A 144,179-nucleotide genomic window follows, 5' to 3' on the forward strand; every position below is an offset into this window, starting at 1 on the left:
AAGGGGTCACAAAACTTTATACTGAACCCAGGGCCACCTCTGGCTGCCAGGAAAACACAAAAAGTACATACTCACCTACCTGAATCCCCCAGGCCTGTGATTAGCTGAGCCGGCTATCACTGTTGAATCAGACTAGTAGGAAGAAGTTCTAGGCCAGAAGTCGCCACACAGGGAACCCTGGTAGGTGAGTATGCCTTTTCTAATTTTAATGCTGTTCTCATCCTGGAGCTATAGTCTGTACTACAATACATGTGATATTCATAGAAGAAAAGGAATGGACGTAAGGAGCGGAGCACATGGTGCTATATCTACCAATAATGGTTCCCATCCCACCATACAGTTTACCTTTGGGCTGTTTCGTATACTTTTATTTATTTATTTTTACAAATAATGACAAATCTATAATAACTCCCGTTACTTGTAAATATTGCTGAAAAACAATAAAATGTCAATCTGAGAAAAAACTAACATGTATCACTTTTTTTGTTATGGGATAAATAACTATTCACACTGGAGGACGTGGAGCCGCCAGCCGGTAACCTTTCAGTTATTTTTACAAACTGTGCGGAGCTCTGACCGTGGAGTGTGAGAAGGAGATGGTCACAAATTCCATTATAGTCTATGGTCCGTTACTGGCCTCTCTGCCTGTCAATCATCCCGCCGAGCGCGCTGACAGGCAGAGCGCAGTGACTAGATACGAGCAGGGAGCCGCCCACCATGACTACTTCCCCGCTTGTATCTAGTCACGAGCCGGGGAATAAAAGTCATTTTCTCCGTTATAAAGCACCTGCTGCGGCCGCGGCCGGTACGTGCCGGGGCCGCTCCAGGTGCTTTATACAATGCTCAAGGGAACCATATCAGCCCAAACGTGCTGATTGGTTCCCTTTAACTATTTAATTGCTGTGGGGGTTAAAAAATAATAAACAACCAAAGCTTGCCTGTCTGCCTGCCCCGGCGCACTTCTGCTTCAGTCCCCAGGTTCCGGTTCACTGACAGCCTGCACAGCCAATCACTGGCTAAGGTGGGAAAGCTCATGGATTGGCTGAGCAGGCTGTCAGTGCAGAGACCCGCTCTGAAGCTACAGCAGCGGCTGCGGAAAGCTAACAGGCTGGAAGACTGGGGACCATGGGCAGGTAATGTATACAGTTTATTTTTTTTACACAATAGCCAATCACTATTACACGTAGCGATGCACAGTCGGTCGCCAATGATTTTAGGTCAGGACCAAAAGACACGATCAGTCGATGATTGTTGTTATAGACTGATCGTTGTCTCTACTGCAGTGATAATCGATCAATTATCGTGCAAATTATCGATATATTGAATTTAAACGATAATCTTTTCGTGTAAATACAACGATCGAACGAACAACGAAAAATAGTTTATCGTTCATTTTGTGCTGACACCAAAATCATTACTAATCGTTCAGAGTAATTCCAGTTCCTTCACTTGCCGGGATCAGATGGAGTAACCGACCGTAGTAACTAACGACCATCGTTCTGTGTAATATGGGGAACAATTTCAGGTTGACGATAAACAATCTGACTTGCAACCGTTTATCGTTATAAATCGCTTCTTCTGATAGGCGTCCTGGTCTGGTGCTCCGCTCAGTAGTTTGTATTCTGTTTCCTGCCCATTTCCTACCTTTTATCTCTCTGTTTGCTGACTCTTTTGTCTGCTCTGTTTGCTGCCCGCCTGACTAACCGGCTGATCTCACCGACTACTCCTACTAATCTGGTATGTGTCTAGGAACAGCTTTTTCTTGTTATCCTAGATAGATCTGTGTTAAAGTTCGCGGGGCCTGAATGCTGTGAATATATAAGTACTGTAGGTGAAGACAATGAATAGACATTGGTAGGGTGTGTTCACACTTTCAGGTTTTTGAGTAAGATCACTGAATACAAAACCACAAAAACCTCATAAATGGAGGATAACCCAGATATTCACCTGTACAACCTGGCTTCTCATATGAGAATCATGAAGGTTCAATGCCCCATCACACTACTCGCCCTACTAGAACGTTCACTCTGCCCCCCTTATCTGTTACCAGAACTTCAAACTGCAGGGATAATACCCTATTCATCTCTATCTAGGCCTCCTGTCCCACAATCCAGGCCTCCTGCCCCATTATCCGGGCCTCCTGCCCCACTATCCGGGCCTTCTGTCCTACTATCCGAGCCTCCCGCCCCACTATCCAGGCCTCCCGCCCCACTATCCAGGCCTCCCGTCCCACTATCCAGCCTCCTGTCCTACTATCCGAGCCTCCCGCCCCACTATCCAGGCCTCCCGCCCCACTATCCAGGCCTCCCGTCCCACTATCCAGCCTCCTGTCCCACAATCCAGGCCTCCTGTCCCACAATCCAGGCCTCCTGTCCCACAATCCGGGCCTCCTGTCCCACAATCCGGGCCTCCTGCCCTACTATCCGGGCCTTCTGTCCCCTGTTCCACTATCCAGGCCTCCTGTCCCACAATCCAGGCCTCCTGTCCCACAATCCAGGCCTCCTGCCCTACTATCCGGGCCTTCTGTCCTACTATCCAGGCCTCCTGTCCCCTGTTCCACTATCCAGGCCTCCTGTCTCACTATCCAGCCTACTGTCCCACAATCCAGGCCTCCTGTCCCACAATCCAGGCCTCCTGTCCCACAATCCAGGCCTCCTGCCCTACTATCCAGGCCTCCCGTCCCACTGTCCAGCCTCCCGTCCCACTATCTGAGCCTCCTGTCCCCTGTTCCACTATCCAGGCCTCCTGTCCCACTATCCAGCCTCCCATCCCACTATCCAAACCTTCTGTTCCACTATCCAGCCTCCTGTCCCACTATCCGGGCCTCCCTTCCCACTATCCAGCCTCCCGTCCCACTATGTGAGCCTTCTGTTCCACTATCCAGCATCCTGTCCCACTATCCGGGCCTCCTGTCCCACTATCCAGCCTCCCATCCCACTATCCGGGCCTTCTGTCCAACTATACAGCCTCCCGTCCCACTATCGGGGCCTTCTGTCCCACTATTCAGCCTCACATCCCACTATCCGGGCCTCCTGTCCCACTGTCCAGTCCTCCCGTCCCCTGTACTACTATCCGGGCCTCCTGTCCAACTATCCGGGCTTACTGTCCCACTATCCGGGTCTCCTGTCGCACTATCCAGGTCTCCCGTCCCCTATCCTACTATCCAGGCCTCCTATCCTACTATCCAGCCTCCCGTCCCACTATCTGGGCCTTCTGGCAATGAATATTACTTTTCTCAAACACACATGTATGATCTTCTATGCCTCTCATCCCAGGCTGGGTCATATTTGGCCAATTACCCCCAGAACGTGACGAAATCTCATCCTTTCAGAAGAGACTATCCTTCTGTATCTCTGCTGCAGCACGTTAAACGATTTTATGAGCATGTCTGGATCCTTAGAACTTACATATTTCCTTAGAATGGACTGGGCCCCGGCTTCTTTACAAAAAGAAAGCAGATTCAAATATTTTTATATTACACGGCCCCATGACTTTCTGTGAGTGAGCGGCGATCTACTACATGAGCCTATACAGTGCCAGATAATCGGGTAACAAAGGCTGCACTGACATTGCTAGCGATGTCCGTGCAGCCCTTGTAAAAAAATAAACTCCTACATACCTGTCCCCGCTCCCTGACGTCCTGCTCCCTGCAGTGTCTGCAGTCACAGGCCGCTCAGCCACTCACTGGGACAGTACCAGTGATCACACCAGTACTGCTGCTGCTAAATACAACCCACTGTACAGAATCTGACACTACTTGTAGCCATGACCCCCCCCCCCCCCCCCCCAGCATCGTACAAACATGGCTCTGTACTTTTCCAGCCTGTTCCTCACCTCTACACAAATTCTCCAACCATAGTGCCCAAAACATAAAAGGTCCCCCTAATAAAGATCACAGAGTATTTAGCCCCCTATGCCCCCGAGCAGTAATAACCCCCCTCCTGTGCCCTGAGCAGTAATAACCCCCCTCCTGTGCCCCCAAGCAGTAATAACCCCCTCCTGAGCCCCCGAGCAGTAATAACCCCCCTCCTGTGCCCCCAAGCAGTAATAACCCCCCTCCTGTGCCCCGAGCAGTAATAACCCCCCTCCTGTGCTTCCATGGTAACACCAATGGTCATCGAGCTTTTGGCTGGGGTTACCATGTGACTTCCTGTGCTACCTCAGTCTTGTCCTCCACCTTCAGGAGACAAGTTGTGGTGTAGTCTATCTCCTGCCCCACAGGAGACCAGTTCTGTGTCTGTCCTCTCTCCCTGCTAAGAGAGAGGCCTGCGTGTGCTCTGCTGCTCCAGTCCACTGGCCGTGTTCCTGTCTCAAGTCTCAGGATTCTCATCTGGGTGTCGATTCTTCAGTCATTCTTCAATTCCTCTCATCATCATCTTCTCTAATCATCAACAGCAAGTATTTCATTCAAGTCTCATTCCACCCAGCATCTCAGCTTCAGTTTCACTACTACTCCCATCATTCAGCACGCTTATCTCACAGCCTATTGCAGCATCACCCATTACTGTGCCTTATCCAAGTCTGCCTTATACCCGGTTGCATCCGGAGAGACTGTTACTACTAGTTACCACCGTTACAATAAATATACAACTACCGTTGTTTCTGAACCTTGGCATTGGTGTGATCATTGGTGCCCTGACTAAGGACAACGAAGAATCGCATGCCCAGTATTCCCGCATGGTCAGGAGCCCGATATACAGCTGTATCACCCTCGTGCCTACACCGTGACCACATTATCCTACAGCTGCCCCGGTTCCTGCCTGTAAGCACCATCTATACTGCGGAGTGGCCCCTAGGGGCCAGGGCATCGCATAACCCTCCTCCTGCACCCCCGAGCAGTAACAAACCCCCTCCTGAGCCCCCGAGCAGTAATAACCCCCCTCCTGTGCCCCCAAGCAGTAATAACCCCCCTCCTGTACCCCTAGCAGTAATAACCCCCCTCCTAAGCCCCCGAGCAGTAATAATCCTCCTCATGTACCCCCTAGCAGTAATTACCCTCCTCCTGCACCCCCAAGCAGTAACAACCCCCCCTCCTGAGCCCCTGAGCAGTAATAACTCCTCTCCTGTGCTTAAAAACTTAAAAACAAACAGCAAAGTACTCACCATGAGATGTCTCTTACCTTCCTCCTCAGCGCCGTTCCTGTGTTGTTAATTGTGCCTGGTAAGCCGTTAGGAGCACTGTGGGCGTGGCTACTGCCCCTTTGAGCACCGATCCACTTCGCCCCCTCCATTGATAATCCATTGATAATCATTAGAGGGGACGGACCACACCAGTGTTCGGGGGGGGGGGGGCATTGCTCTTAACGACCAACTGGGCAAAACTATCAGCCCAGGAACTGCACCAAGGAGGAAGGTAACAGATATACCTTCCTCCTCGGCACCCCGTGCCAGCAGGTTAGTTCCCCTTAAAGGTGATTACCACAAGAATATTTGGTGTCACTCCGCCCATCCCATGTCCCGTCATTGACAGCTGGACACCTTTTTTTCCAGGGATGTTGTGAATTAGTAATTGCGATGCTACAGGCGGGAGCTGTACTGGCGGTAGTTTCGTTTCCGCTTGGGATCCGACCATTGGACATTTGTGATGAGCTGGGACGCCGGTGACTGCAACCTGTGAGCGCGCAGGATCTGTGGGGTAATGTGCTGCAGGACGCCATACAGACCCCGTACCCGCCATGCCCGGACGTATCTCAGCTTGTACTCAGGGTGGTGTTATGTGGCCCAATGATTGGGGTGAGCCAGCGCACATCTGCTAGATATCAGGTGGCCCGGTTATGTGGCAGCCATTGCTTTAAAGATGTAAATAATAAAGATGTACTTACCTGCCCATGTCCCCCCGGTGACCCCCAGTCTTGTACCTGTGTTCCCCACTCACTGCTGCTGACAATCCTGATCCCATCTCTGAATGAAAGGCCGTTCAGCCAATCACAAGCCAAGAGTGTCTGGAGTGTCAGTGACGGCTGTGGTGAGTGGGGAATCCCACAGACTGGAGGACACCGGGGGGATATGGACAGGTAAGTACACGTCTTTAATTTTTTCCTTACCCTCACATCAATCATTGGCCGCTCATCAATAATAGACAGAGAGATGCACGGCCGGCAGCCGATGATTTTTAAATTTGCTGAAAGGCAACGATTAGTTAAAGATCAGCTCCTCGGCACAGGGTGATATCTGCCCCATTCTCCAGATAATCGCCCCATGTAATAGGGCTCTTAGGCTGGGTTCACACTCAAGTTATTGCAATCCGTTTCTTCTTTTTTTCATTTATTTTATGCAAAAAACGATTGAAAAAACGGATGTATTTGTGTGCATCTGTTTTAATCAGTTCTCAATTTACCATAAACCTTTGCTCCAGTCTTGTGATCACTTCTATATCATTACATTCACACATATAAGGTTTTCTCTGGTGCCATTGACCTTATTCTCAGTGTCTTCCAGGTACACAGACCAGCCTGCTGCAGGGGGAGGGCACCACCTTACCTGGACCAGCAGGGGGAGGGCGCCACCTTACCTGGACCAGCAGGGGGAGGGCGCCACCTTACCTAGACCAGCAGGGGGAGGGCGCCACCTTACCTAGACCAGCAGGGGGAGGGCACCACCTTACCTGGACCAGCGGGGGAGGGCACCACCTTACCTGGACCAGCGGGGGGAGGGCACCACCTTACCTGGACCAGCGGGGGGAGAGCACCACCTTACCTGGACCAGCGGGGGGAGAGCACCACCTTACCTGGACCAGCGGGGGGAGAGCACCACCTTACCTGGACCAGCGGGGGGAGAGCACCACCTTACCTGGACCAGCGGGGGGAGAGCACCACCTTACCTGGACCAGCAGGGGGAGGCACCACCTTACCTGGACCAGCCTGCTGCAGGGGGAGGGCACCACCTTACCTGGACCAGCCTGCTGCAGGGGGAGGGCACCACCTTACCTGGACCAGCAGGGGGGAGGGCACCACCTTACCTAGACCAGCAGGGGGAGGGCGCCACCTTACCTAGACCAGCAGGGGGAGGGCACCACCTTACCTGGACCAGCGGGGGGAGGGCACCACCTTACCTGGACCAGCCTGCTGCAGGGGGAGGGCACCACCTTACCTGGACCAGCAGGGGGAGGGCACCACCTTACCTGGACCAGCGGGCGGAGAGCACCACCTTACCTGGACCAGCGGGGGGAGGGCACCACCTTACCTGGACCAGCGGGCGGAGAGCACCACCTTACCTGGACCAGCGGGGGGAGGGCACCACCTTACCTGGACCAGCAGGGGGAGGGCACCACCTTACCTGGACCAGCAGGGGGAGGGCACCACCTTACCTGGACCAGCAGGGGGAGAGCACCACCTTACCTGGACCAGCAGGGGGAGGGCACCACCTTACCTGGACCAGCGGGGGGAGGGCACCACCTTACCTGGACCAGCGGGGGGAGAGCACCACCTTACCTGGACCTGCAGGGGGAGGGCACCACCTTACCTGGGCAGGGGGCGGGGCCTCCGTGCGTCTCACAAGCCGGAAGAGCAGAGTCGCATTTGAATGTGTGTTGTGCGGAGCCGGACAGGAGACGCCTCCAGTGTGCACGGCCCCAGCGTCTTCTCACCGTCTACATGAGACATGGCGGGGCGGGCGGTACCGTGAGAGCCCCGGAGAGCGGCGGGAGGAGATGGGGCCCCGGGAGGAGCTGCTGCTGCTGCTGCTGTGCGCCCTGTGCTCGGGGGGATCCCGGGGAGCAGGTAGGAGCCATCACCTGACACACGGGGCGGGATGGGACTTGTAGTTCCACCATAACCGCAGGCGGAGCAGACATGGCGGAAGTCAGAGAAGATCGAGCGGAGCCCTGTCACACCTGCCCGATCTGTCACCTGTCCCGGGGTCTCCCACCCACCGAGCCAGGGAGCCATAATGTGGCTGTGGGGGCATCTACCTGGCATGTCCACCCTTATACACTGCACCCCCTTATAGCTGCCCCCTAGATGCTTCCCAACAAGAACCGCAATGAGGAAAGTATAAGGACATGTTCACATTGTGCCCTCTCCTTAGTGTAATGAGAGATTATAGAGATTGTGGGGGGTCTGATCGCTCCTGACATCAAGGACCCCAAAATCCGCCCTGCGGCTGCTCATACACGACACTGCGCTATTTATTCTCTATGAAACCGAGGGATATAACCGAAAGCGGCGTCCGTCCGCTCCATAGAGGGCGACTGGAGTGACGCTTGGATTTCGGGGTTCTCAAGATTTTACACGTAACAATTATGGTTCCAAAATTCCTAATAGCGATCGGAATGTATCCATTATCTGGTGTAAATACAGCTGGTGACGAACCGCGAGCGAGAAATCATCAACGAGTCCTAAAATCGTCGCTGGTCGTTCGCTGACATTTCGAAGATCGGTTTGTCCAGTGGTCGCAGATTCCCACGACCCACCCGTGTGCAGAAACGATAATCACTTCAAACCACAAACAATGTAATAATGGGAAAACGGATGCGCACAAATAGACTTTTTTCATGTGTTTTTTTTTTTTTTGCAAGAATCGGCCAGAGGGTTACGGGGGAGGGGCTTACACACTCAGGGTGCATGCACACTACGGAATATGCGCCTAAAGGCCGCTGTGGACTCCATCGCTGGCCCCCCACGCGCATCTACGCCCGTGCCATAGACTCCATTCTAGGCATAGACGGATTCCACCGTCCGTCAAAAGAATTGACATGTCAATTCTTTCGGTGGACTGCGGAATCCGCCCGTTTCTTAAGATGGTGTTTATGGAACGGGCGGAGATGCGTGAAGCTGCGAGCAGGGGCCAGTGACGGAATCCGCAGCGGCCTTTAGGCGCATATTCCGTAGTGTGCACGCCCCCTCACCCATGGAGTTATCTCATGATTACAGGTGATCCCCCATCCTCAGGATATCGGGGGCCTCCTCTCACATCATGGCCGTTGCTGCTCCCCTCATTCTCTGTGTGTGTGGGGGGGGGGAATTATCCTTAGCGATCCCCAGCAGCTCCCATAGAGAATGAATGGAGGGGCCCCCACATCTCTGCACTCCATTCTGACGGGAGACTCGGTGGGTGGTTTCCAGTAGTCGGACCCCTTTAAATCAGATAGTTATCCATTATCCTGAGGGAATATCCTGTAATTGTGGGACATCCCCTTTAATTCGTGCCTTAAAGTGTCACTGTCATCATAGAAAACTTTTGAGCTGTCATAGAGACCGGACCAGGGCTGAGCGTTCACACCTGTACCGGTATGGAGGCCGAGCCGGGAGAGGGCCGTGCTGCACCATGTCCGCTCCCCGCTCTGTGTCACATGATCAGTCTGGCTCCATAGACGTTATGGGGGAGATTTATCAAAGGGTGTAAAATTTAGACTGGTGTAAACTACCCACAGCAACCAATCACAGCTCGGCTTTAGACAGTGCTGAAAGGAAAGCTGAGCTGTGATTGGTTGCTGTGGGTAGTTTACACCAGTCTAAATTTTACACCCTTTGATAAATCTCCCCCTAAGTGTTCGACTCAGCTTAGCGCAGTCTTCTCCCGACTCGGGTGTGAACGGCTCGTAATTGCCGTCGGTTTACAGGTGATTGTAACAATTTATACAGCGGAGGATCAGCAATACTGATCGCATGTAGTGCTGATCCTGATCTGTCATCCATGATGGTGCATGCGCCTGACCCACAGAATGATCACATACCGCCCCATGACCCCTCTATTCATAATGTTCTTTATAGACGCTGATTTCTTTTCATACCAAATGTTTATTGTGAGTTAAAGGAAATAATTCTATAGAATCTGCTCCTAAATACAATAGAAGACGGAAATGTTCTTTAAAGGGGTACTCAGGGGAAATTATTTTTGTCAGAAAGTTATATAGATTTGTAAATTCTATTTATTTGTAACTTCTATTTATAAAATCTCCAGTCTTCCAGTACTTATTAGCTGCTGTATGTCCTGCAGGAAGTGGTGTATTCTCTCCAGTCTGACACAGTGCTCTCTGCTGCCACCTCTGTCCATGTCAGGAACTGTCCAGAGCAGGAGAGGTTTTCTATAGGGATTTGCTGCTGCTCTGGACAGTTCCTGACATGGACAGAGGTGGCAGCAGAGAGCACTGTGTCAGACTGGAGAGAATACACCACTTCCTGCAGGACATACAGCAGCTGATAAGTACTGGAAGACTGGAGATTTTTAAATAGAAGTAATTTACAAATCTATATAACTTCCTGACACCATTTGATTTGAAACAAAAACATTTTTGCCGGAGTACCCTTTTAAAGCAAATGTACCATTTCCTAAGTGAATTATTTTTGTTAACCTACATTGTTGGCATCAACGCAGAGTTCCCGATGGCGCGGTCCATTTCTCTAAATGCTGTCTGGTTCCCAACTTCCTGCACCGCCTTGTTTTATGGTACATCATTTGCTTTGAATAGCCATGACTGTGCAAATCAGTGTAATAACCTTATACTTAAAACCATTAAAGGGGTTCTCCAGCGCTACAAAAACATGGCCACTTTCCCCCCTACTGTTGTCTCCAGTTCAGGTGCGGTTTGAATTAAGCTCCATTTACTTCAATGGAACTGAGTTTCAAAACCCCACCCAATCTGGAGACAACAGTAGGGGGAAAGTGGCCATGTTTTTGTAGCGCTGGAGAACCCCTTTAAGGATTCTAACAATATATTCAGCTGAAGCTTAGTGTGCCGGGTCTCCACATGGAGGAGTTCCTGCAGAATACACTAAATCTATGGCTAGAGTCAGATTAGCTGTGGTGCGGGATACAATGTATATGATTGGCGCACATGGCTGATGATACACTGGGTCTATGTGAGCTAAGACTCTGTTCACACTACTCCATAGTAACAGAACCATAACTGTGGCTGCAGATTATTATTTAGCTCATTCTATCAGCTTAGGTAGGTACATCCCAGTATGAATGTTACTGTCCACAGACAGATTGAGAAAGGCTTCCACGTCAACAAAGCAAAGTTCATAGAGATGTCGCCGGGTTATCAGTCAGTCTGTAAATATCGGAATAATCCATAGATTGTAATGGTCACCAGATCTCTGGGTTACTGTATCTTATGCAGATATGGAGGTGACCCATCCGGTGTCACAAGACACGTCCGTCGGGGCCGTAAGACCCAGAGATCCTCCAGGATTGTCTTATCCGGCCTTAAAATCGTGCAAGAGACTGAAGCTCCATTGTACAGTGCGCAGGGCTAACGCTGGCGGGACGGGGACTGCTGGGTTCACACTGCAATCTGTTTTGTTTTTGTTTTTTTTCATCTGTTTTATGCAAAAAAGGATGCATTTGCGGTCGACCATGTTTGATGCTTTTTGCCCCGTTTTTTGTTCTGTTTTTTTTTTTTCTTTTTTTATAATGGAAGTCAGTGGAAAAATGGATTAAAGCGGATGCACACAAATGCACCTGGTTTTTTTTTTTTGCTTAAAACGGATGAAAAATACAAATTACAAAAACACAGTCTGAACTCGGCCTGAGGGTTGTGTAACGCTGCTGCCGGGACGTGTAACACACAGCCGGTTAAATGTCACTTGATGCCTCAGGCCGCTGTCACTTCTGCTTGTGTCCAAATAAAAAGTAACTCTCCTTGTTTCCTCCTGTAACATTCTGCAGACACTTGTATTTCTAATCTTTTTGCTCATATTAAGCAAGTGCAGATAATAATTACTGTGTTATTTCAAAACAACGGCCGTTATTCGCCAGTAAATGACGGCCATCCATTTAGTTTCAGCAGTGTGAGAGCATAGCCTTTCTGTGTTTTCAATCCACTCCCGGTTTTGGTTGCAGAATTCTGAGTGGGAATAAACTAATAATCAGACAGTTTCCTTTCATACTAAGGCTACGGCCTTTATTTCTCATCATCTTAAAATATGAATAATTAGGACGACTAAACACGTGACGCTGCTTCCAGTTCTCTGCGCCCCCATTTATTTGGATGGGCCATACCATTGCCTTGTGTATATATATATATATATATATATATATATATATATATATATATGAAATGAAAGGGGTTCTCCAGCACAACAAAAACATGGCCACTTCCTTCCAGAGACAGCACCACACTTGTCTCCAAGTCAGTTTGCAATTAAGCTCTATTCACTTCAATGGAACTGAGTTACAGAACCTGCAGCCAAACTGGAGACAAGAGCGCTGCTGTGTCTGGAAGAAAGCAGCCGTGTTTTTGTAGAACTGGAAAATCCCTTTTAAGTCAGATAGGAAAGTGTTATGGATGCAATTTAAGGGAAAACTATCATCTTTGATGATGATGATGATGATTGATGATGATGATTATTATTACTTATTTTCTTCTTGCACCTATTGAAGCTTCAGTAATAATCATCTCTGGAGAAGAGGGTGGAAAAGCCGTTCTACCATGCAGCCCCGCGGCGGAGAAAGCCCAGCGCGTCGCTTGGTTTATGGAGGATCCGAAACAAGAAGTCCTGAGCTGTAACAAGGATTCCAGTCCCAGATACTCCAGACTGAATGGCAGCTCTCTTGTAATATCAGATCTCTGCCTCGAAGATGAAGGATTCTATAACTGCAAAGACTGTTCAGACAAGAAAGATACTCTGGCTCAGATACAGCTAAAAATAGCACGTAAGCAAATTCTCATCAATTTTGGGCTAAAAATACAGAATTTAAAGGGGAACCCTGGCATTTTTTCTTTCAAATCAAGTGGTGTCAGAAAGTTATAAAGATTTGTAAATTACTTCTATTTAAAAATCTTCCAGTCTTCCAGTACTTATCAGCTTCTGTATGTCCTGCAGGAAATGGTATAGTCTCTCCAGTCTGACACAGTTCTCTCTGCTGCCACCTTTGTCCATGTCAGGAACTGTCCAGAGCAGGAGACGTTTTCTATGGGGATTTGCTGCTGCTCTGGACAGTTCCTGACATGGACAAAGGTGGTAGCAAAGAGCACTGTGTCACACTGGAGAGACTATACCACTTCATGCAGGACATACAGCAGCTGATAAGTACTGGAAGACATGAGATTTTTAAATAGAAGTAAATTACAAATCTGTATAACGTTTTGACACCAGTTGAAGAAAAATATTTTCATCAGAGTACTCCTTTAAGGTAATCTGTCATTACCTGGGCTGGATCTGAGTACAGTAGAGCAATCTTGGGTCTTGTACTGATATATTGGTGTTTTGTGCCGCTCTTTGTCATGCCTCACCACTGCTTCCTTCTCTCCGTTTTTCATTCATATTAACTGCTGGACGGCTGCCTGCTTGCTGTCGTCATCGCTCTTTGGGCGCCATTTTGCCAATTTATGCTTGCTCGTCTGATCTCCCAGACCACGTGCTCCTCACATCACCAGTCTTACAGGCCCTGTAGGAGCGACGCACGCTTATTCCATGTCCCAACTGAGGGCATTGGCTTCAGTCCCGCAGCGTGCATGTGTTGCCAATCAAAGTGTGTTAAAGACATCGCTCCCTCCACTTACCTGCTACCCACAGTCCACCTGGAGTCCTAAATCGGTGAAGTCAGGAGCGTGCAGGCGTAGGAGAGGAGCATGCGCGCACAGCGATGAGGACAAGCAGGAGGCCGGCCAGCCGTAAATATGCATGAAGAGGAGGAAGCAGTGGTGAGATGTGCCAAAGCGCCGCACAAACGCTCAGCCACAACTCCTCTTTGACTCTTCATTACTGTGGGAGACCCAAGAGTGCTCAGAATCTACTGCGCAGAGTCACTACAGGTACCATGCTCACAAGGGGCAGCCACCTGCACTGTCAGTATCTCGGGTCCAGTCCAGTTACCTTCATCCTTGGCAACGTCCCGGTGCAGTTAGTAGTTTGCTCCACGGTCTGGTGAGACTGTAAGGAGCACTGCTGCTTACATAGCGCCGATCTGCAGCTTTCTAATGATAATCTAAAGAGCATGGCGGCTGGGAATGGGCCAGATCGTCGCTATGGGGGCGGGGTCTCACCATGGAGCAAACTACTCACTGCACGGGAATGGCACCGAGAATGAAGGTAAGAGACGGGCAGAACTACCGCCGTAGCGTCCGTAGATACTGCTACGGAGCCCGCAGCATCAGGTGACCTGAGCTTCCGGAGCCGACTTTGCCTGCAGCACCCAGCGGCCTCCCGGGCCTTCTGGGTGCTGCAGCTATTTGGGGTCAGTGGCGGGGGTGCCACAGCGCAGGCACCATTAAACTCGGGGCGCCAGGGCTGGTACTTCTGGCATAAGGAGCTTCTCTAACAAGTGCTCCCTGGTGCCTGCGCTGCCCAGGGGTAGGACAGGATGCTTATGGGGAGGGGGGCCACTGCCATTTCTAGTTGTGCCCCTGGTAAGAGACATCCTATAAGAGGCATAGTATAAGGGACACGCTATAAGGGACATACCTTCCTCCTCAGCATCTCCTGTGCAGTAGGGACATATCAGCAGGGTAGACTCTATTATTTCAGTAAAAGCGCTGCAGTATTGTAACTTTTCCAGAATTAAACTGCAACATGTGTGCACACGGCCTTATCTTATTGTTTTTTGTCTCCTGCATTATTGGCGTCCGTGCATCCATTACAATCTCTCCTTCTCACTCTCTCCGTTCAGGTGATTCTCCTAACGTCACCTTCCAGATATCCCCCACCAGGGTGCTGCCCAATGGCTCCCATTACACCTCCAGCGGCTCCAGCATAAACTTCAGCTGCTCCAGTGTTTCCATCCCTGAACCGCAGATTTCTATTGTACTGAGCAGCGGGGATAAAGATGAGCTCTTCGTGTCAGAAAACGGAAGCCGGGCCGCCTTCTCTCTGAGCAACGTACAGGCCAATTACCAGGGAAACTACACCTGCTCTGTGGTAAATCTGCTCCGTAACAAGACGCACATCTACACTCTCCAGCTTCTCGTCTATCGTAAGTAGGATGGGATCCTTCTCCAGGACCATGTATAGATTATAACGTCCCGCCAGTCATGTGACTTGCACCTTTTCTTGCAGCATACTATATACATGTACAGGCTAAGGGCCCGGCCATGTGTCCGTTTTATAGTTTTGGTTCTTTTCCATAGAGGAAACTTTTTTTTTTTTATGCTAATCTGTTTCTATTTTCTGACTTTAATTTTTATTTATTAAATTTTTTGTACATTGTTATGGGGGCGGCCATCTTGCCTGGGCCGTTCTTAACAGCATTCAGTGACATGCTTTACAGCCAGCCTCAGCCCGCCAAATGACACTGGCCCTTTAACCACTAGCAGACCACACTAAAGAAAGGGAACATGGCGGCAATACAAGCAGTCACACATGTATTGTCTCAACAGTTGCATTCGGTATTAAGTATATGGAAAACCATTTGACTGTCTCTGTATGTTACAGAATATATTATATACATAAATGGTTACTATATCACCACATCCTCTTTTACCTGCAGATCCTCCTGCCTTCTCCATGCGGTGCAGTGTAGAGAACACCGGCGCCCCCTCAGGATTGTCGCTGACATGCAGTTGGCTTGGAGCTTATCCATATCCGCTACTGCAGTGGCAGAATAACGGTAACGTGCTATCAAATAGCAGCTCGGACACATCGGTGGTGACGCTTAATGGCTCTCGGTATGAGGACGGACAGAAGTTCACTTGCAAAGGAAAACACCAAATAGAAAATGAAATAAAAGAGGAGACTTGTGGCGTCCAGTTAGGTAAGGAAACAGATTCCCATTCTCTCGGCTATCGTGTGCGCCATGTTTCCGGTGTGGTAATTCCCGCTAATTCACAATACGATACGAATCCCTAAATCGGATGACATCCGGTATCTTCAATCTTACAACAGACCAGCGTCTTGTGTGTCCAAAAGCAAAAGAATAAAAATACCCCGTACTCTGTATTCCGCTTATATGAGGACGCCCACCTGCAGGATTATTGCAGTGTAACCTGACGCAGTCTTGAAGTGATAGGGACACTTTAAAGCGACTCTGTACCCACAACCTGTCCCCCCCCCCCCCTCCAAACCACTTGTACCTTCGGATAGCTGCTTTTAATTCATAATCTGTCCTGGGGTCCGTTCGGCAGGTGATGCAGTTATTGTCCTAAAAAACAACTTTTAAACTTGCAGCCCTACGGGAGTGGCCTAGAGTGACTGTGCCCTAACTTTGCACCACCCCTCCGTCCCTCCTCCCCACCCTCTTCATCATTAGGAATGCCATTGAAACATTTTCTCCTGTCTGAACATTGCAGAGGTGCCTTAACAATCCAGCCCATGTGCCGGGCTGACACAGGTGATGAATAGGAGACAATCTGCCTGGAGCATTCCTAATGATGAGGAGGGACAGAGGGTGTGCCAGCCTAATGCATACACAATGTAAGCCTGGCTGTAGGGCACGGGGCTGCCAGTTGAAAAGTTGTTTTTTAGGACAACAACTGCATCACCTGCTGAAAGGACCCCAGGACAGATCTTGGATTAAAAGCAGCTATCCGAAGGTACAAGGGGTTTGGGGGGGGGGGGGGGGGGGAGATTGTGGGTACAGAGTCACTTTAAGGGAATTTCTGGGAGTTTCCTCATTTAGCACTCTCATACAGCGGAGCTTATATAACAGATGTGACGATTATAGAGTCCAACCTATTGATTTCTGTGGGAGCTTTGCAATAAGCGCATTAGACCTGAGCACGGACTGCTGGGCTCGGCCCTAGATTACAGCTAATTGCACAAGGTACCAGGAGTGGACGTCCATCGATCATCTCATCATCTAGGGACATTTATGACACACACAGATAATGCAAATTGCATATATATTTATATATATATATATATATATATATATATATATATATATATATATATATATACATACTGCAATGGCCGGGATAGGAGATAAAGCCCATGCTCACTCTTTGACTCTGCAGTTCTCTATGTCATTAGCATCTAAGTGGTTATATGGCACAAGAGCATCGGGGCCAGGGGGGAGGACCAGAGCGCCACTCTGTGGAAATATAAGCAGGTTAGACGTCTGTATAACTGTCTCTGAGCTTCCCCCCCAGACGTGTCCCTGCTCTGTGCTGACCAGGATTTCTGTGGGATCCATATGACGGCCGCTGGCTGGAGCTCTGTGTATCGGCCATTGTCCTGGACTCAGTGGGTGATAGGGAATTTGTGTGAGTCGCTTATTGCAGCCGGCAGAACATACTTAGAATATTTTCTGAACTTTTCTTAAAGGAACTTGCTTGTACACAGAACTTGATACCATTGAGTAAATCAGTGCTTCTCAATTCCAGTCCTCAGGCCTCACCAACTGGTCATGTTTTAAAGGGGTTATCCAGAGCTACAAAAACATGGCCACTTTCCCCCTACTGTTGTCTCCAGATTGGGCGGGGTTTTAAAGCTCAGTTCCATTGAAGTAAATGGAGCTTAATTGCAAACCACACCTCAACTGGAGACAACAGCAGGGGCCATGTTTTTGTAGCGCTGGATAACCCCTTTAAGGATATCCCATACAAAGAACACCTGTGATATTACCTGATGCAATGAGTATAATTATATCACCTGTGAAATACTAAGGAAATCCTCAAAACCTGACATGTTAATGAGGTCTGAGGACGGGAATTGAGAAGCACTGGAGTAAATGATGAGGCTCACACACTTTAATAACTGTTTTATACTCCGCTGTCTATCAGTTTGTGAGATCGGGACCTTTGAGGTGAATACGGAGACTAATGGCAGCAATTACTGTTCTACCACTGGGGATTGTCGTGTAGGGTTACATAGGTTTTCTGTGGATCTAGTTCTGGGGAAGGGACCTTCAGTCCTCCAGCTGTTGCAAAACTACAACTCCCATCATGCCTGGACAGCTGAAGTCTGAGCGTTACCTGTCCAGGCATGATGGGAGTTGTAGTAACAGATGGGTGGGGGGGCGAGTTCCCTTCCCCTGATCTGGTTGGTCACATACTGTCTGATGTGTCTGGGGACACTCACCTGCCCCCATCGATTGTCTAATGGTGTAAACTTCCCCAAAGCAATGACCAGAGCCGATTACAAGCACTATTGGGTGGATTCGACTGGTCTATATGAGGGTATATACACCCTGGGGGGCTTTAGATAGAGAGGCCCAGCCCTGGATATTCGGCCCCCTTTGCAATAGACCGCAGAGAACCTGTGCAGAACCCCCCCCACCCTTCCTTTTAGGTCCCGTTCGGCGTGGGGATTCCGCTTGGAACTCTGGACACGTCAATTCTTTGAGCAGCGAGCAGAGGTGTGCGAGGCCTCCCATTGAAAGAAATAGCAGACGGGATTCGGAGTCCACAGGGCGGGGTACCGCACGGAATCTCCACGCCAATTCCATAGTGTGAGTGGGCCCAGAGGAACTGCATTGTTTGTGCACAGGGCAATGGGGGAGGGGGGAATTAAGTAAAGAGGTAGTAGTTTCGCCCTATCCACATTACCAATAAGATAGAGCATAACTAAGGGGACCTCCTGCGATCTTGAGTTAAAGGGACCCCAAAATCCTTGCTGAATGGACCTGCTGCCTTCCATGTTTCTATCTGTTATAAAATAACCCAGATATCTTGCAGTTCTCATTCTCACCACTGGGGCTAAAAATAATCTGAGACTTCCTGTTTTGTCTGTGGTGATAAGAGGAGGCTGCTGTAAAGTGATCTGTACAGCATTGCAGCATCATGTGACACCAGTAGATAGAAGAGACAATAGCAGCTCTGTGTGGAATGACCTCTTCACAGGTCACAGAGCGCGCTCAGTAATGTCTTTCAAGGGGACAGAGTCTGTCTATTGTAATCCATGTCCATGAGTCTTGCTGTAAAGCATGTCACTTAATGCTGTGAAGTACATCTCAGGCCAGATGGCCGCCCCCGTAACAATGTCCTAAAAGTGAAATAAAAAAAAATTAGTCAGAAAAGATTTTTAGTATCTGCGGGTATGAATGTGTCACTTTGGAGATGTGATTTGCATGTTAGATAAAAATGGACGTTTCTCCTTCTTATGCCGATGGTTTTCATTGCGGTCCTTTCTTTCAGGATATCCTATGCCCCAGGCCGTTGCACTGAGAACCTGTCTAAAAGGAGAGAATGTGACCCTGTCCTGTTCTGTATCCGGGGCTAACCCTCCAGCCGTGGTAACCTGGCTGCGGAACCTGAGCGACCCAAGTGTGCCGATCCAGCCGGGGCCAAAATACCAGATTGTACAGCAGAGCGCCATCTCCTACCTCACTATCGTCAACTGCTCCAAGGAGGAAGATGAAGGACATTATATCTGCATGGCCCAGAACGGAGTGACAACCAAGGATCTCTACATATGGCTGGATGTGACCAGTGAGTAGGAGACAGATTTACTGACATATGTAAGATATACTGCGTTTCTGAATGTGTGGTGACCCCCGGATGATGTTGTAGCGGTGGGACGGCCGGTCACTTGCTAGAAGGAAGTGTGACGCCACTACTGTGGTGGAAGGCCGAGATACAGCCGGACCTTTAGGGTTTTGTCACGTGACGCCAGTGGCTGGTGGGCACACAGGTGTGATGGCACTCCTGCTGTTATAGTGTAAGGCCGGTTGTACCCTTCTCCCCTGTGGTCGGTGTCCTGTCGGGTTGCTGCTGGGTCCCTTGAGATAGTGTAGTCACAGTTGGTCAGAGCGGTGTAAAGACCCTCCCCAATAGTAGGACCCGCCACCCACAGAAAGGGGAAATGTCCCAAGTAGGGATGGTCCAAACCTGCCGAGGTTCGGGTTCGTATGAACCCGAACGCTCTGCATCAGATTCCCGCTGTCTGCCCGCTCCGTGCAGCGGGTGGATACAGCCGGAGGAACGCCTGGAAAACTGGGATACAGACTATGGCTATGGCTGTATCCCAGTTTTCCAGGCGGTCCTCCCGCTGTATCCACCCTCTTCACGGAGCGGCCAGGCAGCGGGAATCATTTCCGAGAGTTCGGGTTCGTACGAACACGAACCGAAGCAGGTTTGGACCATCCCTAGTCCCAAGGTTACGGTATATGTGCTGTGCTGGTGGTGATGAATAATCACAGACTCAGGAATAACGGTGACTTGGTTACTACTTGTAAATGTGCAGCAGGTAATATACAACAAATCTTCAAGTACACTTACAATAAATGCACGAACATAAAACCACCAGATCTGTGTGATAAGTGCTGAGTAGGATGTGGTAGAGTTCATAAGGTTGTACTGAGGTAGCGTAGTAGAGAGGAGAGTGCTGTGAGAGTCTGAACCCAAGTAGTAATGTGCTCTGCCGGGATGTTGGAGTGTATAGAAGAATACTTGTAGAAGAAGAAACAACCTGTGCCTGTGTATTGACCTTTCCTATAGTCTTCACACCACCTTCTGCCCACTAGCTTTGGCTGAACCGTACTAATGGTGGACACAGGCCCCAGACCCTGTTACCTGGGATGAGCGGAATGGTTAGGATTTTCAAAATACGCCTGCGCTGCAAGATAGAGTTCATCGACATTACGCAACTTTGCTCCACCCGGATCAGTTGCTAGCTTTTTGGCTTTTCTGCGGAGACTGTGCTGCACTGTAGTTAACCTCAACCCACGCCGAGGTCAAGGAATATCTGTGGGCTAGTCCTCTCCTGAAGGGCTTAGCAGCACATCATACAGCTTGTTTGGTGCTTCAAGAAAAGGGTTTATAAGAGCTGTCTGTTCTGCATCCTACCCATGCGGGGCATTGATTAAGACTGCGACTGTAGAGGGCACCTGGCAGAGGGCCAGGGCCCAGGTAGAACCACTGTAGAGAGCTATCAGAGCTGCGTCCTTTCTCCACCAGAGCTTGGCTAAAACTCCTCCCTCACTCAAGGGAATAAGTTCCTAACCAGCGAGTAAGATGCGCTGTGGTTGGGTGGAAAGGGTGCAATAGAAAAGAGGGAAAGAAAGAGAGGTGATAGGATAGAAGAATAAAGTGATTCTTCTGGACAACAGAATCTCATACAGATACACACAAATAACCCTTGAGACACGTCAGCTGTGCAGCTTCTGGACCTTAGTTATACCATACAGCGACATCTAGTGGTCATCTTTGGTAATACAACTGCTACAATAAGACCACAAACTAGTACAGACTTTTACAAGGGGTGTAAGGAACAGCAACACCCGCAGTGGGACACCACAAATAAACCCACTGTTCCTCCTTTATAGACAAGGAGACAATAACTCTGGGATGGTGCAGAATCTTATCAGGATATAGCGAAGAATCACTCACGGATCAGAGAGCGAAGCTTCAGAATTTTTCATGTCTGTTTCTTGACAATTCATGGGATTCCATAATGGAGATCAGTAATGAAAAAGCCAGGTCTTGCTTGGCATGGCTCTGTCGCAACGTTGTGATGTCCCCCCCAGGGCTGTATTAGATGGCCTGTTGCTCCGGGTAAGCAAGCGCCAATTTGTTAGATCGGCATTCTCTTACAGAGCCTATTATACGGCTCAATTATCGTGCGGCAAGGGCTGTGTGTGTATATGTATATAACGATGTCTGTGCAGCCCTTACTGTATATAGTAAATGATAGTATATACTTACCTCTGCACGCTCTCTTGCTGAAGCTTCTACACTTGTCTCTGAAGTGACAGGATGCTCAGCCAATCACTGACTGAGGACAGCACCACAGTCAGTGAATGGCTGAGCCACCTGTCACTTCAGAGACTGGTGTAGAAGCTTTAGCAGCGGCTCCGGTCAGTGGGAAACTGTCAGGAGGACACTGGGGAGCATGGACAGGTAAGTATACATCTTAAATTACTTTCTATATACTTTAATTGGCTGCCTACAGCGCACCTTCTATTACACTGAGCGATGCACGGTTGGTAACCTATGATTTTATAACCTGCTTCTCAGCTGATCGTTGTTATGGAATATCATGGGTTGTCAAGAAATAAACAGCAGTAAAAATTCTGAAGACAACGGGCAGCACTGTGGGATCTGTGAGATGTTCTTCGCTATACCCTGATAAGATTCTGCACCATCTCAGAGTTATTTAAAGGTCACATTAAAGGGGTCACAAATGTAAGAGAAATGTAAATGCATAAAACTTGCCGCCCCCATCAGCCTTTATGGGAGTTACAGAAATTGCTTGGACCTAGAGTATGGTATAAAGTTTTGGAGGTGCTCCAACCCCTGGGACTCTCACAATCTCACAAACAAAGGAGCTCTCTATTTCCCCTTGGGAGACATGAGTTGGGATCGCAGACAATATAACTTTTAATAGCCTGTTTCCCTGAAAATAAGACTAAATAGAGGTTTTTCTGAATTGCTAAATATAAGGCCTCCCCTGTCAGTAAGACCGAGCAAAGGGTTTATTTGGAAGTCTCCAAACAGAACACCAGGGCATACAGCTGGGACTCTTTTTAGCGCGCCGCCATTGTCCCCTACCTTCACCATCTTTTGCAGAGCAGCTGCATGCAGGACATGAAGACACCTGCTGCCAACCCTGATGTTCCCTTTCACAGCCATCACTCGTAAATGTACAGGCAAGGCATCAAGAGGCCCGTCACCTGCTGCCATCCCCATTGTCCCCTACTGCCAGATCAAAGCTACACACAGTCTGCCGTTATCCTGCTGCCTGCCGCTATGCCTTACGCTGTCCCTGCTGTGCTGTATGAGTGTGCTGTGGTGAGCTTCCCCTGGTGGTTGGAAGCCACCATACCTTACGCTGTCCCTGCTGTGCTGTATGAGTGTGCTGCGGTGAGCTCTCCCTGGTGGCTGCCATACCATATGCTGTCCCTGCTGTGCTGTACGAGTGTGTGCTGTGGTGAGTTACCCCTGGTGGTTGGAAGCCACCGTACCTTACGCTGTCACTGCTGTGCTGTACGAGTAAGATGTGGTGAGCTCCACCTGGTGGCCTGAAGCCGCCATACCTTATAATGTTCTGTAAATATATATATATATATATATATATATATATATATATATATATATATATATATATATAATGTGTTTCTTTTGCTTATTATCTTCTTTTATTGCTCAGAACCCCATAACATTGTTGGATTAGTATCGGCTATCCTCATCCTTTTCCTGATCGTGGTCGCTATTATTGTAGGAACGGTGCTGTACTGTGATCCTCAGCTCTATATTAAAGGTAATTCTTATTGTCTAATCACTTGTGTCTGGAATCTTTGGTGTAGATGGTGATCTGGATCAGGATGGACATTGATCATGTGAACACATGTGCGGAATAGATACAGACACCATACTGGAGACTTGTAATACTGTTTCTTTACACATCTTTATAATCTTTATTTGCTGTCTATTTCATAATCTGTTTTTTTTTGTTTTTTTTTATTCAAATACACTAACATCTGAACTTTTCTTTTTTTTTTTTTCATGTCATTGTGAATTGTTACAGCCAACCCATTCCGGTGAGTAATACTTATCATAAAAGGTTATCCAGGCTTAATAAATACATTTATAAAGACAAATAAAAACATGGCTGCTTTTTTCCTGAACAGGAACAACTCCTGTCTCCAATTTGGATGTGTGTTTTGCCGTTAACTTCCATTGAAGTGAATGGAGCTGAACCTGATGACAGGTGGTGGCACTGTTGCAAGAAATTAGCCATGCTTTTTCTAATGCTGGATAATTCCTTTAAAGGGGACCTGTCACCCCCCGTGCCGGGGTGACAGGCTCCCGACCCCCCGCTACAGCCCCCTATACTCACCTGATCCCGCCGGGTCCCGCTTCTGGATCCGGTCTGGTCACGGATATCTCAGCCGCTGCAGCCCGGCGCGTGCACTGAGAGATGAGTCCAACACTCATAGAGAATGACGGAGCGCTGGACTCTCCGTCATTCTCTGAGCGTTGGACTCATCTCTCAGCGCCGGGCTGCAGCGGCTGAGATCTCCGTGACCTGACCGGATCCAAAAGCGGGATCAGGTGAGTATAGGGGGATGTAGCGGGGGTCGGGAGCCTGTCACCCCGGCACGGGGGGCGACAGGTTCCCTTTAAGTGCATTGTCTCTTTAATTTTTACCTGCCTTACTAGGTTACATAGAGGTCAGAGCACAGGGAATTCTCCTGATCCAGTTGTAGTTTCTCTGAATTGAAGCAACCAGCCAGGACAGATGTGGGGATGGTGGACGCCTTCTGGGTGCTCAGTGTTAGGGGTCCTGTATGCCGACCCTCTAATCCACCAGTCCTATCTGTCACGTCTTATGTGTATAATTTGGTGAGATGGACGGAGGACCAGTACAATCTCTGCTTTAGATCATTTCCCAGTACATGATGAGATGTTCCCTTTATAGACCTCAGGAGACCCCCCCCCCCCCCCCCTAGTCCTGCAGGTCATTCACCTGCACGCTGCGGCCCGATCCGCTGCATGACACCAAACTCAGGTTCTGGACTAAGAATTATTTCGATGTGTTTACACTAGAATGTACAGAAAGAAATAGGGTGAAAGGTCGCGATATGGTGCAGTGGTGTATTCTGTCCAGTCTGACACAGTGCTCTCTGCTGCCACCTCTGTCCATGTCAGGAACTGTCCAGAGCAGGAGAGGTTTTCTATGGGGATTTGCTGCTGCTCTGGACAGTTCCTGACATGGACAGAGGTGGCAGCAGAGAGCGCTGTGCCAGACTGGAGAGAATACACCACTTCCTGCAGGACATACAGCAGCTAATAAGTACAGGAAGACTGGAGATTTTTTTTAATAGAAGTGAATGACAAATTTCTGGCACCAGTTGACGGCCATACATTGCATAGACTTCAATGGTTAGTTGGAGTGCAGCTACACCCAAATGTTCCCGCATGCCAATCAAAATAATGTTGGTAATATCGACCAGTAATATATGTCAAACAGCGGCCGTCGTTTATACATAGTGTGAACATATCCTATTGGAATTTTGTGTTGTAGGAAAGGAGCGTCTGAAGTTCTCATTCTTATAGAATCAGAAGAGGAAGAGGAGCTGCAGGAAGTTGCTGATCCAGTTGCCAGCACTGAGTACACTGATGCCGAAACTATCAGCCCTGCGACTGCGAATGGAAACGTCTGCAAACACGAGGTTCTGTTCCACAATCCACCTGACAGTACGTCCCAGTTATATTACAGTCTGTTCTATACCACTTCAAAGAGTATGGCTGGTATTACCATGATAGCGTACTGCAATGTACAGAGTTACAGGATCGCTGACTTTGTGTCTCACTCGGTGAGGTTTCAGTTGTAGTATGGGGCAAATAAGCCTTAGGGTCCTATTACATGCCTCAAGTATTGTTTAGCAAGGGCTCTATATTTTTTAAGAATTTTTGGTGACATTTTTCTATCTATATAATAAAATAATCCTGATATCCGGCAGTTCTCATTCTCACCACTGGGGCTAAAATTAAGCTATGACTTCCTGTTGTGTCTGTGGTGATAAGAGGAGGCTGCTGTAAAGTGATCTGTACAGCATTGCAGCGTCATGTGACACCAGTAGATAGAGGAGACAATAGCAGCTCCCTTAACAGGTCACAGAGCACGCTCAGTAATGTCTCACATTCATCTCAAGGGGACAGTGTCTGTCTATTGTCATCTATGTCCATGTGTCTTGCTGTAAAGCATGTCACTAAATGCTGTTAAGAACAGCCCAGGCAAGATGGCCGCCCCCATAACATATATATATATAATATATATATATATATAGTGAAATAAAAAAAATAATTTAAGTCAGAAAATAGAAACAGATTAGAATAAAAGAAGAAGTTTTAGTATCTGACTCTAATCAGTAACAGAAAATGTAGATGACACCGTCCCTTTAAATGTTGATATTTTAGGTTTGTGTGAACCCCAGCGTTCGGCATGTTGTCCCATCTCTAATCTACAGTTCTAAGTTTCTAAGATCAAAGCAAAATGTGAGATGGTTCAGAGGCAGGAAACCCAGGTCTGTGCGCAGAAGATCAACCACTTCATACAGGAGCGCAGACCTGCGGTTGTATTCATACACTCGCCCTCTATACTAATACACATGCGCTCAGGTTTGTTTTTTTTTCCTTTTTCTAGGTCTCATTCCTGATTTACTCAGTGAAATCTCAGAAGAAACTGAAGGTGAACCTGTAGAGGACGACCTTTAGTGTACAGAAGCCCATCACCATCATCCTCACTTGTATTCAGGGAGTGCGCGGCCTGCTGCATTGGCTCTTACCAGTAGGTGACACCTTCAGGGTTGGACCTATTGTGATTATTTGCAGAAGCAAAAATTTACTTTTTTTTTTTTTTTTTTTTTTACCATGAAAATGCCTTTTCTGCTCTTTTATACTGTGTTTTGTCTGTGTATCTTGTTATTTCCTCCTAAGGAGGATTGTTTGCTGTGAATGCAGGTGCCTTATGTCCGGGAAGCACAATCTCTCACCGGACCTCTAACACTGTGTAATAGCTCTATAGATGGAAGCGGAATACTGATCTGTACATATTGGCGTCTTATGCTGCAATGGTTTCTATACTCATTACTTGATGACTGTTTACTAACCCTAAACGAGCCGTGTTCTTCCTTCTCTGGGGATTATGGGATAGATGTAGGTGCCTTATGTAATGCTATACAATTCAGGTAATGGAAATCTACAGCAAATGCCATTAGGAAATGTCCGGGCTCAGACTCCACCCCCCCAAAAAAGACCTGTGCTGAACAAAAACATGCACCCCCTCCCTGGTCCCCCGGCCGCTCCCTGGTCTGAGTGGGGACCTGGGTTGTGACATGTCAGGCCGCTCAGCCAGCGGGAACCGGAGCGGGGGACAGCAGACCCCAGCCGGGAAGGTAGGTGCCTGTTATGTTCAGCCTCCTCCTCCTGAAAAATAAATGTCCGACCCCGGCCTTCTCCTTTTCAATGTTAGTAACTCAGCTTCATTTTACTAAGAGTAAAACACAGAATTCTTTTACTTGTCACAGAAATGGCCGACTCTTCATTCTACACATGCATTTCATTCACTATAGTACGGACAGTTAGCGCTAGCCGGCCAAATTCTATTATCTGACTAGTACAGTCCGGGGGGATACACATTGTCTCTTTCTCTTTCCCAAGTTCAGTTGACAGACGTGTGGGAGTTTTTTTTTTTTTTTTTTGTAACTGTACCATGTAACCATATATCATGGATCTTAACCGCACCACCACTGCACCAAGCAACACACGACACACGGGGGGTCACTCACTAAGGAATGTAATGTGTAATGAGGATCAATGAATATTTTTACTGATTTATTAAAATGTAGCACTGCCATAGTGACTGCATCTAAGTAAAAAAAAAGTCGCAGAACAAACAAAAAAAAAGCACCACTACTGACCAGACGTAGGCCCACACCAGTTGGTGCAACATTTTAAAAAGTTGCAAATGATAAACTGATAAACTGGGCGCTAATCCCGCATTATGTGAATTTTCCAAACAGGCAGATTAAAAAAGTTGCGTCTAAAAAAAAAAAATTCACCTGTCGAATCCTGGTTCATAAATAAAACTAAGACCAAACGTGGGCGAAAAATCCAATTACTCACTTAAAAATAGACGGAAAGCCCCTGATAAATTTCTCCCATTGTCTTACTTTCTTTTTCCCAAGTTGACGGACCTTTTTTTTTTTTTTTACACTGCACTGTGTAACCACGTAACATGGTTCTTAACCGCACCACTGCTGCACCAAGCAACACACACAACACATTGTGCTTCTCTGCTACATTTAATATTTGCCTTAATGCCACAACAATGCACTTCACCCATAAATCTGCAATAATGTGACGTATAAATGGCCCCTAATGTGGCTGGGGGGGCATCCAGGATTAGTTGATAGTTTTTCAGAAACAGCGCTGCTCTTTAATAATAATAATAATAATAATAATAATAAAACATTAAGGCACACAACAATTCTCAAATATCCGGGAATTATTGAATCAGGCAGATGGGAAATAAATCCAAGTCCTAACTGGGCAACGAATGGAGAGCGGATCAGTAGGAATATCCATGAGACCAAGTCTGGGCTCACAACCTGCAGAAGTCATGTAGTGAGAGAAACAGCGCTACTCTTGCCCTCAGTTTTTGTCTGGTATTGCAGCTTAGTTCCACTGAAATGAACAGACCAGAGTTGCAATTCAAGACAGCAAGGATAGTGCTGGTTTTAGAAGAAAGTGGCTATGTTGTTCTTATCCTGGAGAACTCCATTATAGGGATACTTTAGCAAAAATGTTTTCTTTCAAATCACCTGGTGTCCGAAAGTAATATAGACTTGTAATTTACTTTTATTTAAAAATCTCCAGTCTTCCAGTACTTATCAGCTGCTGTATATCCTGCAGGAAGTGGTGTATTCTCTCCAGTCTGACACAGCGCTTTCTGCTGCCACCTCTGTCCATGTCAGGAACTGTCCGGAGCAGGAGAGGTTTTTCTGGTTCAATGTTTTTATTTTATTTTTTTTTATTTTTTTTATGAACATATTACAAAATAGAAAATCTATAAGCACTAACCTTAGTGGGGATTTGCTGCTGCTCTGGACAGTTCCTGACAGGGACAGAGGTGGCAGCAGAGAGCACTGTGTCAGACTGGAGATAATACACCACTTCCTGCAGAACATACAGCAGCTGATAAGTACTGGAAGACTGGAGATTTTGTAAATAGAAATTACAAATCTATATAACCAGTTGATTTAAAAAAAAAAAAAACTTCTTGGGAGAGTACCCCTTTAATGCAGGAAAGAGAAGTACACGTCCCCCCTTTATATTTTCCAGCCCATTTGAATCCATTTTTGGCTTTGGCACAAAACCTGCTGTGTGTGATTCCAGCCTTATGCCCATCCAGTAACATTGTATGTAAGCTTAGTGTGGACAAATCCATATCACACAGTCCTGATGGGAGAAATGGGGCAGCTAGCTGTAATATGGGCGGAAGCCCCCGCTCAGGACTCTCCATCAGCCACGTCAGGGCCGTGTGATTTATAGGTTTAACAATAGAGATGAGCGAACCGGGTTCGAGTCGATCCGAACCCGAACGTTCAGTATTTGATTAGCGGGGGCTGCAGAACTTGGATAAAGCTGTAAGGTTGCCTGGAAACATGGATACAGCCAATGACTATATCCATGTTTTCCCCATAGCCTTAGGGCTTTATCCAACTTCAGCGGCCACCGCTAATCACATGCCGAAAGTTCGAGTTGGGATCGACTCCAGCTGCTCCAGGTTCACTCTACTCTATTTAACAACTATGCAACAAATTGAGATTTCTTAAGCCGTTATTGTCGGAATGTTTTTTCTAAATTTTATTGATTTAGTGACCTTTAGGTATTAGCCAGCATGCTGGGAATCAATGTACTCATGCTCATTTTTGCCTATGGATGGTAAAATGGCCCATCAGGTACATTCTCTTTAACATGACCCAAGGATAGATCGGCGCAGGGAAGTAGGTCACGGCCCATTTTTTGAACCAACACCCGATTCCCGTGTACGGCGACATTCTATCCACGGGTACCGTAAGAATCAATGGAGCCGCGTCATAGAGGGGCGGTGGGATTCCTCCCACTGGGGGCGGACCGGCCCACCTCCAGTGCTTCAGCCCTGGCCCGGTACCTGTGGATAGATCTGCGCTGTACATGGGAACCAGGACGCGGTTCAAAAAATGGACCGCGGCACTGGCGCCAATCTATGGGTCATGTTAAAGCTAATGTTTGGGCACCAAAGTAACCGAATGCATTAAAGTAATGTAGTTGTGCTGTATATCGCCTGTAGCAGCCGCTGCACGGCATCAATCAGGTTGATTGCAACTTTACTCAGCAATATGGTTTTCCCTAAATGGTCCTTGTGGTCACCAGCTGACTGCCAGGAGCGCTTTGTATTGAAGAGACGGGTGGACGTTGTCAGACAGTTCTATGAATAGTGAGTTATTGAGTGTTATAAGGAAGTCACATACCTGCAATAATTGCATTCGCTCAATCTATATAATGCACACAGTCTGATGCAACAAATAAATTCTCCACTTACCTATCGGTGCCTTTCCCTATAATACATTTACTCTGTTCCATATAGTTATTGTGTGAGTAGAATGAGATTGATCTGAATTTTTATGAATGAAATGTATCCATAGGATCATAGAGGTAACGACCCCCCCCCCCCCCCCCCCATGCCTGCGCTGTTCTGTGATAGTCCCAGGTTACCACACCAGGGCTGTGTATTTATTCATCATTGTCCATATGTACAGAACGTCATTTTTATTGTCTGCGTCACTTTTGTCGTCATTTCTTGTATTTTCTTTTTTTGTTCTCTTAATTACCTAAGTGATTTCAATAAAATTTTTTAATAATTTTAAAAAATCTAGTCTACTTATTTCTTCCCATCATAACCGGCCCGGATTTAATAATATGTCTGAGGAAAGAAGCGGCCGGCAGTGTGGCATTAAAGACCAGCTGTGATTGGTTGCTGTGGGCAGATTGATAAAACCAGAGAGCCAATGGCGAGTATTTTGTTCCAACAACCATTTGGAAACTTTGTAATGTGTTTACACGAAATTCGAACGATAATCGTTCCGTGTAAACGCACCATAAAGTGTAAAAAATTCTCATCTACTATAGAAGTGACGATAATCAGGTGGTGCCATTCAACTTCTATTTCGTCCAAGGATATGGTGGTCTGACATCTTAAAAGGGGGAACTATCAGCAGGTGAGACGCATCTATGTCCATGTCCCTATTGTACTGGAGATGCTGAAGAGGATAGTGTGTCTCTTATAGCGTGTCTCTTATAGCGCGCCCCTCTTATAGCGTGCCCCTCTTATAGCGCACGTCTATTAAAGCGTGTCCCTTTATAGTGTGTGTCCCGTATAGTACATCTCTTATAGCGCGTCTGTTACCTTCCTCCTCGGCTCTGTTCCGGTGCAGTTAGTCCTGTGCTCTACAGTCTGACACCACTAGGAGAGGGCCCCCCCCCCCCCCCACAGTGCCAGTCCACCCAACTCCACTCATTATCATTAGGAAGGGTTGGGATCGGTACTATGGGGGCAGGCAGTGCTTCAAATCGTCTTACCGGACTGTGGAGCACAAGACTAATTGTACCGGACACAAACCTTCCTCCTCAGCGTCTCCTGTGCGATTGGATGTATCTAACTTGCTGATTCGTCCAACCTGCTGATAGTTCCCCTTTAATATGACCAGACACCTGCAGATTGGGATACACCTGTGGATACATGCGGTTTTTGTCTGCACAACCAAAATATTTTATGTGACCAAGGCAACCGTGTAGTCTTAGATTCGGTTTAGATTCTTATTTTCACACACCATCGAAATGGATAACGTTGTTTTGATCGAGTGTGAACATAGCCGTAGACTGATGGAAGTGGAGGATTTCAAGTAAAACGATCTTTGTGTGATTATTGTCCCAACCGACCCAGGACGGACAGACCGTTATTGTTCAAAACAGATGAATGATCGCTTGTTTACCAACGCTCTTTAAGGAAAGAATATTCTTAGAGTATCCCAGAATATTCCCACAAAGAACGTTCATCTCCAGGTCATGAAGAAAAACGGCCAAAATGCTGGACTCGCACACGGCAGTTTTTGTCCCAAAACCAGACGTGGATCCAACAGGAAAAAGAAGTACACATCCTCCTTTTATATTCTCCGTCCCATTTGAATCCACTTCTGGTTTTGGCACAAGAACGGCCGTGATTCCGGCCTCCACCAGCTCAGGATCGCCCTCTGATGCTCTGGCTGCTGGATTTGCCCTAGTACCCAATGACGGCCATAGAGGCTATAACAGACAAGCCAGAAAATGGCAGCTCATCCAGCGCCACTATACACACTACACATGGCTGAAATACAGACACAAGACCAGAAAGGTGCAACAGCACACGGGGCTAATGCCAAGATATATAGCTAATAGAGAGAGAATTACAAAACTGCTATAGAAAAAATACGCAGCTCTTACAACATGCTCATTTACCCTCATGGATATAATTATAACTAAGGGAAAAAGCAAACTGGATGATCTCAATACTATCCTAAATGATCTAGAAATATCACTACTAACGTTCCAGGAGCTACCCGAAAATGAAACAATCATGGAGTCTACCAATAAGATCCTAACGGACTTTGAAAATGACCTTATACAGGAGAAAAAAACGAAATCAACACGGGATCAGAAGGATTACTCCACAAAAGCAGTTTACAGCTGGTGGGAGCAGAGACGAGTGATGAGGTCACAACAGCCGCCCAACAACCCCACCTCTAAAAGAAGCAAAAGTGTTTCCTTTGCAACAACTGATCCCGAGACCACAGACGGACATGTCGGAAGCGGAGGATTACCATGCATCTCCTCCGCAGCAATTCAGACAACGCAAGCGCTCCAACAGAGGCCGAGGACGTTACCAGCACAACAACCGTGATCCTCCAAATACACGCTCCAGAACTCAGACGCATGATCAACCGCCAAAAAATGCGTCAAATACCGGAGAGCGGGCCGAGGAGGCCAGGGCTAGAGATCCAAGAAATGACCTCGGAGCCAGTATCCGATGTGTGCAACCTCTCGGCTACAATCCTTTCCAAAGAACAAGTCAAGGTACTGTCTCGTGGTTTAAATTATGTCCCTACCAAGACTTTTGACCTATATTCTACGTTACAAGATGTGAATAAATTCATGCGATTGCTCACAGTAAAGAGGCACTTTTTGAATACTGATGTGACTACTAATGTGAACTTATCCCAAGAACAGCAGGGTTTGCATTTGCCAAGTGATCTTTAATGAGATAGGTTCTAATGTAATTTCATTGAGTTTACCCTTTAATGAACAAATTGCTATACAATCTTTTTTGGATTTGCAGGGAGAAAATTTTGTTTACAGCGAACCAGTTAGAAATACGGACAAATTTGCCATTCCAAATCCGGACTTCTATCCATTAAATGCAAGGGCACCTGTTATGGATGCCTTCCAAACTAAAGTAGAGGAGGAGCTGACTGCTCTGTCCCAGAAGTCCCATTTGGAAAAAAGCAAAAATAACCTCACCAACAAAGAAAAACTAGCTCTGAAAGAATTGTCGGCTAATAATAACATAGTAGTGCGACAGTCAGACAAGGGGGGGGGATCTGTAATAGTTCTAGACCGTGAACTATATGTGAGGGAAGTGCGAGCAATATTACAGGACGTAACAACATACAGACCCTTACCCTCTGATCCCACCAAAATAATAGCCAAAAAATGATCCAACTTATTAGACTCGGGCTTAGAGGAGGGTCTACTAACTAAAAAACAATATGAATTTTTAATACCAAATAATCCCAGAATTCCACTATTTCATGCACTACCAAAAGTCCACAAAGGGATTTTTCCCCTCCTCTACGCCCGATAGTCTCGGGCATAGGGTCTTTAAAGACACCAAAACATTTAGTCCATTAACTTTTTCAACGCAATATAGCCCACAATTTAGAAATATACAAAAAATAATTTACAAGTACTTACCAATACTGTTCCAAGATAACAAGTGTGAACATATACTAACAGCTGGAGTGCGATATGTAGCTAGAAGAGGGGTCACCATTGGTATAGGGGTCACCATTGGTATAGGGGAAAACTTAAGTGACATTCGGGCCACATCACACTTAGTTTTTGGAAAAAAGTCCATGTCGGGACTTTCCAGGCACTTCAAAGAAATACATGGGGGTAATGTTAATAGCCTTGATATTTGTGTCATTGAAAAGGTATACAAACCCCAAGGGGGGGGGGGGGACTGGACGCACCTCCTGAGAAAAAGGGAGGCGTTCTGGATTCTCAATCTGGCTACGAGATATCCACTAGGAATGAACCTGAAAACTGACTTATTTTTTATATATTAGTTTGTATCAAGTGAGTCTATATCGGGTTTTCTCACTCACCTGTGATGTGAATCATGTGGTTTCCCAATGGGCACGGACCCAGGATCGTGGGAGTGTCCTATTGGGGGAGGTACATTTCACAATATAAAGCTACAAGCTGTATACCTTACCTTTGCCATGATTAAGGAGGTCATCCTCCGCAACGCGTCGGCGCTTTTTAACAGTGTGGAATTTTTAATGTATCTCCAATAAAGCTTACAAGTTTTTAGGAGCTGTGGACTCTACTTCCACGTGCTCCAAATACAGGCGAACTGCAATAATTTGCCAAAGACCGACTCAAGGGTGAGCTGAATAAATTTTCCTTTGTACTGGATATAAAAAATAAGGTTCTTGGCACACCATGGCAGTGTGCACCTACATAGTGTGGATAGCGGCATTGGATGTGCTGGTCATTGTCTTGTTTGTCTGTGTTGCCCCCCTTTGGCTCGTGCACAGACGCTCATCGCACCCCGAGATTAGCTGGATCCTGTATACACAGTGTGTAGGCCTAATATTAGCCCAGGAGCGGCCAGTGTACAGTGCAGGTCCATCCCGGATCTGGGGTCACCGTGCCCGGATTGTACACACTCATCATATATTCCAAGAACTGCATTTTCCCCGATTTTTTTTTCACACAGCAGTTTTACAAGTATCTGTTCACATGTGTCACATTTGCAGCGTTCTGTTGCAGTTTCCTGTGTCCTACAAGCGGTGTCCATATACAGTGCGCTCAGTCAGAAGAATTCACCAATATACTGTGAGCCAGTCAATGACTACGCTATATACAGCTAGAGAGTGCCTCCATATACATTGTCCAGCTAGAGAGTGCCTCCATATACAACGCATCAGCTAGAGTGCCTCCATATACAGCACCTCAGCTAGAGAGTGCCTCTACATACAGCCCCCAGCTAGAGAGAGCCTCCATATACAGTGCTCCAGCTAGAGAGCCTCCATATACAGCCCCCAGATAGAGAGCCTCCATATACAGTGCTCCAGCTAGAGAGTGCCTCCATATACAGCCCCCCGGGTAGAGAGTGCCTCCATATACAGTGCCCCAGCTAGAGAGCCTCCATATACAGTGCTCCAACTAGAGAGCCTCCATATGCAGCACCTCTGCTAGAGTGCCTCCATATACAGTGCTCCAGCTAGAGAGCCTCCATATACAGTGCTCCAGCTAGAGAGTGCCTCCATATACAGCCCCCGGGTAGAGAGTGCCTCCATATACAGTGCTCCAGCTAGAGAGCCTCCATATACAGTGCTCCAACTAGAGAGCCTCCATATGCAGCACCTCTGCTAGAGAGCCTCCATATAAAGCCCCCAGCTAGAGAGCCTCCATATACAGTGCTCCAGCTAGAGAGTCTCCATATAAAGCCCCCAGCTAGAGAGCCTCCATATACAGCACCGCAGCTAGAAAGCCTCCATATACAGTGCTCCAGCTAGAGAGCCTCCATATACAGCCCCCAGCTAGAGAGAGCCTCCATATACAGTGCTCCAGCTAGAGAGCCTCCATATACAGCCCCCAGCTAGAGAGCCTCCATATACAGTGCTCCAGCTAGAGAGCCTCCATATACAGCCCCCAGCTAGAGAGCCTCCATATACAGTGCTCCAGCTAGAGAGCCTCCATATACAGTGCTCCAGCTAGAGAGCCTCCATATACAGCCCCCAGCTAGAGAGCCTCCATATACAGTGCTCCAGCTAGAGAGCCTCCATATACAGCCCCCAGCTAGAGAGCCTCCATACACAGTGCTCCAGCTAGAGCCTCCATATACAGTGCTCCAGCTAGAGAGCCTCCATATACAGTGCTCCAGCTAGAGAGCCTCCATATACAGTGCTCCAGCTAGAGAGCCTCCATATACAGTGCTCCAGCTAGAGAGCCTCCATATACAGTGCCCAGCAGATAGCGGATACAGCTGTGTTATTATGAGGCAGCATTTGGCCCTCAGCGGCCTCCATCACATAGAGCTCTGTCACCAGGGATCCCTGAGCGCTGCCTGCAGTTACACACGGGCCGCCAGCAGGTGTCGCTCTGACAGCTCTACCTTCTCTATGGTGATTTAAATGGCTGGTCATGTGACCGGAAGTGCCTGGGCTCCGCTCTCTGTGTGGGGTCTGTGCTGGGGACGGGAGCCTGGTTCTTCCTCGGGTAAGAATCCCCTCATGAGACCCTCTGCCCGGCGCCCGTCACTAATGTAAACCCGGCTGGTGCCCCCTGACCTCCCGGCCCCTCCTCACACCCACACACCGCACTATGAGTCACCGAGCCGGGCCCCGAGCCCCGACCACCCACCGCTGCCCTGCTGCCCCTGTCTACCTGTCAGCCATGGAGAAGAGACAGCCCCCCTGTATACAGTAACCTGCTGCCTGCCTGCCGAGTCTCTGCTGCGTTCTAGGTAAGGAGCCTGTTCACACAGGGGACAGGGGATGCGTTATTGTACCTCAGCCCTGACCTCATGCGTCTCTCCGCAGATGGATATTACCGCACTGCTGCCCTCAGATGGGAAGGAAGGTGAGTGATGGATCCCTGCAGGCACCAGGCTTCTTATACCTGTCTGTCATAGCTGCAGCTTCGTCACAGTGTGCCAGTGTAATCCTAGAGCAGCTGTTGTACAACTACAACCTCCATTGTGTTCAGCTGTCTGGGCATGCTGGGAGTTGTAGTTCTAGAACACCAGGAGAGCCAGAGGTTGGAGTACAATGCTTTATGGGGTTAGGACTGGAGTCTGGCCCTGAAATCCTGTCCCCTGTGGCCCTAACAGACTGTGGCCCCTGTAGGATAATATTAAAGGGGAACTACAGTGAATATTTTATTTTAAATCAACTGATGTCAGAAAGCTATGTAGATTTATAAATTACTTTTATTAAAAAAATCTCCAGTCTTCCAGTACTTATCAGCTGCTGTATGTCCTGCAGGAAGTGGTGTATTCTCTCCAGTATGACACAGTGCTCTCTGCTGCCACCTCTGTCCATGTCAGGAACTGTCCAGAGCAGCAGCAAATCCCCATAGAAAACCTCTCCTGCTCTGGACAGTTCCTGACATGGACAGAGGTGGCAGCAGAGAGAAAAGAATACACCACTTCCCGCAGGACATACAGCAGCTGATAAGTACTGGAAGACTGGATATTTTTTAATAGAAGTAAATTACAAATCTATATAACTTTCTAACACCAGTTGATTTAAAAGATCTTTTTTTGTCGGAGTTCCTCTCTAAGGGGTAATGTTGGCAGTAATCTAAGGTTTTGGGCGCACTGTGTATTTTTATTTATTCTGTAAAATTGGCCCTGTTTTTTTAATCACATGACTGCAGATTCCCCCCCCCTTACTGGGGACAGTCGGGGGCCTGTATTTCTGGTGGATGTGACATAAATAACGTGACCAAAAACCTGGTTTAGATGACGTCTCCCCGTGCAGTGTGTGAGAGACATGGCGGACTGACGCTGCACGTTATGATGGCCCCCGCCCTGCCCAACGCTTTAGTCTCCATGATTGTAACAGGTTATTTTAAAGGGGTTATCCAGATTTAGGAAGAAAAAAAAAACATTGCTGCTTTCTTCCAGCGCCACCTCGGTCCACAGGCTGTTTGTGGTATTACAACTTGGCTCCATTCATTTCAACGGCATTGAGCTACAGTAACGCACACAGACTGAGGACAAGAGTGACGCTGTTTCAGGAAGAAAGCAGCCATGTTTTTTCTAATCCTGAATAACCCCACTAAGCCAGTCACACTCATGAGGTGTCCGCATAAGTCTATGGCCGTTGCCATGTTTTCCTGGACTGCCTTGGGCATATAGCTGCTTCAGCCACCGCTAATGACATCCTGCACTCTCTGACTCCAGTATCTTCCAGTTGCGCTCATCTCTGCGAGTTTTACTTTCAGGTTCTGTTCACACAGAAAATGACCCAAAAACTGACCCTACTTTTCCCATTAGATTCTGATAAGATGAGTAGTCTGAGGCTTTATGTAGCCGTACATGGCTGTATACTGTATACTGCCTGTGATGGGAGATGTAATAAATCCTAGCTGGAATGATCTGGTTTTTGGGCTCTAAATTTTTTTTGTTTTCTTTAAAGGGGTCGGAGACTTTATAGCAAAATAATTCAGTGTACAGTATTAGTAACTTTACTCACTGTATATAGTGACAGCAGCTCCCTGTACTCACCATATATACTGACAGCAGCTGCCTGTACTCACTGTATATAGTGACAGCAGCTCCCTGTGTACTCACTGTATATAGTGACAGCAGCTACCTGTGTACTCACTGTATAAACAGACAGCAGCTCCCTGTACTCGCTGTATATACTGACAGCAGCTCCCTGTACTCACCGTATATACTGACAGCAGCTCCCTGTGTACTCACTGTATATACTGACAGCTCCCTGTGTACTCACCGTATATACTGACAGCAGCTCCCTGTTGTACTCACTGTATATACTGACAGCAGCTCCCTGTGTACTCGATGTATATACTGACAGCAGCTCCCTGTGTACTCGATGTATATACTGACAGCAGCTCCCTGTGTACTCGATGTATATACTGACAGCAGCTCCCTGTGTACTCGATGTATATACTGACAGCAGCTCCCTGTGTACTCGATGTATATACTGACAGCAGCTCCCTGTGTACTCGATGTATATACTGACAGCAGCTCCCTGTGTACTCGATGTATATACTGACAGCAGCTCCCTGTGTACTCGATGTATATACTGACAGCAGCTCCCTGTGTACTCGATGTATATACTGACAGCAGCTCCCTGTGTACTCGATGTATATACTGACAGCAGCTCCCTGTGTACTCGATGTATATACTGACAGCAGCCCCCTGTGTACTCGATGTATATACTGACAGCAGCCCTCTGTGTACTCGATGTATATACTGACAGCAGCCCCCTGTGTGCTCGATGTATATACTGACAGCAGCTCCCTGTGTACTCACTGTATATACTGACAGCAGCTCCCTGTGTGCTCCATAGAACTAAATCAGATTCCCCTCCTCCAGGCTGTGCTGTCATACTCTGTGGAAAGACTGTCCATAAGATGGCTGACATGGAGGAGCATGTGACCATGGCGTGTCCTCCATAGGCATATACAGGCTCAGTGGTGGATACTGAGGGGTGGGGCATATGCTCCTCCATGTCGGCCATCTTATGGACAGATTCCCCACAGAGCAGGGCAGCACAGCCCGGAAGAGGGGAATCTGATTTGAGTTCTGAGGTACACAGGGAGCTGCTGTCAGTATATACAGTGAGTACACAGGGAGCTGTTGTCAGTGTATATACAGTGAGTACACAGGGAGCTGTTGTCAGTGTATATACAGTGAGTACACAGGGAGCTGTTGTCAGTGTATATACAGTGAGTACACAGGGAGCTGCCGTCAGTGTATATACAGTGAGTACACAGGGAGCTGCCGTCAGTATATACAGTGAGTACACGGGGAGCTGCTGTCAGTACACGGGGAGCTGCTGTCAGTACACGGGGAGCTGCTGTCAGTGTATATACAGTGAGTACACGGGGAGCTGCTGTCAGTGTATATACAGTGAGTACACGGGGAGCTGCTGTCAGTACACGGGGAGCTGCTGTCAGTGTATATACAGTGAGTACACGGGGAGCTGCTGTCAGTGTATATACAGTGAGTACAGGGAGCTGCTGTCGGTACACGGGGAGCTGCTGTCGGTACACGGGGAGCTGCTGTCGGTACACACGGTGAGTACACGGAGAGCTGCTGTCGGTATATACAGTGAGTACACTTATACTGTATATTGAACAATTTTACTATAAAGTAGCCAACCCCTTTTTTGCAAAAATGACCAATTAAAGACAGTATGCCTCCTATCTTCATCCTTGATGCTGTTAGCAGTGTAATCCTGCTGTGGGACGGTGCCAAGGAGAAAGGTAAGAGACATACTCAGCATCAGGACTAACCTGCTGATAGTTCTCCTTTAATTTTGTTTGTACATTTTTATGGGGTTGCCATCTTGCTGCAATGCTGTACAAATCTCTTTACAGCAGCCTCCTCTTATCACCACAGACACAACAGGAAGTCTGAGCTTAAAGGGATCGGCCACTTTCCTGTAACTATTTGTGGTTATGTCTTCAGTAATTCTGCAGCTTCCCTGCTCTGCCCATCCGTCAGCCCACTTCATCCACTCCGGAGCAGTGATTATGTGACACAGAACAGCACGTTTGTAAGATTTAGGATGAACTACAAAAAGTGACCAACCCTTTTTAATGTTAGACCTGGTGATATTGAAGACTGTGAGATATGAGCATTATTTTATTATATATAGATAGTAAGCAAAAAAAAAAAAAAAAATCATAAAAATCGGTCATTCGGTGTGGTCTGGTATCTAACATGATGTCACTATATACTGTTACTAGGCGGGTGTATGGGTCTGTTATACCAGTGGCATACTAGTGGTCCAAACTATTCTGTAAGGGTTGGTACACCCGTGCATAGAATGGTGTCTGTGGCACGGGCGGAGAGTACGAGCTACGGAATCCGTCGGAATTTATCTGCGCAGATTCCGTTGTGTAAACCCACCCTTTAATGTAGGGAAGTGCCTGCAGTCTCTTACTTTCTCTATATCTCCTATTATGGTGATCAAATGGGGAACGGGTCTCGTAGTAACTGGTTTCACACTTTGCATATTCCCCACATATCATTGTAATCTTACAATGTGGATATTGACACCAAAGTGTTTTTTTTTTTGTGAAACTCGTATCTGGTGTGTGTATGAAAATTGAACTGTCCATAACCACATAGCATGTACATGGTTAAAGGGAATCTGTTTGTAGGTTTATGTTGCCTTAAATGAGGGCAGCATAAACTAGTGACAGAAATGTTGAACAGATCGGTGTATTACTGACATCATTCTGCTCAGCCGTTCTCCTAATATGCAGGAGAATAGGATTCTTGCCACACCCCTCCCCCGCCCTCCAGCTGCTGATTGACAGGTGACTACCTATACACAGCATGGATAGATAACTGCCAATCCGAGGCTGGTGGGTGGAGATTTCTGCTTCTCATGAATATCCAGGACTACTGAGCTCATGCACATAATGGAGAGGTCTACATATTGTCCATGTTATTCAGGAGGAGATCTCTGGATCAGCTGCACAGAACAGTGTAAGTGATACATCATTCTGCTCAGCTTCTCTGTCACTAGTAGTTCAGCTGTCACTGAAATAGGACGCCATAAACCTACTGACAGTCTCTTTAAAAAGATGCGCCTGTGAATTGCAGCATGTGAACCCAGCCTAAAACACGACCCCCTTCCTGACACTGTGCTCTCTGGTTTCTTATATCTTATGAATGATTAGAACAGAACTCACCTCAAATGTGATGATGACGACATTAGATATACCAGGCTAGAGAACCGAATGTGACCTCTGTGCCATAGGTGATGTGTGTTAGGTTTGTTGTCCTTGTAACGTGGCTACATTGTGTCGTCAAACAACAAGGTCCTTTGCTAAAAGCCATTGGTATATCCTTACTGTGTTTATATGGCGCATACTATATGACTTTCTCATATAAACCATTTGTCAGTACATGATGGGGGATGTAGTGGAAAGCCACAGCTTGGAGAAGATGGATGAAGTCTCCTCGCATTGCATCTGACCTCTACATTAGATGTATATGTGGAGTAACCTATTTATAGAGCTCTGTCCGGCAGACAGGCGGCTCCAGTCACGGTGCTGTATGTTATATGGTTTGGCCAATCACTGCACCCCCTGTGCTTTACTATTACTGGAGAAAGTGCCCTGCCGTAAACAGGCTGGCGCTGTACTAGGGGGTGAGTTTGTTGACTTATTGATGCGCTGGTTGCAGGGTGCTATGTAAACAGGAAACCAAGGGCCACATTAATCCTTTTCTCTGCACCATTATTTTGGTTATTTTTTGCGCACAGCTATTTCGCTATTTTTGAGCAGTTTATGGCACTTTTTTATTTTATTTTTTGTGGAGGAGGCACAGTTTCACATTAGCTACTTTTATGAGCCAGATTAATCATGTGCAAACTTTTTTTTTTTTTTTTTTCAGTTTTTGAGAAAAACAATGTGCAACAGCACTCCACTCCTTGCATACTTTTGTTAGCCAAAAAATTGTGCAAAAATGTACAGGATTCAGCAAGCCCTGTGCACTTAATGATACATTTTGGGCAAGGTCTGTAAATTTTTGTGCAGCACAAAAAGAATTGTGCAGATAATAGTTGTGGCCCTAAATGTAAACTGGTGATAAACAGCAGCACAGAAGGGAAGGGATTACACTAAGCACTGCAGTGGCCCTATGATTAGAGGGAAGCCTTGATTTACCTTTCAGAGACAGATTTCAGTTACACGACCCAGGCTTTCCCCTTCTTTCTTGCACATAGCAGTGGATAAGCCCCACACACTTCCTGTGTTCTGTCCTGGTCTGTTTGTATAACATTTATAGTCCATGGTTTCTTGTATTCTCGTGGTACATTTGGCTCGTGTACAATTCCAGCACATTAGTTATAATTTAGTCGTACTTTTGCAGTCCTTTTATTCTGTGCCCCAATACAGTCCAAACATGAATAAAGTCCACAATGCCCTGTTCAGAATATGAACAAGAAAAAATGGTAGTGCTTGTGAGATCAACATTTTACACATGTAACAGGCATTTGAATGGTGCATGTACAGCCGGCAGCAGCAACTTCCTTGTGGTCACGCGACTCCGGGGATGAGCTGGAGACTACATCCTCATTCATAGACTCTGCTTATTATGTGTTTAAGTTCAGCCCAAGGTAGCCCTGATCACTAAAGGGGCCCTCCACTTTCGATTCATACTCTGAATTCTCTTATGTGGTATATTCTAATGGATTTACTTTTTTCTGACCTTGGTTTAATTATTTTTCTCTATCCTGTTTGCGACCACTCTGTTCTCTAAAACTGTACTTCCTCAGTGGTATGCAATATACACTCACCGGCCACTTTATTAGGTACACCTGTCCAACTGCACGTTACCACTTAATTTCTAATCAGCCAATCACATGGCGGCAACTCAGTGCATTTAGGCATGTAGACATGGTCAAGACAATCTCCTGCAGTTCAAACCGAGCATCAGTAAGGGGAAGAAAGGTGATTTGAGGGCCTTTGAACGTGGCATGGTTGTTGGTGCCAGAAGGGCTGGTCTGAGTATTTCAGAAACTGCTCATCTACTGGGATTTTCACGCACAACCATCTCTAGGGTTTACAGAGAATGGTCCGAAAAAGAAAAAACATCCAGTGAGCGGCAGTTCTGTGGGTGGAAATGCCTTGTTGATGCCAGAGGAGAATGGGCAGACTGGTCCGAGCTGATAGAAAGGCAACAGTGACTCAAATAGCCAACCGTTACAGCCAAGGTAGGCAGAAGAGCATCTCTGAACGCACAGTACGGCCAACTTTGAGGCAGATGGGCTACAGCAGCAGAAGACCACACCGGGTGCCACTCCGCTCAGCTAAGAACAGGAAACTGAGGCTACAATTTGCACAAGCTCATCGAAATTGGACAGTAGAAGATTGGAAAAACGTTGCCTGGTCTGATGAGTCTCGATTCTGCTGCGACATTCGGATGGTAGGGTCAGAATTTGGCGTCAACAACATGAAAGCATAGATCCATCCTGCCTTGTATCAATGGTTCAGGCTGGTGGTGGTGGTGTCATGGTGTGGAGAATATTTTCTTGGCACTCTTTGGGCCCCTTGGTACCAATTGAGCATGGTTGCAACGCCACAGCCTACCTGAGTATTGTTGCTGACCATGTCCATCCCTTTATGACCACAATGTACCCAACATCTGATGGCTACTTTCAGCAGGATAATGCGCCATGTCATAAAGCTAGAATCATCTCAGACTGGTTTCTTGAACATGACAATGAGGTCACTGTACTCAAATGGCCTCCACAGTCACCAGATCTCAATCCAATAGAGCATCTTTGGGATGTGGTGGAACGGGAGATTCGCATCATGGATGTGCAGCCGACAAATCTGCGGCAACTGTGTGATGTCATCATGTCACTATGGACCAAAATCTCTGAGGAAGCTTCCAGCACCTTGTTGTATCTATGCCACCAAGAATTAAGGCAGTTCTGAAGGCAAAAGGGGGTCCAACCTGTTACTAGCATGGTGTACCTAATAAAGTGGCCGGTGAGTGTAAATGAGCAGTTTTGGCAAGTTGTGAAATTTATTTATTTTTCTCCTTTTTTTTTTTTTGAGTTCTTTATTTAAAGCAACTGTACTATAACATCGCTTTTTACGTTTTTACATGACTTCCATTCTAAAAAAGTACAGAAAATGTGGTTGACCATGTTTCTGTATACATTAAAAAAAGGATTATTTTTTGTTGTTATGGAACTCAATGGAAAAATGGATCATTTGTGTTATTTGCAAAAATGTAAAATGTAATGTAGTGTGAACCCAGCCTTAGGTATAATGGAATAGGGTAGTAACTCACACAAACCACTACAATAAAGTGCAGTCTGGTAGAAAAAACAGTGACACTTCAGCATGTGCAATATAACAAATAGAGTGTAAAACATGGGGAGCCCATCGGGTGGGCCCAACTTTTTTTTTTTTTCGTTTATAAGTAATCTGTGCCTAGGATCACACCAACAACAGCATAGACATAATAGCATAGAAGAAAAAGAGGGGAAGCAAGACCCCAGTAAAGAGGACTGGGATGGTCAGTAGGATGGGGGGGATTCAGAATGCAGACGTAGAATGAACATAGGAAGGCCTGATGCGATGGGACAGGCAGATCTACAACTTCTCCTAGGAGGCTTAGATTTTATTTCCCAACCAGCCTGTGGTGTGTGAGGGATATAAAATATTACTGTATCAGAGCTTAGATATGGGGTGACCTCACACAAGGTGAAGCCTTAGGTGACGGCCTGACCGGCTGTTTATCTGTTAGCCGGTTCCTGGCAGCAGATCAGTCCTTTCCTCTCCTGTAGGGTGGGTGGATGGAATGTTCTGTTTAATGTGTCTGTCGGTACCGGACCAGCTCAGATATGACGATATATCGCCTGGAATGTGCTTACTCGCCCCTGCTGTAAACCCTCACTATTCTCTGACCTCAGAAGGTGGTCAGGTTACACTCCTACCCAGGCTTGTTTGTATGTTGTCCTGGTGACCCTAAAAAGAATTTGACTTCTACTCATCATGTGCTCATATATTCTCTATACAATTCTCTATGATCAGAGGCTCTGCGATAAGCTATGTGCTCAGTCACATGATTGATCCAGCACTCGGTCATGTTTTCCATTGAATTGGATTCCCTCTCCCTGTGTCACTATACAAGACCTGGCTTAGCCACTGTAGATGTGATACATAGCCGGACATGGTGATGGCAGATAGACATTGTCATGACGTTGTCTTTATTAAATTTCAGGAAGGCTAATTTCCAAAAACTAAGAGAGGACCTTGGGAACATAGACTGGGACAATGCCTTCAGAAATAAAAGTACACAAGAAAAAATGGGACATAAATAAAAATAATGATAGTGTTGTGCCGCGCTAAAAAGATGTCATATAAATTAATAAAAAATAGAATTCACATAATCTCTTCCATGTGTATTGTTAGAGATAAAATCACTCACCGCATTCGTGTGTCGGTTATGCTCTGACTTGTAGTCCTCCGTATCACCGGATACAGCGTCCGATAAGTATAAGTTTCTTTCTGGATTCCTTTTAAAATCCTCAGAGTAGGTTAGGGTTCTGTACGTCCTTTTCAGTTGTTTGTAAGTTCTATGCAAAGCGTGTGCCCCGGCCGGTGGCGCGTAAAACGCTAGCTGGGGTGATTCTGAGCGGAGTTCTCTGTGACGTCACAGTACGGGTCGCTGTAGGAGGCAAAAGTGTCCTCAACGCGTTTCGAAGGTTCCGACCTTCTTTCTCCATTTTTGCAGATGATACTATACTGGGTAAAGTAATCAGTACAGAGGAGGATAATATGATATTACAGAGGGATCTGGAGAAGCTAGAGGCTTGGGCGGTGAAATGGCAAATGAAGTTTAATGTGGATAAATGTAAGGTTATGCACTTGGGCCGTAGAAATAATAAGTACAGTTATGTGCTAAATAATAAAACACTGGGTAAAACTACTTCCGAAAAGGACCTGGGGGTATTGGTGGACAGTAAACTCAACTTTAGTGATCAGTGCCAGGCAGCAGCTGCCAAGGCTAATAAAATAATGGGGTGCATCAAAAGAGGTATAGATGCTAAAGATGAGAACATAGTTTTGCCTCTTTATAAATCACTGGTCAGACCACACATGGAATACTGTGTACAGTTTTGGGCACCGGTATATAAGAAGGACATAGGTGAACTGGAGCGGGTGCAGAGGAGGGCAACAAAGGTCATTAAGGGAATGGGTGGGTTACAGGACCAGGACAGGTTATCACGCTTGGGGTTATTTACGCTAGAAAAAAGACGTCTTTGGCGCGATCTGATCCCTATGTACAAATATATGAATGGACAGTACAGAGATCTTTGTAGTGGTCTCCTTACTCCTAGGTCTGTAACCATGACAAGGGGGCATCCTCTACGTCTAGAGGAAAGAAGATTTCATCATCAGCATCGACGCGGGTTTTTTACTGTACGAGCGGTAAGACTGTGGAAAACTCTGCCACATGATGTTGTCATGGCTGATTCATTAAATAAGTTCAAGGGAGGCCTGGATGCTTTTCTTGAACAATAATTACAAGTTATGGGCATTACATTTCCGGTGATACGTTGGTCCGGGGATTGTTCTGGTTGCCATTGGAGTCGGGGGGTTCTCCTTGTGGTGGGACGGTTGTCGTCTGCCTCATGGGGGTTTTTGCCTTCCTGGATCAACACAGTAGGGTTTCCCTAGGTTGAACCTAATGGACTCTTGTCATCCTTATTTACTATGTTACTGATATTTTTTACTTGGACGCACTGGCTGACAGAAACCCGATGTATGGAAACCATGTTCTTTATGTTTCTTTCTTTTCTGCCAATGGTGATATGTTGGTTGTGGGCAACAATGTATAAACGTAATAGAAATTGAGGATTTGTTCACATTTGTCTGTTTTTCCCTTCAATATTTGACAGCCTGAATAGCCCTGTATACTGCTCTAATCTATCCGGATAGAACTGATCCTACTACATACATCCTACTGTGAACAGTGTTTTAAAGCAACTCTGTGCTCACAATCTGATTTCCACCGACCCCCCCCCCCCCCCCCCCCCCCCCAAACCTCTTGTACCTTCGGATAGCTGCTTTTAATCCAAGATCTGTCCTGGGGTCCGTTCGGCAGGTGATGCAGTTATTGTCCTAAAAAAACAACTTTTAAAATTGCAGCCCTGAGCCCAATGGGTGTGGCTTAGAATATGTGCCCTAACTTTGCCCCACCCCTCCGTCCCTCCACCCCACCCTCTTCATCATTAGGAATGCAACTGGAACATTTTCTCCATGCTGAACATTGCACAGGTGCTTTAACGATGCAGCCCATGTGCTGTGCTGTCACAGGTGGAAAATAGGAGGCAATCTGCCTGAAGCATTCCTAATGATAAGGAGGGAGGGGAGGAGGGACAGAAAGGTTGTGCCAGCCTAATGCATACACAATATAGGCCGCGCCCCTTGGGCACGGGTTTGCAAGTTTAAAAGTTGTTTTTTTAGGACAATAGCTGCATCACCTGCCAAACGGACCCCAGGACAGATCTTGGATTAAAAGCAGCTATCCGAAGGTACAAGTGGTTTGGGGTGGGCAGATTGTGGGTACAGAGTCGCTTTAAAGACAATGTACCACTAGTTACCTCGCTTTGTGCTTTTTACATGAATAGACTGGCGTGGGGATGCCTGTGCCATAGTCTTTTTTTTTTTTTTTTTTTTTTTGAGCCGCTGCCCGGTTCCCATGCTCTGTGCCGGACCATAAAAAGCGAATGTGTTTAAACACTTCCAGCATTTATAATAATACATGATGCCGGCAGGTCTTTCATTCTACTGCGTAGTTTCCAGCCAGTATCCTCCTTAACCAGTCAGTTACTAATATTAAATGACATTTTTGGTGCTGTAAACCTCATTGTCTTTACCAGATATGCCGGTCTTGCTGGCAGAACTCCGTCCCACCCGGGAGCCGCTGTACGATTGGAAGTCGAGCTGTGAGACGTGGAGTGTTGCCTTCTCCCCTGACGGCTCCTGGTTCGCCTGGTCTCAGGGGCACGGCATCATCAAGCTGATCCCCTGGCCACTGGACGAGGAAGAACTGTAAGTTATAGGTGATCTGGGTGACGTTACTTGTTACCGGGACTGAACATTGGATGACTAGGAGTGAGTCTAAACCAACAATAACTCCCTTTTTTTTTATATTAGGAGGCCATTATCGTGCAGACCCAAAATTCAATGCTACAAGAGCTCTGAAGTGAAAAGGAAGGGAAGCCTGAAAGAAAAGATACTAGACTGTGGTCAGATAGTTTGGAGTCTGGCGTTTGGTTCCTCGTCTGCACCCGCTGGATGGAAGCTTTGGCCTCTTTCCAGACAACAAGATGCCAAATCTAGTGACACTTGGCTTCTTTTGGCAACTGGACTCAGTGATGGACATGTCAAAGTGTGGGAAGTGCACACAGGTAAAGGACCCGATGATCTGCTGGTACCGAGCCAAATCCAGGATTCTACATTACCTAAAGTGACACTGTCACCCCCTTTGTGCATTTTGACATCTCTACACCTGTGTAAAGGGTAAATTTAGCGTTTTTCATACCTTATTTCATATCATACGTCATGGTGTTTGTTCAAGTAAAAAGTGTCCTTTCATCAACTGCAGATTGTATTAAGTGGGCGGGACCTTGCAGCATTAGCGCCACTTAGCTCCGCCCACAACAGCACCGTTGGTCCCGCCCCCTTGACACCCATTGGTTGGCCGGCGTAAAGGGGGCGGGGCCAACGATGCCGTTGTGGGTGGGGCTAAGTGGCGCTAATACTGCGAGGGCACGCCCACTTAACACAATCTGCAGTTGATAAAAGGACACTTTTTACTTGAACAAACACCATGACGTATGATATGAAATAAGGTATGAAAAACGCTAAATTTACCCTTTACACCTGTGTAGAGAAGTCATAATGCACAAAGGGGGTGACAGTGTTATTTTAAGGAATGATTATTTCTATCTATCTCCTATCGAAAAAAAAAGGGTCTACTTTTGCAATTTAAAAAGCCCATTTTTGCAGCGATTTGACTTCACAGCAATGCATTCAAGTCAATGGAATAACGGACGTCCAATGCACACAGTGTATAAAATAAGACGTTGTCTGTGTGGACGTCAGAATAATGACCATGACAATTATTTTCGGACGTCCTTTGCAAACACCGGACGTTATTTTTTTAGTTGGTCACACAAAGTTGTTCTTTTTTCACCATCTTTACTATTAAATTCAATGGAATTTTTAATTAAAGACAAAGGGCGACCAGTCCACCAGACATAGAATGATGGACCAACAGCCGTCACTGCACTGATGGCCGGCCAAATGACGGACGTAATTTACACTTTTACAAACCGAGAGGGAAAAAATGTGGGCCCGTAGCCATAATTATCTGTAGGAGGTGCGAGCTGAAGAAGCTGTAGTCATATGGGGACAGTCATTTCAGTGACGGCAGCTTTCTCAGTTCCAGGATAGATGAGCAGTAGATATCTACAATCACTCGAGGAATATAGGGAATGACTGTTAGGATAAAGGACTGTTCAACCATTGACTCTGCCTATAGAAGCTGACGGCAATCTTCTATTATTTCAGGTCGTCTTCTCTTCAATCTGTCTGGACACCAGGATGTTGTGCGGGATTTGAGCTTTACAAAAAATGGCAACTTGACCCTTGTAACTGCATCCCGGGACAAGACTCTAAGAATCTGGGACTTGAAAAAAGATGGTAAGTTGTCTTAAAAGAGAAGTCCGACACAGGGCAAGGAAATTGAGCCGTCTGTTGTCTTAGCTCCCCTTTGGTTATGTCACGACCCAGTTGACTGATGTCAGTAACTGGCTGTGACACCGCTGGGGTTACGGATTGGCTGAGCAGGCTAAATCCCACCCGCTTGTGATGGTCAACCTGAGTCGTGATGTACCTGGAACCTGGGAGAAGAGGACACATGACAGGGTACACGAGTCTGGTGATGGAGCGCGGGCAAGGAGATAGTTGAGTATATTGTATTTTTTCATTCCCTACTGCCCATAATGATTTTTTGCCCACCCGCCAGACTTCTTTGATTCTACACTTTCTTCCCGCTGTGCACAGCTGCTGCTGGGTGGAGAAATAGACCTAACATTATAAACCTGTAATAATTATGTTATAGGGAACACTGGTACATGGTTTCATGCCTGATCCGGGTGACTCAGAGCAGGACATGACTTGGGGATTGTCTGTGTCATGCGCTGCCCCCTTAGGCTACGCTGATGGCAGAATGCGGAGTCTAGCTTGGAGTGCGCCTTCCATTATGCTCAGTCTGCATATCACACATACATTTTAGTCGCTGTCACACAATAATTGTTTGTAGTTCGGGGTGTGTGAATTGCTGGAATAGTTTTGCATCCTCCGTAGTTATGCGTTCAGGAAGGTACACACCCTGATTGTCACGTGGAATTGCCACAAGGTTAAATGCTCCATTGTTCTGAGTCTTTACATACAGACACCATAGAGTGTACAGGTTTTTTTTTCAGACTCTTGAGCCAAGTTCACATGTAGTGGAAATGCTGTGGATTTTTTTCCTATGCTCTCTAGTGCATAAAATCTGGTCTTTATAATTTTGTGGTTCACAGCTCTAGTCATTCTGCACGGATACGTTATTTACACATGCTTCCTAATACAGGGTTAAAGGGACTTTCAAATTTAAAGTTACTTGTCTCCTATGCTCATTATAAGTTACTTGTCTCCTATGCTCATTATATATAGACAAGTATGAGATTGCAGGGAGTTAGACCTCCATGCCCCCTGGAGATCTTTAGATTGGCGCCCCGTCTCCTTTGTTCTGTATGGAGCTACGGGAAAGAGTTGAGTGCTGTACTCCTTCGAGAATGAATGGAGCTGCAGTTCTCACATGCCGACCTGTCTGTGGCTTCATTCATAACACAGAAGACATGGAGGTCCCTCTTATACCTGTCCCCTATTCTGTGGATAGGGGACAGGTAAGTTCAAATCGGAATACCACTTTAATAGTGCACTGTGTTAATGTCCAGTCTGAATCCACTTGTGGGGAGCTGTATAGATAGAACAATTGGAAAGGTGGCATTCACACTGTCAGTGTTTCTAATGGTTCACAGTATGGCTGCTTTGTTATTTACTATACGGCAAAGTCCTTTCTATTCAGTAATATTGAGGGTCTTGTAACTGTTAGGTGGTTTAGTAGCATGATGAATCTATACCGTCACACCCTCCCCTCCATTTTAATACTGCTACTGACCCTCTGCAGACAGGTTTAACCTATTTGAATGTCTACCAGAAGCTGCACTGGCATTAGATGTGGCTCCAGATCTGAATAGCTTTTACTCCTTTTGTATGTGACCTTTAAATACTGCAACCCTCTGTATTCCCCAGGTAAGCTGATCCAGGTGCTGTCTGGTCACATCCAATGGGTTTACTGCTGCTCTATCTCTCCAGACTGCAGTATGCTGTGCTCGGCAGCAGGAGAAAACGCGGTAAGGAGACGGCGGTCCGAGGAAAGTCTACAATTACTGTCACAGGGATGTAATGTGGTGATTGATTGACATCTCTCAGAAAGTTATATAGATTTGTAATTTACTTCTATTTAAAAATCTCCAGTCTTCCTGTACTTATCATCTGCTGTATGTCCTGCGGGAAGTGGTGCATTCTCTCCAGTCTGACACAGTGCTCTCTGCTGCCACCTCTGTCCATGTCAGGAACTGTCCAGAGCAGGAGAGGTTTTCTATGGGGATTTGCTGCTGCTCTGCACAGTTTCTGACATGGACAGAGGTGGCAGCAGAGAGCACTGTGTCAGACTGGAGAGAATACACCACTTCCTGCAGGACATACAGCAGCTGAAAAGTATGGGATCACTTAAGATTTTTAAATAGAAATAAATTACAAATCTGTATAAGTTTATGAAAAAAGTTGATTTGAAAAGAAAAAGACTTCGCTGCAGCACCCCCTTAAGTCCGGGTTTGGCAACACTCGGCACTTGATTTCCTGTGTCTGGGAAAAGTTGGATGCCGCTCTAGGGCTGCCAGGAAAACATGGACATGGCCTAAAGCTGTATCCATAATTTTTTAGGACTCCCAAGGGCAGAAACTAGCTCTTCCAGACGTGGGGAGTCAAATGCTGAGTTTTGGGGTTCCCAAGTTGCCAAAAGTTTGCTCATCTCTAGTCATGGGTTTGTCGACTCACAGCATGACTAATAAAGGTGCACTATGCGAGTGGTTCATCATGCATCCAAAAGGGGCACATGTAGTCTTATTACAATGACTGAAACAGGATCAATTTTACCACCGCACATGTATATGTAGAAACTAAATATAAGACTCCAGAATAACTCCTTGCTTGTTTCCACAGCGATATCTCAGTAATGGCGTCAATTACATAACAATAGTTCTTTATGTATGTTAAACAAGCCGACGTATGACAGAAGCCGCTTTTGCCATCATGCAGGTGCTGCTGTGGAGCATGCGCTCATACACCTTAATCCGGAAGCTGGAGGGCCATCAGAACAGCGTAGTGTCATGTGACTTCTCTCCAGATTCTGCTCTGTTGGTCACAGCCTCGTATGACACTACTTTGATTTTGTGGGACCCTTACACCGGAGAGAAGCTGCGGCAGTTCCTGTGAGTACCTGCTCGGTTTAAGGAGAAGTCCGGCCTCTGGGGGTTTAAAAAAAGGCAGATGCAGAGATTTCCACTGATCTCTCGGCATCTCTCAGCTGACTGCCATGCTTGTTGGTTCCTTTATGACACCAATTATCTGTATAGGTGGGGCAGTTGGTGTATGGAAAGCACCTAGACTTTCTATGGGAATGTTGTCTATAGTGCCTGTCCATGCCTGCAGCGCTGCCACCAGATAAGCTGTGTAACTATTAGTTGTATACTCCGATTGGCCACCTACAGGTTACCAGGATCACTGAGATTTTGCTCTCTAGTTCATTATTTCAGTACTGAGTGTAAAATCTACATCACTTACAATACATCAGAGGTGATGCACGGACAGCCAAAGAAAGTCTGTCGAAATTGTAAGGTGATATGTAGAATTATATACACACAGGCAAATGACATGGAGTATATGTGTGTACATATTCCTTATTGTGAATATAAATTTTCTGAACATAAAACCAAAGTATTCCGAGACTGAACAGCGTACAGATATTATGAAGTGTGCTTATAATCTGACCTTGTGTATTTCGCCATCAGCCATGCTCCATTGTCCGGTGATGTGGACTACAGCAGCGTGGAGCCGCAGCTCAGCTCTCTGAGATCCGTCTGCTTTTCACCAGAAGGTCTGCATCTTGCAAGCTTGGCAGATGACAGGTGAGGGATGATGGGCTGCGGATTGTACTAACACCTGGGGACTGAATACAAGAGGTATTTTAGTGTAGATATGTCCAGAGTCTGTTCCCATGACTATTTTTTACCATGTTCATCTCCTGGGCATATAGCTGAAAGGTAAACCTGTTATAATAAGGTTGAAAGAAGAGTTCAACCTACAGAAACCTTAGGGTCCTATTACACACAGCGATTTTTAACAACTAACGATAAACGATCGCAAACAAGATTGTTTATCGTTAACCTAAAATCGCTCGTGATATTACACAGAACGATGGTCGTTAGTTCAATCGTTATTGCGATCGGTTACTCCTTCTGATCCCAGCAAAACGATGAACAATGTGCACAATTACACTGAACGATTAGTGAAAAAATGCAGAACTTGAGCGAACGAATGTGGAATTACAGCAAACGATTATTTTAGGTTCAGATCTAAATAAACGACATACGAACGATTTTTCGATCATTGCCTGCAATTACACAGAACGATTATCATTTAAATTCAAACGATATAACGTTTTTTTCGCACAATAATCGTCCTGTGTAATAGGGCCCTTACTGTGTTGATCCAGAGGAAGGCAGATACTAGTTGCCCCATGGCGATTAGAATAATCCCTGGATCAGCGTCCTATCACCAGAAATCCAATGCCCATAACATGTAATATATTTTTCAAAAAAGCATCCAGGCCTCCCCTCTACTTATATAATGAGTCAGCCATGACTGCATCATGTGGCAGAGAGCTCCATAGTCTCACTGCTCTTACAGTAAAGAATCTGCGTCTGTGCTGGTGGTGAAACCTTCACTAGAAAGACCTCTGTGCTGTCCATTCATATATTTGTACATTGTGATCAGATTGCAGTATATACACACACTACACAGTATATACCATGTGTGGTCTGACCAGTGATTTATAAAGAGGCAAAACAATGTTGTTGTTGTCACATAGAAAACTCCGCCCACCAGCTGCTGATTGGCAGTTATCTATCCATGCTCTGTATAGTCAGTCGGCTGTCCATCAGCAGCTGGAGGGTGGGGGAGGGGTGTGGCAAGAATTCTATTCTCCTACATATTAGGAGAACGGCTGAACAGAATGATGTAAGTAATACACCGATCTGTTCAGCATTTCTGTCACTAGTTTATGCTGCCCTCATTTAGGGTGGAATAAATCTAGTGGCAGATTTCCTTTAAACAATCTGATAAAACGAGGGGCACCATAACATGTAACAAGAATATGTTGACATGTGACTTTATTAGAATTTACTGTTTAAATTGTAGCAGAAATATTTATGCTCCGAGCGGTCATAAGTTTCAGTGAGGGTGCATGGGCATAGAGGCGTGTGACTCCATAAACCTAGCATGTGAGGCGCCACTCTTGGCCCTTCACCATAGTGTATTCTAACAAGCCTTTACTAGCCAATGATTACAATGATCATCTCTATAATATTAATAAGTAGACCTATTTCAAGCACTTGTTTTTATATTTTGATTTAGGTATTTGCGTGTCTGGTCCTTAGAATTAGAAGATCCCCTGACCGCTGCTCCAGTTACCAATGGCCTCTGTTGTACATTTTTTCCGCAGGGAGGAATTCTTGCAACAGGGTAAGAAAGGAGAATGTTCGGCATTTTGGCAGACTAACTTAATGTGAAATATACTATGGAATATAACTAATATCCGCATCCATACACAGCTATGGGAAAAAATTCACATGTAGCTACATTGATGGGGAAAAAAAAAATAAAATGCTCTGGGCTTTTGAAATGGCTAGTGTGGAGTGAACTTAGATTAGTAGTGGCTGGATGCAGCCCTAAGATTTCCTGGAAAACATGGATACAGCCACAGGCTGCATCCGCAAGGACTCACTAGGGGTACATCAAGCTTCAGCAGCCACCGCTAATAAAATGCTGAGCATGCTCAAAGTTCGCTCATCTCTAGTTGCGTATACTGTATTGTAAATGCTATAAATATCATAAAAATTTAACTTTTTCAGTCATACCAATAAATCTGCATATATGAATGGCCTCGAAGCAGAATTTTTACTGTATCTCAAAGGGGATATCCTAAAATTAAATTTTATCCCCTATGTCTAGTGGGGCGTCCAAATGCTGGGATACCCACCCATTATTTTCTTTGGTTTCTCCTAAAAAATAATAAATTGACAAACGTTGAACTCTTATTTTTGGAAGTCCCATACACTGTAAAAGGATCGTTGGCCAAGCATTTACTTGGGGGATAAATGCTCATATTTACCTTATAAAGTAAACCAAAAGAAGGAGTGGGCACCACTGGACCAATGCATACATAAAATCCCCCAAAAAAACCATATGCACAGACAGGTACCACATCACCCAATACTTTACTATAAAAAAAAAAAAAAAAAAAAACTATTCAAAATAGCGAACAGGATCAGTAAACTTTGTTAGTATTGGGGCTCGTCTCTTAAACATTTAAAACACTGATGATATGCGACCTTTTTTTTTTTTTTCATATTTATAATTAGTGTTCATATTTACCTTATGTTCGTCATATTTTTCTTTCAGAAACCGGGATGGACATGTACAGTTCTGGACATCCCCTAGAATTCTGCCCTCACTACGTCACTTGTGTCGTATGACATTGCGGCGCTTTCTAACCACCTATCAAGTTCTGGCGTTACCAATTCCTGGGAAAATGAAGGATTTTCTTATTTACAGGACTAATTATTAGACACTGCATCTAAGAAGAAACGGGGAGGATATTGAAACAGACCTTACTCTAGAACTATGAAACCTTACACCTAAGCTGCACAAACCTCATTCTTACAAGGGACATATGGCAGAAACCAGCAGCGCTGCAAGAGCTGCAGAAACCTGGCTTGTAGCTTGTGCGTTTTAGAAATTAAATGTATGATTGTAGCCCTAACCATGAATGATAATGGGCCAAAATGAGACATTACATATTAAAGGGGTACTCTGGCACAAACCTTTTTCTTTCAAATCAACTGGTTTCAGAAAGGTATATAGATTTATAATTTACTTCTATTTACAAAACTCCAGTCTCCCAGTCCTTATCAGCTGCTGTATGTCCTGCAGGAAGTGGTGTATTCTCTCCAGTCTGACACAGTGCTCTCTGCTGCCACCTCTGTCCATGTCAGGAACTGTCCAGATCAGTATCAAATCCCCATAGAAAACCTCTCCTGCTCTGGACAGTTCCTGACATGGACAGAGGTGGCAGCAGAGAGCACTGTGTCAGACTGGAACGAATACACCATTTCCTGCAAGTACTAGAAGAATGAAGATTTTTAAATAGAAAGTTATACAGATTTGTCATTTACTTCTAACACTAGTTGAGCTGAAATTATTTTCACTCTGGAGTACTACTTTAAGGTTGTGCTGATTGCCAACATTGGCTTAAATATTGAGGAAAAGAAAAACAGACTTTAAATCTAATCCATGAATGTTCACTACATATCATTATTCATTGTCTGCAATTTACATCTGATTCAGTATGATTAAGTGGGAAATATTTGGATAGACAAAAAACTTCCAAAATGAACCTATACTAACCACCTCCATAGTTAGGCATTTTGATATATGGCACTTATTGTTCCAATAATTAAAACTGCATCTTTCAGGAATCTTATGTTAAATCACTTTCTTTGTGTTAAGAGAATGAGACCAATTTTACTAATAGATTTGTTCAGATTAAAGCGCTTTCCCACCAAAGTTATGGGAAAAAAAGGGGGGGGGGGGGTTGTCCATCATAGTTGTGAACAGAGTCCTAACATAACATGCAGTTATTGATGTCTTGACATTTCTTCCAGTAGTCACCTGACTGCACAGTCTAGTAGCTTTAGTGCTGTATGTGTTCACTGTCAGGGTCTTACCAGCTAGGCTCAGGGCAGATACAAGGTATGTGAAACCTCTTTGATACAAACATATACCTTAGACACAGGCATAATCTAATATTAAACCCTAAAACAGCAATGGGAACCTTCAGCTGTTGCACAACTACAACTCCCATAATGGCCGGGCAGCCAAAGGCTGTCCAGCCATGATGGGAATTGTAGTTTTGCAACAGCTAGAGTTCCCAAAAGCTAGGCCAAAAGTTCCCCATCGCTGTCCTTAAACATACATTTTTATTTTCCCCCTTGGCAGGATTCTGTGCCTCCTTCAGATTGCAGAGCTTTACGTTAGTATTTGTCGGCCAACAGCAGATATGAAACCTACAGAAAACAGCTATAATGGAAAGATTTTTATCTCCATCTATGTGTTTTGGCTTACAAATACTGGTGCAAACTGCAGACAATAATACGCAAGTGTGAATGAGACCTGGGGATACTGGCACTGATTATAACCTGCTGTAATGTACTCAAGTGTTGGATAAACTGACTTATAGGTGCTGGGCAGATATTTTCTGTTGGAATAGTATGCACATTAAATAAGTAACCATTCCTGTACCCATCCAATGTGATCATTTTGTAGCTTGTATTTTGCACTATAAAAAAAAAAAAAAAAATATGTGTTTTGGTACTTTTTTTTCCCCCCCTTCAGAATGTTTCACACACAAAGCTTCTGGTATATAGCACATGATTAAAGGGGTTGTCAACATTTGTTTGCCTACTGCTTGTTGTTCTAAATCCTCACTGTGTGCTAAGCAGACACTCTATGGCTGCAGCACTGACATGCCCCTATACCCTGTCACTGGCCTCGGGTATACTGCACAAACTACTGACTGGCTGCAGCAGTGATGTAGATACACAGGCACGTTATCACTGCAGTCAGAGGCAAAACTGGCAAATATTAGATATAATAATTTTTTTTTATGAATGGTTATGCCTGCGGTGCCAGCCACAGCACATGAATATGCTACTATTCTACAAGGAGGAGGGGGGGGGGAGCATTGTAGAACTTGATTTCTTTATTAGCTTACTTTAGCATTTTGACCCTCTTATCTTACCATGTAGTTGACAGCTTGTTGTCTACTTTACTGACCACCAGACTCTGCTCTGTGGCTGGGCTGCAATATCACTCTTGGAGGGTGGCCATAAAGTTAAACAGGGTCACAGTTCAGAGTGGAAACCGGGAAGTGATTACATCTATGGGGGGGGGGGGAGAAAAACCAATTTTGATTTGTGGGGGAATAAAACAAGGACTCTGTATTGTGCAGCAACCAAAGGCTTCTGACCTTTAATCTTACAAACCGTGTTGTTAGCAAAACTCATTTTATTTCTTTCTGCATTGGACCTGTCAGACATCCTAACATTTGTTCTCTGCCGGACCATTTGGTGCCACTGCTGTACCCAAATGTCCTTCCAAACATCCAGTCTCTGTTCCCAAAAATAGAACAGCCCATGTATATTCTTATTGCATGGTTTTTGTATTGTCCTCGAGTAACCTTGACCACACATCTGTCAAGTTGCCCCATCCCTTTCTAAGCTTCTGCGGCGATCACATCTCGAGTGACCTGGAATGCAGCGATGAGGGAGCTCAGCTGAATCTTCTCACTAGTCCCAGAAGCCAGTCTGTACCTAGGAAAGGAAAAACAAACAAAAACAGCTGAATCATTAAAATGTCAAGTTTAATGCCTAAACTGTTCACCGCAGGGTCATCCATGTTACTGCTTCCATCTGGATCTCTAATGTCTTACACAGCTTCCTAATGCTATAAAACACTTTCATTTTTTTTGTCCTTCATATTTTCTTATACAATTTGTAATTGTTTTTAAACAAACCACAATCTTGAATCTATCAGTACTCACCCCTACCTCTGAAAGAAGCTGGCACTGGGATGGTAGGGATTAGGGCTGGGCGATATAAACGATATGCCAAAATATCGTCATCAATTCGGTTGACTATATAGATTTTTGGCATATCGTCATATCGCGATATACCACGGAGCGGTAGGGAATAAGCTTCTCACTTACCGCTCCGTGGTACCGCGCTGCAGGGCCTTCCGTTCACGCATCGTCAGCGCGCTAGCGCGCTGATGCGTGTGACGTCAGGTCTCCCAGTGCATGCTGGGAAGAAGACGCGGCCCGTCTCGCCTCGCGGACTCCATCAGCCAGCCCTGCAGGAAAGGTAAGTAGCAGAGGGGTCGGGGGCGGCAGATGGCTTGGCATGGGGCTGATGATGGCCCTGGCTGGGGGGACATGATGGCTGGCACATGAAATGGCTGAAAAACCGAGGGGGAGATGACTGGCACTGGGGGGGGGGGGGGGGGGGGGGGCGCTGATGACTGGCAAGGCGGGTGATAACTGGCACAAGGGAGGGCTGATGACTGGCACAGGGTGGGCTGATGGCACAGGGGAAGGCTGATGACTGGCAAGGGGGGCTGATGACTGGCGCAAGGGGGGCTGATGGCACAGGGGAGGGCTGATCACTGGAACAGGGTGGGCTGATGGCACAGGGGAAGGCTGCTGACTGGCAAGGGGGGTGATAACTGGCACAAAGGGGGCTGAAGGCATAGGGGAGGGCTGATCACTGGCACAGGGGAAGGCTGATGACTGGCAAGGGGGGGGTGAGTATACACACAAAATTTTTTTTATATATCGTGATATATCGTTATATCGTGCATGCATCAAATTATATCGTGATATAAATTTTAGGCCATATCGCCCAGCCCTAGTAGGGATGTTACTTATCTATCCCAACAAGCAGCACAATGTGTCAATAGGCATTTACCATGGGATGCCTTGGCATCTGGCACTTTCAGATTGTCTGACTTCTCTATATACTTTCATGAATGTTATGTCCCCAAACGACTGCAATGCCTTTTTAATGTAAAATCCCTCAAAAAGTTTTGCTGCTGATTATGTGCAAGTTTCCTGAAACATCACCTCACTCAATGTGACAATATTAGAGACATGTTAGGAATTGTTCATGGTGAGGCCCCCTTCACACGTCTGTGTCAGTCTTTAACGTCGCTATGTAGAAATCATGGATATAGTCATTGGCTGTATCCATGTTTTCCAGACAACCTTCTTTATCCAAGTTCAGCAGCCGCAGCTAATCAAATACCGAACATTCGGGTTCGGATCGACTCGAACCCGGTTCACTCATCTCTAGAAATCATGTATTGTAGTGTATTTCTGGGCACTTTCAGGAGTGTTAATTCCTAATGCTTTCATAGACTTCAATAGGGGCATCTGTTTAGGAAACCCTGAAAATAGGTCAGGTTCTATAGCTTTGACCACTGCTTTTAGAGCAGAGTGGTGGTCTGTAGCCTATGGGCAGGAAAGAGAAGCATATCAGGAGGAGGCGGCAAATTTGCCAAATAAATGTACTAGCAAATAGAACTTGATGAGCCCTAAAAGTATAACTAATGGTTTGAGATGTTAACCCTTTAAAGCGTACCTGGCACCACATCTCCTGGCCTGATTAGAAGTGAATTATACTCTGCGGCTGGAGGTTTAGGTATATTCTTGGCAGGTACGCTTTAGAGAAGCAGTGCACTTTTTTTATTTTTTTATTTCCTTCCCTACTTCCAGCCGCCGGATGGCCCCTAATGAGAAAAGGCCACGTGGGCATCGGCGGGACCCAAACGGTGCTGTGCCACTGGAAGCCGACACTTACCGTCAATATCAGGGAAAAAAGCGCACTGTTTAAGTTTAAACTAAAAGGAAATGGTTCTGTATTTACCTCCAATAGAATGGTGTACAATACTTACTCTATATCGGCCATCTTTGTTAACAAATGCATCCTAACTGATGGTGGAAAATCCACTGTAAAAAAATAAAAGAAAAATAAATTAGATGGATAATTTTATTTTGCTTACTTCACAGTACTTTTCCCCAACTGTACTTAAACCAGAACTGCACAGCGAATCAAGTTCTCTCTACATCCCACACTGTCAGCTTTTTCTTTTTCCTCCAATCATTTGCAGGATACTATATACTGATTCTATAGTTGTAAGAGTAAAGCTGCAGGATCAGGGTTTGTTTGTAGCTGCTCACCATGGAGACACACAGGTCTGCATCGGACCATACAGACACAGAGAGTTGTCAGCATTCAATGGAGCATACTGCATACAGTTTAGGAATATAGATGCATGAATACAATCAATGCTGTATTCAGGAACTATTCTTTACAGATAAAGTGTCCCTCCAGGGGATGTGATATAAAGCAAGCCTGTAATTTACATTTACTTTTTTTTTTTTTTTTATAACAGCTATACTTACAGTATCCAGGTCCAGTCTCCTGAAGGCTGCTATATAACAGCTATACTTACTGTATCCAGGTCCAGTCTCCTGAAGGCAGCTATATAACAGCTATACTTACAGTATCCAGGTCCAGTCTCCTGAAGGCTGCTATATAACAACTATACTTACTGTATCCAGGTCCAGTCTCCTGAAGGCAGCTATATAACAGCTATACTTACTGTATCCAGGTCCAGTCTCCTGAAGGCAGCTATATAACAGCTATACTTACTGTATCCAGGTCCAGTCTCCTGAAGGCAGCTATATAACAGCTATACTTACTGTATCCAGGTCCAGTCTCCTGAAGGCAGCTATATAACAGCTATACTTACTGTATCCAGGTCCAGTCTCCTGAAGGCAGCTATATAATAGCTATACTTACTGTATCCAGGTCCAGTCTCCTGAAGGCTGATATATAACAGCTATACTTACTGTATCCAGGTCCAGTCTCCTGAAGGCAGCTATATAACAGCTATACTTACTGTATATAGGTCCAGTCTCCTGAAGGCTGCTATATAACAGCTATACTTACTGTATCCAGGTCCAGTCTCCTGAAGGCAGCTATATAACAGCTATACTTACTGTATCCAGGTCCAGTCTCCTGAAGGCAGCTATATAACAGCTATACTTACTGTATCCAGGTCCAGTCTCCTGAAGGCAGCTATATAAATAGCTATACTTACTGTATCCAGGTCCAGTCTCCTGACTGCTATATAATAGCTATACTTACTGTATCCAGGTCCGGTCCTCTGAAGACATTTTATAGGGCCCTAAGTATAGCGGTTATATTACACGGAGCGATAAATGTCTGAATCAGGACGATTCGGCCTATTAGCGCTTCGTGTAATAGAGACTAAGATCTCTGATAAATGATCGTGCCTTTAGGTCCGAAACCAATCAGAGGGCAGGAGAAAACCGGGAGCATGGGAGATAATGTATTAACAGTATAACCGAACCATGTAACAGGCTCAGTAAATGAGCAGATGCCAATGTAGCAGATCGGCGCTCGTTTACATTATTGATCAGGCGGTCATCAGTCTGTCTAATAGGACCCTTACTGTATTGTTGCAAAGCATGAGAACTAAAAAAGAAAGAAAAAAAAAACAAACCATGGCCACTTTTCCCCCTCTCGTCTGCAGATTGGGTGGGGTTTGGAGCGCAGTTCTTAATTGCAAACCACACCTGAACTGGAGTCAAGAGAGGGGGAAAAAGTAGCCATGTTTTTGTAGCACTGGATAACCCCTTTAAGCACATAACCACACACTTCTGTATAAGAAAACTTTACACCCTCCAAAAATAGCTGTACCCTAAACACGTACCACTATTTAGGGCGTTAGGAACCGAAATCAATCAATCTATCTATATATATCCTACAAATTGAGCAAAATCACAATCAAGCCAAGAAACAATTCATCTTTAATTATAAGGTGATAAAATTATTTATATAAAATCACATACATCACCGGTTACTAAGAAACAACAACCAGGGGATTACACAGGGTACTGGTAAAAAGCCACATAGAAAAGTATCAGATTAAAGAGTACTCGGGCTCCATCTACTGGCTACACACAATAATGCATATGGAGTAATTAAAGTGCTTTGTGCATTTCTGTGACTACCAATAACCTTTACACCAACATCACAGAAAGGAGAAAAAAGCAAAAGCGGCACAAAAAAGCCAGGGGAAAAAAACCAAAAAGGTAAAAGAGACCAAAGAAATTATTTTTTGCAAAAAAGAAAACACATTATGACTGTTGCCTTACTTCACCAGTATCCCTGGGACCACCCGACATGTGTTTTGCGCTTCGTCAGGAGATGATGTTACTGACGATTGTGGCTACTTATATACCATTGTAGTCCATTAGGGATAATGATGGCAGCCATTTTTGTGGAGTCTGGAAGCTAGTATCATGGGCAGCATCACATGACTGGGATGGTGGCCATCCCAGTCATGGGGCTAGCATGAGCAGCGTTCTATATAATGATACAGGCCAGAGTGGGGGCCATTACATCACATACATCACCAGTAACCAGTGATTGTATGTGATATTATATAAATCATTTTATTACATCTGTGCAATAAAAATTAATTGCTTCTTTACTTGACTGTGGTGTCGACCAGTTTGTAGGATATATAAGAAAACTTTGGTTTGATGGAAGAGAGTTAAGAGAACTTCGAGCATGCTCTAGGTTAGCCAAACCATTTTTTTGCGCCACGGACTTTTTGATTGTTTTTTTATTGATTTTTTTGGGGATGGATAATGAGACAAAAAAAATCGTCAATCTTGGAGATTTTTCCCTTTTTCGCTTAAGACATTCACCGTTGGGGAATATTGTTATATTTTAGTGGACAATTGCACACCCAACAATATTAAATTTTTATTTTATTTTTTTTACATATTTTATGTATAAACTGGTAAAGGTGGATGATCTAAACTTTTATTGAGCGAGGGGAAAAAAATTTTTTAACCCCTTAAAGACTGGGCTAATTGTTGTTTTTGCGTTTCAGTTTTTTCCTCCTGGTGTATATAAGGCCATAGTAGTTGCATTTTTACACCTACGGACCCACATGAGCCCTTATTTTTTGCGTCACTAATTGTACTTTGCAATGACAGGCTGAATTTTTGCATAAAATATGCTGCGAAACCAGAAAAAAAATTATTTTTCTTTGGGGGGGGGGGGGGGGGGGGCCTTCATTTTTATGCCGTGTGTCCTATGGAAAAACTGACATGTTATCCATGTTCCTCAAGTCGTTAGGATTAAAACACTATGTAACATGTATAACTTTTATATTAATTGATGGTTAATAAAAAAAGAAAACCTTTTACAGAAAATAAACGTTTCTTAAAATCGCTCCATTCCCAGGCTTATAGCGCTTTTATCCTTTGCTCTATGGGGCTGTGTGAGGTGTCATTTTTTTGCGCCATGATCTTTACTTTCTATCGGTACCTTGATTGCCCATATCTGACTTTTTGATCGCTTTTTACTATGATTTTTCTAGATTTGATGCAACCAAAAATGCGCAATTTTGCACTTTGGATTATTATTGCGCTTACGCCGTTTACCGTGCGAGATCAGGAATAAAATAAATTAATATTTCGGGCGATAACGCAAGCGGCGATAGCAAACATGTTTATTTATTTATAAAATGCGAAAAGGGGGGTGATTTGGACTTTTATTAGGGAAGGGGGTTATTTATTAATAAAAACACTATTCTTTTGTCATAATACAGTAATTAGAAGCCACCCTGGGGGACTTCTATATACACAGCACTGATCCCCCTGGGGATCTCCTATATACACAGCACTGATCCCCCTGGGGGACTTCTATAGACACAGCACTGATCTCCCATTGAGATCAATGCTGTGTATATAATAGAGCAATGATCCATCAGATCGGTGCTCTATTATAGTTGTCTGCTGCAGACTACATACATGGATTGCCGAGCCGGGATCAGCGTCATTCTAACGCTGAGCCCTGGCAGGCTCATTAGAACGGATCTCCCCTCCGCGATCGCATCACTAGACACCAGGGACAGGGGCCACATACACTATTCAAATGCAGCTGTCAGCTTTGACAGCTGCATTTAAATAGTTAATTAGCCGGCCGCAGCGGCTAATACCTGCGGTCCCTGTCTGCACATAGCAACCGGGGACCGCGGGCTGCAGAGAGGGCTCATGCCGAAAGCCCTCTCTGATCCCCTTTAACGGCCGCATGACAGGTATACCCGTCATGCGTCGTTAAGGGGTTAAACTCATGTCCCTCTAAGTAAGTATTTTACCTCTAGCAGTCAGGGAAAACGATAGGGACCCCTAAGATAGCAGGTAGGACAAGGAGACACATGATACCTTGTAGATGTAGAGCAATGCTTTAGAGTCTCTGCTACAGGAGTCAAAAAGGCATTTCCAGGCTCCTGAAAAGCTTCAATCTGGAATGCTTCCCCTCTTCCTGCTTGATTGACACCTGAAGTCTGAAGCAGGGTCGGGTATGGGAGTGGGAGGCAGTGTTACAGCTTGCTGCAGTTCAGGAGCTCAGGAAAGACTCTGACTCCTTGTACCAGAGAAAAAAAGCAATTTTGTTTTACCTTCTGGAAGCACAGCAGGTTTTATACAGGGTAACCTATAACAATTCTGCATCACACTTGACTGGCTGCACTTTACCTCCTGTTTCTCTCCGAGTACCTTATAGATTGTAAGCCCTCGCGGACAGGGTCCTCTTCCCCCATGTACCAGTCTGTCATTTGCTTTCATGTAATGTGTTTTCGATCTTGTAATGTTCCTGTTTATCAGTCCCTATGTATTGTATAGCGCTCTACAATTAAGGGTGCTTTATAAATAAATAATAATAATTATTATAACATATTTCTCCTTGCCCTAACTGCTATCTTACAGTGTCAGCAGATTGGAACATGAATTGTAGTTGACAGATTCTGTCCTTAGAGAATCCCCATCAATTATATTCCTATGCCCCAAATACACACACACACACACACACACACACACACACACACACACACACAATGCCTTTACTTTAGGGTACAGTTTCTATATCTTTTGTCTGTGAAAGCAAACTTTCCATTTTAAAGGGGTACTCTGGCCAAAATAGTTTGCTTTCAAATCAAATGGTTTTAGAAAGTTAAATAGATTTGTAATTTGCTTCTATTTAAAAATATGTAGTCTTCCAGTACTAACCAGCTGCTGTATGTCCTGCAGGAAGTGGAGTATACTTTCCAAGTCTGACACAGTTCTTTCTGCTGCCACCTCTGTCCATAGCTCCTCTCCTGATCTGGACAGCTCCTAACATGGACAAAGGTGGCAGCATAGAGCACTGTTTTAGACTGGAAAGAATACTCAACTGCAGGACATACAGCAGCTGATCAGTTTTTAAATTGACGTAAATTACAAATCTAAATAATATTCTGAAATCAGCTGATTTCGACGGAGTACCCCTTTAAGGCCTGTAGTACTATATTTTATATATATATATATATATATATATATATATATATATATATATATATATATATTACAAGAAGCCATCATGTACACTGATAGAAACCTTTTTAGCAGACTTTATAGTGACTTTGTGTTTAGCTCCCCCTGGTGGCCACCTGATCATTTCTCACACCATCCAGGTAGATAATTAACTTTCTGCAGTTGCTGTGGGAACCATTCTCAGATAGGGGAAAATCACCAGAGAAACCAGTCACAAACAGATGGCACTTGACTGAGGAGTGAGTCCCCACTGCTTATTTCCCCTCTTCAGCCCAGCACAACAAGGATATCAGGTATGCTCTTTGCACCAGCTGGACCCAGGAGAAACACACAGACGTCATTCTTTGACTCATGGGAAATGAAAAACAACTCACCTTGGCAAAGCCAATATCAAAGAAGTTCTATTGTAGTGATAATCTTGAAAATACAACACAAGCACACACAGGTCCCAGAAGTAATAATCCCAGGAGCCAACACCGTAACGAAAAAAAAACAAAAAACTGACAGTCTAACACTTGATGCTCAAAAAGCAACTTCTAAAACCAATAGGCACCAAGGCTGTCAATTACCTAGTATGATATAAAAAAAAAAAAGAAGCAGTGTCCGTCTCTCTCCATCCATCTCTATGGGAGTTATAGAAAAAACCAACCATGGCTGCCTCACCAGGTGGGATACAGGCTGAATCAACATCCTTAAAGTGGTAGTTTACAAAAAAAAATTATTTTAAATCACCAGGTGCCAGAAATTTGTAATTTACTTCTATTTAAAAAAAAAGTCAAGTCTTCCAGTACTTATCAGCTGCTGTATGTCCAGTGGTGTATTCTTTTCAGTCTGACAGTGCTCTCTGCTGCCACCTATGTCCATGTCAGGAACTGTCCAGAACAGTAGTAAATCCCCATAGAAAACCTCTCCTGCTCTGGATAGTTCCTGAAATGGACAGAGGTGGCAGCAGAGAGCACTGTGTCAAACTGGAGAGAATACACCCCTTCCTTCAGCAGCTGATAAGTACTGGAAGACTGTGTAACAAAAAGTTACACATCTATATAACCCCTTTAAAGGCCATGAACACCTAAAGTTTTTTTTTTATTTCTTGCTTTGCACTTATTAAGGAACAAATATTCTTCAGAAGTCTTTATTAAATGTTACCTGTGTCAGACAGCCGCTACCTCTGCTGTCTGACACAGAGAGCAGAAAGTCCTTTAGATTTATCTTATTTATTTACCTACGTAAGCAGCTAAATTGCAGAACATTTATAATGAAGACCACGTATAAGGTGACCATTTTGTATGAAGAAACAGAACATAATGTAACATAAAATGTGTATAAAATATAAATGTAGTTTTGCAACAGCCGGAGGGCCAGAGTTTGATACCTGTGTACTAAAAGGAAAGTATCAGCAGGTTAGAAGTGTCTTCCTATCACAGGACGCTGAGGATGAATGGAAGTTTCTCACCTTCATCCTCTGCGCCGTTTCCGTGATCTTAGCAGTTTATCTTCTATGATAATTAGGCTTGTGGTGCACTGGGGGCAGAACTCCCACTCCCAGTGCACTGATCCCACCCACGTTTACTTATTCAAAACTATTGATGTATTGGTTGCAAAAAGGCGAATCTTGACTGACAGACTTACTTAATCACTTAATAGGTATAATGGAAGCATGACCACAAAATCACTTAGCAGGTCTAATCTTACCTCTGTGTACATAGATGTGTACTTCAGTGAGAATGTCGTGAAGGGCGAGGCCTTTGAGGGTCTTTAGTTTCATAATATCTTCATGTAATACATTAAGGGGATTCACATTTCTAATAAATAAGCTTCACTTTATTTTAGCAGTAAACAGTGGTGCTTCTAAAATATATGCACACTATATATTGTATATGCCAGTTAAACCTAATTACATTCTAAGGGCACTTATACCTAGGTAGATCACTGCATGATACGAGTGCCCATCTGGTAGAGCCATGCTGGTTAACCTCTTAAGGACGGAGCCAGTTTTCGTTTTTGTGTTTTCGTTTTTTCCTCCTTAAAAAGCCATGCATTTTTTCACTTAGAAACCTACATGAGCCCTTATTACTTGCGACACTAATTGTACTTTGCAATGGCAGACTTATTTTGCATAAAATATGCTGCAAAACCAGAAAAAAAATTGTGTGGTAAAATTGAAAAAAATAAAATAAAAAAAAAGCTATTCTTTTTCTTTGGGGGTGGTGGGGGGTCGTTTTTAAGCCGTTTGTCCTATGGAAAAACTGACATGTTATACACGTTTCCCAAGTCGGTACGATTAAAACGATATGCAACTTGCATAACTTTTATATTATTTGATGGCTTTTAAAAAAATAAAATCTACAGGAAAAAAAAAAAAAAAGTTCCTTAAAATTGCACTATTCCCAGGCTTATAACACTTTTATCCTTTGGTCTATGGGGCTGTGTCAGGTGTCATTTTTTTGCGCCATGATGTGTTCTTTCTATTGGTACCTTGATTGCGCATATGCGACTTTTTGATCGCTTTTCATTACAATGTTTCTGGATTTGATGCGACCAAAAATGCCCAATTTTGCACTTTCGCGGGTCTTTGCGCTTACGTCATTTACCATGCGAGATCAGGAATGTGATAAATTAATAGTTCGTGCGATTACGCACGAGGTGATACCAAACATGTTTATTTATAAAATAGGAAAATGGGGGCGATTCAGACTTTTATTAGGGGAGGTTTTTTTTTTTTTTACTTATACGTTAATTAGAAGTCCCCCTGGGGGACTTCTAATACAACTACACTGATCTCCCATAGAGATAGATCAGATCATTGCAATAGAACACCGAGCTGGGATCAGCGTCATTCCGATGCTGAGGCACGGCCCGGTAAGACCAAAGGATCCACCTCCGCGATCACATTGCGGGGGAGGGGGATCCCGCCACTAGACACCATGGATGGGCTGCAAATAACACTGTTAGATGCAGCTGTTGATAGCCGCGGTCCCGTGCTGCAGATAGCAGTCAGGATTGCTGCAGTTCGGGGGGGAGTTGCTGCGCGGCATATATTGAGACAGACTTTAAACCTTAAAACGGGGGTCCCACTCAGACAATCCTAGCTGCTGCAGAATTAACAATGAGATCACGGTTATTCTAAATCAGCCAGAGCAGAATATAGAGGGGAAATGAGGACACAACCCTTTTAACATAGCTTTTTTTTTTTTTTTTTTTTTTTTTTTTTAAAGAGATGTCCAGGCTTTTGGTGTGGGGTTTTGCAGCTAAGTTCCACTGAAGTGAATGGGGCTGAACTGTAATACCACACACACCGAGGACAGGGGCGGAGCTGTTTTTCCTAATCCTAGATAATTCCTGGATAAGTCGCCATAGGAAGAATGATAACTTTATCAACAGATGACTGACTTATTCTTATTTTATAGTAATCTTTACACATTGGACACTGAATTACTCATTTTGGAAATTAATCAGTAGATAGCTGTTCACAATCACTACATTAAAATCCCTTCTTTAATATAAGACCCCACCACCATTAATCCAGAGATCCCCTGTCCAAAATATACCAAGGAAAAAAAACAGCCATGTTACTGGGAGATACCACCAGCTAGTCATTCCCTTGCCCGTATAAGAATGAGAAGGATACTTTTGTATGCAGTGGTGAAATCCTTGTTAAGCATCCAATCTAGAATGTTGGCAATGTCTACTCTCAGTGGATGACCAGTGCAGGTATATACTGTATCCTCGGTCACTTTTCCATAAGCCATGTTTGTACTCTGGAATAAATAAATAAATAAAAGTAACGCAAACATACTAATTCCACCCTGCATAACATTACATTGTTACTATTATTTATATTGGTTTGTTATTTATATAAACTTTTGCTATGTTGGCCAGACACGTCAAAAGTTTAGATCCCACCAGGTGAGTTATATTCAGGTGAAGTGCACCCAGTCTCTGGCTGGCTGCCTAATGCAACTGAATGCAGGAGTTTGCTTCTAATATAATCTCCTTGTAGTGGTGATCACAGCAGGTCTCAGGACTAAGGGATCTACATGTTTATATATGTTATATATGTTAATAGTTTATATACATAACAGTACTGTGTTTAAAAAAAAAAAAAAAAAAAAAACTGACAGACATTTCAAATGTTTTTGATCAGCTGGGATCTGGATGCCAAGACCTCCACTCAAACACTTCTCTCCCTGACTTTCTATACAACTAGATCATTTTCGCGTATGATCGTGTATCATTTGATTAGCAGTGGCTGAAGTTGTTGGATGCAGCTTTAGGGAGTCCGGGAAAACATGCATACAGCCATAGGCTATATCCACCAGGCCCCCATAGGGCTGCACTTAACTTCTTCAGCCACCGCTAATCAAATGCTGCTCAATCAGCTGTTCCAGTTGCGCTCATCTCTACATATAACTCCTTTCCTGCACCAAGTAAAGAAGTGGACAGACACACATAGCTGTTCAATTCTCTCCGCTCATTCTAGAGATCGTCGGGGATCGCTGCATATAGATGTCAAAATGTCAAAGGTTATATTAAAGCGACTCTGCACCCACAATCGGCAGGTGATGCAGTTATTGTCCTAAAAAACAACTTTTAAACTTGCAGCCCCGTGCCCTACGGGAGTATCTGTGCCCTAACTTTGCATAAACCCCTCTGTCCCTCCTCCCCACCCTCTTCATCATTAGGAACATTCACTCCTGTTTGAACATTGCACAGGTGTCTTAACGATCCAGCCCATGTGCCGTGCTGACACAGCTGATGAATAGGAGGCAATCTGCCTGAAGCATTCCTAATGATGAGGAGGGCTGGGAGGAGGGACAGAGAGGTCGTGCCAGCCTAATGCATTTACAATCTAGGCCACACCCGTAGGGCGAGGGGATGCCAGTTTAAAAGTTGTTTTTTAGGACAATAACTGCATCACCTGTCGAACGGACGGCAGGACAGATCTAGGATTAAAAGCAGCTATCTGAAGGTACAAGAGGTTTTTTTTTTTTGAGGGGGGAGGGGTCAGATTGCGGGTACAGAGTGGCTTTAAACACTTTAATGGTTCAAAATGGTTATTCAGTTAAGTCTGGTCTATGACTGGGGGGGGGGGACTTCGGGGGGGGGGGGCATGATACTCTTTCTAATCTGTGTTTAGTTTGCCCATGAGCTACCCCCACCTCTTGCTGAAGTTCCACACACTACTTGTGTGCTGTGTGGAGGAAAGTAAGAAATTGTGAGTTCAGCAACTGAAAAATTGAGCTTTGACTATTATAACGGTATATCATTTTGATACACAGAAGATATTAAACAAACAAACATTTTAAACATGGCCACTTTCTTCCAGAGACAGCACCACACTTGTCTCCAGTTCAGGTCTGGTTTGCAATTAAAGAGGATGTACCACCCGGTACATCCTCTTTAACCTGAACCCACGGATCGATCGGCGTCGGCACGGGGAAGCCGGTGCCGCGATCCGTTTTTCGGGCCGGGCTGCCCCCAGTGGGAGGGAATTCCCTCCCCTGTATGACGCGGCTCCATTCATTCTAAGCGAGCCGCATCATACAGGGGAGGGAATTCCCTCCCACTGGGGGCGGCCCGATACCGCTGGATCGAACGGCGCTGTGCACGGGAACCGATCGTTCCGTGGGTTCAGGTTAAAGAGGATGTACCGGGTGGTACATCCTCTTTGAGCTCCATTCACTTGAACTAAGTTGGAAAACCTGCACCCAAACTGGAGACAAGAGCGGTGCTTTCTCTGGAAGAAAGTGACTATGTTTTGTAGCGCTGGATTACCCCTTTAAGCAATAAGACTATAACTGCCCCGCCATGAGTTCCAACCCCATCCTGCACGCAGCCTTGAAGAGCGCCTAATAAAGTAACAATAGGTATGATGCAGTAAGCTCCTCCGCTGTATTTATGCCTTACCTGCAATATATTTAGGGCTCTACGCATATCTCCACTAGACAGGGTGACCAAGGCCTTCATTCCATCTGGAGCAATATCCACACTGTTTGAAAGGGAAAGAGGTAGAAAAACTATGTAAAATGCTTTGGGATTTTGGAAAACAGTTTAGCGACATATTATTCTATTATATACTTTTCCTGCTGAACGACAAACTCTAGCCTGGGCACCATCATTTCTGAACTCAATGGACCAAATCGAAACCTCGTGCATCTGGACTGTAAAGCTGGGATGATCTTTGACAAGTAGTTGCAAATCATACAAAATCTAGTGTTTTCCGTGAACTTCTCAATCACTAAGGGGAAAAAATGGAATACATTTTTAACGACATAACATACATTACTATGCAATACACAAATATTATACAGAATCCACTAAGGCTGGGTTCACACTGCGTTTTTAGCATACGTTTAACGGATCCGTTTTTTTTAACGGACAAAAAAAATAGTGTCAGCAACGTTTTTGTGCCAGTCAGAAAAAACGGATCTTTTTTTTTTTAATAATGGAAGTCAATGGAAAAACGGATGCACACAAATGCATCCGTTTATCATTCGTTTTGTTTTTTTGTTTTTTAAACAGATTGCAAAAACGCAGTGTGAACCCAGCCTTACAGTGCACATGTCAGCCATAAGCACATACCCGTATGTGCACCTTGATTAAACTAGAGTATGCTAAAAGCTAATGTGAGCCCAAGGCCATAGATTGGGGGTGATATATACTCAGCTTCCAGGTGTTGGAAAGTACATTTTGGAAAACTCTTGGCACAGTTATCAGTTTTCACCCAGAAGGCAGTGATATACATAGAAGTCATAGGCTGAAGTACAGCTGGAAAAAGATGCTGAAATACTGGTTTACTGCAAACAGCCCTGGGTTTTACAAACTGATTGTTAATGGCGAGTTATTAACCCCTTCATGACACCTCTGGGTCGCACTTGATTGCCTCCGCCTTTTTTTTCTCTCCCCTTCATGTTTACATTTCTGACTAGTACTTATGCTTATCTGCTTTTTTTTTCCACAATAGGAATTGGTTATTTACAATTGCACTCGCACTTTCTTGATACCGCTGTGCATGTGGATACATGTACACTCACGTTTGCAGGGTATTTACTTTGTCATTGTGGTTTGCACAGTCTATAATTGCATTTGCACCTTGATCTTTACCTATACATATAATTTTGTGCCGTGTGCAATATATCTTGACAGGGCATCTTTCTCTATTATATTTGTAAGGAGAGTTTGGCATCATGGAGCATATTTGCTCTAGTGTAGACAATGTGGCCTTTCTACCATGTATGGTTCCCTTCTTGGCGGTTTTTCATTGTTTTTAACCTGTATTTGGGTTGTCATTTTTTTGTGTAGCGATATATTAGTGTTAATAAAGCAGTTTATATACTTTCATTGGTGTGCCAATGCCTTATTGCATACACTTCTCTTTGTAGTGAGTTTCCTGTTATGGTTTGGTATGTTGGTGTTGCAGCACCGGGTTTAACCCTATTTTGTTGGTCCTTCGTGACCAAAGGTCAATGATGCAGAGATGTCTAGTTCACATAGAAGGAATGTTCCTAATGTTCCTAACGCTAACCGGGCTGGTTGGGGGCTCACTTTTTGCGACATGATCTATAGTTATTAGTATCATATTGGTGTAAAACAAAATTTTTGATTGCTTTTTATTAATTTTTTTATATAATAAAAAATAGGTATTTTTACCCCCTCTTTTCATTTATAGCGTTTACCGTGCGGGAACAATATTGTTATATTTAAATAGGTTGTATAATTCTAATATATTATACAAAATGTGTTAATTTTTTTTACAAATTGTTATTTATATAATTTGCAAGGGAGTCATTTAACCCCTCGCCTCTGCAGCCTGTTTTGGCCTTAATGACCAGGGCCTATTTTTCAAATCTGACCTGCCTCTCTTTATGTAGTTATAGCTCTGTGGTGCTTTTAGCTATTGCGGTTATTCTGAGATTGTTTTTTCGTGACATATTCCTCTTTATGTTTGTGGTATACTTTGGTTGATACACTCAGTATTTTTTTGTAAAAAACACAGCATTTGCGCAAAAATTTGAAAAATGTATGTTTCTTTATCTTCAAAATTTTCTTTTCCTAAGATAGTCATGCCACATGAACTAATTATTACTGCAACATGTCTGCTCTATGGTGACGTCATTTGGTGAACGTTCTTTCACCCCTTAGAGGGCTTCGAAATTTTGCAGCGATTTTTCACATTTTCAGGAAAATGTCAAATTTCTGATTTTTTTTAGGGACCAGTTCAGTTCTGAAGTGGATTTGTGAGGCCTGTATGTTAGTTACCCCCATAAATCCCTCCACTGTACAAACTGCACCCCTCAAAGTATTCAATGTAACATTTCATAAGTGTATTAACCCTTTAGGTGTTTCACACAAATTTAATCAAGTTGGAGAAATGTAACATTTTCATTTTTTTTGGCAGATATTCCATTTTAATCCATTTTTTCCCTCTAACACAGCAAAATGGAACTCACTATTGATTCCCCTTGTTCCAATGTTTCTAGAAATCCCACATATGCGGCCGCAGTGCGTCACCTGACACAACCACAGGCCGCAGACATGACAGAAGCCTTGTGTATTTTTGGGGTCTTTTCTTATTTCAGGTTTTTTTTACCCATTATACCATGTCACAGAGGCCTTGCGGTGCCAAAATATTTGTGTAAGACCAGTTGACGTTTCCATCTGTAACATTCTGGGGGACATGTGACACCCTGATCATTTTTTAATAAATTTTTTAAGAGGTGATATGAATAAAAAACACAATTTAGCAGCTGTTTTTCACCATTTTTTTGTACGCCGTTTACTATACGTTACATCTGACATGTTATCGTTATTCGTCAGGTCGGTACGGTTACAGTGATATCCATGTTATATAGCTTTTGTTATAGTTTATGCCATTTATACTATAAAAACTGTTTGTGTCTTGCATATTGTAAGAGTGGAAATATTTAAATTTTTTCGCCAATGGAGTTGGCTTTTTTTTTGCGGCATAAACTGACGTTTTTAGTGGTACACCTTTTGGGTACATGTGACGTTTTGATAGCTTTTATCTATATTTTTTATGGGGCGGAATTAACAAAAAAATTTCATTTTGATTAGTTTTTTTTTGTGGCGTTAATCGGCTGGTATAATTAAGGTAACAGATTAATAGATGGGGTCATTACGGACGCGGTGATACCAAATATGTGTATCTTATTTATAGGGGATCATTTATAAAGGGGGGATGGTGAATATATTTATTTAAATTTATTTTAAATCATAGTTTATTTATGTATTTATTTATTTAATTAATTATGTATTTGTGTGTGTGTTTTTAACTTTTGCAGATATATATATCATGCATTACAGCACATGATCTGTGCTGTAATGCATGATATAATGAATGAGTGTCAGCTTTACAGCTGACAGCTCATTCAAACGATCAGGTCAGGGACCTGATCGTTGAGCACCGGGAGTGAGCTGGAGCCCGGCGGGGGTGAGCCTGGGGAGGGAGAAGGAGCTGTATGGGGGGGGGCAGCTGGAGCAGGAACAAAGGGGTTGGGGAGCACGGGGAGTGAATTGAAGAGGGAGCCAAAGCCAGATCCGGGGGAGTAGAACGGGGAGGAAGCCGGATCGCAGGAGCAGAACGGGGGGGGGGGGGGGGGGGGTCGGGGAGGGGGGTTCCGGGGGTGAAACCGGACCGGGGGAGGGGGAGCAGAATGGAAAGGAAGCCGGATCGGGGGAGCAGAACGGGGAGAAAGCCGCAGCAGGAAGGATCGGGGGTGGGGGGGGGGGGAGAGAGACAGCACAGGGGAGGAAGCCGGAGCAGGATCGAGGGGAGGGGGGAGCAGCACGGGGTGTAGAGGGAGCTTTATTGGGGCTGGGGGAGAATAAAAACAGTGGCGGCAGGAGGAGGCAATGTCTGCAGCCTCCTCCTGCCGCCCAATCAGCATCAGAGGCATCAGATCTCCCCATAGACGCCGCGGTTGCAACAACCGCGGCGTCTATGGGGTTAACTGCCGGGGGGGGGACGCGGCTCCCCTCCGGGCAGTGGCAGCAGGAGGATACTGTGTGACACAGCCTCCTCCTGCTGCCCGATCTCTTCTAGGGACAGTGGGGGTAGTCAGAGAAGGCATAATGTCCAGGGACGTCATGATGCGTTTTGGCACTGCTTTTCATGACGTCCCTGGACGTCATATTGGGGGAAGGGGTTAAACCGCTGCATGGCCTCCGCTCGTGTTATGTAGTGGGAAAATACCCTTGCATGCAATCATTACACTGCTTATACTGATCAATGCAATGCCATTGCATATCATTGATCAGTATTATCAGCGCTGTGCCTGAAGCAGACTATGATAAGATCGCCAATCTGACAGGAAAGAGCTAAGTATTACTCCTCTGCCTGCCAGGAAAACTGATTGGGACCACCACAGTAACACTGCAGGGGTCTTCATCAGTCACCGTGACAGATACTCCTCCTGTCACTGACTCCCTTAAATGCTGCAATCACTATAGATCGCCGCTGCCTGTCATTATGTCCGGCTCCTGGGACATTAATTAAAACACCTTCATGCCAAGAAGGTTTATACACCTTCCTACTGCACAAGACATCAGCAGTAGAAACGTATAAAACCGTATGGCTGATGTGAAGAGGTAGGGGAAGAGTAGTGGCAAGGGCTGTGCTTGTTATATCTCCTACCTTGATTACCAATTATTTGGGCTGTTATCACACCTTTATATTGAGCATTTGAGCTCTGCCAAGGATTCTGGCATAGTTTTTACTAAATATAAAAAAAGGTTGATCCTATATGTCAAGTCCATTCCCATTTCAGTTAACAATCTACAGAGCTATAGTGCTGCCCGCCGCCAAAATCCCGCAGATACGAAGAGCACTATGGATGTGCTTTTGCAAGGACGCATTCACTGAAAATAGGTGATCAGGGCCCCAATACGGACAGCAGATGGGTTCTTATTCTGTCTGCATCTGCAGGTCCGATTGAATAAACAAACTTGTAGAAAGAGCCTAAGACACTTGGATTTGCACCAATTTAGGCTACTGTTATGGAGACACCTATGTGTTCTGTTTTCTCCAGTTAACAGTTGTCTTTACATAACTAATGCTAAACTAAACAATCTAATCAATAACGACTATACCAATACATTGTTACAGCAATCTGCTAATTGGTCGGTGTGACTGGATTCATGTCGGAAAAAATAACGACAGCACAAGGCCTCTTCCAAAGCGAACAACCTCAACATTAACACCCATTACAGTGATGACATGAACACCTCTCTAAGCCCGATCTGCATTAATCATACCCAGCAGGTAGCAGCAGCAATAAGCACGACAGACAAGCCGCCTGCATAAACTCAGCTGCTGTAGCATAAAGACATGGCAGATTGTTATGTCTATCTAGGATTTTCAGAAGACCTGGTAATTTTGTAATGCTTCCAGGCATATGGCAGTCGAGTAGTGTGCCACTTTACCTCGTCTCAAAGCATTCTGTGCATCTTGAGTCATTGCATCTGCTTCATCCAAGATCACAAGTTTAAAGCCTTTTCTGCAACACAGATAGAGGCAGATGTCACTAGACTGCTTAGATTGTATATTAGTGCAACATAATACAAATCTTGTCCTTTTACAGGCCCATATATTGATTCTATGTGTGAATACCAACACAGAGACCAGAAACAGGAGGGAACATACTTAGATTACAAAAATGCGTGAGATTTGTCACAATTTACATCTGCAGGCAGTCATAAATTGTAGTTGACAATAGAAGAGGAGGCGGCACTCGCCAATAAAGTTCGTGGACTTTAATGTAACATACACGGATCAACATACGTGGATGTTACAATGGATAAAGAAGCGTTCCACTGGCAACAGCCGTTTCAAGCTCTACATCGCTTCCTTCGGCCTATTGATGGCCGTACGTTACATGGACTTCAATGGGGCGCACCCAGATTCCAAACAAAATAAAATGTTCCTGCGGCCAATATGGTAATATCGGCCGCAAGAACTTGTCAAACAGCAGCTGTTAATACACTGTGTGAACATAGCCTAAAGGGGTTATCAAAAAACACAGCTACTTTCTTGCAATCACAGCACCACCCCTGTCCTGAGGTTGTGTGTGGTATTACAATTGCACTCCATTCACTTCAATGGAACTGAGCTAAAACCCCCCACACCCAAACTGAGGACGAGAGTGGCACTGTTTCTGGATGAAAGCAGCTGTGTTTTTTATTTTTAATGCTTGTATAATCCCTTTAATACCATAGGTTCTGCAGCAGAATTATTACAAAGATTTTGTTCACATATTGCAGTCTCACTTCACATTACTGCATAATTTCTGTGAAGACGTATCGAGACAGTACTGCACTGAAACTCTTACATGTGTCATTTTGAAAAAAAACTTTTCACGTCACTGTGGCTTTTTTGTTGCCCAGTCTCCCAGTGGGTACTTAGCACTCCCAGACAAATAATTACAGCAAGTGCCTGAATCAAGGCCCAAGTGTGCAACACAATCTGGTATCAGTGACCCAGTATTGTCACACTTGTCCATCAGACATACGTCTAACAGACCAGAAACCACAGCTTTATGTACATGAATGAAGCAGAAAAAAAAACAGTTGGTAAACCGGAACATAGACATTTGGGAAATAGTATCTCATGTTCACATAGTACAGACAGTCTGGTGAAGCCATTTGTAATCCAATGGCAAAAATCTGCAACTTTTTGATGATGGATCAATGGATTATAAAATAATAAATGATACTTTATCTGGAGCATGTGCATTGGGTATAAAACAACCTGTTCACATACAGTCATGGCCAAACATTTTGAGAATGATACAAACATTAATTTTTACAAAGTCTACCGCATCAGTTTTTTAAAATGGCAATTTGAATATACTCCAGAATGTTATACAAAGTGATCAGCTTAACCCATAGACGCACTAGGACGTTATAGTACATCCTGGCAGGAGGTTACTTTCCGCACCAGGACGTACTATAACTTCCCGGCTCCCGGTGCTCACTGTTTACATAAACAGTGGCCGGGAGCCGAAACTAAACTGTCAGCTGATAGCTGACAGTTCAGTGTAGCTGCTGCTGGACCCCCTGAAGGGCTCCAGTACAGCCAATCACCGGCATCAGAGATCAGTAACGATTCACGGATGACGGTGAAATAAGCAGTAAACCCCCGATCCCGGTCTCTGCCGAGTTCCGGGATCCGGGGGAAGCTGCTGCCGCGCCGTCCCCGCCCCACGTTGCCGTTTGTTTCTGACCCCCCCCCCCCCCCCCCCCGTGTCCTCCGTACCCCCCCTCCCGTGTCCTCCGTACCCCACCACCTCCCGCGATGTTGTGTCCTCCGTCCTCCCCTGATCCGTGTCCTCCGTTTCTCCCCCTCCCTTGATGTTGTATCCTCCCCCGATCCTCCCCCTGCTGCTGTGTTATCCCGCCCCCTATCCATACCACCCACCCACCACCGCCGCCGCTGCTGCTCAACTGAGGGTCACAGCCAAGGTCGCTCCATCCCCCTCCTCCTTGCAGCAGCACTAGCTCGCCGGATCCCGGAGCTCAGAGTGGGTTTCGGGACCGGGGAGCCAGTGCTGCAAGGAGGGGGAAGGAGCGATCTCTGCTGTGACCCCCTCCTGCTGCAGCAGCATGTACCAGCGTCTGTGTAATGACGCTGGTACATGCTGCTATATACTGTGATTGGCAGCTCTGTGATCAGAGCTGCCAATCACAGTATCTGATCATGGATGCAGGCTCTGATCCTTCACTTTGTGAGGAAATCAGAGCCTGCATCCATATATTGTAAAAAACCGACACACACACATATATAATAAAAAGTACCCCCTCCCCTGTGATCTCCCAGTAATAAGGGAGATCAGTTAGTGTCCGTCAGTCAGCGTCCGTTAGTAAGCGTCAGTCAGCGTCCGTTAGTAAACGTCAGTCAGCGTCCGTTAGTAAACGTCAGTCAGCGTCCGTTAGTAAACGTCAGTCAGCGTCCGTTAGTAAACGTCAGTCAGCCTCCGTTAGTAAACGTCAGTCAGCCTCCGTTAGTAAACGTCAGTCAGCCTCCGTTAGGAAACGTCAGTCAGCCTCCGTTAGTAAGCGTCAGTCAGCCTCCGTTAGTAAGCGTCAGTCAGCCTCCGTTAGTAAGCGTCAGTCAGCCTCCGTTAGTAAGCGTCAGTCAGCCTCCGTTAGTAAGCGTCAGTCAGCCTCCGTTAGTAAGCGTCAGTCAGCCTCCGTTAGTAAGCGTCAGTCAGCCTCCGTTAGTAAGCGTCAGTCAGCGTCCGTTAGTAAGCGCCAGGCAGCGTCCGTTAGTAAGCGCCAGGCAGCGTCCGTTAGTAAGCGCCAGTCAGCGTCCGTTAGTAAGCGCCAGTCAGCGTCCGTTAGTAAGCGCCAGTCAGCGTCCGTTAGTAAGCGCCAGGCAGCGTCCGTTAGTAAGCGCCAGGCAGCGTCCGTTAGTAAGCGCCAGGCAGCGTCCGTTAGTAAGCGCCAGGCAGCGTCCGTTAGTAAGCGCCAGGCAGCGTCCGTTAGTAAGCGCCAGGCAGCGTCCGTTAGTAAGCGCCAGGCAGCGTCCGTTAGTAAGCGCCAGGCAGCGTCCGTTAGTAAGCGTCAGTCAGCGTCCTTTAGTAAGAGTAAGCGTCAGTAAGCGTCTGTCAGTATCAGTCAACGTCCGTTAGTAAGTGTCGGTGTCAGTAAGTGTCCGTTAGTAAGCGTCAGTATCAGTCAATGTCAGTTAGTAAGAGTCAGTCAGCGTCCATTAGCAGGTGTCAGCAAGCGTCAGTCACCTTCTGTAAGTGTCAGCCAGCGTCCATTAGTAAGAGTCCGTCAGTGTCCGTTACTGAGCATCAATCAGTGTCAGTTAGTTATCGTCAGTCAGCATCCATTAGTAAGTGTGAGTAAGTGTCAGTCAGTGTCCGTTAGTAAGTGTGAGTAAACGTTAGTCCGTGTCCGTTAGTAAGTGTCAGTAAATGTCCGTGCATTTACTGCTACAGCAGTAGTGCACACAGACATAGGTGCTCCTTCTCTTCTGAACCCTGTTGTGCACCCGTACAATAATTTACGTTCACAAATGGGGTATTTCTGTACTCAGGAAAAATTGCTTTACAAATATCGGGGGGCTTTTTCTCCTCCATGCTTTTGGAAATTTGAAAAATTTGGGGTTTCACCAATGCATAAGTGTGAAAAATGTGATTTTTCATTTTCACGGTCCACTTTTGCAAAAAACTGTGAAAAACCTGTAGGGTCCAAATGCCCACTGTACCCCTTGTTACATTCCTTAAGGGGTGTAGTTTTCAAAATGGGGTCACCAGTGGGGGGTTCCCACTGTCTCGGCACTAGGGGGGCTCTGTAACTGTAACATGTTCTCCTACATTTATTTCAGCCAAATCCACACTCCAAAATTTAAAGGGTGCTCCTTCTCTTCTGAGCCATGTTGTGCGCTTGTGCAACACTTTATGTCCACAAATGGGGTATTTGTAAAAACTGCAGATTCAGAGGAATACATTTTTTATTGCATTTTACTTTTTATAGCATGTTTGGTATGAAAAATATAGGATTGAATTGCAATGTCTGCAAAGAAAATGGAAATTTTTACTTTTCACACCTACTTTGCAGTTATTCCTGTGAAATGCCAAAAGGGTTAAAAACTGTTTTAAATTTCAATTTGAATACTTCAAAGGGTGAAGAGTTCAAAATGGGGGGATTATGGGGGTTTCTAGTATACAGGCCTCTGGAATATGCTTCAAAACTGAACTGGCCCCTAAAGAATTCTGAGTTTAAATTTTCACAAAAATTTAGAAAATTGCTAATAAACAATTACAGCGTCTAAAATCCTAAAAAAGTTAAAGCATGCCCACCAAATGCTGCCAACATAAAGTAGACATGTTATAGATGTGAATTAATCAATAACCTTTGTGGCATAACTATCTTCCTTATTGGCAGAGACTTTCAAATTTAGAGAAATGCAATTTTTCACAACATTTTGGAGTTTTTCACAAAAAAAAGTTAAAGGTATCAGCCCAAATGTATCACTAACATAAAGTAGAACATGTCACGAAAAAACAATCTTGGAACCACAAGGATCGGTAAAAGCATTCCAGAGTTATTAATATATAAAGTGACACATGTCATATTTGAAAAATTTGGCCGTGTCATAAACACCAAAACTAGCTGTGTCCCCTAAGGGTTAACAGCAATTACTTGCAAAGTCAATATTTGCCTAGAAAATTAACTTTATCCCCCAAAACACATTTCAACATCATACACGTAACGATAATAGGCCCGATTGTACGATTAACGATGTCGGAGTAACGATTTTTTTTTCATAACAAGCAGCGTTTAGATGGTACGATATATAAGATATATTATACGAGATATAATTCGTTTTGTGATCGTTTTGCGAACGCTTAAGCCTATCTCACACATTGGTTAAATTGGCGAACGACTGTTCACACGGAACGATTTGCGAATTTTTTGCGAACGACGATTTGATAACATGTTGAAAGATCAAAATGAGCGATGTATCGTTCGTCGTTTGATCGTTCGCTGCGTTTACACGTACGATTATCGTTCGAATTCGATCGTTATCGCGCAAATTTGTGTAAACGCACCATTACAAGGAGCAGCTAGCATCGTTTCAGTGTTTGCTCCATAACACAGGTGTGGGTGTTGATGAGGACAGGGCTGGAGATCAATCTGTCATGATTTAGTAAGAATGACACCACTGGACACTTTAAAAGGAGGCTGGTGCTTGGCATCATTGTTTCTCTTCTGTTAACCATGGTTATCTCTAAAGAAACACGTGCAGTCATCATTGCACTGCACAAAAATGGCCGAACAGGGAAGAGTATCGCAGCTAGAAAGATTGCACCTCAGTCATCAATCTATCGCATCATCAAGCACTTCAAGGAGAGAGGTTCCATTGTTGCCAAAAAGGCTCCAGGGCGCCCAAGAAAGACCAGCAAGTGCCAGGACCGTCTGTTAAAAGTGTTTCAGCTGCAGGATCGGGCTACCAGCAGTGCAGAGCTTGCTCAGGAATGGCAGCAGGCAGGTGTGAGTGCATCTGCACTGTGAGACTGTGGAGACTCTTGGAGCAAGCCCTGGTCTCAAGTAGGGCAGCAAAGAAGCCACTTCTCTCCAGAAAAAACATCAGGGACAGACTGATATTCTGCAAAAGGTACAGGGTGTGGACTTCTGAGGACTGGGGGAAAGTCATTTTCTCTGATATATCCCCTTTCCGATTGTTTGGGACATCTGGAAAACAGCTTATTGGGAGAAGACAAGGTGAGCGCTACCACCAGTCTTGTCTCATGCCAACTGTAAAGTATCCTGAAACCATTCATGTGTGGGGTTGCTTCTCAGCCAAGGGAATCGGCTCTCTCACAGTCTTGCCTAAAAACACAGCCATGAATAAGGAATGGTACCAGAATGTCCTCCAAGAGCAACTTCTCCCCACCGTCCAAGAGCAGTTTGGCGATCAACAATACCTTTTTTTTAGCATGATGGAGCACCTTGCCATAAAGCAAAGGTGATAACTAAATGGCTCAGAGAACAAAGCATAGAAATTTTGTGTCCATGGCCTGGAAACTCCCCAGATCTTAATCCCATTGAGAACTTGTGGTCAGTCATCAAGAGACGGGTGGATAAACAAAAAACAACAAATTCTGACAAAATGCAAGCATTAATTGTGCAAGAATGTACAGCTATCAGTCAGGATTTGGCCCAGAAGTTGATTGAGAGCAGCCGGGGAGAATTGCAGAGGTCCTGAAGAAGAAGGGTGAACACTGCAAATATTGACTTGCTGCATTAACTCATTCTGTCAATACAAGCTTTTGTTACTCATAATATGATTGCAATTATATTTCTGTATGTGATAAAAACATCTGACAAACATACATAAAACCAGAGGGCAGCAGATCATGTGAAAATATAATTTTTGTGTAATTCTCAAAACCTTTGGCCATGACTGTACATTACCAAGGGAACTATTAACAGGAAAGTGTGAACAAGGCCTTACAGAACATCAGGATATTTTAAGGGGAAAGAAAACAAATCACTTACTTAAATATTGTTCTTGTGCTGGCAAAACTTAATATGGGGCCTCGAACAATATCTATGCCACGATCGTCAGATGCATTCAGCTAGTAATGAAAAGTGCACAGTTAAACATTTATACGGGTACATAAAAACAAAGGGGGAGATGTGTCAGCAGTGTAGCATACATATCATGCATCCAACTCTCCACCAGGGCAACATATTCAGCTGAGGCCTCCATGGCATTTACATCAGAAACCCGTCAAACACATATATATTCAGGAAATAGTCAATAGCAGACTACATTTGGGCTTATGAAGTCAATATACGTCACCATAACATACTGAAAGGTTGTTGACATATGTGCCACAGACCGAAATTGTAATCTGAACCCAGTTCGAACAGCTATTTACTAAGGGCCCTATTCCACCAGACGATTATCCTTTGAATAATCGTTAACGATTAACGATCTCAAACGACCGCTATTGCGAAAGACCTAAAAACGTTCAGTCATTTCCATGGAACGATAATCGTTACTTATAATCGCATTTGGGATAGTTTTTTCTTCGCTGTTGCGTTCGTATCTACTGCGAACGATTTGCGAACGAGCAACGATAAAAATAGGTCCAGGTCTTCTAAAGCGATCAACGATTTCTCAATCGGTCGTTAATCGTTAACTGCATTTCAACCGAACGATTATCGTTTAGATTCGAACGATTTAACGATAATCTGAATGATAATCGGCCGGTGGAATAGGGCCCTTAGGAATCCGTGATAATCTTGCTCAGCCCTATACTCTTCACTTTCACAACACATTTAGGCCCAGACGTATCAATCTATGTAAAACAATATTTGGTCTAATTTGCCCATCGTAACCGATAACAGCTCAGTTTTCATATCCTAATAAGTGAAACATGAACTGTGATTGGCTTCTATGGGATAATGACACCAGTTTTTGTTTCATACAGACGATAAATTTGGGCCAAATTGCTGCTTTTTCTAGATTTCAAAACTGGCTGTTTGCGGTAGGTGCGGCCTTCAGTATAGTGACCCCCAAGTGTATGGGGGTCTCCTGAGACTCCACTGACAGATGGTGTCAGAGATAGAGAAATACATTTTCACTGTCCAACCACTGTTTTCTAAGGGCTGAATTAGACAGCCCGATATTTAGAAGCAAGTAAGTGCCGGCCTGTGATGTCAGCACTCGCTTGCTACTCGTTTCCCACTATAAGTCTGTGCTATTACATGCACCAACAGTGAGTGCAACAGCTGTGAGAAGGGCTGTGCGGACGATCTTTAGAACGTCCAGGTAGCCCACAGAGTATAGCGGCGGTCTGTTACAGCTATCCCTATTGCATAGGAGCGACGGAAAGCAGACCATCGCTAGAGTTATTGGCATTTTGGTTCATGCACAAAGGCAACGATTAGCTGACATTGTGCATGTTGGCTGATTGTTGCCTTTACGTATGAGTTATTACACAAAACGATTATCGTCCAGAAAGGTCTGTAATAGGCCAAACATGGCAGATAATCACTTTGTGTAATACAGCCTTTTTACACGGACAGATTTATCTGACAAATTATTGAAGCCAAAGCAGAGAACAACTATAAACAGAGAACAGGTCATAAAGGAAAGATTGAGATTGCTCCTCTTTTCAAATCCTTTCCTGGCTTTGGCTTAATAATCTGTCTATAAATAGACCCAAAGAGATAAACCACTGCCAGAGAAGTCTGGACACTGCTTACCCCATTAAGAATAGTGTTTATGGAAAAGACAGAAGAGATAAGGTATTAAAGGTGTATGGTCACCTTTAGGGTTTTAGTTTCTCATCCCACAAGATTTATTATGCCCTTGGTGTATTTGGTTGCTTTTTCACATGTGACTCTGTGTGGCTACTTGTGCTATTTTCTAAATATTATTTCATAACGATTAAAGTCCATCATTTTTTTCAAAAGAGCCGGGGTGGAAGTGGCTGAACATAACATGCACCTACCTCCCCGACTCCAGCAAAAGGCCAGCTGTGCCCCACTCCGGTTCCCAGTCATTTCCTGGTCTGCAAAAGAGGAGCCTGTGGAGCACTGATTGAAGAGTCTCAAAACACAGGACTAGCCAGATATCCCTCCGGGAAGGACCCAGCCAAGGGGCAGCTCCTGTTAGGAAACCACCATATTAAGTGGCCCTATAAGTCAATGTAATGACAAGGGATAAACCAAGGCTAGGTAACCATCCACATACAGCTGTTTCGGGGTGTTGCCCCTCATCAGTGTGGAGCAGGATTCTGGTTAGGTGGGAGCAATGCCTAGTAAAGCCATAAGAGAAACAGATTGCTGAACTCAGGGAGACCAGCCAAACGACAACACTGCCAGCTGCTAGTTAAAGTGCTCAATGCAGTGAAGTCCTAGGTGCATTGCCCCCTGGGAAACATGAATATGCAAAAGAGGAGCCTCATAACACAGGACTAGCCAGATATCCCTCCGGGAAAGACCCAGCCAAGGGGCAGCTCCTGTTAGGAAACCACAAAAACCACCATATTAAGTGGCCCTATAAGTCGATGTAATGACAAGGGATAAACCAAGGTTAGGTAACCATCCACATATAGCTGTTTCGGGGTGTTGCCCTCATCAGTGTTGAGCAGGAGGGGCAACACCCCGAAACAGCTGTATGTGGATGGTTACCTAGCCTTGGTTTATCCCTTGTCATTACATTGACTTATAGGGCCACTTAATATGGTGGTTTTGGTGGTTTCCTAACAGGAGCTGCCCCTTGGCTGGGTCCTTCCCGGAGGGATATCTGGCTAGTCCTGTGTTTTGAGACTCTTCAATGAGGCTCCACAGGCTCCTCTTTTGCATATTCATGTTTCCCAGGGGGCAATGCACCTAGGACTTCACTGCATTGAGCGCTTTAACTAGCAGCTGGCAGTGTTGTCGTTTGGCTGGTCTCCCTGAGTTCAGCAATCTGTTTCTCTTATTTCCTGGTCTGGACAGGGAACCGAGTCATGACGGGTCAGCCCTGCTTAACCAGTCAGCGGCCATAGCGGGAACAAAGTTTTAATTTAATTCTCCTACTTCTCTGTGTTAGGACAGGAATGACTATGTGAGGCCAACCATTGCCTATGTAATCAAAGTTACTGAAACAAATATTCATAGGTCATTATGGCCGCATGACATACAGTCCCATCTAATGTCATTTCACAGAACAGGGAGGAAAGGCAAAGGACTGGAGAAGGTAAGTGGGGGACTAAAAAAAAAATTAATAAAAATTTTGGGCTGCTTCAGATGTACTTTGCAAATCAAGAAAACTCTATCACACAAACGGGATCTGCAGCAGAGTTGATGGCACAGATTTGAAGCTGCAGATTCAAAGCAAATCTGCAGCAGACCTTGTACGTGTGAACGCACTCTAAACATGTATCTCTCCTGAACAGTCGCAGTCTAAATACTCAGACCCTGACGGAACAAAACGTTTCATATGTCTCTCTGACAATATTTTTTTCAATGACAGCACACATTTAATAGACAGTTGTCCAATAAACATGGGCAGTTAAGAGTTTCTGCAAGAAGTGAATGAATGAATCTTTAGTGGTGTTTCCCATGCGCAGCCAGGTGGGAAGAGCTACAGGAAATCCTTAGAAGGGGGTGAAGAATATCATTTTATAACATGGGAATCTCTCTTCAATACAAAAATCACTAATGGTACTAGCGAGAAAAGCGGCCAATTTGAATGGTAAAATATGTATTTGAATCAATTTTTACCTCTAGAACCATAGAATTGAACTCTTTATCTTTATAAAGCTGCTTTGCACAAGCAAGGATTGTGGAGGTTTTGCCAGTCCCAGGTGGTCCATAGAATAAAAGGTGAGGCAGCTTGTCTTCACTTATAAACCTTTGAACTAATGAAGGAAACAACAAGAATGCAAACATCAGGTATTGCATATAAAGTACAGCAAGACAAGAAGTAGGCACTTAAAGGTTTTCCAGGCAAAACAGCTGTAGTGTGTAGTGATGGTAATGTGCAACTGCAGCTCAGCTCCCATTCACGTAAACAGCAGCCCAGTTGCAGTAGCCAAGTCCAGCCACTACACAGCAAGCAGAGACAGCTGCTTCCAGCTACATTCACTGCACAGTGCAGGCACTGAACAGGTGTCTGCTCTGGGCAGATCAGTGCCTGATGATCAGTCTATTTTGCCTGGAAAACCCTGCCTTGGGTATTCTCAATTGTGACAATTGTGGCTTACGCACAGAGTAATAAATTCTGATAGGTGTGGATCAGAGATGAGCGAACCTCGAGCATGCTCGAGTCCATCCGAACCTGAGCGTTCGGCATGTGATTAGCGGTGGCTGCTGAAATTGGATAAAGCCCTAAGGCTATGTGGAAAACATGAATATAGTCATTGGCTGTATCCATGTTTTCCAGACAACCTTAGAGCTTTATCCAACTTCAGCAGCCCCAGCTAATCAAATGCCAAACGATTGGATTCGGATGGACTCGAGCATGCTCCAGGTTCGCTCATCTCTAGTGTGGATCCTAAAAGTGAGCACCGCCAACTATCTCTAAAGCTTGAGATAGAGGTGTTTGGGGTGGAACTTGCAGCAGACAGTTTTATTCTGAATGAACAGTAGTTTGCAGAAGCTGCCAAGAGTATAGCAGTATGAACATAAGCAAATATTGGCTGTTCTTGTCTCCCCAACCATCACAGGAGACCACAAGCAGACTGGAGGGGGGGTCCCTTGTCCTAGATAGAGGTGGGACTTGCATGTATTATACAATCCAAAGTTCTGTGGAATTGTTGTGAATATTAAATAGACAGAATCTGTAATAATACAAAATATTTGCAACAAATTAACAAGCTGTAGATTTAAAGGGGTTATCGTGCCTCAGGATAGGCCACTAATATTAGATCAGCGAGGATCTGATCCCCAGGCACCCCACTGATCAGAGGTCTATTAGGCCATTATGCTACTTTATTGTTTTGTCCTGCTTATTCTTCCGTAGCCATTCACTTTAATGGGACAAACATCTAATTGTGGGGATGTGAGCGTCCGAACCTGAAGATCTAATACTAATGGCCTATCCTGAGTACAAGTGGTTAATTTTAATAGACTGGATAACCCTTTAAATTTGCACTGCAGATTCATTTCTGTGCAGGTTTCTGATATTTCTTAAAGAGGATGTACCATCAGGTACATCCTCTTTAATCTAACCCAGGGATAGAACGGCACCGTCACGGGGAAGCTGATGCCACGGTCCATTTTTTGAACCGCGACCCAGTTCCCTTGTACGGCTCCTGTGCTTCAGCCCCGGCCCGGTAACGGTGCATAGAACAGCACCGTACACGGGACCAAGGCCATGGTTCAAAAAAGTCAGGATTATGACTTACCGATAATACGGTTTTCATGAGTCCATCATGACAGCACACCTGGAGATTGGACCCCTGGTCCTAATGGGAACAGGAAACACAGAGGTTAAAAAGCAGCCCCTCCCCTCAGCCCCTCAGTGTTTACCAATTACTTAGTACATAGCAACACTACATACAGGGGGGGTAATAACGGGTGCTGTCATGATGGACTCATGAAAACCGTATTATCGGCAAGTCATAATCCTGACTTTTCACTTCGTCCAATCATGACAGCACACCTGAAGACATACCAGATAATCCACGTTAGGGAGTGACCAACGCCTGCAGCACCTTTCGCCCGAAAGATAGATCTTGGGAGGATGCTACATCAAGCTTGTAGTGCCGGAAGAAAGTATGCGGAGTAGCCCAGGTGGCCGGCTTACAGATCTGCTCAATGGAAGCTGATGAATTTTCCGCACAGGAGACAGACATGGCTCTTGTAGAGTGGGCTTTTAGTCCTTCCGGGACGTCCTTTTCAGCGGCTTTATAGCTTTCGCCTATGGAAAGTTTCAACCACCTGGCGATAGAAGCCTTGGAGGCTTTTCTGCCCTTATTAGGGCTTTGAAACTGGAGTAGTAGGTTCTGGTCTTTCCTCCAGTCCTTTGTCACTTCCAAGTAGGTCAATACTGTCCTTCACACATCCAGTTTGTGGAAGAGCGCCTCCTTCTCATTCCGAGGATTATTGCAGAATGCAGGAAGTATGATATCCTGTGACCTGTGGAAATTAGTTACCACCTTGGGTAGGAAGGCTGGATTTAGTTAAATATAATCCTATCTTCAAGCACTGTTAGATATGGTTCTTTGATGGATAGCGCCTGAAGTTTAGAAACCCTTCTCGCTGTGGTGATGGCTATGAGAAAGGTTGCTTTTAAAGTGAGTAATTTTAATGACAGTTCAGATAAAGGCTCAAACGGAGGCTTTGTGAGAGCTGAGAGGACAAGGTTGAGATCCCAAGGAGGGGAAAGATTTGAGATCTTTGGTTTTATTCTGGCTACCGCCTTGAAGAATCTCTTTACCCATCTAAGCTCAGCAATAGGGGTCAGTCAATGAAACATCCTAACGCTGCCGTCTGAACCTTTAGGGTGCTAAGGGCTAGACCCTTATCGAGACCATCTTGGAGAAAATCCAATATCTGGGGGATGTTTGGATTGAGAGGATCTGGAGGAGAGTCTTTACACCAGCTAAAGAATATTCCCCAATATTTCAGGTAGATAGATGAGGTAACGTCTTTTTTACTCTTTAGCATGGTAGAGATAACTCTTGGAGACAGACCTTTCTTTAGTAAGTATGACCTCTCAGAAGCCCGGCAGCGAGATGCAGATGGTTTATGTTTGGATGATTTAGAGGTCCCTGGGACAGCAGATTCTTCTCTTGAAGAAGAATTATCCCTTCTACACAGAGGTCTTTTAGGAGAGAGAACCAACCTCTTTTGGGCCACAGTGGAGCTATGAATATGACTTGAGCATGCTCCGCCTGGATCTTTTGTAGAGCTCTTGATATTACTGGAAGCGGAGGAAACGCATATAACAGGCCTTGATCCCACAGCTGTTGAAGAGTGTCCACTGCATCCGGGTTGTCTGCTGGATTCAGGGAGAAGAATGAGGCTACCTTCTTGTTTTTTCTGTTGGCAAACAGGTCTGTCCGAGGTGTTCCCCATTTTCTTTCTAGGTACTGGAATACCTCCTGGTCTAGACTCCATTCTCCCGGATGGACAGTTTTTCTGCTTAAGTAGTCCCCTATCACGTTGTCCGTGCCCTTTAGATGGACCGCTGAGATAGATTTCAGATGTATCTCTGCCCACTGGAATAACTTTTTGGCTAGACATTGGAAAATGTTGTGACGTGTTCCTCCCTGGTGGTTGATAAAGGCCACCGTGGTCGCGTTGTCTGAGTAGACTTTTACGTGCCTTTGGGAGAGATATGTTTCTGCTGCTTTTAGGGCTTCCAGTACTGCCTTCAGTTCCCGTACATTTGACGAGCAGTAACGGATCTGTTGTGACCATGTGCCCTGGAGGTATAGGTCGTTGCAGTGGGCGCCCCATCCTCTGAGACTGGCTTCCGTCGTTAGGGTGATTGTTTCCGAAGGGTGCCACAGCACGCCCTTGTTGAGACTCGTCTCCTCCATCCACCATCTCAAGGACTCCTTCACCTGTTTGGGTAGCACCATCTTTTTGTCCAGAGATTTTTGGGTGCGATCCCATACCTGTAATATTTTGGACTGTAGGCAGGGAGAGTGGCTCTGTGCCCACGGGACAGCTGGAATGCAGGATGTCATGGATCCTAATACAGACATCACATCTCTTATTGTCGAGAAGTCCTTCCGGTGGAAGTCTCTGAATTTCTGAAGGAGACCTGAGATCTTTTCTTGAGGAAGGTAAGTTGTCTGGCGCTCTGTGTCCAGCAGCATCCCCAGAAACTTCTTCCTGTGGGATGGAGACATGTCTGACTTCTGAAAGTTGACAATCCATCCTGCTTCTTGAAGAGAAAGTATCGTTAGGTTTAGGTGTATTTCCAACATTTCTCTCGTTTTGAATATTATCAGAAGATCGTCCAGATAAGGGATGATCATAACACCTTTTAGTCTCAGATGTGCTACTAATTCTACCATGACCTTCGTAAATATGTGGGGCGCAGATGATATCCCAAACGGAAGTGCCTGGAATTGGAAATGGTGGATTACATCCCCCTGAGGGAGAGCGAACCTTAGGAATTTTTGATGCGGTTCGTAGATGGGGATATGGAAATACGCATCCTTTAGGTCTATGGTTGCCAGCCAGGTATTAGATATTAGTGGGATGGCCGTCTTTAGGGTCTTCATTTTGAACCTTTTGGCTACGTTCACACAGAGCAAAATGGGCGGATTACGCGAGGAAATATTTCTGAAATCAACTGACGCTGAATTCCGAGCAGAATGTAAGCAGAATCACTGCGTATTCCGCTAGGAAAGTGTTCAGCTCGTAATCAGCTCTTGACAAATTCAGCACGGAATACTCGAGGAATCCGCGCTGAATCCACATGCATTCAGCGCTGAAATTCAGCGAGTAAACTAGACTATACCAGAATATATACTAGAATCCTCCCCCCCCCCCTTTTTTTCCCCATTTCTGTGCTGATTCAGCGCGTAATTTCCGCTTGTATTACGCGCTGAACACGCGCGTATTCCGCGCTGAGACAGAAAATCAGAGCCCCATTGGTTTGTATAGGCTTCCGCTAGCGGAAGAATGAACATGTTCTTTCTTCTGGCGGAAAGCGGATTAGTTCAGTGCGGAAATTCCACCGTGTGAACTGCAGAGCAGAATTTCCATTCAACACAATGGAAATTAGCTCTGCACCTATTTTAACGGCTGAAATTTCAGCGCTGATTCAGCGCAGAAATTCAGCTGCTTTTGCTCTGTGTGAACGATCCCTTTGTATCTAATCATGCGGTTCAGAGGCTTCAGGTTTATAATGGTACGGTATGAGCCGTTCGGCTTCTGTACCAGGAACAGTGTTGAATAATGTCCCGACCCCTGATGTTCTGGGGGAACCTGAATTATGGCCTCTAGATGAAGGAGTTCCTGGATGCCTGACCACAATCGGGAATTTAGTAGCTCTGATCCGAGATTTGTGACACAAAATTTTGGGGGAGGGGAACTGGAGAATTCTATTTTGTAACCCCTTTCTATGATGTTCAGTATGAAGGGCATGTCCGTGATAGCTGTCCATTGTTGGAGAAAATGGGACAGCCTCCCTCCCACCTGAATGGCGTCACTGTTTTTTGTCGGAGGAATTGGGATTGAGTAGGAACTCTCTCCCTTTTCCTCCTTTAGGGTAGCTCCATCTGCCCGACTTCCCTTTTCCCCTATACTCCTTTTTCTGGGTATAAGGACGAAAAGGCTTTTTACCTGCAGCCTTTTTCTCTGCCGGGAAATCTTTCTTTTTATCTGCCGCATGCTCAAGGATGGTATCTAGGACTGCACCGAAAAACCAGGTTACCTTGACAGGGGATGGAGCACACCTTGGCCTTAGATAGTGTGTCACCTTGCCAGTTTTTCAGCCATAAGGCTCGCCTTACGGAGTTGGAGATGGCCACGGCTTTGGCTGAAAAACGGATGGACTCATAGCTCTGGCTACACTAGTGGCGGCAATATTGGGGTTAAGAGAGGCGATGGCTGCGTCCCAGGTTTTCCTGAGTAAACCCTCCATTTTGCGATCCATCGAGTCCTTTAGTTGAGAGGCATCCTCGAATTGTAAAGCAGTTTATTTCACCACTTTACACACCTGTACATCAATCTTTGGAGTCTCAGCCCAGAGTTTGGTGTCTTCCTCATCAAATGGCAATCTAGCTCTAAATTCTTTTACATTTAGAAGCCTTTTCTCGGGATCACGCCATTCCTCCTGTACCAGACCTTTAATAGTTTCATGTACAGGAAATACACGCCTTTTCTTAGGCCTTAGTCCAGCAAACATAACGTCTTGTATGCCAGCTGTCTCCTCCACATCTACAATGCCCATAGTATTTCTAACAGCAGTAAGAAGAGTGTCAATGTCCTCTGAAAAAAAGTAATACCTCTTACTTTCCTGAACAGGTGCGGCTTTTTCAGGTTTCTCTGTGCCAGACTCTTTAGCAGATGATAGGATATTCTCATCTGAATCAGAATCAGAGATAATTCTTCTGGCCCTTTTAGGAGGGGGTTCAGGAGAATGGGAGCTCTCTTTAGAAAGGGCAGCAGAGACTGAAGCTTGAACCTGGTTAGTAATAACATCCTTCAGTTGCTCAATTAGCGAAGGAGTCTCCTGTTAGACTACTTTAGTGGTACAGGCATCACACAGCAATTTTGCATAATTCTCAAGAAGATATACACCACAGATGGCACAGGTTTTCTGAGATATGGGACTTTTCTTGGCTTCCTTGTCTCCCTAGGGAGAGAGGGAAATCAATTAGGTGCCTGCATTACAAAGTAAGTGAACCCCCTAAGGGACCGTTACTCACCGGGCTGGGGGAAGAGCTGAGCTCTGCAGAGTTTGGGCGGGATGCAGACCGACCATCCATGATGCACAGAAGAGGTAAGAGCAAGAGCCTTATGTTACCTTTATAGCAGACCTCAGACCAGCCGTTTGAATTTGGCGCCAAAGCGCCGCGCCGGCGTCCTGCCCTCCACGCTCACCCCATACGGCAGCATCTCCCGAGCGGCGGCGCCATCTTGGGGGCGGAGCTTCCGGTCCCAGGATGCATAGCGGTGCGCCGTGATGACGTCAGACGCAGCGCACGCCGCCAGCACCCGGGACCCGGAAGTGACCAGGGGAACGGCCACAGCACACCCGCGGCCTGGCAGAGACCACCACGCTGGGAGGAATACAGGAGGCACATCGCGCGACCCAGTACGGCCACAGGGAGAGGGAACATGGAAGAGCCGACTCCCAGTCGCCTGGCTAATTTTACCTGACCGGACGCCAGGCCCCCCGATTAGGAGAGGTAATAACCCTCTGCGCACTGTTCCGAATGGGAACAGGAAAACACTGAGGGGCTGAGGGGAGGGGCTGCTTTTTAACCTGTCTGTGTTTGCTGTTCCCATTAGGACCAGGGGTCCAATCTCCAGATGTGGTGTCATGATTGGACGAAGTGAAAACAGACCATGACACCGGCTTCCCCGTGACAGCGCCGTTCTATGCCTGGGTCAGATAAAAGAGGATGTACCTGATGGTACAGCCTCTTTAAACTCACATAAAATTTGCTGCTAGTATAATACACTGAGGAAAATCCACACTATTCACACTGGATTTTGTTACTGTTTCTGTACTTTTTTGGTAACAATTTTGCAACAAAAAACATACATACATTTAAGTCTGCTTCTTAATTCATTATATACAGTGAGCTCTGTAACAGCTAGAGCTCTTTATTACTGACACAGCCGTATACTGCTCTAGCCATGTCAGTGCAGCTGCGCAGAGCTCTGGCTTTTTTGGAGCTCACTGTATATAATGAATTAAAGGTGAACAGTTCAGTCCATAATATACAGTCACCGTATAGACCAGATATCATTGACAAAACATGTGAATCTTGCCTAACTTTGGTGGGTGAAGAAAAAAAAAGGAATTTCACAAATACAAAAAAATAAATAAAACACAGCAAGGTCAGCTTACTCGTGCTTAGGATATCCTGATGGGAGATCAAGTCATCAAGTGTTTGGGGTCGATACTTTTCTACCCTGAGTAAGAAGATAAATTTTATCATGATGTTAGGTAGAATGCCCCTTAAAACATATTCAAACAAATTCAGTAGTCTTTACTTTCATTTATAAATATAAAAAAAAATAAAAAATAAAAAAAAATACCACTTTATGTCATAGATATTTTTGAAGTTCTGTTTACACACATACAGTGGGGAAAATAATCATTTGATACGTTGCAGATTTCGCAAGTTTTCCCACCTACACAAAATGGAGGGAAGGGGGTAACATTTCTGGTCGGTAACTTCACGTAAAGGATTTGCAGAGAGATCCGCTGCGGATCCCTGCCCTGTCCATCCTACTGTGAGTATGTCAGAAGCCCACCCCGTTAAACCCCCACCCCCGCAGTGTATACATCACCTTCTTCGCAGTCTGGCTTGCTTCGGGGCTTCCGGCGTCTTCACGTCCCGCTCAGCCAATCAGCGTGCTGCGGCGGGGCAGCGCACTGATTGGCCTGGCAGGATGTGCCGGGAACCCCCCGAAGCAAGCCGGAGCGTGGAGAAAGTGATGTATACGCTCCGTCAGCAGGGGGGTTAACGGGGTGGGCTGCTGATATACTCAAAGCGGGATGGAAATCCCGCTGCGAGTTTGTCTGCCCATAGAGTATACAGGGCAGGGATCAACAGCGAGAAATCCGCTGCCGATCCGTTACATGTGAACGCACCCTATGGAGGAAACCAACAGCCTGGGCAAATAAGGAGCATCTCCATAAAAAGCATTTCATGGTCCTAGAGTGGCATCGCCATTCTCCACACCTGAACCCAATAAAAAAAATCTTTGGTGGGAGCTGAAACTCAATGTTTTCCCCAGCGACAGCCCCAAACCTGAATGATCTGGAGAAGATGTGTATGGACGAGGGGGACACAATCCCTGTTGCAGGGTCTGCAAACCTGGTGAAGACCTCCAGGAAACGTCCGACCTCTGTGACTGCAAACAAAGTTTTCTCCTCCAAATAGAAACTTCTCTTCTTCTATTGCATCACATCTTTATTTCATAGAATAAAATGGTGAATAATTATTTATAAATCCGACAATGTGATTATCTGGAAGGTTCTATAGATTCTGTCTCTCAAAGGTGAAGTTACCAGACAGATATATTACCCCCCTCTCCATTCTGTGTAGGTGGTAAAATTTGCAAAAGCGGCAGCGTATCAGACCCTATTTCCCCCAGTGTATAAATAGGTGTAGCCATCACTAAAAAAACAACAAATTATGATTGGTTGGGGTCTCATCGCTGAAACAGTGACCAATCAGGAGAAAGAGCGCAAAGCAGCCTGTGGTAACGCACTTCAGTCCCTCACTGTCAATCATCTCCACTCAGCTGCCTGACCGTGCACATTTAAAGGGGAACTATCAGCAGCTTAGAGGAATCTAACCTGCTGATATGTCCCTATTAGGGTGGGTTTACACTACGGAATCTGTGCAGATAAATTGTGGCGTATTCGTTGCTCGTACCTGCTTGCGGCGGCGTGCATCTCCTCCCATGCCATAGACACCATTTAATGGCAAGGCCGCTGAAAGAATTGACATATCAATTCTTTTGGCGGACGGCGGAATCAGCCATAGAATGGAGTCTATGGCACGAGTATAGATGCGTAGTAAGAGCAACAGAATGCCCCGGGGCTTATCTGCGTGGATTCCGTAGTGTGATCCTACCCATACATAGAAGACACTGAGGAGGAAGGTATGTCTCAGACACAGTTAGTCATGTGCTCCACGGTCTGGTGAGACTGTTAGGCTCTGTTCACACGGAGTAAAAATGGCGGAATTTTGCAGTGGAATTCTCCGCCCGGAATCCCACCAGCCTCCGTTTCATAATGACAGTCTATGGGAGGCTTGCGGGCCTCCTCTCTCCGTGCTGAAGAATGAACATGTTCATTCATCAGCGCGGAGAGAGGAGGCCCACAAGCCTCCTGTAGACTGTCATTATAATACAGAGGTTGGCGGAATTCCGTCAGTTTTAGTCCGTGTGAACAGAGCCTTAGGGGCACTGCCCATGGAGCAAACTACTAAGAGCAATGGAACGTTGATGAGGAGGAGACATACTATAAGAGACATACCATCATCCTCTGCGTCTCCTGTTGATGGATGAGAATAAAGAAAATAGTAGATACTCACCTATGCCGACTGCCCAAGGCTGCCACCCCCAGTCCCTGCTTCCAGTGACCTATCATCCAGTAAGAAGTTCCCGCTCAGCCAATCACAGGCCACAGCAGTGTCCAGCCGCCTCGCTCACTGATTGGCTGAGCAGGTAGTCCTTGAGGGCTCATGGAAAGAACAGGCAGGACCAGGAATGGCAGCTGGGGGGATGCGGATAGGTATCAGTTATTTTCTTTTTTTATACCACCACAGGTATTTAAACATTTTTTTGCCTCTGTACAACCCATTCACATAGCTGCGACTGTAAACCCTGCAGATGTTTCTGTAACAGAGACGGATGTGTGCAGATCTATGGCTGGGATCGGTCACATCGCTCTCTGCCGATCACAAGCTGCATTAGCACGGCAGATATACACTAGTATGACAGTATAATAGAATCTCACAGCAGAGAAGCGGCGCACTCCATACCATGGCAGGTTTCTGCTCTGTCCAGGCTGCGCTTTGCCGTCTGACACCATGTTCTTGCTGTGAGGAGACTCCGCGCGCTTCAGCGTGAGGTGATCCACCAGCCGGGCTCTCCAGGACGCTGTGGCGCGCTGGATGGGGGCGGGGCCAGGATTTGGCGGCTATTAGATTTCTTCTCGCGAGATTTCCCGGTGTGTGAGAGTTGTAGCTGCGCGGCGTTGTCTCCTCAGTCAGCAGTGCGGTGCTCGGCGGGCGGGATGTGTGAGGAGAGGGCGACTAACGTGACAATGCCCCGTCCGTCCTATAGAGGAGTGTGAATGGTTTGTGCGTTTCTTCAGCAGCCGGGTGTGCGGCTTTGGCCCCCATTTTACAGGACTGTACACGCTCATCAGGTCCTGTTCACATCTGCATTGTAATGGAGGGAGGAGCCTGTGTCTGCCTTACTGGAATTGTGCAGCTGCTTCTATCAGGCTTCACACAGTGTTCTGGAGTGTATGGCGCTTCCATTGTCTACACTGGGGCTTAAAGGGGTATTCCAGCAGAATTTTATTTTTCTTTCAAATCAACTGGTTTCAGAAGGTTACACAGATTCTAAATTCTCTAAAAAAAAATGTCCCACTACTTATCAGCCGCTGTAAGTCCTGCAGGAAGTGGTGTATTATTTCCAGTCTGACACAGTGCTCTCTGCTGCCACCTCTGTCCATGTCAGGGACTGTCCAAAGAAGCAGCAAATCCCCATAGAAAACCTCTCCTGCTCCGGACAGTTCCTGACATGGACAGAGGTGGCAGCAAAGGGCACTATGTCACACTGAAGAGATTACATTGCTTCCGGTGGCTGCCAAAGGTATACTGCTTATTGCTGACCATAGACAATACACCGCACTACAGAAGTAGTCCAGAAAAGGAGAGGTTTTCTATGGGGGTTTGCTGTTGCTCTAGACAGTTCCTGACATGGACAGAGGTGGCAGCAGAGAGCGCTGTGTCAGGCTGGAAAGAATACGCTACTTCCTGCAGGACATATAGCAGTTGACAAGTACTGGAAGACTGTAAATTTTTAAATAGAAGTAATATTTAAATCTATATACCTTTCTGACACCAGTTGATTTGAACAGTACAAATAAAAATCCTTGGAGTATCCCTTTATTTTAATTCAATGACACTTTGGGGCTTGATTTGCTTTCTTAAGGCCCTATTACACAAAACGATTATTGACCGTTATGGACAATACTTGTGTAAGAGAAGACAGAGATCAGCCGACATGCTTGATGTTGGCTGATAATTCAGCTTTCATCATGTTGAAAGACAACGATCAGTATAGCAGTGATCTGCTGCCGTTGCTCCATGTAATATCTTCTATGGGCTGCCCTGACGATCTAGCGATCACCTGGCAGCTCCCCGTGCCCTCCCCGGTTCTTACTTCCTCGCTGCCGACGGGTGTAATAGTGCTGGCAGGGAACGAGGCGCAAGCAGCGGAGTTATCACACTGGCTCAGCAGCTTCTGTGTAATGTCCTACATGATCCTAGGGCGACTTCTGAGGGATTAAAGGGGAACTCCACATAAGGAAAATTTGTTTTCTATTAAAAGTATATATATATATATATGTATCTATACAATGTATTACCATATCTGTGCGGTTCTGCCACACTGGTAGCTGATAGAAATCCAGGAAGTGAAGAAAATGGCCTCTGTGCCAATCCACATTGTCTCCTGTTTCTTCTGTTATCCCCCCTTTGGAGACAAATATTCCCTGCTTTTGTCTCACATTGTGTGTGTTTGCTGAGCGCAGGCTGATGATGCAGACAGGGGGCAGGATGTGATGTCACAGGAGGCGGAGCTGGATCCCCCAATCAGGTGCTGGAACTTTATTGATTGTGCACAAGTGTGCAGTGAAATTAGGGCTGTGTTCACACATGTTGGAGTTTCATTGCAGTACTGCAGTGTATTCACAAAAATGATGCAGTAACACAAGTAAATGATGCTAAACGGCAGAGAGGATCAGAGATGGCACTGCCAATCCCAACTGGAGAAAAAACAAGGCATAAACAGTATATCCCATGTAAGATAATATGGGATAAAGTCCTTATTGTTGGTCTCAACATCAAAGATAAAATATGTTTGATTGAAATGTGTGTGGAAATGAAAAGAAAAAAAAGTTCAAAAAGTTCTTTACTTTATTCCAATATCAGCGTTACAGGTAGAGAATACAGCGTGCTGTGTGGTGTTACAGGTAGAGAATACAGCGTGCTGTGTGGTGTTACAGGTACAGAATACAGCGTGCTGTGTGGTGTTACAGGTAGAGAATACAGTGCTGTGTGGTGTTACAGGTAGAGAATACAGCGCTGTGTGGTGTTACAGGTAGAGAATACAGCGTGCCATGTGGTGTTACAGGTAGAGAATACAGTGCTGTGTGGTGTTACAGGTAGAGAATACAGTGCTGTGTGGTGTTACAGGTAGAGAATACAGTGTGCTGTGTGGTGTTACAGGTAGAGAATACAGTGCTGTGTGGTGTTACAGGTAGAGAATACAGTGCTGTGTGGTGTTACAGGTAGAGAATACAGTGTGCTGTGTGGTGTTACAGGTAGAGAATACAGTGCTGTGTGGTGTTACAGGTAGAGAATACAGTGTGCTGTGTGGTGTTACAGGTAGAGAATACAGTGCTGTGTGGTGTTACAGGTAGAGAATACAGTGTGCTGTGCGGTGTTACAGGTAGAGAATACAGCGTGCTGTGGGGTGTTACAGGTAGAGAATACAACGTGCTGTGCGGTGTTACAGGTAGAGAATACAGCGTGCTCTGTGGTGTTACAGGTAGAGAATACAGTGTGCTGTGTGGTGTTACAGGTAGAGAATACAGAGTACTGTGTGGTGTTACAGGTAGAGAATACAGTGTGCTGTGCGGTGTTACAGGTAGAGAATACAGCGTGCTGTGTGGTGTTACAGGTAGAGAATACAGCGTGCTCTGTGGTGTTACAGGTAGAGAATACAGCGTGCTGTGTGATGTTACAGGTAGAGAATACAGTGCTGTGCGGTGTTACAGGTAGAGAATACAGTGTGCTGTGTGGTGTTACAGGTAGAGAATACAGTGTGCTGTGTGGTGTTACAGGTAGAGAATACAGAGTACTGTGTGGTGTTACAGGTAGAGAATACAGTGTGCTGTGCGGTGTTACAGGTAGAGAATACAGCGTGCTGTGTGGTGTTACAGGTAGAGAATACAGCGTGCTGTGTGATGTTACAGGTAGAGAATACAGTGCTGTGCGGTGTTACAGGTAGAGAATACAGTGTGCTGTGTGGTGTTACAGGTAGAGAATACAGCGTGCTCTGTGGTGTTACAGGTAGAGAATACAGCGTGCTGTGTGATGTTACAGGTAGAGAATACAGTGCTGTGCGGTGTTACAGGTAGAGAATACAGTGTGCTGTGTGGTGTTACAGGTAGAGAATACAGTGTGCTGTGTGGTGTTACAGGTAGAGAATACAGAGTACTGTGTGGTGTTACAGGTAGAGAATACAGTGTGCTGTGCGGTGTTACAGGTAGAGAATACAGCGTGCTGTGTGGTGTTACAGGTAGAGAATACAGCGTGCTGTGTGGTGTTACAGGTAGAGAATACAGCGTGCTGTGTGGTGTTACAGGTAGAGAATACAGCGTGCTGTGAGGTGTTACAGGTAGAGAATACAGCGTGCTGTGTGGTGTTACAGGTAGAGAATACAGCGTGCTGTATGGTGTTACAGGTAGAGAATACAGCGTGCTGTGTGGTGTTACAGGTAGAGAATACAGCGTGCTGTGTGGTGTTACAGGTAGAGAATACAGCGTGCTGTGTGGTGTTACAGGTAGAGAATACAGTGTTGTGTGGTGTTACAGGTAGAGAATACAGCGTGCTGTGTGGTGTTACAGGTAGAGAATACAGCGTGCTGTGAGGTGTTACAGGTAGAGAATACAGCGTGCTGTGTGGTGTTACAGGTAGAGAATACAGCGTGCTGTGTGGTGTTACAGGTAGAGAATACAGCGTGCTGTGAGGTGTTACAGGTAGAGAATACAGCGTGCTGTGTGGTACAGGTAGAGAATACAGCGTGCTGTGTGGTGTTACAGGTAGCGTTTGTGGGACCACAATAAAAGGATGAAGTACTGCAAATAATTCAGTAACGCAATGAAACTGCAAAGTGTGAACACAGCCTAGATGTTCTGCAACAGCTGTGGGTGGGGAATGGGTAGGGTAAGAGACTGTGATGAACAGCTGAGAACTGCTCAACCGGGAAGTACAGAAACACAATACAGAACAAAAACCCCCAAAACAAATGGATTTTTGGTAGTTTCAAAACTGAGATAGATAGGTAAGTAATGTTTTATGCTTCTGCAGGAGTTTCATTTTTTTAACCTCTACCTGGAGTTCCCCTTTAAGGCAAACATAAAAAGCAGGCAGGGGCTTAAACTGATAGAACATAAACTATATTAATGAGAAACATTTCTAAAAATCCATATGAAAACTCAATTATATATTTTTAAAAGCGGGAGTCAGTACAATCTTTACGACTCCAGCTAAAACTAGCTCTGACTCCGACTCCACAGCCCTGCCACCTTTAATTTTTGTATCCACATTGCCTTTTTTTTATCCCTAATTTTATTGTGGACAAATGGAGGCGGATCAGCAACATACCCATCCGACCTCCCCAATCAACAAAATATGTAAACACAGCAGATATATACAGAAAATTATCAGAAAAATATCTGCAGCATGAATCCCTGCACTTTGAATCAGGAGGCCCCCAGGGCCATGCCAAGACCACTCCCAATAAATGTTTTTTAGCAATTTTAAGAGAGAAGAGCTGGCGAAAGAAAGAAAAAACTAAAAGAAGGGGGGAGGCCAGAGAACAAGGTATCTCGTGACAACCCACTTGGGGGGCAATGATCCCCAGATCCAAAAGTAGCGGCTTCCCTAGTTCAGGGAGAGCCCGCTGTGCTCAACAAGGATGCATAGTCGGACATATCCTTGAAGAGCATCCAGTCATACCATCTTTTGGTGAATTTCGCATTTGAGTTGTGTAAGGAAGAGGACAAGTCCTCCATATATTGCAGGTCATTCACTTTCAAGATCCAGAGAGACACTGGTGGGGGCACCGTATCCACATTGTCTTACTCCAGTTTCTACCTATTTTGTCCCCATATAGTACAGTGAGAAATCATTGAGACAACCAGCCAAAATTGCATTAAAAAGTAGTCTCCTACTCCAGAAAATCCATCACAGGAAGTCTGGTCAAAGGGAGTGGTCCGGCAAAAACTTTTATTAAAGTATTATATTGGCCCCCAAAAGTTATACAAATCCCCATTATTCACTTATTATGGGAAATGCTTATAAAGTGCTTTTTTTCCCTGCACTTACTACTGCATCAAGGCTTCACTTCCTGGATAACATGGTGATGTCACTTCCTGGATAACATGGTGATATCACTTCCTGGATAACATAGTGATGTCACTTCCTGGATAACATGGTGATGTCACGATCCGACCCCCAAAGCTGTGCGGGCTGTGGCTGCTGAAGAGGATGATGGCAGAGGGGTGCTCAGTGTCCCTCCAGTACCCTGTGTCCGTCTGCCATCATCCTCTCAAGCAGCCACAGCCTGCATAGCTCTGGGAGTCGGGTCGTGACATCACCATGTTATCCAGGAAGTGACATCACCATGTTATTCTAGAAGTGACATCACCATGTTATCCAGGAAGTGACATCACCATGTTATTCTAGAAGCGAAGCCTTGATGCAGTAGTAAGTGCAGGGAAAAAGGACTTCATGTGCATTTCCCGTAATAAGTGTATATTGGGGATTTGTATACCTTTTTGGGGGCAATTCAATAATAAAAATTTTTTGCCAGACTTCTTCTTTAAGCATGGCCTTTTCAATGTATGTACCTGTTATAGTAAAAATTTTAAGGGACAGTGTCATCAGAAAATGACTATTATGTTAAACTTTAAACTAAATTTCCATTTTTCTATTTATATTACAGTGGTACCTTGGTTTAAGAGTAACTTAGATTGAGAGCGTTTTGCAAGAAGCAATCACAGTTTTAAAAAATTGTAACTTGGTTTAAGAGCATTGCTTTGGTTTAAGAGTGGGTGTGAGTGGGAGAGGGGCATGGCCTGCATAACGGGGTTTACAGCCCTGTACTCTGACCCAGGAAGTCTCCCTCGCCTTCCAAATCTTAGCAGATCCACTTCAGACTGGGGCTTGTATCAGGGGACAGGACTAGAGGTAATCTCCCCATAGCTGTAACCCCTCTCTCCCCAGAGTGTTGTAGTTATGTACCCACATCTGCCCTGCTTATTACTTCATGCTCCCTGCAGTCTCGGTCAGCCCTTGTGTTTCCAATCCTCTCTATTCCTGCTATAATGTACCTGCACTTACACTCAGCTATACACACTGTTGCTATAATGTGCCTGCACTTACACTCAACTATTCACACTGCTGCTACAATGTTCCTGCACTTACACTCAGCTATACACACTGTTGCTATAATGGGCCTGCACTTACACTCAGCTATACACACTGCTGCTATAATGTGTCTGCACTTACACTTAGCTATACACAATGCTGCTATAATGTGTCTGCATTCACACTGCTGTATAAAAAAGTCTCTGTCACTGTACTGCATTATGGGGATCTGCAGCTCTATCCTGTATCTACAAACTGTTGCTGTTTTTTTCAGATTTATGCATTTACTATACCTTGTACTCCATATGCTGATTGCTATACTGCACATTAAAGGGGTACTTGGGGCAAAATGTATTTTTTAATATGTAATTTCATAAGAAAAGTTATACAAATCATTAATATACACTTATTATGGGAAATGCACATATAGGGCAATTTCCCTCAATTTAGTATATCAGGCAGGCTCACTTGTATGCACCAGCAGGGGGCGCATGTAGAAGTATAGAATTAAAATAGCCGTAGATGAATCAGTGCCTTTCCCTCCCTTCCTGTGCTTGCAATGTCCCATCCCACTGCCTGTTTCCCTACTTGCTTTCCGGTCCTGATACACCCGGTCCCATGCAGCGGGGTGAGCGCTCCTTATTAGCTCACCCGGCTGCAGAGGCCGTCCAAGTGCCCGACTGCTCACCCCGCCACCGGTCCCATACAGAAGTGCTCACCCCATCCCTGTGCCGGCGGGCTGAGCGCTCCTGCACCTCCTCCCACCTGCCTGTGGTCTATTAGCCCCCAAGCGCTCACCCCGCCGCCCGGTTCCATGCAGCAGCGCTCACCCGGTCCCGGTGCCGACAGGGTGAGCGCTCCTGCACCTCCTCCCGCCAGCTACCTGTGTCATAACCCCCGAGCCCTTACCCCGGCCCCTGGTCCCATACAGAAGCGCTCCCCCCGTCCTGGTTCTGGCGGAGTGAGCGCTCCTGCACCTCCCGCCACCTGCCTGTGTGATAGCCCCCGAGCCCTTAGCGCTCCTGCAGTTTCTCCTGGCCGGGGGCTATCACACAGGCAGTTGGCGGGAGGAGGTGCAGGAGCGCTCACCCCGCCAGGACAGGGGGAGCGTTTCTGTATGGGGCGGGGTAAGGGCTTGGGGTTATGACACAGGTAGCTTGCGAGAGGAGGTGCAGGAGCGCTCACCCCGTCGGGATCGGGTGTGCGCTGCTGCATTGAACCGGGCGGCGGGGTGAGGGCTTGGGGCTAATAGACCACAGGCAGGTGGTGGGAGGAGGTGCAGGAGCGCTCAGCCCGCTGGGATGGGGTGGGCGCTTCTGTATGGGACCGGGTGGCGGGGTGAGCAGTCGGGCACCTGGACGGCCTCTGCAGCCGGGTGATCGGCAAATAAGGAGTGCTCACCCTGCTGCATGGGATCGGGTGTATCAGGACCGGAAAGCACGTAGGGAGACAGGCAGTGGGATGGGACATTGCAAGCACAGGAAGGGAGGGAAAGGCACTGATTTATCTACGTCTATTCTAATTCTATACTTCTACATGCGCCCTCTGCTGGTGCATACAAGTGAGCCTGCCTGATGTACTAAATTGAGGGAAATTACGCTATATGTGCATTTCCCATAATAAGTGTATATTAGTGATTTGTATAACTTTCCTTATGAAATTACATATTAAAAAATACATTTTGCCCGGAGTACCCCTTTAACTTATAATATGACCTGTTCAACTGTTTCTGAATATTTAATTAGTTTTACATGTTGTTCAGAATTTTTTTTAAAAGTAATTATTTTTGGGGTGTTGAACCAATTGCTTGCATTTCAATAATTTCTTATGGAAAAGCCAAAATGACAGAAATGGCTGCACATCACACCCATGGCTGACACGAAAGCTTATTCAGCTACATTTAAAACCAACATCAGAAGTTAGTATATAATTTGGCCAAACCATATTGCCTCATGTACCACGTGCAGGTCTTCTGATACACATGAGTCCCTAACCAAAAAACATCACTGTGTCGGTCAGCGACCGCAATCCCCGGGTCCGGAGGGGCCCTTTAGGGTCTGGTCCTGTGACAATGGGGTTGCAGGGCCATTGCAGTGGCCCCCCTTCTCTGCTTGCACACGTTTTGCGGGGACTGTGGTCACTGACTGGCACAGTGATGTTTTTTGGTTAGGGACTCATGTGTATCAGAAGACCTGCACGTGGTACATGAGGCAATATGGTTTGGCCAAATTATATACTAACTTCTGATGTTGGTTTTAAATGTAGCTGAACAAGCCTTAGTGTTAGCCATGGGTGCGATGTGCAGCAATTTATGTCTTTTTGGCTTGTGCAGATTTCTTATGGAAAAGTTTGCCTTGATTTAAGAGTGATTTGGATTACAAGCATAGTCCTGAAATGCACCACTGTACAAAATAATCCTGATATTGTGAAGTTTTCATTCTCACCACTGGGGCTAGAACTAAGCTGAGACTTCCTGTTGAGTCCGTGTAGGCTGCTGTAAAGTGATCTGTACAGCATTGCAGCATCATGTTACACCAGTAGGTAGAGGAGACAATAGCAGCTACCTGTGGAATGACCTTTTCAGAGGTCACAGAGCACGCTCAGTAATGTCTCACATTCATCTCAAGGGGACAGAGTCTGTATATTGTCGTCTATGGCCATGAGTCTTGCTGTAAAGGATGACACTAAATGCTGTTAAGAACAGCACAGGCAAAATGGCTTCCCCCATAACAATGTAGTGAAGTAAAAAAAATACAGTCAGGAAAAAGAAACTTAAAAAAGTTTAGTATCTGACTAATCAGTAAAAGAAAATTTAGGAGGTAGAACACATGCCCTATACATCGGAGTCTACAGGGCCTCATTGGTTACTATTTTTCTACTATACTCCCTATCCACCTTTCTTTGACTCCCCATTCTCTAAAATGATGTTTTGTTATCTTAAAGTGACACAGGCGATTTTAAGAAACTTTGTAATTGGGTTTATTAGCCCAAAAAAATTATTTTTATCATGAAAAAGCAGTTTGAAGCTCTCTCCCCCATCTAAAATCATATGACCATCTCATATATACACTCACCGGCCACTTTATTAGGTACACCATGCTAGTAACGGGTTGGACGCCCTTTTGCCTTCAGAACTCCCTCATTTCTTCGTGGCATAGATTCAACAAGGTGCTGGAAGCATTCCTCAGAGATTTTGGTCCATATTGACATGATAGCATCACACAGTTGCCGCAGATTTGTCGGCTGCACATCCATGATGCCAATCTCCCGTTCCACCACATCCCAAAGATGCTCTATTGGATTGAGATCTGGTGACTGTGGAGGCCATTTGAGTACAGTGAACTCATTGTCATGTTCAAGAAACCAGTCTGAGATGATTCTAGCTTTATGATATGGCGCATTATCCTGCTGAAAGTAGCCATCAGATGTTGGGTACATTGTGGTCATAAAGGGATGGACATGGTCAGCAACAATACTCAGGTAGGCTGTGGCGTTGCAACGATGCTCAATTGGTACCAAGGGGCCCAAAGAGTGCCAAGAAAATATTCCCCACACCATGACACCACCACCACCAGCCTGAACCGTTGATACAAGGCAGGATGGATCCATGCTTTCATGTTGTTGACGCCAAATTCTGACCCTACCATCCGAATGTCGCAGCAGAAATCGAGACTCATCAGACCAGGCAACGTTTTTCCAATCTTCTACTGTCAAATTTCGATGAGCTTGTGCAAATTGTAGGCTCAGTTTCCTGTTCTTAGCTGAAAGGAGTGGCACCCGGTGTGGTCTTCTGCTGCTGTAGCCCATCTGCCTCAAAGTTCGATGTACTGTGCGTTCGGAGATGCTCTTCTGCCTACCTTGGTTGTAACGGTTGGCTATTTGAGTCACTGTTGCCTTTCTATCAGCTCGAACCAGTCTGCCCATTCTCCTCTGACCTCTGGCATCAACAAGGCATTTCCGCCCACAGAACTGCCGCTCACTGGATGTTTTTTTCTTTTTTGGACCATTATCTGTAAACCCTAGAGATGGTTGTGCGTGAAAATCCCAGTAGATCAGCAGTTTCTGAAATACTCAGACCAGCCCTTCTGGCACCAACAACCATGCCACGTTCAAAGGCCCTCAAATCACCTTTCTTCCCCATACTGATGCTTGGTTTGAACTGCAGGAGATTGTCTTGACCATGTGTACATGCCTAAATGCACTGAGTTGCCGCCATGTGATTGGCTGATTAGAAATTAAGTGGTAACGTGCAGTTGGACAGGTGTACCTAATAAAGTGGCCGGTGAGTGTGTGTGTATATATATATATATATATATATATATATATATATATATATATATCTTACTGTGATGTGTTCTGGATGCCATTTTCTGCTCATTCACTGTGCTGTACAGACTGCTCTCTCAGTGTATCATTGTCTCCCGGCATGCTGGCATTTCGATTAGACAGATAGGGAGTGAGATTAGTGATATTACTGAGATAGGTATTGGGATTATTTAGATTAGTGGAGTGTTTAGCAAGGTTAGGCTAGCATATTTGCAACAAGCATTTTCCCGCCCAAAGACAGCATTGCAGTCACAGCAATACTTAGCTTTGGTATTGCAGGCTGCATATTGGATTTGCCAATTTATACATAGTGCCCAAAAGTGTATTTTGGTCTGCTCACATCTGTTATACAGTATTTAAACGTACATCTCATTTGTTGAGTGATTAAAGCTGTACTCCTATAAGTTGAAAAAGTCCTCTGTCACCAAAAATATGAAATACTTGACATCCACTACACATTAATTAAACGTACATCTCATTTGTGTTCGTGCATTTGTTTAGTGATTACAGCTGTATTCCTATAAGCTGAAAAACGTCCTTTGTCCATCACCAAAAATACGAAATACTTGACATTTGTTATATGGTAATTAAATGTACATCTCATTTGTGTATGTGCATTTGTTTAGTGATTACAGCTGTATTCCTATAAGCTGAAAAATGTACTCTGTTCAACACCAAAAATACACTATACTTGACATCTGTTTTACCCAGTAATTAATCGTCCATTTCATTTGTGTAGGGGGATTTATCGAGAGTTGGAAGATCTGTTGATTTTTTTTGTTGTAACTTCTATCTAAGATTTCAGATCTATCTTGTGAACATGGTGAGAACCAGAGGTGATAGGAAGGGGAAATAGAGGTAGCGCACAAGGCACTGCTTCCAGTGCTTCGGCCAACATACAAACTAGAACATTGTCAGTAGTAGGACCGTTAGGCCTGTCCTCTTTTGCTAGGTTTCCTGTGTGCCTTATTAATGAACATCAACAAACAAAGAAAAGCCATGTCACATATACAAGGGTGGCACTCCCAGAAGAAATTGAGTAAGCTGCATGTAAAGGTGAAAAAGTATAACAAATTTTATTAATACACGAAAGTCATAAAGTGCAAAACATACAAAATAAAAACAATTAAAACCACAACATACAAAGGTCCATGTTGAATAGACATGGAACCAGGACAAACTGACATGTAACCATATTATAAACCCCCTATGGTAAATAATACTGACTCAAAGCACAAAATGATATTGATGTGTCAAAATATGAGCGATAATGTCCCTGTAAATGACTAAGCTCAATGGACACAAAACAACCCCGGTTGATAAAAGGACAGAGAATATAGAAAAATTTGTAAGAGTCTAGTAATAGGATCAGATATCACCAGAGGGGGAGTCCATGTCAGGGTCCGAGAAACCCCACGCGTTCCGTCTCCGTCACGAGACTTTCTCCTTATTAATGAACAGCGTCATAAATCTGTTCTTCAGTGGTTATCAGACCCTCCTCAGAGTTGCCGAGGGCATCATTAGTGGAGGATGAGGAAGTTACAGTGCAGGTCCAACCAAAGAAAGGGAGAGGGTGGTAGACAAGTCTGCTGATATTACTGCGCCAGCCGTGGTCAGTGGTGGCAGCGGGGAGACCGGTACTAGATTTTTGCCGTCTAAGAGGTCCCGAACCTGCAAAGCCTGGGCCTTTTTTGATCAAGCCTCTGATACTCTGATTGAGGTGATATTTGCCGGCAACGGGTCAGTAGAGGAAAAAAATGAAAAGTGTCTAAGTACCAAAAGCATAAACAGGCACATGCAGGGAAAGCATGAATTGCTGTGGAATAGTCGTATGGATAAAAAAGGCCACACAGGTCCTGGGCTTCCAATCACCGTGACATCTACTGCCTCCTCCTCCACTTCCAAGCCAAAACGGCCCCCTTCTGCCGATGTGGCGGTGCAGCACGACCAAGCACCAACTCCACTCAAAGATACTGTCGGACTCTTCCCCACCGCCACCAACACAGCCGACACCTCCTACCACCAGTGTGACCGACGATCTTCCTGGAAGTCCCTCAGGACGTAAGTATAAGATAGACTTTATACCCACGCCTTGAGGGACCTCCGGGAGGATCGGCGGTGGCAGTGTATACAGCCCACTATAGAGTTATGAATATGCATAGGGGACTGGACGGGAGGGGGCAGGCTGCGGCCTTGCTCTCCGGACCATTTTTGTCAGTCTGCATTGCAGAATAATTAAAAAAAAATAATAATCTGAACATCTGTTCGATTAATCAGACTTTGATATAGAGGAGTTGGTGGTCAAATTTTTCCTGAGTGGGTAAAAAGCCCATTTTGGTCAGTTTACATTGCTGAATAATTAAAAAAAAAAAAAATCTATCTCTTCATCTGTTAGATGTATCGTTGTTTCGTACAGAGGAGTTGGTGGTTAAAGGGGAACTCCAGCGGGGAGGAGGGCACTTTTTTGCTGGGACCGGGGAGGAGGTGGCTGAGGCAAAAGACGTCCACTCACCTCCCCGATTCCAGCGGCGGGTCCCGCATCGCGGCGCTCCGATGCCCAGCCGCTTCCTGGTATCTCAGGTTTGCTCAGCCAGTAAGTAACAGAGGCGGGATCTGAGTGGACTGGGAAACGGATCCCGCCTCCTTCACTGACTGGCTGAGCGGACCTGAGACGTCAAGTCTCGGGCCCGCGTCAGACACCAGGAAGCAGCCGATGACCGGAGCGTTAGATGCAGATGTATCGATGTTTCGTACAGAGGAGTTCCCAAGTATTTTTCTAGCATAGACTATAATGGGATTCGATATTCGTTCGAATATCGGGAGCTATTCCAATTGAATTTCGAATTATCGAATGCTCGTCTCTAGCAGAATTTTATCCCCCCCTTTCATTCTTAAAGCCAAATTTCAGACTTTAAGTAGTTCCATGTTTCCAGTTTACTCTTCTGGATGATAATTACAGTTTCTCCTACTACATATAGGTGTCAAAGTTAACCCGAACATCTCCCATTGACTTTAATGGGGTTCGAGTCTTCACTACTGTTCAAGGTTCGACTCGAATATTTTACTGTTTGATCATCACTATTGATTACTACCTAGAGTGCATGGTTGACCATCCTGTGACTACATCAGCTATTAGGACCAATAGCTAAAGCGCAGTGGATAATTGCTAAAGCGAATGTACCATCAGGTGCCTTAAAGCGACTCTGTACCCACAATCTGTCCCCCTCAAACCACTTGTACCTTCGGATAGCTGCTTTTAATCCAAGATCTGTCCTGGGGTCCGTTCGGCAGGTCATGCAGTTATTGTCCTTAAAAACAACTTTTAAACTTGCAGCCCTGTGTCAAACTGCCGTGGCCTAGAGTATCTGTACCCTAACCTTGCACCACCCTTCCGTCCCTCCTCCCCACCCTCTTCATCATTAGGAATGCCCTTACAGGATTTTTTCTATTCCTCTGCAGTGAACGCTGCACAGGTGCCTTAACAATCCAGCCCATGTGCAGTATTCACACAGCTGATGAATAGGAGAAAACCTGCATGGGGCATTCCTAATGATGAGAAGGGCCGGGAGGAGGGACAGAGAGGTTGTGCCAGCCTAATGCACTCTAGGCCATGCCAGTTTGACACAGGGCTGCAAGTTTAAAAGTTGTTTTTTTTAGGACAATAACTGCATTACCTGCTGAACAGACCCCAGGGCAGATCTTGGATTAAAAGCTGCTTTCTGAAGGTACAAGCGGTTTGGGGTGGGCAGATTGTGGGTGCAGAGTCGCTTTAAGCACTGGAGACGAAACCCCTCCCGTCTATGACGTGGCACTATTCATTCTAATGGAGGTGTGTCAGAGGAGAGGGCAGAACGTCACACTGGAGGCAAGTGGGCCCTCCTCCAGTGCTTCAGGCTAGTCCAGTAATCGGGAATAGACTGGTGCCATGCACGGGAACAGGGATATGGTTCAAAAATGGACCACGGCACTGGTATCCCTGCGCCGGTGCCAGTGTATTCATGTAGAGATCTTAAAGCGATGTACCTGCTGGTACATTCACTTTAGGGCTGGGTTCACACTACGTATATTTCAGTCAGTATTGTGGTCCTCATATTGCAACCAAAACCAGGAGTGGATTACAAACACAGAAAGGATCTGTTCACACAATGTTGAAATTGAGTGGATGGCCGCCATATAACAGTAAATAACGGCCATTATTTCAATATAACAGCCGTTGTTTTAAAATAACAGCAAATATTTGCCATTAAATGGCGGCCATCCATTCAATTTCAACATTGTGTGAACAGAGCCTTTCTGTGTTTTTAATCCACTCCTGGTTTTGGTTGCAATATGAGGACCACAATACTGACTGAAATATACGTAGTGTGAACCCAGTAAAGCAGTAGAGAATTTCTTATTCCCTTACGCTAATGTTGTTGTTACCAAATGGAGAAAAATGTTCAATAAAAAAAAATGCTTAAAAAGAACAACATTTAGGGGGAGATTTATAAAAGGGTGTAAATATACACCTGCTGTAAACTGCCCACAGCAACCAATCACAGCTCAGCTTTCAGCTCTGGTAAAATATAAGAGGAGTTGTGATTGGTTGCTGTCTGCAGTTTTTTTTATATTTACACCCTTTCATAAATCTCCCCCTTAGTGTCTTTATTCATGTTTATGAGCACTTTATCCCAATTTATAAGATTAAAGGGAATCTGTCACCAGAATTATGCTGGAGGGCAGTGTAAGCCTGGTGACAGGGCCCCACAGTAATACACTACTTTTTCTCTGCTGGTAAGATACATGTGACAAAATCACTGTTAAAGGGGTTTTCCACTTAAAACCAACTTGTTCCCTATCCACAAAGAAGCAATGTGGCAGGCCTGCCAGCCTCCAGTGTGATGAAACCCCCTCCCCTCTGTGTTGCATCTCCATTAGAATTAATCGAGCCACGTCATGGAGGGGAGATTGTGACGCTGGGGTCTGGAAGGCCTTCCCACAGTGCTTCATGGCGGGCTAGTGCTTGGGAATAGACCGCCCTGCACGGAAACTGGGTGGCTGTTCAAAAAAAGTACTGCGCCACCAGCATCCCCACCCTGGAGCCAGTCTATGTAAAACAACCATGCAATTACTGAATTGTTTATATTCAAAGAGCGACAGTTTTTTTTTCTTCTTCGTTTTTTAAACTGTGAACGTTTTTTTGTCATGAACTATAGTGACAATGTAATGACAATTATGTCATTGGGTATTTTTTGCATTTACCATGCGAGATAAATGCTCTTATATCTCAGCACTTCGGGGGCCGTTTTAACACATTGGTAAGCCATGTGCAAGGTTTCTTGAGTGCCTCCAGACCCATTCTATTCTAATCTATCTAGAGGCAATTTTGTTAGCAAAATTGCATTCTAGTACATGTAGTATTTGTAGGGTGTTAAAAAGGCATATTTGGAACCTGCAGGTAGAAATGTGTATGTCTTTTCAAAAGTCATATGTGCCTTACATATTTGGTCAATGATAATGACTAGTATTGTTGAAGTGCGGTGACCCAGTGGGTGCTAGTTGGTATTTGAAAGGGCAGGTGTTGCAGTACCGCTGCGGGACTTGTCAAGGGGATCGGAGTGGTATATACCCTCCCTGGACCCCGACAGACGTCTGTTGATAAACAGCAACTTAAACAGGTTGGAATATTTCTTAAAGGCACAGTACACGGTAAATCACAGTATTTCGAATTAGCAAGGTGCAGTATACTTCGGTCATCTTGAGAAATGACCGCTTTAGCAGGTATACTGAGTTTAAAGAGTTTGAATAAATTCTCTGGTTACTTAAAAGGGTTGGAACTTAAGATTTTACTTGAGACTAGTTGACAGTGGGCTACCTTAACCCCTTAAGGACCGGGCCTAAAATGGCCTTAAAGAAGCAGTTCACTTTTTATTTTTTTCGCCCCCCCCGGTTAGCCGCTGTCAAGTATACTTACAAAAGATGATCGGTGTCCCGTTCCCGTCGGTCAGTTCCGTTCCGCGGTGCCGTTCACATCGGGCGCGCGCTCACTTCCGCCGGCGCTGTGACTCCTCTTCTCTCCCTTGTCATTTGAACGCCGGAAGTCACGCGCTTCCATAGAGAATGCATGGAAGCGAGTGACTTCCGGCGTATAATCACTGGGTAGAGAAGAGGACTCGCAGCAGCCGGCGGAAGTGAGCGCGCGCCCGATGTGAACGGCACCGCGGGACGGAACTGACCGACGGGAACGGGACACCGATCATCTTCTGTAAGTATACTTGACAGCGGCTACCCGGGGGGGGGCGAAAAAAATAAAAAGTGAACTGCTTCTTTTTATGAATTTTATGAATTTGAATTTGACCTTGTCACTTTATTCATTAACAACTTCGGGATGCTTTGACCTATCTGGCTGATTCTGAGATTGTTTTCTTGGGACATATTGTACTTTACGTTTCTGGTAAAATGGAGTCGATACTTATAACAAATCTTTATGAAAAAATCCAAAATAACGTGAAAAATTTTATTTTTCCAACTTTGAAACTTTTCTGCTTATACAGAAAATGGTTATGCCACATAAATTATATATTAAATAGCATTAGCAACATGTCTACTTTATGTTGGCGGCATTTATTAAACTATATTTAATTTTTTTTAGACAATAGACAGCTTAAAACATTAGCAGCAAATTTCCAAATTTTCAATAAAATTTCTAAATCTGATATTTTTAGGGACCTGTTCAGGTTCAAAATGTATTTGAGGGGACTGTATGTTAGAAAGCCCCACAAAGCACCCCATTTCAGAAACTGCACCCCCCAAACTCTGCAAAAGCATATCCAGAAAGTTTTTTAACCCTTTAGTAGAGTCACAGAAATAAAAGCTAAGTATGTAAGAAATTTGAAAATTTTAATTTTCTGTGCAGAGATTTTCCTGAATCCAATATTTTTCATAATTGTAAACCTATTACCAGAGAATTGCACCCCAATATTGATTGCCCTGTTTCTGCAGTTTAAAGAAATACCCCATATGTGGCCCTATTGCGCTATTTGACACAACCACAAGCCTCAGATACAAAGGAGCGCCTAGTGAATTTCAATGCCTCCGTTATATTTGGTCATTTCTGACTGTACCACTTCAGGTTGGCAGAGGCTCTGGGGTGCCAAAACGTAAAAAACACCCCTAATGGGGGCACCTCTGGGGGCATTATTAGTATATGGGGGCATCTCTGGGGGCATTATTAGTGTATGGGGGTACCTCTGGGGGCATTATTAGTTCATGGGGGCCACCTCTGGGGGCATTATTAGTTCATGGGGGCATTATTAGCTCATGGGGGTACCTCTGGGGGCATTATTAGTTCATGGGGGCCACCTCTAGGGGCATTATTAGCTTATGGGGGCACAGCAGGGAATCCTACGTACAGGGGGCACAGCAGGGGATCCTACATACAGGGGGCACAGCAGGGGATCCTACATACAGGGGGCATCCCACATTCCTACTCGCTTTACTGCACATATCACCAAACAGCACAGTTACTATGGGAGCCTACAGGGGGGAGAAAGGAAAGGAAGCTGCTAGAAATGTGCGGAGCCTAAATTGTTTGTCTCGCAGGTTCTGAAGAGATGAAACGTATCTGGAAGAAATCATTATGGAGGACTGGGCCAGATGGAGAGGAAAAGGGAAAGTGACGCCTCAGATCAAAGAAGACGTCACCTTTGAGTCCCTGTATGACACTTTTCTTATTTTGTAGAACATCATTTAGTAGGGGCGCCCCGAGGTGACAGCTACTACATTATCTGTACTTAGAAATATCACTGTGTTATCTGTGGTGTTACATAGGACTGCAGGTGACATCTACATTATCTGTACTCAGAGATATCACTGTGTTATCTGTGCTGTTACATAGGACTGCAGGTGACATCTACATGATCTGTACTCAGATATCACTGTGTTATCTGTGCTGTTACATAGGAATGCAGGTGAAATCTACTACATTATCTGTACTCAGAGATACCACTGTGTTATGTGGTGTTACATAGGACTGCAGGTGATTTCTCCAGGTTGCAGAAGTTCAAACTTCATCGTGCCCTGGTGTGCTGGTGTCTGTATACATGTGTGCTGGTGTCTGTGTGTGAGATCAATTCTAGAGAACTGGCTCATATATCCCATTTTCCCCAGTGGCTTAAAATGTAACCTCTGTTATACAGTTATAAAATTGTAGAACCTAAATGTGAACAAGGTGCAATTCAAATAGACACTTACTTGTATAGCTGTCTCTTGTGCTCTGTATGCAGTGCATTATATTCACCCTTGCAACGTACAATTTATAGCGTGTCTACAAGCCCAGCGGGGCTCATTATGATGGAGACTAAAACTTAGACAAGAGTGGGGTAGGGGTTCCCCTGTATTCAGAATGCTGTTGAGTGCTAGGCAATGCCCCGTCTGGGATTATTGAATTTCGAGGGTCTATTCAGAGCAGGATAAAGACACCTCTGCTGCACAAACAGGATCTCCCAGAAAGCGTTCTCACCGCCATGTATTCGCGATCACTGGCTTGGGTGAGCTAAACTAGTCTGCCTGGGGGGGGGGGGGGGGTGATTTGTATATGCTCACTAACATGGAAAAGTCTCATTATATTAGCCTTATCAACATATTCTATGTTAGTGAGCATACCGGGGAGGGGGGGGGGGATATTGGTGGACATATAAAAAACAAACAGCCCCCCAGACCCGCGAAATTCAATAACCCCAAACGGGGCATTGCCTAGTACTCATGTTCAGCATTCTGAATACAGGGGAACCCCTACCCCACTCTTGTATAAGTTTTAGTCTCCATCATAATGAGCCCCGCTGGGCTTGTAGACACGCTATAAATTGTACGTTGCAGGGGTGAATATAATGCACTGCATACAGAGCACAAGAGGCAGCTATACAAGTAAGTGTCTGTATGGTGACATTTAAATTGCACCTTGTTCACATTTAGGTTCTACAATTTTATAACTGTATAACAGAGGTTACATTTTAAGCCACTGGGGAAAATGGGATATATGAGCCAGTTCTCTAGAATTGATCGGAACCAAATTATACCTCCCAGCAAGGCGTGGGTCGAACACACAATTTTTTATTTATTAATGTGGGGGGCCCAGACACTTTGGTTGTATGGGGCCCCCAAAATTCCTGATGGCGGCCCTGCACATACTTGTTAGTACCTGACCTACGTAGGAGAACAGAACAGCAATGGCACATCTGTTCTGGGACATTTTAGAATAATAGGTGTGTGATTAAAAAATAACTACCAAGATACTACTTGTATTAGTGCCCTCATTTGGGAAAGAGTGGAGTTATTCACTTCACCTTCTCTTCTTCATCTGGCCATGAAGACTTCTTCCAGCTATGACTTCTCTCTGTATAATTTTTTTGGCAAACCTCTCAGGGTACATTTACACAAAAAGATTATTTGCCAAAGATTTGAAGCCAAAGCCAGGAATGGATTTGAAAAGAGAAATCTCAGGCTTTCCTTTATGACCTGATCTCTGTTTATAGTCTGTTTCTGGCTTTGGCTTCAAATCTTTGGCAGATAATCTTTCTGTGTAAATGGACCCTAAGGTCTCATGCACACTGAGCAAAGGGCGAGGAATTGAAGAGGAATCCGCTTCTGCTTGAAATTCCTCCAGTAAAAGAATGAACAGGGCAATGTCTCATTGTGTTCAATAGGATTTCCACTCTGTTGTTCACACTGCAGAATTTCCAAGCAGAATTTTCTGCCGCAGATCTGCTTTCCGCTCAAAGAAGTAACATGTCACTTCTTTTGGCAGAATCTGCTAGAGAAATCCTATAGAAGTCAATGGGGCTTAAATTCTGCTTAATTTTTGCTTAAATTCCACTCAAATTTAGCTCAAATTCAGCTCCTATTCTGCTCGGAGCAGAATAGAAGAGGAATTTCAAGAAGAAATCTTCAAGCAGATTCCTCTTCTTTTGCTCAGTGTGCATGAGCCCTTAGGGTGATATTCCACGGGCCGATGGGGCCTAATAAACGAGCGCCGATCTGCTAGATCGGCGCTCGTTTACTAGGCCTATTCCACGGCCGCGATTATCGTTAAAGTGACTGTACCACCAAGTCCAGGCTGAAGCACTGGAGGTGGGCCAACCCACCCTTAGTGGGAGTAAACCCCTGCCCCTCTATGATAGGGTTCCATTGATTATAATGGAGTCACGTCATGGAGGGGCTGGGGTTTCCTCCCACTAAGGGTGGGTCGGCCCGCCTCCAGTGCTTCAGCCTGGACCTAGTGGTACAGTCACTTTAAACAAGGGCTGCACGGACATCGTTACCGATGTCCTTGCAGCTCTTGCTTAACTAGTATACATACCTATTCATGGTGCAGGGCTCCTCTTCACCTGCTTCTTCCCAGGTCCCGCGCGCTCCTCTAGCTTCAGGGCGGCCTGGATCAGCTGACAAGCCGCTCAGCCAATCACTGGCAGGGACTGCCGCGGTCGTCAGTCGCCGGCCGCGCACCGCTATTCCACGTAGCGGTACGCTCTCGGCGCCCGACAAATATAGGTCCGGACCTATATCAACGATCAGCCGATGACAACGATCATCGGCTGATCGTTGTCTCTAGTCCACGGAGCGATGATCGGCCGAATCGGCTTCTTACTCTTCCTGCAGCCCACCAACCTCTATAAAAAAAAACTCCCAATCCTTAGCGCCCTAGACAGTAATAAAACCTCATAGTAATAGTGTCCCTCTTTGTGCTCCAACACTTAACTATATTGGATATTGGAGTGCTTGGAGGGTCTGAATTAATATTTTAGAACAATAAGCATTTTTTTCCCCCAAGTGGTTATCTGGTATATAGCCATTGGTATTGCAACTATGTAATTACCGTCAGCAGACAGATTCCAGCGATATTTATTTCTGTGAGCTTGCTGCAGTTAAGCACAGATATCTCTTTAACCCCACACACTCAGAATCGCTAGATTAAAAACCGCTAGATTAAAAAAAAACATGTACCCTCAAAGAGTGGCTCAGTTCTCCAATATTTTAGGTATAGAGTTGGAAGACTATTAGGTAGGTAGGCAGGAAGGTTACCACTCCATTTGCACTAGTCTCCTCCCTCCCTCTCACATAAAAGAAAAAAAAAACATTGCTCCATTGCGTAGGTAAGGTGAGGTATAAGACACCTTGTGTAACTAATGAGGCACAATACTCAAAAAAACTAGTAGTTGGACTGAAGCCACTCCAGGGAATTTTCTAGGGATAAGAACTACAGACAAAACGCATCCTTCCATCCAGGTACAGTGGGGAAAAAAAGTATTTAGTCAGTCACCAATAGTGCAAGTTCCACCACTTAAAAAGATGAGAGGCGTCTGTAATTGGCACCATATGTAGACCTCAATTATGGGAGACAAAATGATAAAACAAATCCAGAAAATCACATTGTCTGATTTTGTAAGAATTTATTTGCAAATTATGGTGGAAAATAAAGTATTTGGTCAGTAACAAAATTTCACCTCAATACTTTGTTCTATCTCCTTTGTTGGCAATGACAGAGGTCAAACGTTTTCTGTAAGTTTTCACAAGCTTGGCACACACTGTTGTTGGTATGTGGGCCCATTCCTCCATGCAGATCTCCTCTAAAGCAGTGATGTTTTGGGGCTGTCGCTTGGCAACACGGACTTTCACCTCCCTCCTTAGGTTTTCTATAGGCTTGAGATCTGGAGACTGGCTAGGCCACTCCAGGACCTTGAAATGCTTCTTACGAAGCCACTCCTTTGTTGCCCTGGCGGTGTGCTTTGGATCATTGTCATGTTGAAAGACCCAGCCACGTTTCATCTTCAATGCCCTTGCTGATGGAAGGAGGTTTGCACTCTCACGATACATGGCCCCATTTATTCTTTCATGTACCCGGATCAGTCGTCCTGGCCCCTTTGCAGAGAAACAGCCCCAAAGCCTGATGTTTCCACCCCCATGCTTTACAGTAGCTATGGTGTTTGATGGATGCAACTAAGTATTCTTTTTCCTCCAAACACGACAAGTTGTGTTGCTACCAAACAGTTCCACTTTGGTTTCATCAGACCATAGGACCTTCTCCCAATACTCTTCTGGATCATACAAATGCTCTCTAGCAAACTTCAGAAGGGCCCGGACATGTACTGGCTTAAGCAGTGGGACAGGTCTGGCACTGCAGGATCTGAGTCCCTGACGGCGTAGTGTGTTACTGATGGTAGGCTTTGTTACAATGGTCCCAGCTCTCTGCAGTTCATTCACTAGGTCCCGCCGTATGGTTCTGGGATTTTTGCTCACCGTTCTTGTGATCATTTTGACCCCACGGGGTGAGATTTTGCGTGGAGCCCCAGATTGACGGAGATTATCAGTGGTCTTGTATGTCTTCCATTTTCTAATTATTGCTCCCACAGTTGATTTCTTCTATTGCAGATTCAGTCTTCCCAGCCTGGTGCAGGGCTACAATTTTGTTTCTGGTGTCCTTTGACAGCTCTTTGGTCTTCACCATAGTGGAGTTTGGAGTCTGACTCTTTGAGGGTGTGCACAGGTGTCTTTTTATACTGATAACAAATTTAAACAGGTGCCATTACTACAGGTAAGTGGAGGAAAGAGGAGACTCTTAAAGAAGTTAACGGTCTGTGAGAGCCAGAAATCTTGATTGTTTGTAGGTGACCAAATACTTATTTTCCACCATAATTTGCAAATAAATTCTCACAAAATCAGACAATGTAATTTTCGGGATTTGTTTTCTCATTTTGGCTCTCATAGTTGAGGTCTACCTATGATGTAAATTACAGACGCCTCTCATCTTTTTAAGAAATGAAATCGTTCATTTAAAATCGTTAATCGTGCGATTGGGCGAATTATCGCTCCGTGTAAAAGTACCATAAGTATAGCCAGTGGGACCTGCTAGGGCTTTCTGGAGCAGGTGTAGATTTCCGCCATATTTTCCAGGCATAAACCATGATAAAATAGGCATGGGACATGCCTCCTCCCAGCCTTGCTACGGGTCCTTTGTTTGTCTGTTTTGATGGCACAAGGAGGACCTATAGAATATTAGGCAGGTGTGGAAAATCTTGTGGGAATGGACCCTATAGAGACATTTTTCAACCATTATTAACAACCCTCTAAACTACTGAGCACTTCCTAGAGGACATTTATGGTGTTTACTCTGCATCATTTTACTATCCTATACTAAAGAAGATAATGTCTGGACTTTCTGTTTTGCATTTCTTAAAGAATTCAGTAATTTCTGACAATTGAATGGTAAATATTTCACATATAAATATAAAAAATACTGAAGAGGTAAATATTGCTATGTACTCAATAACAACTTGGCATGGGCATTTATTATGGTAACACCTTAATGAGCTAAAACAAAAAAGGCACATGGCACTGTAAGGGTGCGTCCACACCGGCATCAAATGAGCTGTTTAAGACACAGAAAACACCAAACTTCCACATCCAAACAGTGCGTATCTGCTCCTAATGGGGGGAGATTTATCAAACATGGTGTAAAGTGAAACTGGCTCAGTTGCCCCTAAGCAACCAATCAGATTCCTTCTTTCATTTTCCAAAGAGTCTGTGAGGAATGAGAGGTGGAATCTGATTGGTTGCTAGGGTGCTTACTGAACCCAACCTACACGATGAGTGTACATCCTTCTAAGTAAGATTTCCTATCAATCACCTAGGGTAATCCCACAAATGCAGCACCTACTTTATTCCCTTTTTATATACTGATCTACTACCACAGCAATGGATATAAGACAAATTATCCAATGTCAAGTCTGGTTGACAGTCCAAGGCAACCCATGTGACAACATTTTCTTTTATTTCCAATCAGTTACTATTTTCATTTTTTTCCATTACTTTTATTTTCTATTATATTATGTATTATAGTTATTATCATTATTATTTTTATATGATATATATAATTTTTTTCTATTATATTTTATATATCATTTTATTTTTCAGATAGTATTTTTTTTTATTTTATTTCAAATTACATTTTTATGTGGACAGCCATTTTGTCTGAACTGATTTTAACCCCTTCATGACCAAAGGTCCAAGTATTTTTTCACCTACAGGGCTGGTTAGAACTCATTTTGCACCATGACCTATAATTTTTATTGGTAACATATTGGTGCAAATTTAAGTTTTTGATCACTTTTTTTTTTCTTATATAATATATATTTCTATATTTTTTTTGGTTTTGGAAACAATATTGTTATATTTTAATAGTAGGAGGTCCGTAGAAGCGCCTTAGAGCGTGAAAAAGGCTGTCATCACTCCGTTCATGTAGCGTCTGCTCAAGTTCATGTCCGCACTATATCCGTTTTATAAGAAGAGAAAAAAAAGTTTAAGAAGACGTTGTGGGTGAGTGCAACTTCTTTTTTTTAATATTTTTTGGATTTATCAGCTGATGACAACAAGCATCGGCTGATCGTTAATATAGGTTTGGACCTATAATTGTCGGGCGCCGACCGTTCATCGCCATGTGTATTAGCGGTGTGCGGCCGGCAGCTGACAATTTCCAAACTCTATACAATACCTATCCATGCTGCAGGGCTCCTCTTGCGCTCTGCTTCTCCCCTTGCGCTACAGCTTCAGAGCGGCCCAGGCCCTTCAGCTAATCACTGGCCAGGACTGCCACAGCCAGTGATTGGCTGAGCAGCCTGTCAGTTCAGACAGGCCGCCCTAGAGCTGCTGCTGCGCGAGACCCGGTGAGAAGCAGAGCGCAAGAGGAGCCCTGCAGCATGGATAGGTAATGTATAGAGTTTAAGCAAGTGCTGCAAGGACATCAGTAACAATGTCCATGCAGATCGGCGCTCGTTTACAGTTATTATCGGGCCCCCATCGGACCGTGTAATACTACCCTTAGGGTCATATTAGACGGCCCGATGATAAAGTGTACTGAACAATTACATGGGCTATCGTGCAGCAAGGGCTGCATGGACATCTTTAGCAATGTGTAAAATAATAAGTACAGTAGTACCTTGGTTTAAGAGTAACTTTGATTGAGAGCGTCAAGAGATCACAGTTTTTCAAAATTGTAAGTTGGATTAAGAGCATTGCTTTGGTGTAAGAGCTCCCTGTACTGGTTGGGAGGGGGACTGGGGGAGGGGTATGGTCTGCATAGTGGGGTCTACAGCACTGTACTCTGACCCAGGAAGTCTCCCTTACCATCCAAATCATAGCAGATCCACTTCAGGCTGGGGCTTACATCAGAGGACAGGACTGTGGAGGTCTCTCCATAGCTGTGACCCCTATCTCCCCGGACAGAGAGTGCTGCTATACTGTGCCCACATCTCCCTGCTCATTCCTTCCTGCTCCCTGCAGTCTCTGTTCGCCCTTGTGTTTCCCATCCTCTCCATTACTGTACAGTAACTTATATCATCACAGATTCTGCTGTTTCTAAGTGTTTGTTTCATTTGTTTTACATGTTATTCAGAATAAAAAAAAATTATTATTTTTTGGGTGTGGAACTAAATGTCTACATTTCAGTTGTTTCTTATCAGAAAATTTTGCTTTGCTTTAAGAGTGACTTGGATTACAAGCACGGTCCCGGAACGAATTATGCGTGTAATCAAGGGCACCATTGTATTTACTTACCTTACCACCTTCCCCGTTGCCTGCAGCTGTCTTCTGTTCCTTTCTCTGCACTGACAAGCCACTCAGCCAATCACTGGCCACGGTCCTGTGATTGGCTGAGCGGCCTGTCAGTGCAGAGAACAGACCAGACAGGAACAGAAGACAGAGTTGCAGAGACTGAAGAAGGCCCGAGGACACCCGGGAACGTAGCAATGCGCGCCTGACAATTTTTGGCCTGGACCTTAAGAAATGATCAGCTGACGATCATTTCATTGGCTGATCGTTCTCTCTATTACACTGAATGATGATCGTCCGAAACTGGCCGATTATGACTAATGACCATGAGGGGTGCATGGACTTTTTTGGGGTGGGCTTCAGCCCCAGAGTACTCAGGCTTCAGCCCCAGAGTAGGTATCCACTGCTTTATCTAAGCCAGTGGCGGATTAAATGTACCCTGGGCCCCGGGCTGTCCACCCAACCTGGTCCCCCCAGCGGGGGTTGCTGATCTTAGAGGGGAGGTCACAGGGTCCCAGCCGCACAGAGGATGTCAGGAGAGGAGGGGGCTGATCTTATAGGGGAGGTCACAGGGTCCCAGCAGCACAGGGGATGTCAGGAGAGGAGGGTGCTGATCCTATAGGAAAGGACACAGTGTCACAGCAGCACAGAGGATGTCAGGTGAGGAGGGGGCTGATGTTACAGGGGAGGTCACAGCAGCACAGAGGATGTCAGGAGAGGAGGGGGCTGATCTTATAAGGAAGGTCACAGCACCCCCCCCCCCCCCCCCAATTAACATGTTGGTTTTCTTTTATTGCCCTTTATTAACATATGGGGCCATCTGTCCCCCCTATGATGCAGCCTGCCCCAATTATGATTGTCCGCTAGTCCCACTGCCAGGCTGCCTCCCCTCCCCCCAGCCCTAAATGGTCCATGTTCCGGACCAGTCTCACCACCCCAGTGCCTAACTTACATCTTAGACGGGCACAGCACAGCACAGGCTGCTCCTGGACCGGAGCCTGGCGGCTGCTACGCTGTTCTGTGCTGCTCGTCGTCTTCAACATGGGCGGCGGTGCACGGTGCTCAGACAGCTGCCGCCAGGCAGACGTGCTTCTTCTCAATGCTGCGCTGTCCCAAGGCCCGCCCACCTGGAGCGGCGTACAGCCGCAGCGTACGCACGCAGGGCAGGGGTCAGATTCTCTGACCCCTGCCCTGCGTGTGTACGCTGCTCCAGGTGGGCGGGCCTTGAGACAGCGCAGCATTGAGAAGAAGACTCAGAGAGATATGTGACGCCCGGGACGGAGGGGGAGTTCCCATAGTTCAAGGAAAGGGGGCGGCAATGCGGCGGACTCCAGGGATAGCGCACCACCAGCGCCAGAACATGATCATCAGGGGCCCTTGCTGTGTAGTAAATACATCCTTAGTAATAATGTGGGCGGCATGGGCCCCCCCGGAGCCTCGGGCGGCCGCCCAAACCGTCCACATTATAATCCCCCATTGATCTAAGCATGTATAAGTCGGTACTATGTGTGCTATGAGACCATAGGCCCGTAATATGCTACTCCCGCCACTTGGTGTCACTATTTCCCAGAGCACTATTAACCCCTAAGCGCCCCATGACATACCTGGTACATCATGGTGGTGCAGGAGGAGTTCAGAGAGGGGTCCCGCTGGGATCCCGCTCTGAACGGCACCGCTCCTGGCTGCTATCTGCAGCCGGGGAGTGCCTCTATTAGCCAGCACGGGTCCCGTTGCCGCACCGCCTAATTAACCATTTCAATGCAGCTGTCAAACCTGACAGCTGCATTGAACTGCTTTGTACTGCATGTATCTGGTGTCTAGTGGGACGGATCTAGGGGGTGGGGCTATCCTAATGTGGATATGCTGTTTATATGTGATGTTTGTTACTGTTTAGTTGTCACCTGATAAAGGCTTTATGAGATAACACTGAGCCAAAACGCTGTGTTTTTTTATTAAATTCATTTTTATGCTACGCATGTTTATGTCCTATTCACATTTAGCGGCATACGTGCATTTTTATTTTACATTTTTGGCTGGTTGCACTTTCATTTTATGAGTCCTCCTTTATCTGCCTGGATAAGGTTGATGTCCCTACAAGATAGCGAAGGCGGACATTCATCCCCGTGGACACAGGTGCTGTTTATCCGCCACTCCCAAAGTGGTAAAAGAGCTCTCTAGTTTAGAACCTTTAGGTCTGGATAAGCTCCTTTCTCTCCAGAAGCCACACTGCACCTCAAGTCGAGTTCTAACTATAGATCTACCAGCAATAAGCTGTAAAGCATTCTTAAAGGAAAGGTCTGGCGAAATTTTTTATTAATTATTATTGCCCCCAAAAGTTATACAAATACCAATATGCACTTATTACGGGAAATGCTTATAAAGTGCTTTTTTCCCCTGCACTTACTACTGCATCAAGGCTTCACTTCCTGGATAAAATGGTGATGTCACGACCCGACTCCCAGAGCTGTGCGGGCTGTGGCTGCTGGAGAGGATGATGGCAGGGGGGGACACTGAGGGACACAGGACTCTGGAGGGACACTGAGCATCCCTCTGCCATCATCCTCTCCAGCAGCTACAGCCCGCACAGCTCTGGGAGTCGGGTCGTGACATTACCATGTTATCCAGGAAGTGACATCACCATGTCATCCAGGAAGTGACATCACCATGTTATCCAGGAAGTGAAGCCTTGACGCAGTAGTAAGTGCAGGGACAAAAGCACTTCATAAGCATTTCCTGTAATAAGTGTATATTGGGGATTTGTATAACTTTTGGGGGGCAATACAATACTTTAATAAAAATTTTCGCCGGACTTCTCCTTTAAAGCCTTTTTTTCAAGTACACTCAAAGTCACCCTGTCAACTTTTGTTCCTCCTGCTGGGGGTGGTTCTGGAGGGGTGTGACGGAACAGCCGGGGTAAGGTTAACCCCTGATATATCAGTAACACAACATTTGGTGCCAAAACCACAAGATAGGACAATTAGCACATATTGTCCAACAACACACTTTTAAGGTTGACTCCATGCAAAACAGACCTAGGGGGGCAGATATGTGGCTGGGTGAGGTGGTAGGTACCACTGGTGATCTTGTTACGGTTGCCAAGTGTGGTATGCTCCCACCCCTGGATACACTGACACACTGCTTTTTGGTTGGTACAGCAAGTGTCTTGCAATGTGTTGTGCACTTGTATTCAAAAAGACTGCATAGTGCACTACAGATTTTGAGTAAAGATTTTGCCTGTTTTAAGCTATGAACACTTAGTATTCCTTAAGTGCACAATACATTGCAAGACACTTGTCCTACAAACCAAAATTCTGCGTGTCAGTGTATCTAGGAGTGAACGCATACCATCCTTGGCTACAGTGACAAGTACCCCAGCGGTACCTTCCACCTCGCCCAGCCACATAATATCTGGCCCCCCTGGGTCGGTGCACTGATGCAAGCACAGATTTGAAGCCCATGGGTGTTAGGGGCTTAAATAAGGTTTATTTAAAAAAAAAAAAACAGGTTTTATTTTGGATCTTTTTAAATACATATGTAGTAGTAGAACCACAATCATAATGACCCATACTAACACATTATTTATGGGGTACCTGTCACTACAGCTCTGCATGGAAACACAGCTTATGCAGGGAGATTGAGTTGCTGATAAAGTTTCTACATATTTACAACCCCTGTAAACAGCAAATATCCAATGATGCAATTCACAGTAGTAGCAATCGTTTTTTATTTTAATTTTTATTTACTTATTTTTACTTTTTTTGCACAATATTTCAGTAATGCACAACTATTTTGAATTTGGCACCAGAATAAGCTTTAGGCTTAGAACCATATGAAACAAAGTGTCTCCATATCTAGTGAAAGACCAAACATCATATAAGGGTCCTTTTAAAAACCCAGAATTTTCAGCAGTGGGGCCAAAAAAAGAGTGCTGATCAGGTTGTTGGCGGCTCGTTTGTGGTGTGTTTACATGGTGTGAGAAATCGAGCAGATGGGCTGCATGAATGACCCGTGTACCGTTCTTTCAACCCTGGAAACTGACAGTCCGGATATGTATATATTGGGTTCTGGGCAGGGCCGTTTTAATACATTGGTGGGCCCGATGCACAGCCCTCAAGAGTCCCCCCCCCCCCGCCTTATCTGAATGGGAGCTCCACACAGTATAATGCCCTGAAAGTGACCCCACACTGTATTAAGAGCCCCAATTAATACAGTAGCTACCCCACGCTGCAGCCAACGCTCTGGATGTCTGTCCTGTTGATGACAAAACGCTGCCACACTAATGAGCAGAGATGAATAGTCATTTTTGGAAAAACCAAACCAAACACCGGAGGTACTCTTTAAATATTCTGTAGGAGAGGCAATAATGCTAACCCATATGTTTTTTTAATGGCAACACCTGTAGGAAAGATGCATGTTATATATATATTAAATATAAAAATATTTTCTTGTTATATGATTGTATTTTTCCGATTTTTAACAGGGATTAAATTCTTATTTGTAAATAATTGGAGAAGTCAGTAAGGCCACATTCACACATCTGCAATTATTGCATACATCCAAAACCATCTGTGTTTTCACCAATCGTACAATTAGCCAATAGAAGTCCATGGGATACATGGACGTTGCGGATTTAACATCCATAAAAAAATACGGATTACCTTAATTTAAACTTCACCTTCTCATTTTTCTTTGCAGATCTACAAAAAATATGTATTTCCAGCTTTAGGCTATGTTCACACTTAGTAAGAGACCGGCCGTTCCGTGACCCATCCCGGTCATGGAACAGCAAGTCTCTGAAAAAATCATCTTGGCAGGTACTGCAGTACCGGCCGGATGATCTTTGGTACCTCACAGTTCTGATGCGGGCGCATCCATGCGTGCCCGCATCAGAACTCCCCACAGCTGCTCACTCCATAGTGTGCACTGACAGGGTTTTCTGCGGCTGCTGTTCACTGAATAGCGGCCGCAAAAAACTGACATGTCAGTTGTTTGTGGCGCCACTAGGGATCCCGGCCGGAGCGTATGCTATGTGTATACGCTCCTGCCGGGATCCCTTAGACGGAGAGGTAACCAGGGCCGGATTAAAGGGAGGGCACAAGGGGCACGTGCCCAGGGCCCTCCACCACTAGGGGGCCTCCACCAGCCCAAACCCAGAAGTGGTGTCTGGGAGCCAGTCCCACATGCAAAAAGCATGTGGAAACCCTACCTGGACACAGCACTGGCCACACTGCAGGGTTAATCCTGTGTAAGCATCTACCTCCCGGTAGGCTCAGACTCCCCCCTGGTGGGTCTTTGAATGGATTCTTCCTGTCAAGCTTCCGGGTGCCTGTCTCCTGCCGAGGTCCTCACTCCCCCTTTCCCCTCCCCCTCACTGAGGAGAGGACTGCGTGGGACCTTAGCAAGGAAACCTGATCTCTCCAGCAGGGATGTGACATCATAAAGCATGCTGGAGCATCTGTCACAGTGGCTGACAGGCTGAAGGAACAGAAAAGAGCCAGAAGAGAGAAGACCTGTCATCTGCCCAGATCAGGTGAGTATGAGGTTTTGTTTTGTATTGGCACATCAGAGCAGGGGTATATACTATAGAGGCATATATGAGAGCAGCGATATATACTATAGGGGCATATATCAGAGCCGGGGTATATACTATAGGGGCATATATCAGAGCTGAGGGCATATACTATGGGGGCATATATCAGAGCAGGGGTATATACTATAGGGGCATATATATATATATATATATATATATATATATATATATATAAAACCTATGTGCAGCATATGACATGTAGCCTGTGTGCAGTGTATGATATATAGCCCGTGTGCAGCCTATGATATATAGCCTGTGTGCAGTGTATGGTATATAGCCTGTGTGCAGCATATGACATGTAACCTGTGTGCAGCCAATGATATATTGCCTGTGTGCAGTGTATGGTATATAGCCTGTGTGCAGTGTATGGTATATAGCCTGTGTGCAGCCTATGATATATGCCCTGTGTGCAGCCTATGATATATGCCCTGTGTGCAGCCTATGATATATGCCCCGTGTGCAGCATATGACATATAGCCTGTGTTCAGTGTATGGTATATAGCCTGTGTGCAGTCTATGATATATTGCCTGTGTGCAGTGTATGGTATATAGCCTGTGTGCAGCCTATAATATATAGCCTGTGTGCAGTGTATGGTATATAGCCTGTGTGCAGCATATGACATATAGCCTGTGTTCAGTGTATGGTATATAGCCTGTGTGCAGTATATGGTATATAGCCTGTGTGCAGTGTATGGTATATAGCCTGTGTGCAGTGTATGGTATATAGATTGTGTGCAGTGTATGGTATATAGCCTGTGTGCAGTGTATGATATATAGTCTGTGTGCAGCATATGACATGTAGCCTGTGTGCAGCTATATATGCCATGATCCTTAGGGTATATTCACATGTAGCATATCCGCTATAGATTATACACAGCCTTTAAGTACTTTCTGCTCTTTACTGCTTCAGGTAGTTTATATGGTTGGGAACTGAAGATGGGACCTAGACTTGCAAGTCCAGGTTCTGCCTGCGATTCACAACTGCACATGCTAGCTGTGGTGGCTAACACAGTGGGCAAGAGCGCACAGAAAGTGCTAAAGTGCTGTGTTCTCGCATTGAATTAAGTGGGAACACACTGCAATGCTCACCCCTCCCCCATCCTGTCTCTAGGGCCTGGCATCTTCCTCTGGACTGCAGCCTCTAGGGACCATCATATGCAGAACAGAGGAGGATGATGAGCCATACAGCCAGGAGTGAGGAGGGGTAGGTGCCAAGTCCCCTACAGTAATCAGCCACCTGTATATGTCACCGTGTGGTTTATTTGTGGGGGAAGAAAATGGGGGGCCCCCAACAAAATTGTTGCCCAGGGCCTCCACCAACCTTAACGCGGCCCTGGAGGTAACGTATATTTTTGTCACAAACATGCCGTGGTTTTACAAAAATATATGTTGTGTGAACATAGCCTTAGACTATATGCACACAGAGTAATTATCACAGATAACTTGCCTAACGGTATATGCAAACTAAGTAACATGTCAATTCTTTGGGCTGACAGCGGAATCTGCCCGAGTATACAATGGAGTCTATGGCACAGGTGGAGAGTCAAGCGGGAGCACACAGGGGTGGGTGGCAGAATCCCTGGCAAGTTATCTGCGAGAATTACTCAGTATGCATATACCCTTAGGCTATGTTCACATATTGTATTCTGCTCAATATTTCTGTCAGTATTTGCAGCCAAAATCAGGAGTGGAACAGACAGGGTAAAATTACAATATGAAAGAAGAAGACTGGATTCCTTCAGCTCATAAAAGTCACTCAAACTTTATTGTAAATCTTTAAAATATCCATATTATACTGGATATTTGAAAGAATTATAATAAAGTTTGAATTCTAGGAGCTGAATTCATATGTTTACCTCGGAATCTAGGGGTAACTCCTTCATGCTCTATTTACTAGACAAAGAGACCAGAAGCATACACATAGTGGTTGAGTTCTGACCAAGTTCTTCTTCTTCATAAAATTTAATCGAAAGTTTTCCAAAGTTTCCGCTTCTTCAACTCACTCCTGGTTTTGGCTGGAAAAATACTGACCAAAAGACTGACAGAAATGCTAAGTGTGAACATAGGGTAAGCTTCAATACTATTAAAAAGTTCCCGCTAGTGTACTAACACAGCCAGGCATCTGTTTCAGTGCACTAGCACGAACATTTAAACAGTATCGGAGCTCCTGACATCATAATTAATAATGGTGCTGGGAGCTCTGACATCCACTCCGCAGGACACCATACATGCTTCAGATAGATTGCAGAGATTATGTGAATGCCCCCTAAGGTTGGGTTCACACTACGTATATTTCAGTCAGTATTGTGGTCCTCACATTGCAACCAAAACCAGGAGTGGATTGAAAACACAGAAAGGCTCTGTTCACACAATGTTGAAATTGAGTGGATGGCCGCCATTTAATGGCAAATATTTGCTATTTTAAAACAACGGCTGTTGTATTGAAATAATTGCAGATATTTACTGTTACATGGCGGCCATCCACTCAATTTCACCATTGTATGAACAGATCCTTTCTGTGTTTTTAATCCACTCCTGGTTTTGGTTGCAATATGAGGACCACAATACTGACTGAAATATACGTAGTGTGAACCCAGCCTAATTAGTAAGTGTGTAGCAATATAACTGGTTAGAAGAAGCTGCATTGTGGCATGGGTTAGGGGTTGTACTGAGATGTGTTGCAATTGACAAGAAGTAGCCAGTGAAGGTCCCTTATAAAAGAGTGCTCCATACAAGTGACCAGCATCTATACCTGGTCATTTGAGCCATACTGGTTTGCTATGGATACATTGGCAAATAACCAGAGAGTTAACATTAGGGGCCCACTGCGGGGAGGCTGCTCCTGTCATGTGCGCTCTCCCAGCTCTCACCTCCACAGCAGGGTCAGAGGCTCCTGTCAGGTGCACGCTACCAGCTCTCACCTCCACAGTGGTGTTGGCTGCTCCTGTTAGGAGTGCGTTCCTGCCTCCCATCTTCACAGCGTACCAACTCCTGTCAGGTGCATGTTCCTGGCTCTTACCTCCACAGCGGGCCAGCCACTCCTGTCAGGTGCCCGCTCCTGGCACTCACCTCCACTGCGGGGCGGCTACACCTGACATGCACATTCCTGGCTCTTACCTCCACAGCGGGACCGTCTGCTCCTGTCAGGTGCGCGTTCCCGACTTTCACCTTCACAGTGGGGCCAGAGGCTCCTGTGAGGTGAGCGTTCACGCCTCCACAGCAAAGCCGGACGCTCCTGTCAGGTGCGCGCTCCCGGCTCTCACCTCCACATCGGTGTAGGTTGCTCCTGTCAGGTGCGCGTTCCCGGCTTTCACCTCCACAGCGGAGCCGGACGCTCCTGTCAGGTGCGTTTTCCCGGCTTTCGCCTCCATAAGGGACAGGCCTCTCCTGTCATGTGCACATTCCCGGCTCTTACCTCTACAGCGAGGCAGCTACACCTGACATGCGCGTTCCTGGCTTTCACCTCCACAGCGGAGCGGCTACACCTGAAAGATGCGCGCTCCAGGCTCTCACCTCCACAGTGGGGCCCGCGGCTCCTGTCAGGTGCGCTCTCCTGGCTTCTACCTCCATAGAGGACGGGCCTCTCCTGTAAGGTGCGCGCTCCCGGCTCTTACCTTCACAGCGGGGACGGCTCCTCCTGTGAGGTGCGCGCTACCGTCTCTCACCTCCACAGTGTGTCGGCTCCGCCTGTCAAGTGCGCGCTACCGGCTCTCACCTCCACAGCGGGGCAGCTACACCTGACATGCGCGTTCCCGGCCTTCACCTCCACAGCGGAGCCAAAGGCTCCTGTGAGGTGCGCGTTTTTGGCTCTCACCTCCACAGCGGGGCGGCTACACCTGAAAGATGCGCCGTTCCCGGCTCTTACCTCCACAGTGTGCCGGCTCCTCCTGTCAGGTGCGCGCTCCCGGCTCTTACCTCCACAGCGGGACCGGCGTCTCCTGTCAGGTGCGCGCTCCCGGCTCTTACCTCCACAGTGGGGCCGGCTTCTCCTGTCAGGTGCGCGCTCCCGGCTCTTACCTCCACAGTGGGGCCGGCTTCTCCTGTCAGGTGAGGTGCGCGCTCCCGGCTCTCACCTCCACAGCGGGGCCGGCGTCTCCTGTCAGGTGCGCGCTCCCGGCTCTCACCTCCACAGCGGGGCCGGCGTCTCCTGTCAGGTGCGCGTTCCCGGCTCTTACCTCCACAGCGGGGCCGGCGTCTCCTGTCAGGTGCGCGCTCATGCTCTTCTCCCCCGGGCTCCGCCCCCTCCTCCCATCCGCGTCCAAGGCGCCCCTTGATTGACAGGCAAGATGTCGGTGCAGAGAGAGGCAGGAGGGGATGCAGCAGCGGCAGCAGCAGGCACCGGCTCCGGCAGCTTCATGCAGCAATCACCCTGAGGGCCCGCACATGCACTGGGCTCTGCCCCTAATAAAAGGCTCCTTACGGGAATAAAGCAACCGGCTAGATGCAGCTGTCCGGCTACACCGACCTGCTGCTAATATTATTATTATTAGGCTTTGCTTCTGACTGAAGCCCTGCACACCGATCCTGGATCCCTGCACACCGATCCTGGATCCCTGCACACCGATGCTGAAGCCTTGCACACTGATCCTGAAGCCCTTTGCACCGATCCTGAAGCCCTTTGCACCGATCCTGAGCCCTTGCACACTGAGCCCTTGCACACTGAGCCCTTGCACACTGAGCCGCCTGTGCACGGCGCATTCCTTTCTTTCCTGCTGGCAGCATCAGCACCGCTGCCTGGTGCTCCTGTGATACAGCATCTGTGGGCTGGAGCCCCACTCACTCTAATGGAGGAGGCAGCCTAGCGCACAGGGTGTACAGTGCATGCTGCCAGTGTGCCCTCTCCGTGCACCTGTGCCCGGGGTAGTGGGAGGGTGGGGTGCACCAGTGGGAGAAGGTTACAGAACAGGGGGAGACCAGACAGGGCTCGCTTCTTCCTCTTTATTAAGCTGATTTCGGGGGGGAGGGAGGGTGGGAAGAAGAGGGTGATCGCAGAGCAAAGGGGAGAGATGGATGAAGAAGCTGTGGCCGGCAGCAGCAGCAGCGACGAGCAGCCCCTGAGTTTGCAGAAAGCCCTGCAGCAGTGCGAGCTGGTCCAGAACATGATAGACATCAGCATCTCCAACCTGGAGGGGCTCCGGACCAAGTGTGCCACCTCCAACGACCTGACCCAGAAGGAGATCCGGACCCTGGAGGTAGGAGAGCTGCATGCTGCCATGTCTCTGCATCCCTCTCTATTAGCAGAGGTGATCTCTTATTTGCACCCATCCCCCATAGCCTTTATGCTGCCAGTGGGTTTGTTTATATCCCCTGCTTGGTGTGCAGTGCCATAAATTAAGCAGCTGCAGTGAGATGGAGTGAGCCTGCGCATTCTGCAGGTGGTCGCAAAGGTGCTTCTCTCTAGCAGACTGTGCACTGCTCCCATACACCCCCAGCCTCCCCCACACCTCACACACACAGGATTTATCCCACTTATCTGCTGCCATAAGGATTTCTATTCTGCAGTGCACAATGATGCTAGTGCCAGGCATGTGTTATATCACACTACATGAGAGCAGTCCCTACACACTCGCACACTCCCATCACCAGTCCCTGCACACTCACACACTCCCATCACCAGTCCCTGCACACTCGCACACTCCCATCACCAGTCCCTGCGCACTCCCATCACCAGTCCCTGCACACTCACTCACTCCCATCACCAGTCCCTGCACACTCACACACTCCCATCACTAGTCCCTGCACACTCGCACACTCCCATCACCAGTCCCTGCACACTCCCATCACCAGTCCCTGCACACTCGCACACTCCCATCACCAGTCCCTGAACACTCACACACTCCCATCACCAGTCCCTGCACACTCACACACTCCCATCACCAGTCCCTGCACACTCACACACTCCCATCACCAGTCCCTGCACACTCACACACTCCCATCACGAGTCCCTGCACACTCACACACTCCCATCACCAGTCCCTGCACACTCGCACACTCCCATCACCAGTCCCTGCACACTCACACACTCCCATCACCAGTCCCTGCACACTCACACACTCCCATCACCAGTCCCTGCACACTCACACACTCCCATCACCAGTCCCTGCACACTCACACACTCCCATCACCAGTCCCTGCACACTCACACACTCCCATCACCAGTCCCTGCACACTCACACACTCCCATCACCAGTCCCTGCACACTCACACACTCCCATCACCAGTCCCTGCACACTCACACACTCCCATCACCAGTCCCTGCACACTCACACACTCCCATCACCAGTCCCTGCACACTCACACACTCCCATCACCAGTCCCTGCACACTCACACACTCCCATCACCAGTCCCTGCACACTCACACACTCCCATCACCAGTCCCTGCACACTCACACACTCCCATCACCAGTCCCTGCACACTCACACACTCCCATCACCAGTCCCTGCACACTCACACACTCCCATCACCAGTCCCTGCACACTCACACACTCCCATCACCTAGGCCCCTGGTTTTCCTTTCATGTCATTTGTTATGAGACATTGACTCCAGTAACCAGAAGGTTTATGTCATTGTTACTTTTCATTGTACATTGTATTCTATGAGAAGACAGGTGCCTAGGAGTCCAGCTCCAGCATGTCCACACCAGCTTATATATTATATTATTATATTATGTATGTACATACATTATATATTATATACTAACATTAGGTCAAGATGGACCCCTAGACCCAGGAGTGACATCATGGTGCTCTCTGTAATTGTAGTAAGTTGTTATGTGTATATATATATATATATATATATATATATATATATATATATATGTAAAGATGTTCCGCAGCACACCAGCATACGTGTAAAAGGTGATTTATTCCAAAAAATACAGAGAAGTACAAAAGATGCGACATTTCGACCTCCTCACGAAATCATTATCAAGCATAGTGGGAGTGTCTCAGTGATGTCATTTTATATCCAACACATTGGTATAATTAGTGATGTCATAGATTCATTTACATACAAAAACAAATAAGCATACAGGGCCTGTATGCTTATTTGTTTTTATTTGTTTTTGTATGTAAATGAATCTATGACATCACTAATTATACCAATGTGTTGGATATAAAATGACATCACTGAGACACTCCCACTATGCTTGATAATGATCTCGTGAGGAGGTCGAAACGTCGCATCTTTTGTACTTCTCTGTATTTTTTGGAATAAATCACCTTTTACACGTATGCTGGTGTGCTGCGGAACATCTTTACATATTTTTGGGGATCCCCGAGCCAGGGGACTGATTCTGTACAGCACCTGCTCCATGAACCTTTGGATGTGCGGCTTCTTCCTGTTTCTATATACATATATATATATATATATATATATATATATATATATATATATATATATATATATTCCTATGGTCACATGTTTTCTGTGTTTCTGTATTCCTCAGTATCCAGCATTGGTTTCATGGTTTCTGCATTTTCCATGCTTAGAGGCCTAGCAATAGGACGTGATGTGTGGATTTATTTTATTTCATCATGCTGTGTCATTTATCACTCTTACAGGCAGGTTTTATATCTCCTTGTTAGCCCAATGTAGTATTGTAGATTGTATAATTCTAAGATTTTCTTTCTAGTAGAAAAAAGGGACCAAATTGTACTAAATACCCCGAATGAGACTATGCGTCTAACTTGTGACATACTGTTCTACTATTCCAAAGAAAGACAACATGGATGCGTTTGTGATGGAAGGTCTTGTGTATGGAAATTTACTGGGCAAAGTAGAAGGCAGTGTAAAGACTTTAAAGGGGTATCCCCCATCTCAAGTAATATCTTTAATCTTGTAGGGCTTTTGTAGTTAATTTAGTAGCAAACTTGCCTCCTTCTTCTGATGTGCTGCTCTTATTTTTTCCCCATTGTTGACAGCTTGTTGTCTAGGTTACAGACCACCTCTCTGCTTTAAAAGCAGTGGTCTGGCTGATGTGTATATAGATGTATAGAGATACATTGCATACATAGTGTGTATTATAATAATATGTGAACTATATTTATATGTACACAAGCCAGGCCACTGCTTTTAAAGCACTCTCTCCAGCGGCTCCATTCATTCTCTGTGATAGGGGACAAGTTAGTTTAGGGTGGACAACCTCTTTAAGCATGGGCCATTTTTCATCCAAATTGTCATATGTAATATTACGTTTTTGTCGGCAGAAGCCAATGCAACAAAAATGTCTTCCTGGCTACAGGTTTCTTCTGGCTAAACCTGTAAAGTGTGCCTGGAGCAGGGCATGTGGCGATCAACTCTTTGTCACAGTGGCTTCAATATGATATGAGAGATACCAATTTGATTGACTTTTTTATGTGCTCAGGCTTCCAAAATGTTTCCTTTGGTCCACCAGAACCACAGAGGCCTCCTTCAGGATGTGATCTTCAAAACTAAAATAAAATAAAATAAAGTGTGTATATATATATATATATATATATATATATATATATATATATATATATATTAAGAGGAGTCTGACTGCAGATTTATGAAGCATGAACCATGGGTAGCATCAAACTCTCATCACAGACAACTAAGTTTTACTCTGGAACACTGCATGGTGTCAGAGAAACATTTGGTTTTGAACTTAGCTTTTGCACGGGGAAGTGTCCAGGAGGCGTTCTCCTTGGCTTCTACCCTGCCTGGCCCAGCTTGATTGATAGGTGTCTCCCAGCTTTGTGTATAAGAAGAGACAAGTCAGTCACAATATTCTGGGCTGGAAAGAAGCTGTGAAGACCTTCTCCTGGACACGTTCCCACTCCAACAACCTGGTTCAAAACTAATTTTTTTCTGAAATGCGGCAGTGCTTCAGAGTTTAATTTAGTTGTCAGTGATAAGGCAGGTGGTTCGGGCAGCATAAATCTGTTAATGTGACCACCAACATTAATATCTTAATATAGGGAACATATGTTACAAAGTTTCATCATTTACAGTGCATATTCCAGTAAACCCTCTTCCAGTCTCTTCCCGCTCGGGCTCCCTGCCATCTGTCCTACTGGGGGAGATGGGCTCCAAATAGAGAAAATGCAGCGAACTGGGGAAAGAAGTGCATAGCTATGTGCTGCCACAACGTGAAATAAGGATTGTGGGGGTCTGAAAACCCAGAACTCAACCAGTCAAATCTATGTCTCTATGATGATTTTTCAAACAAAAATTATTTTTTTTTTAATCAATTCTTTATTTAACATTTTAAGTGAACATAAATAGAAAACTGTCTGGCATGTACCAGTAAGGAACACAAATAAAGAGTGACAGCAGTATGACATCCAAGTGATAAACAAAAATGATATTTTAAATTGTCTTGGTTGCAAAAAATGCAGAGAAGCAGAACAGAACCGAAAGGGACAGTTTTTGGTTCTAGGGAGCATCTATTTGAGAAGAATGGGAAAAAAAAACCAAACGAAAAATAACACACAAAAAAACGATCAAAACTGATGTTTTTTTAACGTAACCAAAATGTAATTAACCTAATTTTTGTGTCAGTTAAAAAAACTGATCCATTTCGATCCGTTTTTTTTTAATGGGATTCAATGGAAAAATGGACCAAAATGGATGCACACACATGCATCTGTTTTTCCATTTCTTTTTCATCCATTTTTTGCAAAAAAACGGATGGAAAAAACTTAGTGTGAACCCAGTCTTACCAGTAACTTTTAAATAGTTGTAACTAGTAAGTAGTAAGCGAGCAAGATTTGGTAATAGGAACAGGAGGGCTCCCCCATCCTGATACTGTACTGGGTGGAAAGGCTTCTCATTTTAACCCACTGCTACCGAATCAACTCCGTTGCTCGTCTGCTTTAGGGACCCTGCAGAGCTGCAGAGATCCTCCTGTGGAAGCGAGCAGCTCGGCCTTATCTCCTCTCTCTGCTGCCGGAGGACTGAGTGTTAGTGAGGCTGCGGCGTCCTCCTTTTCTGGTGTTTAGGCAGCCTAGATCCTGCGTGCACAGGCGTAACCAAAGTGGTGAGTGCTTCAACTCCCCAGGGCTTCATCTGGATATCACCCGCCGCTACCAAGCACATGTGTCTACCATCTTACCTACACATGGCACTCAATGGTGTATGACCGCTGTTTCCCTCTGACCCCTGAGTTAACACTTTCACAGATAGCTGCTTGAGGAAGCTGTTACTAGTATCAGCAGTACTGCAGCCCCCTGGGGAGTTGTGTGTGGAGAGAGAGTTAACTGATTAACCCCTTCTTTACTGACTTTACTAATACAGTCTACTTTATTGATACAGAACACAGCACCTACCTTGTTTTTAGGTTGTGGAATGAATTGTTTGCATTTCAATTATAAAAATTTGCCTTGATATACAAGTCACTTGGATTACAAGGATGTTCCCAGAAAGAATTATAATCGTAATCCAAGGTCTCACTGTATTTAAAACATCATCCTGTACCAGTTTAAGGTTACATAGTTGAGAGGAGAAACATCTTTTTCCAGTTTGGAATTTTGTTTTAGTATAAATCTTTATTGTTCAGGTCTGTACAACACCTACAAATAAACAATGCTGGACAGTATTCTACATTTATCAAAAAATACTTTATTTATTACATACAAAGAAATTTTTGTTGTTTAAAAACACATATTAAAAAGGGAGCAGAAAACCATACAATACATACATCAGATGGTATACAGGGCAGAGCAAATTAATAAATAATGTAACTACTATATACTAAGCCATTGATGGTATATCAATCGACCCACAGAGGCAAAGAAAGTGCAAAAGGTAAATAATAAAGTAATCCAAACAATTAATAAATATGAAAAAATAAACCTATATGTATAAAGCTGGGTTCACACTACGTATATTTCAGGCTGTATTTGGTCCTCATGTCAGGTCCTCATAGCAACCAAAACCAGCAGTGGATTGAAAACACAGAAAGGATCTGTTCACACAATGTTGAAACTAAGTGGATGGCCGTCATATAACGGTAAATAACTTCCATTATTTCAATATAACAGCCGTTGTTTTGAAATAACAAATATTTGCATTAAATGGCGGCCATCCACTCAATTACAACATTATGTAAACAGATCCTTTCTGTGTTTTCAATCCACTCCTGGTTTTGGTTGCTATACAGCCTCAAATATACAGCCTCAAATATACATAGTGTGAACCCAGCTTAAAGCTGCAAGTGCAGTCTAAAGTGCAACCAAGTGCAATACCACGTATAGTATATAATTCATACAAGTATATAATCAAACCTCTGGGTATATAGCGTATTGTCCTGCCCAGTACCACCACTCACCCAATGCTGCGTTTCGCCGTACAAGCTTTATCAAGGGTCAAATAAAGCTTGTATGGCGAAACGCAGAGTTGGGTGAGTGGTGGTACTGGGCAGGACAATACGCTATATACCCAGAGGTTTGATTATATACTTGTATGAATTATATACTATACGTGGTATTGCACTTGGTTGCACTTTAGACTGCACTTGCAGCTTTATACATATAGGTTTATTTTTTCATATTTATTAATTGTTTGGATTACTTTATTATTTACCTTTTGCACTTTCTTTGCCTCTGTGGGTCGATTGATATACCATCAATGGCTTAGTATATAGTAGTTACATTATTTATTCATTTGCTCTGCCCTGTATACCATCTGATGTATGTATTGTATGGTTTTCTGCTCCCTTTTTAATATGTGTTTTTAAACAACAAAAATTTCTTTGTATGTAATAAATAAAATATTTTTTGATAAATGTAGAATACTGTCCAGCATTGTTTATTTGTAGGTGTTGTGCATCGTTTAGATGCGTATGGACATAGAATTATTGGTAGTTCTATTTTTTCGGTTAATTAATCTTGTTCAGGTCTGTACTGCATTGCATTATATTTTATTAAAGGAAATGTCTGGCTGGGGGGAGTGGGGGACAAATCATTACGCCCATGGGTTGGGGGGAACATAATAAAGACAATATGCTTACCAGACCTTGTGTCTGCGCTGCGCCAGTTCACCGGGCTCCTGTACCCTGCTGGATGCATTTTTTCCTGGCTTTGGGGTACTCTGGGGTACTCGGCTGACACGTCACAAACAGGTAGGATTTACCCCACTCAGCCATTCAGGTATTGCAGCGGTGTTCCGCCCCAGTAACTGACTGGCTGAGCCGGACATCTTTTAGCTGGGTCATAACATAGCTGCAGGGGAGCTAGGAAGACTGCCGGCTGGTGTCCAGGAGCAGGACACGGCACTGCGGGGACACCGGGTAAGGTAAATATACCTTCTTTATTTTGTTTTCCCACCCCCAGCCCAAAATAATTTTTTTTCCCCATCAGACTTCTTCTTTAAATATATATATATATATATACTAGAAAATGTACCCGGCGCTGCCCGGGTATAAAGTGTCAGTGTGTTAATTAGATTTGTTCTAAGGCGCCCAGGAGGCCAAGCTAAAGGTATTGTTTCATCTGAGTTAATCAGTGGAATTAGTGTATACCTGTAGTGCATAGTTGAAGGGGTTCTGTATACTCACAATGTATAGTTTTTAGGGGTCTCGCATATCTGTAGTGCATAGTTGGGGGGGCTGTATACCTATAGTGTATAGTTGGGGGGGGTCCTGTATACCTGCAGTGTGTAGTTGGGGGGGCTGTATACCTATAGTGTATAGTTGGGGGGGTCCTGTATACCTGCAGTATGTAGTTGGGGGGGCTGTATACCTGTAGTGTATAGTTGAGGGAGGTCCTGTATACCTGCAGTGTACAGTTGGTGAAGGTCCTGTATACCTGTACTGTATAGTTCGGGGGTCCTGTACACCTGTAGTATATAGTTGGTGCTGTTTACCTGTAATGTATAGTTGGTGGAGGTCTTGTATACCTGTAGTTTATAGTTTGAGGGTCCTGGATACCTGTAGTGTATAATTGGTGGAGGTCTTGTATACCTGTAGTATATAGTTCGGGGGTCCTATATACCTGTAGTGAATAGTTTCAGGGGCCTGTATAACTATAGTATAGAGTTGGTGAAGGTCCTGTATACCTGTAGTGTATAGTTTGAGGTCCTATATACCTGTAGTATATAGCTGGTGGAGTTCCTGTGTACCTGTAGTATATTCGGGGTCCTGTATAGAGTTGTTGAAGGTGCTGTATACCTGTATTATAAAGTTGGTGTAGGTCCTGTATACCTGTAGTGTATAGTTTTGGGGTCCTGTATACCTGTAGTGTATAGTTTAGGGTCCTGTATACCTGTAGTATATAGTTGGTGGAGGTCCTGTATACCTGAAGTATATAGTTGGTGGAGGTGCTGTATACCTGCAGTGTATAATTTTGGGGTCCTTTATACCTGTAGTTTAAAGTTTGGGGTCCTGTATACCTGTAGTATATAGTTTTGTGGAGGTCCCGTGCACCTGTAGTGTATAGTTTTGGTGTCCTGTATACCTGTAGTGTCCTGTATACCTGCAGGGTTGTATTTACCCGTATGGCAGTGTTATTCAGTCACAGTGTGTCGGTATTGGTCATGTCTGGTATGGCGGTGTTATCCAGTCACAGTATGGCGGTATTGGTCAGGTCTGGTGTGGCGGTGTTATCCATTCACGGTATGGTGGTATTGGTCAGGTCTGGTATAGCGGTGTTATCCAGTCACAGTATGGTGGTATTGGTCAGGTCTGGTATGACAGTGTTATCCAGCACAGTATGGCGGTATTGGTCAGGTCTGGTATGGCAGTGTTATCCAGTCACAGTATGGCGGTATTGGTCAGGT

General features: G+C 45.2%; 4 protein-coding genes across 6 annotated transcripts in view; 3 read left to right on the top strand and 1 right to left on the bottom strand.

Moving 5' to 3' along the window:
• The first annotated feature begins 7,495 nt into the window (after nucleotides 1-7,495).
• Nucleotides 7,496-30,178, top strand: VSIG10 (V-set and immunoglobulin domain containing 10). The gene is made up of 9 exons (XM_069960738.1): nucleotides 7,496-7,718; nucleotides 12,325-12,597; nucleotides 14,554-14,856; nucleotides 15,370-15,633; nucleotides 18,956-19,249; nucleotides 22,908-23,018; nucleotides 23,286-23,298; nucleotides 24,786-24,958; nucleotides 25,908-30,178. The coding sequence occupies exons 1-9, from the start codon at nucleotides 7,649-7,651 to the stop codon at nucleotides 25,976-25,978; spliced, it is 1,572 nt and encodes a 523-aa protein (XP_069816839.1). The 5' UTR covers nucleotides 7,496-7,648; the 3' UTR covers nucleotides 25,979-30,178.
• A 5,591-nt stretch (nucleotides 30,179-35,769) lies between these two features.
• Nucleotides 35,770-56,802, top strand: WSB2 (WD repeat and SOCS box containing 2). The gene is made up of 10 exons (XM_069960739.1): nucleotides 35,770-36,095; nucleotides 36,172-36,211; nucleotides 47,749-47,920; nucleotides 48,026-48,279; nucleotides 49,445-49,576; nucleotides 51,236-51,336; nucleotides 52,304-52,476; nucleotides 53,056-53,172; nucleotides 54,680-54,787; nucleotides 55,727-56,802. The coding sequence occupies exons 2-10, from the start codon at nucleotides 36,172-36,174 to the stop codon at nucleotides 55,890-55,892; spliced, it is 1,263 nt and encodes a 420-aa protein (XP_069816840.1). The 5' UTR covers nucleotides 35,770-36,095; the 3' UTR covers nucleotides 55,893-56,802.
• A 1,524-nt stretch (nucleotides 56,803-58,326) lies between these two features.
• On the bottom strand, nucleotides 58,327-98,698 carry RFC5 (replication factor C subunit 5). Its single transcript, XM_069960740.1, has 11 exons — nucleotides 98,531-98,698; nucleotides 95,878-95,942; nucleotides 88,113-88,249; nucleotides 84,387-84,466; nucleotides 77,799-77,872; nucleotides 72,435-72,594; nucleotides 72,264-72,345; nucleotides 69,985-70,114; nucleotides 68,049-68,126; nucleotides 60,833-60,887; nucleotides 58,327-58,695 (listed from the first exon to the last, which is right to left on the bottom strand). The coding sequence occupies exons 1-11, from the start codon at nucleotides 98,578-98,580 to the stop codon at nucleotides 58,599-58,601; spliced, it is 1,008 nt and encodes a 335-aa protein (XP_069816841.1). The 5' UTR covers nucleotides 98,581-98,698; the 3' UTR covers nucleotides 58,327-58,598.
• Nucleotides 98,699-135,442: 36,744 nt separating this feature from the next.
• The window catches only part of KSR2 (kinase suppressor of ras 2), a 304,420-nt gene continuing 295,683 nt past the window's right edge, over nucleotides 135,443-144,179 (top strand). For all 3 annotated transcript variants that reach the window (XR_011362254.1, XM_069963967.1, XM_069963968.1), the window contains exon 1: nucleotides 135,443-135,628. Coding sequence is in view for 2 of the 3 variants with exons in the window: in XM_069963967.1 (XP_069820068.1) it covers nucleotides 135,443-135,628 (186 nt within the window). In the remaining variant the exon portion in view is untranslated. The remainder of the gene's footprint in view (nucleotides 135,629-144,179) is intronic.

This window comes from Dendropsophus ebraccatus, chromosome 3, assembly GCF_027789765.1.
Source record: "Dendropsophus ebraccatus isolate aDenEbr1 chromosome 3, aDenEbr1.pat, whole genome shotgun sequence".
Lineage (NCBI taxonomy): Eukaryota > Metazoa > Chordata > Amphibia > Anura > Hylidae > Dendropsophus > Dendropsophus ebraccatus.

Coding starts and splice junctions, on each gene's coding strand:
- WSB2 (XM_069960739.1), top strand. CDS start 36,172: ATGGATATTACCGCACTGCTGCCCTCAGATGGGAAGGAAG. Junction 48,280..49,444: donor AGTGTGGGAAGTGCACACAG/GTAAAGGACCCG, acceptor CTATTATTTCAG/GTCGTCTTCTCTTCAATCTG. Junction 53,173..54,679: donor GCAAGCTTGGCAGATGACAG/GTGAGGGATGAT, acceptor ATTTTGATTTAG/GTATTTGCGTGTCTGGTCCT.
- VSIG10 (XM_069960738.1), top strand. CDS start 7,649: ATGGGGCCCCGGGAGGAGCTGCTGCTGCTGCTGCTGTGCGCCCTGTGC. Junction 7,719..12,324: donor GGGGGGATCCCGGGGAGCAG/GTAGGAGCCATC, acceptor CACCTATTGAAG/CTTCAGTAATAATCATCTCT. Junction 19,250..22,907: donor CATATGGCTGGATGTGACCA/GTGAGTAGGAGA, acceptor TTTATTGCTCAG/AACCCCATAACATTGTTGGA.
- RFC5 (XM_069960740.1), bottom strand. CDS start 98,580: ATGGTGTCAGACGGCAAAGCGCAGCCTGGACAGAGCAGAAACCTGCCA. Junction 72,346..72,434: donor TTTGTCGTTCAGCAGGAAAA/GTATATAATAGA, acceptor CCTTTCAAACAG/TGTGGATATTGCTCCAGATG. Junction 70,115..72,263: donor GAGCCCTAAATATATTGCAG/GTAAGGCATAAA, acceptor TATTTATTCCAG/AGTACAAACATGGCTTATGG.